General features: G+C 37.2%; 1 protein-coding gene across 9 annotated transcripts; it reads right to left on the minus strand.

Moving 5' to 3' along the window:
• Positions 1-511: 511 nt before the first annotated feature.
• DDHD1 (DDHD domain containing 1) lies at positions 512-69,443 on the minus strand. 9 transcript variants are annotated; one of them, XR_013993295.1, is made up of 16 exons: positions 68,355-69,403; positions 45,003-45,176; positions 44,347-44,367; positions 38,036-38,137; positions 36,214-36,342; positions 34,972-35,119; positions 30,384-30,490; positions 24,630-24,736; positions 20,226-20,488; positions 18,769-18,844; positions 14,125-14,274; positions 12,038-12,290; positions 10,815-11,006; positions 8,721-8,776; positions 8,153-8,236; positions 512-3,191 (listed from the first exon to the last, which is right to left on the minus strand). XR_013993295.1 is itself a non-coding variant. In XM_081047633.1 (15 exons), the coding sequence occupies exons 2-15, from the start codon at positions 45,154-45,156 to the stop codon at positions 3,010-3,012; spliced, it is 1,968 nt and encodes a 655-aa protein (XP_080903759.1). In that variant the 5' UTR covers positions 45,157-45,176; positions 68,425-69,409; the 3' UTR covers positions 512-3,009. The 9 variants fall into 9 exon arrangements, 7 of the variants coding, with proteins under 7 accessions (XP_080903759.1, XP_080903753.1, XP_080903754.1 ...); XM_081047633.1 differs by lacking the exon at positions 8,721-8,776 and having other exon boundaries at positions 68,425-69,409; XM_081047627.1 differs by lacking the exon at positions 8,721-8,776.
• Between the last annotated feature and the right edge of the window lie 74,736 nt (positions 69,444-144,179).

The raw sequence follows: 144,179 nt of genomic DNA on the forward strand, positions 1-144,179 counted from the left end.
GCTCTTTGCAGGTACAGCAAAAGCTTTTATGTAGGTAAATTATAAAATGTTAGGGAACTATATGTATTTGCCCATTCCTAACCACAAAAATATTTAATGCATGTATTTCAAATTCAAATAGTTACCATCCCATTCCTGGCCGAGGCTTAGGCCCTGGGATAAGAGCAAAATATGGGTAAGAGACAACTTGAGAATAACCACAGAAGTCAACTATCCAACATACACAGATTATAGTCAAATTTTAGTCCTTTCTCCGGTGTTTGATTGCTACATCCTCCTATTCTAAAATACAGTAACATTGGATTATAACATAAGCATAATTACTGTTGAAAATAAAGTTATGAACTAACAAAAGGCTTTTAGCAAAGGCTAATTTTAAAGTAAAACTAAAGCAAAATGTAATCCAAAACAGTTATTATTCTAAGTTTAAATTATTCTCAGGAACCTAATTGGATTAAAACTGAATGATCTGACCAGTACTCAGAAGAATCATCATAGCATGTACACAAAATAGAGAATAAAATTTTAATGGTATCAAAAACAGAACTTTTTTGCTAATTTAGTACTTGCTGGAATAAAGTTCCAAAATGTTACTCAGTAACTGACTTAGCTTCTAAATCAAACCAGAATTTCACATACTCTGTATATCACTTGAGTATATACAAGTACATTCTATGATAACATGCAGAGACATGGAAACAAGGGCTGTGAAATCAAAATCACCATCTATTGATGAAGTAATGAACTGAAAACAACACACCTGTCCAGTAATCCAGAAGATCGCATTTTGAAAAGGGGGTTCTGAGTGTTGCTCTTTTCAAGAATTCAAATAAACTCCATGTGGCTAACTTTGATTTTGTTTTCTCAGTATGGAAAAAGGGAAGCAGATATACTCCTATAGTTATGGGGATATAATTTTATTCACTATTAAAGTTTTGATAGACTTTCACTCTTCTCAGGGAAAAAGAGCTCTTCACATTCTAGTGGCGAAGAATGAATTCCCTAAAGCTCTTAGGCGTTTGAGAGTCACACCACCCACAGCAAAATAAGCTCAAGTACCTTTAATAATACAGTCATACGAGTTTAATTTTCCTGAGAACTAAATTAGACCTACGAAATAAACAGGGTATGAAAATGACCTGAGTTCACAGGAATCTCTAAATTCAAGAGATTGCTTCAGCTTTGCTAAGATGTCATCAAAAACTTTTTATAGCAAGGGTTTCTTAGTGAGTCACATACTTGGTTGTGGAACCTTGGGATCTTTTAAACACTAAAAAGAAGTACTTTATGTTGAACAAATCCAACGAAAGGCCGAAATAGACAAGAGGACTGATGGTGCTGAATAAAACCTGCAAGTAAGCCACAGATCCCCATTATCTTATAAAGAAAGGAGGAGGTGAGATATGCAACCGACCAACTTTACACCCAGTTAGATGACTATTACTGGGAAGCTAAGAAAAATCCTTGTAAGATAAGCAAAGACAGCACCTTAAGTGGAATCAAATGGAAGCCACTCAGAAGTGAGGGTGGTTATGGCAGAGATGGCTTCTGATCCCTCTAAGTAACTCCTCCTTTATGTGTGAGAACACAAGAATGTATAAGACAAATAGGGTAAAATATTGGCTTCACAGTCATTTCTGCAAATTATGAACTGCAACTTGTTATTATTGTTTGTAAACTACTAAGAGGTAACATGTGAATTATTAGTCACTGAACAGCATAGAAAAGAATATGGTCTGGCTTCAATCTGAGCTCTTGTGATTTGCTCTGTAAGCTAATTCAAGGCACTTTAAATGTTTTGGTGCCTTAGTGTATTAACATGTAACATGACAATAACACTCATTTACTTACCTCAAGGAGCTATTACATAGATTATCGAATCTTAAAGCACTTTGAGCTCCTCAGATGAAAAGCACTGTGGAAATAATTACAGCTGAGGAAAACTCTCCCAATGTGTTGGAATCCTTATCTGTTGTGTCTTATGTCTCAATTATGTTTTTGTAAACACTTGAAAAAAAAATTTTTTTTGTTAGTGGCACTCCATCCCTTTACATACAATATTTGGCACATGGATGTTTATATACTTAAAACAGTTGTCAAGCTCCCTACTCCAAAGATTTATTAAATTTTCCAATAAAGTTAATAATTATACCTATTATGGAGTACTCTGTGTTAAGTTTAGAAAACTTAAGCTGAGTGAGGTACATGAGACATAATAAAAAAGTTCATACTTTTTCAAAATAATTGAACTAGTATTATTTGTGTGAAACTACCAGTTTTTAATGAAAAAAATACTCAAAAGTATGCCACAGTGTTTACATATTCATCTGAAGAGTACAAAGATGAAGTTCTGAGAAAACAAGGTCTTAACACCATAGAAAAAAAATGTGGTTCTTAAATTGTTCAAAGGAAACATTAACAAAAAATAATGTTTCATACACTGAAATAAAGCAATTAGTCAGAGGTAATAAATTATAAATACAGTAGTTCAAATATTGTTTCTTTTTTAGCACTGGTTTTCTCAACAAATTCAAAACACTTTAAATATGTTATACTCTTCTTTCAAATGAATTGTGGAAATGGAAGCTTTCATAGAAATCTAAAACAATGATACTTCATGATCTTTACATAGAATACACTAGACTTTGACCATTTAGATTTATAACATATTTTGGTTAATACATTAGATTCAGCCTTTATATTTGGGAGAAATTAGATTGTGATTTGTAACCTTGCAGTTTACCCAAACCTTCCTTACGTTCAGGTCTTGCTTGATTCTCTGCATGGGGGTTCTTCACTCATAATTAAAATGATGAAAACTGTAAATAACTTCTTCTGGAGTGAAAAAATGCTTTGTTTTTTAAATAAAATAAAGTGCTTTTAAATGCAAATATTTTTTGCCCGAAACAAAATTGAAACATACTTAAACCTGAAATCTCCATATCTTGACACACATCGTATTTTAACAGAAAAAAAACAAGTTTTGGGCCATTAATGTCCTTCAAGAGTTCAGATTGCATCTAAGTTGGGTTTTGCATTATTTTCGTGCTCATGTTTGTACATGAAGGTTAAAAGAAAGAGGGCAACATCCAAAGACGACCAATAGGCAGTATGTGACGTGACAGCTGACCAATAGCGGCTCTCCACAAGGCCTTCTCTGAGTTCAAAATCAATTCTGTGATCCAATTCCACTAAAAAGAAAAGAAATCAGATGAATAAACATCACAGTAAGATAGGTTCTATATAGACTTACTAGAGTTGAAGATAAAAATTTAGCTAATACAAGTGATTCTACTAAATATATGTACATATGTATATATTTAAAGTGACTTTCTACTCTAATTGTATGAGAAAAAACATTCGAGGCTTAGTACCTCAGGCTTCTATTTGTTGAGTCCTTTCCTTTGTGCCCAGGTCAATATGGAATAATAACAGAAGAAAATAAAAACAACAACAAAAAAATTTACTTGGTATCCTAGAGTATATTTGGGGTGAAGAAACTAGGCTCAAATCCTGGCTTTCCCATTTAATCATTGTGCATAATCTGTAAAATAAGGGAAGCAGCCCTCTTGCAGAATTATGGGCTGTGCTTACGTGCAGTGATGCCAGTGGGAGTGCAACAGGTCACTAAAGGCTCCTTCCAATGATGAGGCCCTATGTATCAACCGGCTCTGTGGTGACTGTTAAAAGATGCCTTTTTACACCTTTCTACAGTGTTTTCTTCCCCACTTGGTTGAAACTGTCAAAGGCAGCCTAGTCTCTGTCCAGTCAGCAGAGCCTAATGTGTGCCTGGAACAGACACATGGTCCTTAAATGTTTGTTCAATAGAAGAATCCACTGTGTGGCGTGGAAAGTTAAACTGGAAGGAAGAGTGGTGCTACTTGGGAGGAAGGACTTCATTTATATCAGTGCTATCCTCAAATAATTCAGTCAATTAATCTTTTCTAAAATGCACACCTTGCAATACCTGTTAGAGAAAAATCACTTCAACAAATCAAGGCTACTAAAAAATTTCAATCGAATTCATTTAATAAATCCTTAGAGATAAAACACTTAGAAAAATGGCATTTTGATCTTCAGGAACTCCTTTAAAATTGTCAGGGAGCCACACAGTATTTTGAAGGGTCTATTTCAAAAACAAACACACCCAAATCACTACCACTCAGACACTCAAAGTCTGCTAAGTCTGTTCTATGTCCAGAATGCCAGAGAATGTGAAAAGTAAAAACTGACAATTAAGGAGGAGGTTGGAAAAAAAGTTGGGTTTTGCTTTACACTGGGAATTTGTTAAATCAAATGTGAGAAACCTTATTGGTCTAGAGAATAATTTCATATAAATATTTAGCTAATACTTATTTTAATCAGCTATTTTGTGACAGTATCATTTGGTGACTTAAAAATGCATCTACAGTTGTTATTTTTCTATTCAATTGTGCTTTTCTGACAAGAAGTGGCCGTGGATCTATCTGTACATTTTCAGATAAGGTTTATACTTTAGCAGCGTAAATTCCAATTAGGTCATTAAAACCCTTGTAAGATATATTGACATAGGCTTTTTATAAAGTTTTTTTTAAGGCTATTTTTCTTATTTGAATTACAATAAGCTAATTCATAGTAAGTCAGAAATAGCTTAAATCCATGTGTGGAACTGAGAATAGTAATGTCCTAATCTTTTATCTTTTGTATTCCATGGGACATTTCTGTTAGATTTGTAGGTACATTCTTGCACAACAAACAGGAAGATGAAAAAAAGAGGAAACCGGAATTCTCAAACATGATGAAGAAGAGGCAAGGTGAAGTTAGTTATAAAGAAAACGGGAAACAAGAAGAAATCCAGAAGAGATGGGAAACATATGCATTGCTATTGGTAAAGACCACCAAGTTAGAATTTCTAAGAACTCACTTTCAAATGGCACCATAGAATATCTTGTTAGTCCAACAGTCTTAAGTTGAACTGTTGTTTTAAAGTCAGAGTTTTCCTGTTGTAACAAGCGTCATTTGGCTCTGCTTTGATTTTATGTACCTGAAATTTATTCTTAATATGCTATTACTGTTGTGCAATATTGCCTTTCAGATACTAGACACTCAAATGCTAAATTTAATTTTTGTCCTATATTTTATGCCCTTATTTTTATTACATATAGGGACTTTAATAGTGTTAAGTAGATTGGGCCCCCCCTTATTCCTTTCTATTTATTTGTAGTTTATCCCCATCAAAATGGGAATTAGGTAGCCAGCTTGTACCTGACGAAACTCAGTCTCTCGCTTCCTTAAAAGGTTTACCCCAGTTTGTCTGCCAATGCACTTAATCTCACATTTGGGTTGATTTTGCTGGTGGAAGGACAGAACCAGATGGTCCTATGTCTCATCTTCTCTCTCCCGTTTATGTAGATCAAAGAATTCCCAAGGGAGTGAGGTTCTACATGACAGCACCATTCTAAGTATTGTGAAATGTGGTCTTGGCCAAAGTGGGCCCAAATCTACCTGGAGTTCCCATGGACCTAATTTCTTACAATTACCACATAAAGTTTTTTTTTCCAGTTTTTCTCATTGAGTTAGGTCAAAGGAAAACATAAAATCATCACTTTGTCCTTTCTCTCTCTTGCATACCTAAGTGCTATAATTCATCTGTGCACAAGGAATGAGATTGCTGAACAGCTAAAGTAAAAATGAGAAAGAAGTGTTGGCTTTTAAAAATCATCAGCAGTTTGTTTATACTGTGTTAAAACATGGATTATTTTCTTTTCTGGGAGTCGTGCAAACAGGCATATTTCCCTCCCTGTTCCTTAAAGCAAATGTCTGCAATCTACATAGTGTGAAGGTAAAGTGTCATCGGTACTGTGCTTTCATCAGAGAATTCTTTTGTATACAAGGCTTGTCAACATGGAAATGGTATTTAAAAAATAACATGAATAGAAAGGATTTTAGTATTATAATGTGTCTTAACTGGACTGGTTACTACTATTTAATGGAAGCATCTTAGCTTCTCTAGAGAGAAATTTTCAAAAACTTAATGAATCTTAAAAGTTGTCTTATTTGAAGTAATAATTATGGTCATAATCACATGATATTTGGCTCCAAGTAGACACCAAGAAAGATACTTAAAAGTACTAGCAAAGGAAACTCTGTTTGGAAACTCTGTGTTTCCAAATGACTGGTGAAAGATTCATTTATAATAATAAAGATTATGCTCAGAGTACTTGTTGGCAAATTATGATTCTTCTTTTCGTGCTGCCTCAGAGCGACTATACATTTCTTGTGGTTAGGTATTTGACTTTCAAGGAATATTTACATTTTGTGAATTATCATAGTTCCAAATATATTTAAGAATATTCCCCAACTACCCTTTATTTGAGAAAAACAAAAATTCTAAAAAGAATTTTATCATCAGTTGTCATTTCTACCAAAAAAATTTCCCAACACAAATACCTAAATTTGATAACAGATGGGCTATGTGGGTAAATATAGACTCTATGTATAAATCTTGACTACAAAGGCTCCAGGAGATGGCCAGATTTGTTGGCCCCTCTACAATCTGGTTTAAGAAACTTTTCCAGTCATATCCAAAACTATTCCCTCGCATTCATCCTTGGCACTTCTTAAGAAAACGAACTTCTGGTTCCTACACTCTATGCTTCTACCTCTGTGCTTTGCTTATACTGTTTCTTCTCCCTGCAATGTCTTTTCATCTCTGCATGTCCAAATAGAACTTCTGTGAAGCATTTTACGATTTCTCCAGGTGAAAGCATTTTTACTCCTTAGAACTGACAGTCCTTTACCTGTACCTCCATTGTGTAGCTGATCACATTCTACTACGTAATTATTTTTGTAGTTATCTACCTTCCCTACTAGAATATATGCCCTCTAGAAAATGCTTAATTTCCACACCAGCATTTAACATCTTTATGGGTAGCAATGAAGTATTTTTCATCTTGGAATCTTTCCTAGCGACTACGCCTTGGTATCTTGGCTTATGGTAAACATTTAATAACTAATTGTTGAATGAATAAAGACAGGGGGAGAGAAAATAGAAGCTATATACATATTAGCATCTGAATCAGTTTGTAGTGATGATTAGTGGTCTAACTGCTTAGGTAGTTGGAATGGCTTTAAGAAAGTGGATAATAAGCTGCTTGAATGCAGGACAGATGTGTGAGTGAATTAATTTTCCTTTCTCCAACTAAATATGCAAAAATCACAAATAAAAGTATTTCTTTTGGAAGTAAATATTACAAGAGCAGATACCAGAGTAAGCACTTTTATAAGATCATTTCTTGAGGGGAACTCACTGAGTTTGATCAATACAAACTGTTGGCAGAGAAAAAACATCAGGTTGTTATACTAAAACATGGCTTTGGAACTAGTAGCAAATAAGAGTGATTTTGAAAATAGAAAAAAAATGTGTGAAAATTGGTAATTAAATACAGAAATTGTAAAATTAATTTGAATTTAAAAATCCAAAGAAAAACCTGTAACATTTTTTGTTAAAGACACAAGTCCAATATATTTTTTAAAAAAGAAAAAAGAGAGGAGTTGTGGAAAAAAAGAATGAAAAGTTAATTGATAAAAATAATTTCAAAGTGCTAGGATTAATCCTTAGTATTTAGACTTTGCTGAAAATTAAGAGATTGAAAGTATCTCTTGCATCCAATAATACTAATATTTTTCTTTAAGTGAACCTACCCATCTAAAGAACATTAAATATTTGTATTGAAACCAGGTATCAGCTATGGCATACCTACAGCCCTAACTGTATTACTGATATCTGAAATAACTTGGAATGATTAAATTCTTTATACTATGAAACCCTTTTATATATCTAGGGTATTACATGAAAATAGTAGTGAACCTCTTTGAAGCCTTTAAGACAATAGAGAAGAAAGAAAACATCTTATGCTTTCCTCCCCTCTAAAAGGTTCCTTCTTTGTAGGAGGGTATAGAAGTATTATATATTTTAGCATATTAGGTGCTAATCAAGTCAGATTTCAGGACCACTACCATTTAAGATTAGAAAATACAGGAAGAAAATACATATAAAGTAGTCTATAAGCTGATCTCATAGAAGAATTGATCCAATTTTTCAGTGAGCAGAAGAACTCTAAGTAGATCATTTTCATAGTATTCTGAATGCTATTCCTGACATATACCATACCGAGGGCATTATCTTTATTCTGCATTACATTTTCCGGAAAAAGAAGTTGTGGGAGATTAAAGAACGATTCCTGAAGTCTGAAATCTGTGAAAAAAAAACACAAGATGCTGTAAAGTGGTGGATGATAGTTACAAATGGCCTTCAATGAAGTGGCCATAAGTTAGAGCAATGCTCCTAAATAAGCTGATTAAACTTAGCATACATAAAGAATACACATTTTGGTTTTTGTGAAGAATTCTTCATGGAAAATGTAAGCATAATTAATTTTAAAATGTCATAATCTATTAACATTCAGATATCCCCCAAATTTATAGTTCATTTAAGTTCGAACCTAGAGGCAAAACACTGCTAAAAGAAACTGGTCTTTTCATAATATGCTATAAACACGAGCACAAGAAATGAAACAGTAAAACCACTGTCAATAAATTCAGACTTTTTAAAAGAATGAACAATAGCTACATAAGATGCTTTAACTTGATGACAATAAAGTGGTTTCAACTGACAACACTTCCTCTTCAAAGAGAGAAACCCTGATTGATCATGAATTCAAAGTCTGTGTCCATCTTACTCTTAAAACGCGAGGGAATCAGTTGGTAGCTTCCAAATAAAGGTGATGGAGAAGAACTGAGGCAACCAAGGTGAGCGGAAAGAAGAAAGGAAGAAAGCCAGAATTACCTATTCGCAATGACCAAATTCTAGAAAGAAGATTTAAGGAAAAGTTTCATGATTTGCAAGAGACAGCCAAAATAGCGATTAAGACTTAAGAAATCTGTCTAAATCAGGATTACACAGAAGAGGATATTATTGAAGCTAGTCCAAGAGTTAGTAAGGCTAATCTTGATGATCCGATTTAAAAGGCAGAATTCTACGGTGGTAGTAGGCATCCAATTTTAATAGCTACATCTGTAATTAGCACTGGATATATGTAACTAAGACCCACGATTAGCTCATATTTAATCAAGTCTATAGTTGCCAAGGAACTTACCATTAGAATCAACAAAGAATTTATATGCAAGAATGACAGAAAATGTATTTTGTTCTCAAAACATAATGATGCGCTACAGCTAAGCACCTCTACTCACTGTTGACCTGAAAGAGGAAATAGGAGACTTCTCTATGATCATTTTGAAATTACTATGTTAAATAGTAAAAAAACTAAAAAATAGTTTTCCTCCCTCAGATCCTATAGGTTTTCACTATACGTTTTCATTATCCTTTCTCTGGGGCTCAAATTCTACCCTGCTCATTTTTTGAATTATCCTATTTACCAGCATCTTTGTTGTGTGTTAACATTACAAGGAATTGTGACTTTTTACCTACCATCTTACAAAATTCTCTGAAATAATTTTCCTCAGAATTTTAGTTTTCTTTCAACATCTGCATGCTACAACAGAATTTTGTATTTTCACAATCACAATTCTAAGTCGAAGTGAGAGCTTAAGTTAGCAATAGTATAGGAACTCTTATTAAAAAGCTAAATATGAAATTTGTACAAATGTCAAAGTCTAAAATGCATTTTCTAGGCAGTATTCAAAAGGCTTGCAATTATAAAATTTTCAGTACTCAGAGTCTGACACACATAAGATTAAGTTTAAAAAATGCCACTGGCCCCAACAGGAAATGTCCAACTCAGGAATGTCCAGGATAATTCATCCTGGAGTGGGGTTGACTGTGGAGAAAGATCGAGCCTCTAGGACTGTCACACCTGAATTTCCTCTTTAAATAAGTTTTATGGATGGCAATGAATACTGGTCATTTTAAAATTTAAAGTAGCAGCCATATTAAGAAAACAAGGCTGTAAGGATCTCAAATGAAATGTTTAAAAATTTTTAGAAAAAGAAAGTTTTCCTCTTCTTATGGTAACAGAAAGGAAGTAGCTAGTTTCAGAACCTATATTTCCTTATATAAGTCAATGGAAAAATAGGACTTGACTTATTATTCTTATTTTACTGGACACTTAAAAGTAAGGGTCCACTTTAGACCCTTGGAAGTAAATATATACACTGAGTAAGTGTATTAGTGTTTTACAACAATGCAAGATTTTAAAACTTATAATTCCACTGAAAAAAAATTAAATAAAGCTCCATTCTCATGCCAAGTCCAGCACAACTATCTATTCATTCACTCATTTCTTGAGTACCTACTTTATACTAGGTAGTGGGATAGACGTGGAAGCCATAGAGTAGATCCAATTCTGATTGAAGCTTTGGAAGTTTTATAATTAGGTTGCATGAAGGGAACAGTGAGATTAGCAGTAGGATGGCTTTGGCATAGCAATCTTTTAAAAGTTTAAGAATAGATACAGTATAGTTTTGGTATAATTTTTGAGGCTGAGAAGACCATATTTTAAAAATCTATTTTGTAAAAATCAGGGGGTGCTTACCACAAAGAGATTTGTTTTAGGCTTGATGTTTAAGACGCTTGTGCCACAGGCCCTGATTATTAATGTCCTTAACTATTAATTCACCAATGCACAGAGTGAAACTGCATTTACCTGCGATTAGTCTTAAAAATGTAAGCAGCGGAAAAGCACTTTTTCTTTCAAAGCTAATGTAAGCGTTAGATTTTAGAGCCGACCACTAGTGTTAATATTAATCCTCTGTGCCCTTATCAAGGTTTAAAAAGATATAGTAAACTTAAGGAAAGAACAGTATGAACTAACATGCAGAATCAAGAAAGCCAGAAGTGCTATGTGGAAAGGTCTGTGTTGCCACGGTGGTAGTAGGAGGTGAGGCAACTGGCTTCTTTTCATCTTCTATTGAGTCTTTTGATGTCTCAGATGGTTGCGATGTAGATGAACGTCCAAATCTTGAGAACAACATTCCTCCAAGTCCCTTTCCAATGCTAGCAGCTCCTGCATTTCACAAAACAGGGCAGTTATTCTGCTGAATTACACCACATACCAAGCTAAGGAGCACCACCCATAATTACAGCCAATTGGCAGAGGGATCATGCCCTAGTCATGTTTTTCCAGGGTGGGAAAGTAAAAAAATTACAATTTATACTGCAGGCTTCTAAATAAAAATGGAGTTGAACAGAATAAGAGTTGCACAAACTCTAGGAATATAGCTTACAAACAAAGGAATAAAGATTCTATTTTAGTCAAGTGATCATTGCTTATTAAAGTATTTGGTAAGATTAAAAACTTATTAATAAAAGAATCATGCCATTGACATGGACATATATTTATTATTGGCATGCTCAATACTGAAGTTAAGTGGATATGTTATAAAAAGCTATCAGTAAAGAATCTGTGAGTATGATGAAGTAACATCAGTAAGTCCAGCAGATAAAGCCTATTTATAGTGCCATCTTGTGGCATTTTATATTAAGGCACCTTGCAACCAAATGCAATGGCCAATAGTAAGTGGCACATAACAGCTTCAGTGCTACACCAAACACTGTGGCTGGTACTCAAGATCATTTCAGAGAAAAATTAAATATCCTGTTGCCCTCAGGAAGGAAACAGTATTGAGAGACTTTTAAGACATGACTCAGAGAACTGGTTGGCAGAGACGCCCTTAGAACTCAAGTACCCCCACTCATTTCACAGATGAGGCAGCAGAGCATTAAAAACTATGTGACTTGCCCAAGAGCTCATAGTAAGTGGTAGGGCCAAGATTAAAATAAGGGACTTGATTCCCAGACCCTTTTTTGTGCATCCAGCTATCTCATATTCTAAAACAACAGGACCTGATCAAATTAGAGAACTTCAGGGCTTTTTGGCCCTCAAATATGAACCGTGACAGGACAGTTGATTCTAAACATGGGGAATTTAACTACTGGAGGTTTTATAATACATAGTGTATTTAAAAGTACCCAAAATTTAATGCCAGTATAAAAAGTATTTATATTCATTAATAAGGAATACTGAAGAGAAATTACCTAATATGCTTGCTTTGCCTATGTTTGTTATAGATTCTCCATAGTGCCGGCGGGACAAGACTGGCGAGGTCACAGGACTTGGTATTGTTGAAATGCCTTCATTCTCTGAAACTGAGGTAGGTTCTTTTGCTGGGTGGAGAAAGCTTGGCTTCATATGCTCATAAGGTAGAGGATTGGAAGTATTATACCAGTGGATCTGGACAGGTGAAATGTTGCTGTAGTGTTTCAGTATTAATGGTTCTAATCTATAAGCCTTGATTTAGAAAAATTAAAAATACAACATTAAGGCACACTGCTCAGATTTTAGTAAACTCTTTTATTCTTATTCTATTGCATGCTCAGTAGACCTTAGGGAATTTTTAAAAACCTGATAATTCTAACATGTATTCCTATTTGTTCACTCTTAATACTTTAGTCTAATAGTGCCCATTAATTAGTTTTCCAGAAAAATGGATTCATTTTTATTATTTCCTGATATTGAACAGATTTATATTAGTCTCACAAAGCTGAAGCAATTGAGAGTAAACTGGAACACAGTAAATAAAGTCAATTTTTAATTTCTTAGGAGCTCTTAGTAAACTCTATTTTCAAACAGATTAATATAGTAACAAAGAAATTAGGTACTGGTATTTGTCTAATGTGAAGTGGAGATGATATAACAGAAATGGCAATGGACTTGTTGGCTCAGAATTCCAAGTTCATATTCTGGCCTCTGTCACTTATTAACTGTGTGACACTTATCAAGTCACAAGGTCTCAGAGCCTCAGTTTCCTGAGCTGTAGAAAGAAGATAACATTTCCTACCTCAAAAGGATGGTGGAAAGAACAGATAATAGATGTAAAAACTGCCTAGCATAGTTCTGACAAAAACTATTAAAAATGCATTACTTTAAAAAAAGTCACAGAAAAACTATAAAATGAATAAAAATAATTTATAATAGTAAAATGAGTTTGGAACCCTCCTTTATAATGTAACAAAGTTTAAGATTATACAAAGGACACTAAAAGCTCGAAGTTCACCTATGAACTCAAGTTCACTTTCAAGTTATAAGAAAATGAGTTCAATGTATATTAATGTGATACTTAATATCTAGCTGGATATTTTCACATACAAGTATATTTTAGTTAATTCTAATAACCCTGAGGTAAAATATTATCATCTGCAGATAAGATTATCACACAGATAAGAAACAGTCTCAGAAGTGAGTTGGCCAAGATTGTGCATCTGTATTTAAATAGAGTATTAGATTCCAGCTCAGTGAAATTTATTTATTAAATACAGTTGTTCTGATTCTTTAACATATGGGAAAATTTCTAAAATCCTAGTGTTTAGTTAATATTATATTTACTTGGTACTAGCTAACACTCTTTTAAAATATTTTACACAATTATATACAGCTGCTTTTCAGAGACTGAATGCTACTTAATTGTTTTTTTTTTTTTAAATTTAGTTATATCTAGCCTTGTCCCCAAATGGATTTAAGGGAGACTTTTTCTCATCTAAAAAATGATGCAGTAAGCTGTTTATCTGGATGCCAGATCCTTGGAGTGTTTACATTAAAAAAAACATTACAATACAAAAATAATAGAAAATGTAAAATCCAAAATTTTATAATTCTATCAGGCTAAAATAGACTCTTCTACTTTTTCATGTTTAATACATAATATTTAAATATTTTCATTTCTAAGATGATTTACTAAACACATTTCAATATTGTAGAATGTTTTAGAGACAAAAGTGGGATTTTTAAAATTTATGATTGCTAGGTTATTGGTATTAGAACTGGTTAGGGTGTGCAAGTCCAGAACACTCCTTCTTGTCCTTTGTATTAATTGTTGAGAGATAATATTTTTCACATTATGCTCTTCAACTACAAGAACAATATAAATAGGTCATCTCTAAGGTATTTTATTTCCTGAGCTCTACATCAATCAAAACACAAATGTTTTAAAAATATGAACCTATGCAAATATAATCAGATAAATGAAATCTTTCTTATTAATTCAGTTCTACCTTGCAATATTTCTTACAGACTCTTTTAGGAACAATTTAATATTGAGAGAAAAATGTCTATATTTGCAACTCACCACTGGATCTGTTGGATGAAAAATATTTAGTAACCGGTTACAAATCTCTCGGGGCAATATGTGGTCTTGACTTCCACTATTTCCTGGGCGAATGCCACGCAATGCCAAAAAAACTGCTAATGGGGATCCCATGCAGAAGAAGTTCTCAACCTAAAATAATACAGTCATCCAAAATTTTAAAAATGGCTAAGTGTCTTTCAACAGAATTTGGGTGTAATATATGATAAAATACAAATAATAAAATTATCTCCAAATATACTGTATTTTGCCATGTATATTGTGCACTTTTTTGCCCAAATTTGTGAGGGAAAAATAAGGATGTGCATTATACATAAGTAGTACTAATTCGGCATCTATATGCATGTTTTTAACTCTTTTATTTATGCTTATGAGTTAAAAGTGTAACAACAGAAATCAATAATGGTATCCGTATGCAAAATAATACTCTGGAATACGATAATTGGTTTTGTTGAACTTATGACTAACTTGCGACGACGATGAGTTCTTGGCCTTCTGTGATGCGTAAATATCATAAATTTGTTACTGGTACATAAAATTTCTTGTACCATAATATGTTAAAAAAGAAATGCTAAAATTCCTTTATAATACAAAAAACAAGTACCTAAATGTAAACAAATAAAATTTTCAATTAAAATATTAAAACAAAAGATTTTTTCCCCTGAAAGTTTGGGCCAAAAACATGGGTGTGCATTATACACGGAAGTGCATTATACGTGACAAAATATGGTATGTCTTTTTTCTATGAGCTTTGTCTAGATAGTACCTACATTATTTGTTAACTATATGCCAATCACTACTTATTCTACACAATCTACACAATCTATTATTTCAGGAGCAACTTCATTATCTTTAAATCTAATAGAAAATGAAGAATGAGAAGAGAAAAAGTATAAAGAGAAGGAAGAAAATTTAATTGTGTTTCTATACACTAATCAAGGATTTATTAAGCTACTATGTTGTGTGAAATAATATACTAGGTTCTGTGAAAGATATAAAGATGAATAAGGCAGAGCTTCTACACTTAAGAATTTCCATTTACAATCTGTGTGGGAGGCAGAATAAAATAAGTACATAAGACAGGCAAAGTGTGCTATAATGTGAGAGTAGAAAAAGGAATAATTCCAACTCTGAGGGCTTTACAAAGGAGAGAGCATTTACATGGGCCATAAAGATGAAAAGAATTTCCATAGTTGGGGCATTGGGACTGGGGAAAAAGATATTCCAGGCTGATAGAACCACATGAACTGAAGCAGAGGCAGGAAAGAACCTGGCTTAATTTAGAGAATAGAAGTAGTCTGACATGGTTGAAATATTGGGTGTTGGGAAAATGTAACTTGAAGTGAGAATGTTATAGAACCTTGACTGACTAAGAAAGTTGGACTTGATTTATTTTATAGGTAGTGAAGGATAATATGATCTGATCCATGTTTCAGGAGGTTAGTAAACCGGGTAGTAGTAGCTCGTGGATAAATTAGAAGATTGAGAGGCTGGTGACTATTGAAAAAGTTTAAGCAAAAGATAGTCTGAACCCAGGCAGGAAAAGCTATTCCATTCAGAAATGGAAATGTGAGAGGACAGGGTTGTATCAGCATGACTGAATGGAGATGGGAACATGGAATGAATCAGAGACAATTCATAAAATTTGAGTGTGGCTGAGTAGGAGGCTAGTGGTTCCATTAATTGTAACAAGGAACTCTAAGTAAATTCTTTTTCTTTTATTGTTGCTCATAATAAGTGTGAAGTATCTGTAACATATCTAACAGGTAGCTTAAAATTTAAGACAAGAAATACAGAATTGGATATGTCATCATCCAAGTCTATATATGGTAGACTTGTGTTACCACTATAGAAGTGATGTGTAAAACCAAGAGAATGGGAAAGATTGCTTAGGAAGCATACAGAATAAAATGGCTTTAGATAGAACTATGAAGAATGTCTACATTTGGTTAGCAGGTGAAGGAGGTAAAACTACAAAAGGGAGAGTGAAAGGAAAAAGAGAACCAGGATAATGGTATCATGGAAGACAAGGGAGAAGGCTTCAAGAAAAATAGGGTGGTCAACAGCACTGGATTATATACAGAATGTAATACCTTTCCCTACTAAATCCACCCTACCTTTCTCATATGGTCCGTATCTTGATGAGTGAGACATCCCAAATTCATCCTTCCCTCTCATCTCCAACATCTAAAAAGTCATCCAACAGGTTCTAACATTTCACCTCTCATTTGGACTATATTGTAACAGTATCCTTGCCTCCAATTTTATATACCTTTTCCCACAATGCCTCTAGAATGATTTTTCTTTTTATGCAAATGAAAAATATATGAATGAATATGTATTTTGAAATGGTACCTTTATGTTAAAGAAGGTTTGAGAAAGTTTTTGTTTTTAAAGGATTGGCTAACTTCAACTGAAAGTTTGAAAACTGAAGAAAATTAACTTGTGTTAAGAAAAATTAAAAATATAAGAAAAAGCATTTGAAATAATAGTGACACAGATATTATAAAAACACCAATTTCTGAAAGGATTAAGGTCATTTCTTCTATAAAGTGAGGAAAAAAGGATAGAGAAAGATACGCAAAACAGTACAGATAGAGAAAGCTAAGTAAATCCTTTCTGCGTGATATACACACATGCACACACACACACACATCCTAGCAAAATGCTTTATACATTGGTCAGGCACATCATAAATGTTTGTTAAAAACATGGAATAAGTAACTTTTCTTTGTCTATGACTGGTCTGCAGTTTGACATACAAACACACAAACGGATATTCTCAGGTAAGAGTAATGACTACTTTAGTGAGATCTACATTCATTAAATATTTTGAGAGATGAAAAAGAACTTTAGACATTTAGTCTAACCTCCTTGTCCAGGGATGAATAAACAGATGAATGCAGAGATGCTGAATGATTCCGTTAATGCTATATAACTAGTTAGTGGCAAAGCCTCATGCTCAGAACCAAAGTTTCCCAGTCTCCAAACCAAAGTTTGTCAATATCTTTTTTTTTTTTTTAAGTTCAATGGTCACCTGTAACAGATCTAACGCCTGTATTCTGAAAGTAAATCCATTTGCCAGTTAATAGGCACAGAAAGACTTCTTTTCGAACGCTGGAGTCCTAAATATTAATTTGCCAATTCATCAGATATTCCTTTTTAAACTTCAGATTTTTTTCTTCCAAGTAATTAAATAACAACTAAAATCCATATTATTAGACTAGACATGACTATATGTTAGAAGGATACACAATTATAGTGCATAATTTCTAATAATGTAATACTGAAATATGAGGTCCAAATATAGTTAGTGGATCACACTCAACTCTCCAGTAAAAAACTCAGGACATAAAATATTAATAGAAGAGTGTACTTTTTCTATTAGATCAATCCTACATATTTAACATTGATTATATATAGTAATGGTGGTAGAGATGGAACTTAAATTCCAGGTGGGAATGATTCCAAATGGCTTTTAAATGTATGTTATAACTTTACCATATGGCTTTTACATATGTTTTATTATTATTATTATTTTAAAAACCTTTGTAAGTCTGGAAATAGATTCTATAAGAAAATCCTCACTGTCTTAAAAAAAAATAATTCAGTCCATTACTTAACCTGTATGTTAGGTTCCTGTGAGAAAAAAAATAACCAGATTTTAAGAGATAATCACAGTACATTAGACATGGGCATATATTTAACAGGCAATGAGTATAAGGAAACTTATGCCATTTAACAATGCAAATTATTTTTCAGCTATAAGCTACATCCTTTCCAATAGTCAAGTCAATGTTGATATTTGCCACTTTTATTCTTCTAAACCGTCGTTTCTGACACCTCCATTCTGATGCTCACAAATCCTGAAATGTTCCCATTGCCTATATTAAATGTAAGTCCTTTTAGCTCTTCCTGGTCTTCCACAGACCCACTGCCCAGAGTCCTGCATATTTTAGCCAAACTGTTTTGCTTACCCTGCTCCAGACAAACAAGTGTACTCTGTCTTGTGCTTTTGTTACACGTTTCTCATTGATTGGAATGACAGCTTTCCATCCCTAGAGTCATCATTGATATGCTTCTACTTATTTTTTTTACTACCCACAACTAGTTGGTCACTAAGTGTTGCTAATTCTAAATACTAAATATTTCCCAGATCTGTCATATTTTTCTTCTCCCACTACTTGAGATTATTTGATGTTTCTCAGAGGTACTATAAAGTTATATCCCTCTATGCTTTATGTTCTTTCTTTTACACAGAACAGCATTTTTCCTTTCCTCCACTTGGCAATATCCAATTTACTGATAACAAGTACGAATGTCATTTCTTTATAATCCTTTACAGGCAAAATTAAAACCTCTCTCTCGAGCATACATTATGATTCTGTATACTGCTAATAACACAAGTAACACTGTATTATACATCCTGAAGGCTGGGGAACCATCTTTTCATTCTTTTCTCTGTAGTATCGGAAACTAGCAGTGTCCAACATATAGTATGTGTTCAATAAATATTAATTTTAAAAAACAATAATTAAGATTTCTTTTGAATCCTAATGTCATGCTTCAAATGATGTTTGGAAAAAAGTGAGATAAATAATGAAAATCTCATTTGTCTTTCCTTACCTTAAATTTTAAGGCAGGTGTTTGTGTCATAGATGATGCCTTCAATCCATGTAGCCGTTCTTCTATTTCTCTCAGCCTAGGAACCAGTATGAAATTACATATACGTTTGTATTTATAATTTCATAAATATTAGATGCTCACTAGTTCACTAAATTATAAAGAAGAAAATGATACCCTTTATCCAATCCCTCAAATTAATCCTTACTGACAGTATTTAATAAATGCACCTGCCATAGTATAGAAAGTCTATAAAAGTTTATAATTTGATTAGTAAAAGTATCCCTACTCTTCGTAATACCTGCTGTTAATAGCGTTTGGGGAGACCCTTCAATAAAATGTGAGGCAAATTACCTACACCTTTAAAAAAGAAATCACACCAAATGTTCATACTATATATGTTGTTCTTTCTTTTTCTAGACTTCGTGAATCTTAGAGATCTTTTCATTTTACTGCCTCCTTATCGACTCTTCACTTTATAATAGCTGTGCAATTGTATATGATACAAATGAACCAGAGTTTATTTAACTCTCCTCTGCTAATGAACATTTGGGTCATTTCATTTTTTTCCCCATTATAATGTTCCGTATCTCCTCACATTTAATAAACAATGGAACTAAGTTTTTTTTAAAAAGGGGGCAGTTCTTTTTCTAGGCATGTTTAAAATGCTGCTCTGAGGCTTGCCAACATGACATTTTCTTTCAAAACTATCAATTATTTTGCAGCCATAAAATTTATGTATCTAGCCTATAGTAGTTAATAAGATTCTAAATGAAATCCTTAGATAACTTCCATTAAGACTGAAACAAATCCAAGGCTTCCTGAATAAAAATTTGAGTCAATTGAATTGGTTGTTTTTATATAATGCTAACTATCAAAATGAGTGCCTTTCACTGTTCTATTAAAATCAATTAGGTAATCATTAACAGGACAAAGAAGACGAGAGGATGTAATTAGGGATGAAGATAAGGATGTAGCAAAGAACTAAGAGGATCGGAAGCCCACAAGTGATCAGATAATTATAAAATCTGTCAAAAATAAGATTTGCCAAGGAAAAAAGAGCTTTAAAATTATTTCCAAATTAGTAAGAAAGGTAAAGAAAGGCCCATCTCTAAGATTAGCAAAACTACAACGGATTACAGACTGATAAACATTTTCAACAGGGATTCTATTCAGTGACTCAGCATGGAATAAATCTGAGATTTCACTGCTAATAAATTGTGAAGGATACACAGAAGGAAAAGAGGAAGATGACAAAACCGTTTTTTTTTATGCTATCGGAAAATGCATGTAATTAGCAAGAGAATTAAGTCTTTGCTCAATTAGGCATGTTATCCAATCTTTGAATAATCCTGAAACAATATATATTTCTTCATCATGAAAATCAAAGTTTTCTCCTACGAAGTCCAGTAATTCCATGAAGACATTTTAAATTCTTTTAAGAGATTAGGGTATTTTACCGTCGTTTTGTTATATAGAGTTCATCAAGAAGATGTCGTTCCTCATAGGTCATCCATCGTTCATCGGGCAACTCTTCTTCCTTCTGCAGCAACTGTTCATAGAGTCGAACTGGATTCCAGCCAGTCATTATGTCGTAAGTGATTACACATCCCAAAGAATGTGACACTATTGAGACTTTACCCCCTTTTTCTTCAAAGTCTGGATTCCGAGAACAGAAAAGGGAATATAATCGATTCAGCTCTTGCTGAAGGCCTTTAACTAGCTGTTTGAAATAAGAGAATATTACCATATTAGAGTAATCACTGACTACTATAATCTTTATTTCTAAACTCAGATATATTAAGAAAGAAAAATATACATTACTGGCCAAATATACTTAGGTTATTAAAATTAACTCAGCTCCTTTAAAACCTTTCAGGAAATGAAGTAAGGTGTATATTAATATACAGTAAGGTATATAATGAGTAAGGTGTATATTAATATAATCCATACATTACTAAAGAATAAAGGCACATGTTACCCTTTCATAGACATATAGTTCCTTTCATACTCCATAAACAAACTATATGAACTACCAGTCCCATAGATTGAAAAAAAAGCTCCATGAAGATTCCAGTAAGATTTCCAAAGAGCCCCTGGAAATTTCTTCACTGCAACTTACTCATAATCAATTCTAAATTTTTGTACCTTATAGTTTTTAGGCCATAGTAACTTTCAGAAAAGGAGTATCTGAGTTTATGATAACAGGTATGCTAATATATTATATTATTACACTATGCATTTTGAAAAGAATGTAATGAAATGTTAATATTGATCTACTTGATATTCCAAAATTCCTGTTAAGTTAGCAATATAGATATGAGTAAAAGTTGTTTTACACAGCTGGAAAGCAGGGTTTTTTAAGGTTTAGAGATTAATAATGTGGGAAGTATTTTAGTCATTTTTTTTTGAAATTTAGTGTTAACAAGTATTACTGAAATATTCCATAAAGTCAGGACAGTAAGGTTCTTTTATTACTCAAACCCATACTGGGCCCTCACCTGATTTTTAAGGCACTTCTCTCCTCTTCCTAGCATTCCTTACTACTATTTGATTGTAAATTTCCTGTTTGATTTTTAATTTCTCATTTTAGTTCTCCTTAATATGCCAGCTATTACTCTGACATACAAATTTTAGTTATATATTGCTTCCATTTTCAATCCTGTTATTTTTGTCTCAAGAGACAAGTAGACTTCATCAGATTTTACTGAACATTCTCTACCTGCTGACATGAACTGAAAATCATTTGAGCATTCATGCTTTGCAAGATTAGCAGTGACGTGAATTAAGGCACGGTGTTCTGATTGTTAACATCTCAGAGCCCTACAATGCAACACTGAGGGTCTGGTTAAAGCTACTGAAACCGTGTATCGGGTCTGATGAAATATATTCAGCCAATGAAGGAAGAGAAGGACAAGATGAGCTGGTGGCATGTGGAAGGACGATAAGCTGCCTTTTCTCTAAGGAAGAATGCAAAGCTTTTACTTTAATTGGATATTTTAACTTTTTTTCCAGGAAAAGGAAAAGAATTCCATGCTTTAGTGCAACAGTTTTCCAATTTTCAATGTGCAACAGAATCATTTGGAGGGCTTATTTAATACAGATTACTAGCCTCCATCCCTGAGTTTCTGATTCAGCAGTTCTGGGGACCACACTTCTGAACTACTGCTTTAGTGGCAAATCATATAAAAGTCTCCTAATACCTGAGTTGTAGGTAATTCTACTTAACATAGTTTAAGGAATAGGCAGTCTGATATGAAATTACATGATTTTTTCAAGGTGAGCTACAATGTAATGTTTTGGACTTGGCTTGGATAAGAATATCAACTAACCTTTAAAATTTTTAAATTTTCCTGATTTACAATCTATGTAAAGTGAAGTATAAAAAAAACCAGTGTTTAGATAAAATAAATTCCTTTAAAAGCAACATTTGTTAATAGTTTTTACTTTTGAAGACTCATGCCATGTAAATCTAGAAACACTAAAATATACTTGAGTACTCTGCTCTGGCAAAAGGTACTTAATCCTTTTTTTTAAAATATCAACTCTTCTAAATTAATTTTTTTCAACTTTTTATTTTTTTATATTTTTAGTGTGTTTTTCCAGGAACCCTCAGCTCCAAGTCAAGTAGTTGTTTCAATCTAACTGTGGAGGGCGCAGCTCACAGTGGCCCCTGTGGGGATCAAACCGGCAACCTTGGTGCTACCAGCAGCATGCTCTAACCAACTGAGCTAACTGGCCACCCCCCAAAATGTAAAAATTAAAAAAACAAAAAGATCTACCAGTATCTCTACTAGTGATTAATCTATTTCATATTTCAAAAATTTAAAGCATCTCTCATTATACCCAATACTTCCTTAGTTCAGCAATCACATATAGTAGATAACAGAACAAGGGTAAATATTTAAGACAGGAAATCTATCTGACATTAAAATATTTCACCACAGAATGAAACAGAATGGGCAGTTTCTGAAGAGCTGATCTTTTCATTTGTTTTAATAATCATATACTTGAATAGAAATGGTCTTTGTGTTTTCTTTTCAGAGTCTCTAGACATGGAGGCATTATAATCTTTGCCTATAGCTTACATATACAGGAACATTTGTGGTCAGCACATTATGATTTTGAAAGCCAACTTTTAAAATGGCTTTGCACTATCTAAATGCTTTTATAAATCATCTACTCAGCAGCAAAAGGAGAAATACACGTCTATATTGTATCCAAAAAGTCCACTCTAATTAGGGTTTTTTCCTAATTAGATTTCCCCTTCTCTGATCCAATTATATTCTCCCAGCTAGGATCCCTCTGTGACCAAGTATATTCATTTGGGACATCTGAACCAAGATTAATGATATACCCTCTGATCTTAATTTTATTAGCTCTACAATATTATCTAAAAGTCAGCTAACTTCTTACACAGTAGGCATTAGATGGCTTTGTAAAAGTTTAACTTTCTGATTCTTAACCACTACTCCAAAGTTAAAATTTGTGAAGAAAATCAACCCAAAAGGAATAAAACCAGTTTTAAGAGAAAATTCATACACAAAATATGGCTGAAGAATATAATTAGTCCTTTTTCCTCCCTACTTAAGGAAAGTTTAATAAGAAGAAGTAATTTAGACAGTTTTAGTCATATTAAACAATTTTCTACTAACAATGGTAAGATATTGCCATGACAATTCCCTTTATACTTCATTTTAAAAAGCCATTAAAAATAGAGTTCAGATGTACACAAGATGTAGTTAGTTCTGTCTGGATTTTTCATGTTATTTTATTTAGGGTTGAAGTAAGGACCAAAGGCTCTCTAATGATGTCTTGAAAGTCTGAAATTAGTTCTTTTTTATCAAACTGGTCCTCAGAAAATCTGACCTGAGAAGTACTGATTTATACACAAACCTTTTCCCCTGACCATGGGTTCTTAGTGGTGACTCACACAATGACTAATTAAGATCCTCCCATGAGCACTCAGAATCTCAAGTGAGAAGGGACCTCAGAGATGACCCAATTCAAACCGCTGTGAAAGGAGGAGTCCCTTCAGTGGCATCACTGAAAAGCTGCTCAGCATCTACCCCAGTGTCCGTTCTACAGCGGTCACTTCTATTTAAAAAAACAAAATTCTTTTTCCAGTTTCATTGAGATATAATTGACACAACATTGTACAAGTTTAAGGGATAAAACATAATGATTTGACATATGTACATATTGTAAAATGATTACCAAAATAAGTTTAATTAAAATGCATCAAAATTAACAAAATTTTTCCTTGTGATACTTCTCCTTTTTTAAGGTAGCTTTACCCATAACAAAGTTCTTCATTAGTAAACAAACATGTTCCTTTTCGTATTTTCTATTAATTGATCCTTATTTTACTTCCTAGAGTTAAAAGAAAAAGTATTTTCTTTCTTTTTTTTAATGGTAGCCCTTGAAATACATACAGACAGATATATACTAAATCACAGCTTGAAAAGCTAAGGAAAAGGAATTGTACGGGGAACTTTATATATGTTTGTGTCTTTAATCCTCATGATAACCTTTATCTGGTAGGCGTTTTATGTCCATTTTATAAGTGAGGAAGCTGAGAAAGTGAGAAATTTGATCTAAGGTCACTTAGCTAGTTAAGTGGCAGGTTTTGAATCTGTATCTATTCAACTCCAAAGGCTGAGAGGACACGGAAAAAAGGCTTTCATATGCCTGTCAAGGTTCATTCACTGCCTAGACTAAATCCTAAAGATGACTAAATCCTAAAGAACCCCTCCCTGCTGGCTGTTATTTATCACAACTTCCCTAAGAAAACATATAGTGTTTTAAAAAGAATTTATTCTAGAATATTGCCTAACACCAACCTTGATAATCACGATACTTACTTCATCTCTATAAAGTGGGCTAGTATAATACATTATGTCCATTGCACTGCTGTTCAACATATCCCTTAAACCTCGTACTTTGTCAGGAGTAATGGAGTCAACAGTGTCTACAAATAAAAAACAAACAAAGCTTATAGAAGGTGTCTGTTTTAGGGAAAAAAATAAATTGTGAAAAAAATTACATGCCCTGAAATAACAGCTCTGTAAAGTTGAATTCAAGACTAGCTTTGGATCTAATAAAACTTTCCTTGCTAAATACATAATAAAAAACAGTAACAGACACAAAGGAACAGAAGAAGAAAAGGAACATTAAAGGATGAAGGCCATTATTAAATCTATAAAGCCTGACCATTTTTTGTGTGTACTGGCTGTTACATGACATTCAGGGGCACTCAGAGCAAAACCAAGCCATCTCTATTCCTGGAACAAGTGTAAAGGGACACACACAATCTCCCTCTTTCTGTACCTCCTTTCACTTCTTCTTTGACATATGCACCCTGAGCCTGGCAACACACATGTGGAATGGAATGCCTACGGCCACTGGTGGCAAACCAGCAACAAACTAACAAGGTTTTCTACACTTTATGTGTCTATCTTTAATGAACCAAAGATTATATGGGCAAAAGCCATCAAATTACAAATATGCACCAAGGTAAATTAGCAATAGGCCTTTTCAACAAATAAGAAAAAGTTGGTGTAATTTACTTTTGAAAAGAAACTGTTACATAAACTGCATTGCTGCAAACACGTTCAGCCTTCTGTGATTTACAGCTAACCTATGGAAATTTTACCACGGAAAGATTATTCTATTAAATGCCTAACAAAATGATTACAGATGAAGAAAAATTTGCATTTCTTATAGAAATACAAAGAAGTTCTATGCTTGGATGAATATCATGGTTTGAAAGCACAAGGACGGCAGGAGAAGGCTTATATTTTTAGTGTAGTGCAATTTTTTTATCTTTCAGTTTTCCACTGCATTGGCTGGAATTATTATATTTTTATTTATTCCCCACTTTTATACAATCTAGTAACGACTGGAAGGCAATGATTCAAGCAAAAACCAGAAGTCTTTTCAAAGATTTAAAAGGGAATATTGTCTCTATTCATGGGTAGCACAACATATTTATAGACTGTGTACCCCTGAATGATTACATGCCCCCCACCTGCTAGAAGTAACCACCAATATGAGGTCTGTGTTAATTGTACTCTTGCTTTTCTTTACAGATGTCCTTCATGTCCATACTAATAATTTTAGCCAATTCAATAGTATTTATTATGTGCCAGAAACTAAATATTTTATTTCATTTTCTCTGTTTCTGAACACTATGTAAATTGAGTTATTATCCAGGGTTTGTTTCACCTCCAGTATTATGCTTCTGAGATTCATCCATGTTAATGCATAGAGCTGTAATCTATTCATTTTCACCGCTATACAGTATTCCACTTTATACATATTTCAAAATTTATCCATTTTCCTTTGAAAGACATTTGCATTATTTCTGTTTTTTTGCTAATATAAATGATACTACTACTAAGAGTTGTACATGTTTCCTGGTGCACATGTGTAAGAGTTTCTTTAGGGTATACATACCTAGGAGAGAAACTGTTGTCACAAGACACATGCACATTCGACTTTATAAAACGATGTCAAGCTGTCTTCCAAAGCAAATGCACCAATTTACATTCCCACCAATAGTGTATACGAATCCTCACTGCTACACATCCTCACCAACACTTGGTATTATCACATTCTTAAATTTTTGCTTAACTGATGGTTGTGAATGATATTTTATTATGGTTTTAACTTGCCTCTCCTTGATTACTAGTGAGATGTACATTATATATTATATAAAATATATATTTTAAAGTTTATATATAATATATAAAACACACACATATATACAACACATTCGAGTATAAATATGATATACGTATGAGTGTATATATGTGTATATCTATCATCTCTCTCCATTTTGGTTTCCTATTCTTTATTCTGGATATTAAACCTTTGGTGGTTATATCTGTTGTTCTGTTGCAACATCTTTTCCCAGTTTCTGGTTTGTCTTTTACTCTTTATGATATCTATTGAGAAACAGAAGTTCTTAGTTTTAATCTAATCAAATTTATCCATGTTACTTTACAGTTGTCTTTTTGTGTCTTAAAAAGCTACTCTCGTATATTTTTTCTAACAGTTTTTAAGTCCTGGCTTTCATATATTATATCTTTGATCCACGTGGAATGTGAGGTAGGGATTATTTTTACTTATTCCCCACACAGGATAACCAGTTACCAAGCACCATTTATGGAATAGGTCATCCTTTCACCAATGATCCAAAATGCCAGCTCGTCATGTATCAGGTTTCCAAACTAAGCACAGGCCTGTTTAGGGAGGTACTAGTCCGGTACACTGGCAGTCCGGTACACTGGCCTACGCTTGTGCCAGTCCTAAACTGTCTTAGTTAGGAAAGGTAAACAACAGGTCCGGCTATCTACTAGATCATGACTCCCCTCACCTCTTGTTCTATATCTTGGTTATTTTGTGCCCTTTGCTCTTCTATAATAATTTTAGAATCAGCTCGTCAAATTTCATGAAAAACTCTATTGGGATCTTGATTGGAATTGCATGGAATCTATAAATCAATTTGAGAGAATTAATATCTCTAGGATATTGAATCATCCAATCTAAGAAAATCATCCACATTTATTTAAGTTGTATTTAATATCTTTTAACAGATTTTTTCATTGTTAACACAAATATGCATATTTTATTAATTTCTGGGAACTTTTTATTTTTTATAGTATTTCTAATTGTGCTGATGTATGGAAATGTAATTATTTTTATATACAGATCTTCAATTTCACAACCTTGATAAACTGTCTTATTAGTCCTAGTAATTTTTCTGTAGGTTCCTTTGAATATTCTGTGTAGACAATCCCATGACCTGCAAATAAAAAGATCTTTTCCATTCCTTAAAACTATTTCTTTTTCTTATTGCATTGGCTAAGACTTCAAGAAGAATATTTGTTAAGAGTGGCATCCTTAGCTTTTTCCTGATTTAAAGGAAATGTTTTTAGCCATTTAATACCAATGAACACAATGATGTTTGCTGGAGGTAAATACCTTCTATCATTATTTTTAAATTTACAAACAATAAAATAAACTCTAAGTTTTAATGCATACATGATTTTACACAACTATCTCCATGATCAGGATACAGAACTGTTCTATCACCCTAAAAATCTCCTGCATGCAGCCCTTTTGAATTCAAACCCGTCTTTCCCTAAACCTTGGCAACCACTATCTGTTCTCTGTCCCTATAGTTTTTGCCTTTTCCAATGTCACATAAATGGAAGCATAAATTATGTAGCCTTTGAGAATGGATTTCTGTGAGACTGCAATATAATAAGAAACATGTATTTGGTCTTTGTCCCTGGCTTCTGGCACAAGGTTCCTAAAACGATGTAGTTTTCTGAGTGATAGGGGTGAGAGGTATTTCTTTTATTATTCATAATAAGCCTCTTTCAATCATACCTCAGTTTTACTAATGAAATGTCTCTTGGGAGGATGAAGCTGGTTGCCAGAGGAACCAACCATGTAATTAGAGGGTTTAACTTTCTATGCCATCCCCTGACCACTGGCAAGGGGGAAGAGGGCCTGGATGTTGGGCAAACTGCCAACAGCCAATGATTTAATCAATCATGGCTATATAATGGAACCTGTATAAAAAACCCTAAACAACAAGGTTTGGAGAGCTTTCAGGTTGGTGAATATATAAATGTACTGGAAGGGTGATGTGCTGAGAGGACATGAAATCTCTACACAGCCTTCCTCATACTTTGCTCTATGCAGCTCTTCATCTGACTGTTCATCAGTATTCTTTTTTTTTTTTTTTTGGCTGGGTACAGTGAACTTTATTGATGGTGCATGACAAGGCTGGGCTCCCTTAGCCCCTACCCTTTAGGGGGTCTGGGATGGAGACGAGGTCAGGAGATTCTGTGTGTTGGGGGATCAATTTGGGAAAAGGACTCTACAGTAGTCGAGGGCCTCTCTTCCTCTTGCTGGGGCTGGTGGTCCAGGGGGCTCTTACTCCTTGGAGGCCATGTAGGCCATGAGGTCCACCTCCCTGTTGCTGTAGCCAAATTCATTGTCATACCAGGAAACGAGCTTGACAAAGTGGTCGTTGAGGGCAATGCCAGCCCCAGCATGTATTCTTTTAATACCCTTTAAACCAGTAAATGTAAGTAAATGGTTCCCTGAATTTTGTTAAGTCATTCTAGAAACTCAGGATGGGGGTTATAAGATCCCGCGGCCCCCCCCCCCAAATTTATAGTTGGTCAGTCAGAACTATAGGTGACAATTTGGGACTTGTGACTAGCATCTGAAGTGGGGGAGTCTTGTGGGACTGAGCCCTTAACCTAACAGAACTGGGTTAAATTATAGGACACCCAGCTGGTGTCCACCAAGAACTGGAGAATTGGTTGGTACGAGAAAAATCCCCCCCTCCAATTGGTGTCAGAAGTATTGAGAACAGAGAGAAACTGGTGCTTTCCTATAATTTCTTTCACTCAGCATAGTGCTTTCAAGAAGACTGTATCACAGGAGTATAAACCTAAGAGAAAATTATGAACTCGTGGGTTTTATTAAATGTTAATTCATCCATCTTGTCTACATCCCTGAGCAGCCCAAGAAATTTATCTGGGCGAATGGGGAAGATAGTGTTTTTACACTAGAACTTTACAGATGAGCTGCTGCAGAGTCTTCTTTGGTCACTAGCATTTTGTTTTGTTTTGTTTTTCAAACTGTACAACTTTTGGTTTATAAACTACAACTACCATTCCTGAGTCTGAAACAGAATCAGACTTGGAAATCATCCAAGGACACAGTTTAGCAATGTGATGAATAAGGGCTCTGGCATCATATGGGCCTAGACTCTACCTGCTATTCTTAGTAAATTCACCTTTTACTGAGTTTCAGTTTCCTTAACAGTAAAATAGAGAAAATTGAGTTTTGTGGGAAAGTTAAATGAGATAGGCCATGTAAAATGAACTGCAGAGTGCCAGGCACATAGCAAAGGCTCCACAAATGGCCACTGCTGTTATATCTACTACAACTCTCTCATTTTCCAGATTATGTAAATAACCTAAACATTCTATTTTTATGGTTTTAATATTGAAAGGATACAACTTTGTGTAAAAAAAATGCCTATTCTGGCTAACAGCTCTTTAAGGAAGGATATGAAAGTGATTTTATTTAAACACATATATTGTACAATTTCTCTATATTAGATTATAAATCACAAGCCCAGGGAATGCAGTAAGAACAACAAAAAAATAAAACTTGGTATTTTATCTTCCAAATATGGAGAGGAAAATTATTAGGAAGAAAATATAAGTTCATAAGAAATTGTGACAACAGTGCTTTAAAAGTATCGACAAGTTGCTTTTTTTGTCAAAAACTAAAAAAACCCATTTTATTCCCTCCCACATGCCCTGTATTCCCACATGCCCTGTACTCCCATCTGCTTATCCATAGAGGGCATGCGTGAAAACCGTTATCATCTGTGAAATCTATATGGTGGTTCAAAATGACATAAATTGATATAATTATTTTAAAAATCAATGGATTTTTAAAAGTAATCTAGAACAAAGAGCACATATACCTCAATACAACTAAATTAATGACACTTTGTTCCCAATGAACATCACTTTCTTGCCATTGGCTCAATCACTTAATTTTTAAACAAAATGTACCTCCATCTAGAGTAAGTTTTGACCGCCACTCAACAGGCAGAAATTCAACATGTGTTGCATGGTTAGAAAAATGCCTTTCTTCTATTTTTCTAGCAGCCTCTCTCATCCTAAAAAAAAATAATAAAAACAAAACGTTATCAGAGTAACTTCACACATGTATTTATATGGTATAACATTTCTTTAATTATAACACTTCCACTTGCTTATAACTTCATCCAATTAAGTTTCAGTTAACATTACACTATGCAATAATGTGCAATACTAGGATACCTTCATTTCAAAGCACATTTGGTCCCTGCCAAATGGTCCTTCATAATTGATCCTGTCCAAAATATCCACACTTAAGAAAATGCTGCTAGGTTTAAATAGCCATAACTTTTATTTATACTTTTGGTTTATAGGATTAACATGTAAAAGATACTATCATGTTTTATTGGTCTAGTGATTGTATTGTGGCTGTATTGCCAATAATAACCCTTCTTGCCTCAGTAGCCTAGCTGGTCATGGCACACAGGGTTAGGTAGATGGGTAGGCGTGGACCAAAAATCTCCACGGACATTTTGGACAGGACCAAATGTCTGTTAATCTCATGGATACCACCACCACAATCAAGATACAGGGTAATTCTAGCATCCCCCAAAACTCCATCATGCTGTCCCTTTATAGTAGCACTCCTCCCCAATAATACTTCAACGCAAATTACAGACCTCAAATTATTTCATCTGTACATTAGTATATATTTTAAAATGTAAGGAAAACATAACCTATTCAGTACTATTATACCAAAAAAGTTAATAATTCTTTTATTTTGTCAAATATGTAGTTCAGTGGTCCCTTTTCCCCAGTTAGACTGTAAATGTTAGTTTATAATATTAAAAATATTTTTTTACACTGGTTTGAATTGAGCTCCAAATATAGTCCACACATTGTTAATTGGTAGATGCATCTCTTAAGTGTCTTTAATCTATAGGTTCCTCTTTCCTTTTGTTTTATAATTCTTTTTTCATCCTGTAATTGTTAATGACTTCCTCCCAATGGTGGTATTTAACATGTTCTTTGTCCCCTATTTCCTGCAATCTGGTAGTGAGACATAGGGCGTTTGATCAGATTCAAGTTCTACTGTTTTGGTAAGACTACTATATCCGGTCTTCTCTTTTTGGTGATGCTAGCAGTTATGAGGATCATTGATTAGATCCATTAGCTATCATGGTTGCAAAAAGGTGCTTCTTAAATGCTATCACTCCTTTTACTTCTAGAAAGAGAAACTTTCTTATATCAGATATTTGCCTGCTTTGTGGTACAACCAAACAGTTTCTGAGAAAAGGCAAGATAAATGGTTAATTCTTCCCTTTTATTAACAATTTTCAAAATACTGAGAAGGTAGGCTTTGTATTTTTTTTGACATCATTACTAACTCATAGATTTTAAAATATATGAAGTATTTAAACCCACTGTAATTATTATCCTTACTGACGCTCAAATTGTCTTCTTTTGGAGGTCAATCAGTCTCTTTAAGTCGACTTCTGTGTCCTTTTGACACAACCTCATTAGTTGTTTCTTTTTAAACAATTCGTGGCTTTTAGCATATTCAAAGAGCTGTACAACCATCACCACTATCTAATTGCAGAACACTTTCATCAGCCCCAAAAGATACACCATACACATAGGAGTCGCTTCCCATATTTCTTTCCCCCAGGCCTTGGAAACCATGAATCGCCTTTCTGTCTCTATGGCTCTGCCTATTCTGGACATTTCATGTGAATCATACAGTATGTGTGGCCTTTTGTGTCTGGCTTCTTTCATAGCATAACGTTTCAAGGCTCATCAATGCTGTACCATTAATCAGTACTTCATTGCTTTCTATGGTTGAATAATATTCCATTCTATGAATATACCACTTTTGTTTATCCATTCATCAGCTGATGGACATGAGGAGTATTTCCATTTTGGGGGCTATTAAGAATAATGGTAATATGAATATTCTTTAATACATTTTTGTGTAGATGTATGTTTTCAATTCTCTTGGATATAGACCTAGGAGTGGAACTGCTATGCTTAATATGATTTTAATGTACATTTTATAAGCATGGTTGAGCATTTCCTTTTCTGGGAACTGGCTGTTCATATCTTTAGCCCATTTTTCTACAAGACAATCAGACATTTTTTCCTTTATTTTTAGAAGTTCTTTATATATTACGGATATTATCAGTTTACCTGTGATATAAGTTGCACACGTTTTCTTTCAATTTATCTTTAGTTTTTTCACCATATGGTTTTTTGAGATGATATAATATTTATCAATATTTTTCCTTATTGCTTCTGGATCAAGTCATACTCAGGACAGTTTTCTCTATTCTTAAGGGTGTAGAAGAATTCAAACTCCCCTCAACCCTACCTTTTAAATCCATAATACTTGTATGGTTTCACTTATGTTTAAATGTGATCCAATTGAAATTTATCTTAGCGTGAGAAATGGACCCAATTTTATTTCTATCCATATGGTTATCGAGTTATCTCAACACTATTTGTTAAAGAGCCTATTTTTCTGGGGCCGGCCCGGTGGCTCAGGCGGTTAGAGCTCCATGTTCCTAACTCCGAAGGCTGCTGGTTCGATTCCCACATGGGCCAGTGGGCTCTCAACCATAAGGTTGCCAGTTCAACTGCTCAAGTCCCACAAGGGATGGTGGGCTCCGCCCCCTGCAACTAAGACTGAACACGGCACCTTGAGCTGAGCTGCCGCTGAGCTCCCCAAAGGCTCAGTTGGTTGGAGCGCGTCCTCTCAACCACAAGATTGCCAGTTCGATTCCTCGACTCCTGCAAGAGATGGTGGGCAGCGCCCCCTTCAACTAAAATTGAACACGGCACCTTGAGCTGAGATGCCGCTGAGCTCCCGGATGGCTCAGTTGGTTGGAGTGCATCCTCTCAACCACAAGATTGCCGGTTTGACTCCCGCAAGGGATGGTGGGCTGCGCCCCCTGCAACTAGAAAAACGGCAACTGGACCTAGAACTGAGCTGCGCTCTCCACAACTAAGACTGAAAGGACAACAACTTGAAGTTGAACGGCACCCTCCACAACTAAGATTGAAAGGACAACAACTTGACTTGGAAAAAAAAAAAGGCCTGGAAGTACACACTGTTCCCCAATAAAGTCCTGTTTCCCTTCCCCAACAAAATCTTAACAATAAAAAAAAAGCCTATCTTTCTCTATTTCTAGTATATTTTAAAAGGCATTACTTACAATATAATACAGTTGTCCCTTGAATCATGTGGGTTTGAACTGCTAGGGTACTTACATGTGGACTTTTTTTCAACTGACTACAGTTCAGTTGATCTGTATAGTTCAAATGTGTTGTTCAAGGGTCAATAACTGGCAGTTGGAAATCTTTGTATGTGAAGGGCCTATAGCAGTTACCGTGTTTCCCAACCTAGCAGGACAATTAGCTCTAATGTGTCTTTTGAAGCAAAAATTAATGTAAGACCCATATGGGCTAGGTCTTATTTTCGGGGAAATAGGGTATATGTGGATTTAACTATGAGGGAGGTCAGGGTCCCTCCATGTTGCTCAAGGGTCAACTGTAATAATCTGATTGTATTAGGTTGGTGCAAAAGTAACTGCAGTTTAAAGGGTTAAAAATAATTGCAAAAACTGCAATTACTTTTGTACCAACCTAATATATCCCCAAAGTTGCCATTTAAAAAAGTCTACATACATTCTAGGTTGCCAAAAAAGTAAATCTGCTTCCCTTATCATCACTGAAAATAAAGATGATAGCTAAAACTTCAGACCCAGAGGCAGAACCTGTCTTAATATCCACAGAATCTAGAAGTTTTTTTTGTTCCAGCAGATACTCAGTAATGTTTACAGATACATTCTATAAGTGTCTGTGTCATCTTTTCAAATGTTCAGTTTTAACAAGTATGAATATATACAAGAAAAAAAGTATTTTAAGATTTCTAATATTTCATTCAGTTATTCATTTTTGATGGTTACACATTTCTTATATATTTCATTATCATGTAATAATTAGGAAACAGTATGTGTGTTGGCATCTGAATTTTGCAAAAAAAAAAAAAAAGGTTCATTTTAGACTAGTGGCTCTCAACCATAGGCAATTTTTCCCTCTAGGAGATACTTGCAGTGTTTGGAGATATTCTTTTGGTTGTCACAACTAAAGGTTCTATTTGCATCTAGTGGGTAGAGGTTCTGGATGCTGCTAAATATCTTATAATGCAGAGGCCAGCCACCCATAACAAAGAATTATCCGGTCAAAAATGTCAATAGTGATGAGGCTGAGGAACCCATTTTGAGTTACAAACTCAGAAACACTACATCTGCTTAAAATACTGTCCTTTTCTACAGTAAACTTATACAATCCTACCCCCCAAGGATCACTATCATAGTTCTCAAATGGGCACATATGTAGATACTGGTTAGGCAAGGAGGTATGTCTACTAAATCACTTGGTTGTAATTATCTGGAGTGACTCTAAAAAAAAGGAAGAAAAGAAAAGATGGAAGAAAATAGTGATGAATGGAATTTGGATTTTACACTGCATGGAGAATGTATTTATTCATGAAAACACTCACATGGCCGTATTTTTGATAATTCTTCCTTGGTCCATCTTCTGCCCAATGCCATGCACAACAAATACAATATGGGTAGTCTGTGATGGCTTGTCTTCTAACGTGGCTTCTTCTACATAACCTCTATGAAGTCTGGTCCCACTACTTGATGCTGTAGAAAAATTATGATTCTAAATTCACTATTTATTCTGGAAACAGTGTTTTCACAATATATTGAAAGAAATAAAGAAGAAAAGGAAATAGTAAAAGAAAATTTTACTGGGTTAGGAAGGGATAAATTTGTCAGATGATGTTTATTGATTGGCTCTGATATAAAGTGCTAAATTGGACATGACACCAAACCATAAAGAAAAAGAAAAGGAAGAACAAATTGAATGCATACAAATGTTAAACTTCTCTATGTACATATAAAAAAAAACAAATCAAAAAACCATGAGGCAAAAATAAAAGATGACAAACTGGGGAAAATTTTGCAAAATATGATGCATAGTAAGTTAATTACCTGAGTATACAAAGAGAGCTTACTAATCAAAAAGTGAAAAGACAATGACTCAAATAGCAAACTGGGCTAAAGATATAAGGTAATTCACAAAACAAATACAACTGACTAATGAACATATAAAAAGAAATTCAAGCATATCTGTTATCAAAGAAAATAAAGCAGTAAAAAGGGTTATATCAGAGTTGACAAAAAAATTTTTTTTAATTTAGTTTTTGGTAATGATCTTACATCTTCCCCAGGTATTATTCCTTCTTTTTTTTCTTTTAGTCAAACATGTTTAAAGAGCTGTCTATTAACCCTGCCTCCATTTCTTAACATTGTACTTAAGCTTCAATCCATGCCCATGTGGTTTCTGCCTCACCAGTCTATCTAAGTCACCAATGACTTCCATTTCACTAGGTCCAATGGAAAGTTTTCAGTTTTCCTCCTTGATACCAAGTTTCAATTGCCATGTTTTATTTTCACATGACTTCCTTGAGTTTGATGGCTTTTATGCTTTTAGAAGTATAAAAGATACTCATTAATCTTGTCAAATCATTCTAAATATATAATTATTCACTGATGAATACATGTCAACTCAATCACCTTAACAAAAGTTTCATTTAATAGGGCAGTAACTGCCATTAAATATAATACATATTTAAAATATAGTAAAAATAGAATTTCAATAGTCTATTTTGAACACGAGAGAAAAATTCAGATTCCTCAAATTTTGACAAACTATAGTAACATTTAACAATTACCTTTAGAAAATCCCAGTTTTTGGGTAACTGTTCTTGCAATTTTAGATGTCGTTGCATCACTATAAAGATATACTTCATCCACACTGTGCCAGTCCACATGGTTTCGACTCAACTTGAAACTATGGACAGCTGTTGCAGAAAGGAAAAGGTAATTTTAAGGTCTCCAAGATAAACTTCTTTGTGTGAAAAATTATAATACACAGATTTTTGAATCAATATTTGAACCCAGTTCAATAGAAAAAAAGCTATGTCATTGAAACACATTGATGTGAAGCAAGTAATGGATAGGGATTTTATTTTTATAAATGATTAACCATGATATAGGTAATGGTAATTTGTTAGAACAATATGGAATAACTGGCTTAGCTACCATAATTTTAACCTCTAATACATAGTTAATATAAGATATTTTTGAAATGAGTATTAAAGCCAATTATCACTGGATATTGCTCACAATAACAGAAATCCAAAGTTGAAAAATATTTTAATTTTTTTCTACTTTTTTTCTTTAAAGAAATTTTTTTCTACTATGATGTTCAAGTCAGCATGACTACTGCATTTCTGTAACTGAGGTATACTTGGTGAAAATGAGCTCTAAAAAAAAAAAAATCAAACCTATATATGCTCGAGGAATACATAAGCTCTGTGAGGCGGGGACTATGTCTTGGTCATTTTGAATCACTAGCGCCAGTGTCCTAGTACAGGGTGACACGCACCACAAATGTTTGTGGAAGCAATGGATCAAGAAAATTGTCATAACATGTCCACCAACTCATAATTTGATAATTCGTGTATAATGAAGAACTTAAACTTTTCCTCTATCTTTGGCATAGAGGTAAGAAAAATTCACATACCCGTCTTTAGAAAAACCCAGATACCTTGAAATCATTATGCCTGATTTAATTTCTTTAAATCCTCTTTAAGCAAAATATTATCTCCCATTATATATAAAGACACAGAGGTAGAGAGAGAGAGATTAAGTGACTTGCCACAAAGCTAGTTACTGGCGGAGTCTATCTTCTGATTTGAAGATGGTTTGAAAATAATCTCAAGCTAAACATGAAAGGATTACAGACTTGGTCAAGATCTAAGACCCTAAGACATTTTTATGAAAACCTATTTCCTCAGAAAAGTAAATCCTTTCCAGGAAAATGTACTTCTTAGTTAGGTTAAAAATGTAATTTCAAAAAGTTATGAAAAAACAATTTATATTTTACTTACCTGCCAGGATACATTACTAACACTGAACACAAGACCAAGATGCAATTAACATAACAGTATCTTCCCTTCCAAAGAAAACATATAAATTCAGTTCTTTAAACTAAAAGAATTTCTCATAAATTAAAAAAGAAAAAATCTTTTGCTTAAGCTTAACAATTATTTACTTTTCTAATTCTATGTCCAATCCCAGTCACTATTTTAAGCCTTTTATATGTAATGTTTCTAAATCACTGTTTTGTTAAAACAGTTTTAAGCAATATACAGTTAAAACACTGAAACTACAAGATCAAAATATTAAGAGAACAGTGTTAGACCAACAAAATTTCATTCCTCCTTAAAATAATCCAAGTACTGTCTTAAAGTAAAACATCTTAATACTGGCAAACATCTCATTACTGGACTATACACATCATTTACAAATATTTATATCACTTACAATTAAGGAACACTAAACAAAATAGCACAATGGATATGTTCCTATGCTTTACACACTAATACTAATAATATCTATGCTTTAAATACAACTGAATGCTCTAAATACAACTAAATACTATAAGCCAGGAATACAACTACACGGAGAAGTAAACTACGATTACTGTACCTTGGGAACGCTTTCGTTTAAGACCTGCCGCATCTGTACTCTCCTTATATCCTCTCCATTTGAACAGAGAAGGGAGGGAGAAGGGAGGGAGGTGGTAGACAACTAAGAAAGCAAAAACACTGAGCTTCAAAGTAAATTTTAAATGAGGTTTGCTACTTTGCCTTTCTGTTGTATTAACTCTAAAAAATGAGTTGTATTTGACAAAACAGTTTAATGTTTATCAAATATATGGCTCTACTTTTACTGAAAAAAGGCAAATGATATCTAAATTTATCAGTTAAAGACAACTGTGCAATCACGTTTTAAATGTCTTTGCATAGATAGAATTAAAAAATAGAACATGGTATTTTTGTATGCACATGGGATTTATAAACCCCATCTTTATAATACTAAGGTTATTTACTCTCACCAAATTTGTGACTATGACATAGCCAACAGCTGATGTACAAAGAGAATGCAATAAATAACATTTTAAGTATCCAATGCAGCTTCCATGAGAAGATACCACAGTATACATTCCACTAGATGCTTTCCATTACTGAAGTATACTGGAACCTCTCCACAGAAACAAAACAACCTTTCACAACTGGCTTCAAGTTGTTAGTAGACTTAAAAATGAAACTTTAAAATCAAATTGGAAGCTATGCTTTTAACTGATTTATTAATGATAAAATAATGATTAGTGACAGAATGAAAAAAGGGTCATTAATAAAAACATACGCTGTGATACCTCTTAAGCATGAAACAGACAACATAGAGTAAAGCTGGACATAGAGTTGATATTTGGCAAATCAGTAGATAACCTTAAGTCAACATTTCCCCTGTCAAATATTGCTAGTTATTTACCAATTAATTTCTTTATATTTTAAGTAAGCAATTATTTTAAAACCCAGTTGAACCTGAACCTTACAATCAGTTTAACAGTTCCGTTAGTGAACAACAGAACCTCCAAGATTTAATTCACATTTATGTTCTCATACATTTTTCATCCTCACTCCCTTCTACATTAATGTGACATTCAAAGGTTAAATACTGCTCAAGTATAAAAATATTTAATCCCTGTTGTATAGTACTAGACATAAAAATCTGTTGTATATACAGATGACACGTATTTAAAGATTTGTGAAATAAAGGTAACGGAGATGCTTACAAGGCACTTAATAACTACATATGCTTATATGTAATTCGATGGCTACAAAAAACTATTATAGACTAGGATTAAAAGCTGCGTTGTATCATCAGGATTATACCAACATTTCATTGTCACAAGGGGTGGAAAATGACAACTGAAACAATTTTCTTCACTGAAAATGTTTCTTCGTTCATGTGCCTTCTGGTCAGTTACTGAGGAATAAATGGACCACTTGCAGTAAACATTTTTAAACAAAATTTAATTAGGAAAAAGATAACATATCCAAGAAGCTCAAACTGGCATAAATTTGAGACTTTACTCCAAGAAACAAAACCTAGATTTTCTAAATGTACTAGTAAAACTAACATGAATTAATTCCGTATTTGCTAAAAGAGAACTAATGTAAAACACACGGACCATCTGACCAGACTTTAAAATTATGCAAATGTTTTGAGAAAGCTAGTGAAGCTACAAAAATGACTTCCCTTTTTAAAGGAATAGTATAATTTAGGGATTTTTTAAAAAAACAAACACCTCAATATACTAAAAACAGAGTATGTTTATTTGAACCATTTTCACAAAATTATAGATATAGTTCTTTACCTTCTCTTCAAATTTAATTATTGTTTTCACTTGAAAGTCATCTGCTCTATTTGTTACAACATCCTGTTAGCATACGTAAAGAATTTAAATTTTTTTCCAAACCCAAACACAGAATTAGGTGTACCACCCTAAGTGTAGTAGAGATAGAAAGGGCTTAACTGTCAGTGCAAACAGGGATCACTGTTAAAAGAAATTCAAGTCCCAGAAAGCATTCCTTTTGTTTTTCTAAGATGACATTTTAGTTAGGAGTTCTTATGTAGTGTTAGCAAAAGTATGCATAAACTCAAAATACAACTGAAAATGTTAACTTATTAGATGCTAACATTTAATACAATTTTTTATATATTAGTCTTACATAGCAATGAAAAACATGTAACGTATTAAAATATAGTATGTCCAGTAAGTTTCCTTATTATAACTCATCTCTTAAAGAAATTTTCTTCAATCTGTAATTCTGAAAGCAACAGAGTATCAAAAAAGGGGGTTGCTGATAACACACTAATCCCTAGAATGGAACAACTCAGTACTTTTTCCCTTTATAAAATATCTGGCAACTTGGATAACCTCAACTTCAGGAGAAGAAGGCTCGCACATCTCAAATCTGCCAGTCACAATGAGAAAACTGGCAATCTTCTTGGATCTCAGAGAAATTGAGATAAATTTATATAAAAATTAAATAATAACTAAAAGCTAAAAAATGGCAATCCTCTAACTTTCCTCCTCTCTCTCTCCTGTCCCAGTCTTTCTGACTTTTGAAATTCTATACTGAGTTTGGGATATCCTTATCCAGCAACAGTGACAGGAATACACACTTTATATGCCAAATTGCTAAATGCTGTAAATCATTGCAGATCTACCAACACCTGTGAGGTCATAGCACTCCAAATCAGCTAGAACAGTAAAAAGTCAAATTTTAACTTTCAACCCATCTGTGAGATTACATTGATAATGTGATCCTTGTAGGCAGCATAGAATCAGGTCCTACATTCCTAGCAAATCTGTCAATCTCTGCCTTTTAATAGGAATGTTAGTTCACTTTAATATATTTACTATAGTTATTGATATGGATGGATTTAGGTCTACCATTTCCCATTTATTTTCTCTTTGTCACATCTATTATTTTGTTTCTTGTTTCTTCTTCCCTGGTTTCTTTTGGATTAAATATTTTTTACTATTTTATTTTAATTCCTCTACTGTCCTTTTTCTAAAAAAAAAAAGAACACTTTTTATTATGAAATAAATTTAGACTTACAGAAAAGTTGCAAAAATAGTATAAAGAATTATCATATACCCTTCAATCAGCTTCCTCTAATGTTAATCAGCTTCCTGTACTATAGCATAACTATAGTACAATTGTCAAAACTAAGAAATTAACATTGGTACGATACTATCAACTAAAATAGAGACTTTTTATTCAGATTTCTCTAGTTATCTTACTAATGTCCTTTTTTTGTTCTAGGATCCAATCCAGGGTACCATGGTGCATTTTGTTGTCATGTTTCCTTACCCTCCTCTAAACTGTGAGAAAGTTCCCAGTCTTTCATGATCTTGACACTTAAAAAAAATTCAGCTTTATTAAGGTGTAACTGACAAATAAAATGATAAGTTATTTAAAGTTTATATCATAGTGATGATATACATCGTGAAAGGATTCCCCCTATTAACAATGACCTTGACACTTTGAAGAGTACTGGTCCATTATTTTGTAGAATGTCCCTCAATTTGAGTTTATCTGATGTTTTCTCACAATTGGATTGAGACTATACATTTTTTTGGCCAGAGTGAGGTGCAGGCTAACTTTTAGTTTAACTGTTTTTTAAAACTAACTCCTGCTTGGATTACTTATAAAATGAATGAAACACTAATCTAGTACTAGTGTTTACAAAATTACTTATTTGAAGGCCTGATTTTATTTGTAGGATTCATCCCCAGTGAAACTTCTTCATTTATTAGGCTATTAGATAAATGTCTCCTAGCTTAGGAGGTGGGGTAGTTAAGAGAATTAATTTTTATTTTAACTCTCAGAGAAAATGAAATTTAAAGTCCCAAATTTTATTGATTGCTAAAAAACTTATGTTAAACTTTTATCAATCTATTGCATTCAATCCTTACTTTGTATTAATAAAGGAAAGTTAATAAAGAGAAAATATATATATATATCCAATTTACTGTGGCAACAGCTACCCTAACCAAAATACAGATAATGCTAAAATTAGCATTTTATTTTAATGTCCTTCAAGGCAAGAACTCTGTTTCTCCAGAACACTTAATAAGAGTTCCTAAATATTTTTAAGTGTTTTTAATTATTAAATGGGATTTTCTAGAAAATCTCACCTGAATAACTCCACTATACTGCACTCACCAACTCTCTTTATTCCAAATCTCTCTTCAGAATGTGTAATTTTCACTGTCTGCTGTGTTATCTTGTAGTTACTCTTTGTAACAGTTCTCATCTGTAGGCTCTGTCTTCCCCAATAGGTTTAAAAATCCTTAAGGGTGGAAACCTTGTCTATTTCTTTCACAAAAGTGCCTGCAGTATAGTACTAGCTGCACATGAAAGCATTCAAAATCTCCTGACAATATGAAGAGTCAAAGTTTTATCATATATACATGAGAAAATTTAGGTGGAAAAGGTATTTTTTCCCCCTCAAATTAATGAAATATGAAATTTCAGAAGTTTGGAGGTAAGAAGCCAAATAATCAAAAGATATTTTTTATCTTTGCAGTTGTGGTAAATTTGAGTTACTTTTCCAATGATGGTAGCTTTTGGACAACATTCTTTCCTTAACACCAGTGATAATTTTCAAATGTACTATCTACCAAATTTCCCATAATCTTCAAAGTCAAATGTCATATCTTAACACATAAATGTATGTTTTATATAATACTGAATAACAAATAAAATGGTTGGAAATTTATGACAACAGTATACATACTGAATTGAACTTATAATCTTTGTTAATAATAAAACATGCTGATGCTTTACCTATATACCATAGTATATTTTTTAAAATAAATTTTTCTTCCAATGAACCTCAAAGATTCATCAGTTTGAAAGATTACAAGGCAAAAGTGTTTTAACAGTTTAACAATTTTATGTTATTACTAACTAGAATTTTACCACTCAGGGTATATCCTTAAGGCTAGCAAAAAATATTATAATATTCTAGATTGATATCCTAGAAGCGACACACACACTTAAAGACATAATAAAAATGTACTCACACAAATAAACCATGTTCTTTATCAGATTTATGTAATTTAAATGACTGGCTCATAAAATTAGGGCACTTTGAAGAAAACTCAAGTGTCCTACCACATTTAACATTTTAGTAAGGAGTAGAAGAGGGCATATGAAATTCCAGTAATAGAAACAAGATTGTAATAGAAACAAGATTCCAAATAGGTGGGATCTAGAGATGAAACAGAGCTGATGATTAACTTCCACAGGATGAATTAGCAAGTGGAAAAAATATTTTGAATAGACTATGAGAAGGAGGAACAATCTACTTATATTTTTATTATTCATACTCATCCTCTCACTCCTCCTAGGTCTTGGTTCCCCGCCCATGTATTAATAGTAAATAATTGGGTGGGTAAACTGGGTTTGTTATTTAAGGTGAAACACCATTTTTGAGGTAAGACTTAAGGAGAATTTATTGAAAGGAAAAAGCCCAGAATTCAGCCTTCTCCAATAGCAGTGAAATTATGATAAAAAGTTAAGTCCTTCGAATACTATGACGTGCAGGCACTTGTGTTCATTTTGGTAGTGGTGATGAGAGGTTACAAAATACTTCAGGCACTAATAAAAGATCACGGATATATAAAATGTACTAGTTGTGCCATAACTAAGTCTCGTCTCTATGGCAGTCTGCAGGACTGTAGATACAGCTGTGTTCTGCGGACACTGGACTGCTCTTTACATACTGATACGTAAAAACCTTGAGCTTGGATTTTACACTGAAATAAGGACATATTTGACTACACATTAGAAAAATGAGATATTTAAAATTCCTAGAGCATGGTATCTGGCACATTATAGCCAATTATTATTGTATACGTTTGTTAGCTTTAGTTGCCAATTTATTCAGAAGCCACAATGCTCCTCAGATACATAGACTTTTAACCAACTATATACAAAAGATATTTTAATTTGGTACAGGCTAAACTATACAGTTTCCTTGTGTGTGTGTGCACGCATGTGTGTTCAGAGAGAAATAAAAGAGAATAAAGAATAGGAGAAAAGACTTGGCATGTTACTAACAATAAGAAAAAAAAGACAATTTAAAGCTTATTGTTTTGCCATTATGTTATATAAACAATTACTTCCAACCAAATAACTGATTTCTTCCAAGCTGCATTCTGTGAATTACTTGATCAATATTGAGTTTTTCTGCGTTAGAAATGGAGGTGGAAGTGGGGATGTGGGGGAGGGGGAAATCAATTAATTCACTAGATTTACTAGGGCTTGTCAAGAAACCTCCCAAATAAAGGCAAGCATGGATGAAGAAACGCTTTTAGAAAAAAAATTTAGAGAAATCTACAAATTCTAATCCACCTGTACTGTTATACTCACCAGAATAGTTGATCCCACTGCCTGCAGTAAATGGAACAATAGAAGTATTTTTAACTTTACCACACATTTTAAATTTTACTCAAGATCAGACACATAACAAAACATAGTAATCTTGGCTATTACATAAATATTTTAAACTACTGCAAACATATTCAAATGCTAAATAAGAAAACATAAGTAGTGGATTGTGTAAAATTAAAAGTTGATACGGTTCTCAATATAGGACATCTAAGAGATATACTTACACAAAGTAAAATGAAGTGTTGTTTTTAAATTTCAGTAAAAGAACCAATCTTAAAATATTACAAAAGTACTCTTTTGATATAATGACAAGGGATTTTTTTGTAAGTTCAATTTTCTTTGATAACTAAAAACTACTGAAAAGGACAAATTCAGAGAGCGCATTATTTGTCATTTATAGTAAATCATGTTAGTGTCATGCCATTGAACATGCATATTAAGTAAAATGAAAACTGAGGTAATTCAGAAATTCATAGAAATTTTAAATTTTAAAATAATTATCAAATGTTTAAAATAATGAGGAATTTTATAAATTCTAACACTTAAATTACTACGTCAAACTTAGGAACCACTCTAAACTTTATCAACAACTTACTTCATTTACATAACATATTAAATGTATTAATTGAGCTTACCTTCTTTTCCATCTATGGATTTTGATACTTCAATATCAAAACTTTCCTGTATCTGCTGACCTCTAAAACACCTGAGATGTTCTTGCTCAATTAAATTACTTTCTTCTTCTTCTAGAGGCTGCCAAGTACCATCAATAAACCACTGTCCACGCATTACTGGTATTTTATCGGCCTCTAAAAAGAGAAATCATACAATTATACATTTTAGGATCCAACCTCCCAGAAAGAGACACAGTAACTTTGCTACTACTGTGGCAAAAACATACTTTCATGTCTCAATAGACTCATTTAAAGTTTTAAATTTCAGATTTAAGCCACAGGATAGAATTTTTTTCAGCATATGATTTTACTTGTATTAAATATTACACATAATTATTTTGGCATTATAAAGGTAGATGAACAGTTAGCTATATAACCGAGGCTTTGGATAACCAAAATTAGTAGGGTAAGGGGGTTAAGACAAGTTTCACGCAAGACTGTTGATAGTTCCAATGTCTTAGAAAATATTAATGTAAACACCCTGAAGTAGTTTAGTAACAGAGTGTGGTAGTAGGGTGTTGCACTTTTCAGGGATGTCTTTCAGGAATAGGCTCCTAATTAGTATACAGGAATAACTAACCATTTAATTAGAGTAAATACCTCACCCGTACTAGAAAAACAATGAGAAAAATGTTATTGAATGACTAAATATTTCTTTGATTAAACACTGTTCCTATAAGCCTAAGAATTTTAGTTGCTATCTATCTATCTAAAAAACTGTCAGCTATCTTGAATCCTTTAAAAATATTAAATAAAGCAAAAATAAAATGGAAATAACAAGTTCCTAAAAGTAAAAAGCAAAATGAAAACAAATGAACTTAATTATGTAGAGAGTTGGTTTAAACACATATAGAGATATTACTTCAAGTAGATTTAAAACACGGTAATTTGTACATACATATTAGAATATATCCTAGGGAGAAAAAAATTGCAAACATAGATTCAACCTTTTGCAGTAACTACACTGTTATAAGTGCTACTAAATGTAATAAATATTCGTAGCACAATTTTGAAACTGTAGGTTAAGGTGATTATAATCATTTTGTTAATACCATTAAGGACCTAGATATTTAGCACAAGAAAAGGAGATACAAATATAAAAATCAAAGAAATAAAAACTTTAATTTTAAATTTTAATTAGAAATGTCAGCATGAACTAATAATGATGCATTTTCTCTTTCAAAAATGTCCTAAGTTCTGTGTACTAATAAGGCATAGAAACAAAGACAAACCCAGTATAAGTTAGCACTCCAAACATAAAGATGGTGATCTCTATTATTTCCTACTAAAAGAACCAAGAGTTCTTGAAACAGGAAATTTACTAGAAGGTCCTGAAACATTTTGTTGCACCAGTCTTCTGCTGAGATGTGGTCAAAATCTATTATGTATTTCCATTACTTCTTGCATTATCCTATACTGTTGACTCTTGAACAACATGCGTTTGACTGCATGGGTCCACTTACAGGCAGATTTTTTCCAATAAATACTGCAAATGTATTTTCCTTGTGATTTTCTTAACATTTTCTTTTCTCTAGCTGACTTTATTGTAAGAATACAGTATATAATACACATGACACAAAATATGTGTTAACTGACTTTATGTTATCCATAAGGCTTCTGGTCAACAGTAGGCTCTTACTAAATTTAGGGGGAGTTAAAGTTATACACGCATTTTCGACTGTGCAGGAGGTTGACATCCCTAACCCCGAAGTGGTTCAAGGGTCAACTGCATTTTGCTATAGCAATTCTGCTATATTTAGATGTTTGGTACTGCTATATTTGGTACTTAGGTATTCAAAAATAATACAACTTCATTGTGAATTATGGCTTTTAACATTAAAAAGTATACTTTGCTGTGTTCAATGATTTTTTGCCTAGGTTCTTCTTTGTCTATTAAGATTACAACCCCTGCTTTCTTATAGTTTCCGTTTGATGTTTTTGACTATCCCTTTACTTTTAACCTTTAGAATTACTGTGTTTTATATGTGTCTATCGTATACAAGGTCTGATAATTAAGTTCATAAACTCATCCTAGAAAAAGTGCTACATACTTCATTGCTGAATATCACCACGGTCACCTTCGAAGTACTCCCCTTGGGAAGCAATGTACCGATGCCAGCGCCCAGTCTACCCTTCAAAGCAATTTCGGAACTCTTTTTCTGGAATGGCCATCAGAGCTGTCATCGTTACTACCCTTGATGTCCTGAACGTCATTAAAATGTCGTCCTTTCAATATTTCCTTTGTCTTTGGGTAAAGAAAGAAGTCATTGGGGGCCTGATCAGGTGAGTAGGGAGGGTGTTCTAATAGTTATTTGTGTACTGGCTAAAAACTCCCTCACAGACAGTGATGTGTGAGCTGGTGCATTGCCGTGATGCAAGAACCATGAATTGCTGGCGAAAAGTTCAGGTCGTCTAACATTTTCATGCAGCTCTTCAGCACTTCCAAACAGTAAACTTGGTTAACTGTCCAGTTGGTACAAATTCATAATGAATAATCCCTCTGATATCAAAAAAGGTTAGCAATATTGTTTTAACTCTTGATTTGGACTGATGGAACTTTTTCGGTAGTGGACAACTGGCAGACTTCCATTGTGCACTTTGACGCTTTGTTTCAGGGTCGTATTGGTACACCCATGTTTTATTACCAGGGATAACACAACCCAAAACATTGTTTTGCCTTTCCAAAAGGTCTTGGCAAACTTTGACTCTCCTTTGCTTTTTGGTGAGCTCCTTCAGGACCATTTTTGCACACACCTTTCTCATGTCAAGATTTCCAGTTAAGACTTTCCTGTTTCTCTATCGATGTTTACTTAGTCTGCTATGCTTCTCAGTCAGCTGACGATTTTGATGCACAATTCAACGAATTTTTGCAATGTTTTCATCAGTTCTGCTTCTTACTGGTCACCGTGATCTTTCTTCATCAGTGACGTGTTCTCTCCCCTCAGAAAAATGTTTAATCCATTTGTACACTGCCGTTTTCTTTATGGCATTATCCCCGTAAACTTGGACTAACATGTCCCTGATTTCCCTTCCACTCTTGCCAAATTTAACAAGAAATTTCATGTTTGTTTGTTGCTCTAATTCAAGATCAGACATTCTCACAACAATAATGAACGCCACTCAGCAAGACACCACCACGTGTTGACACGAATAGAGCTGTGAAATACTGATCTACCAAGGTTATGAAACCTTACTGAGCTGTTTGTACAGTGCTGCCAATGTAAGTGCAAGGTAGCAAGTTCGCGAACTTTAGTGTCAGACCTCGTATAGCATAGAATTGGGTTTTTCTTTATGAAACCATGTGAAAATCTTTTTCTTTTAATAGGTGAGATAAGCCCATTTAAGTTTATTGATATGACTGATATATTTGAACTCTGTGTTCTATAATTACCATTTTTATTATTCATATTTACCCTTTTTCTTACTCTGGTTGGTAGCTTGCCTTTTTAAAATTTTCTTTTGGTGTTCAGAAAGATTTGCACTTTTTGTTTTAGTGGTTACCTTTGCACACGTGTGTTTGTGTGTACATAAGCACGTATTTTAGAGTTTCCTAAATCTTTTTTGCTTATTTAACGTTTTGCTATTTTGTCTGTCCATTTTAAGGGGTATCCAATAACTCCCACTTATTAATTATACAATAGGGAACATTTTTTTTTAAGTTAAAGTTTATGGGGTTACAATTGTTAGTAAAGTTACATAGATTTCAGATGTACAATTCTGTAATACATCATCTGTATATCAGATTGTGTGTTCACCATCCAGAGTCAGTTCTCCTTCCATCACCATATATTGGATCCCCCTTACCCTCATCTACCACCCTCCCGACCCCCTTAACCTCTGGTAACCACTAAACTATTGTCTGTGTCTATGAGTTTTTACTTGTTTGTCTTGTTCTTTTGTTGTTTTCAGTTTTATATACCACATAGCAGTGAAATCATATGGTTCTCGACTTTCTCTGTCTGACTTATTTTGCTCAGCATAATAATCTCAAGATCTATCCATGTTGTCACAAATGGTACTATTTCATCTTTTCTTATGGCTGAATAGTATTCGATTGTGTATATATACCACATCTTCGTTATCCAACCATCTATCGAAGGACACTTTGGTTGTTTCCATTTCTTGGCAACTGTAAATAAAGCTGCAATGAACACTGGAGCACATATATATTTACGGATAAATGTTTTCAGATTTTGGGGGTAGATACACAGGAGAGGGATTGCTGGGTCATACGGTAATTCTACTGTTAATTTTTTGAGGAACCTCCACACTGCCTTCCATAGCGGCTGCACCAATCTGCATTCCCACCAACAGTGTACGAGGGTTCTTTTTTCTCCACAGCCTCTCCAACACTTGTTATTTGTCCTGCTGATGATAGCCATTCTAACTGGTATGAGGTGATATCTCATTGTAGTTTTTATTTGCATTTCTCTGATGAATAGGAAACAATCTTATTCTATTTTTCCCTTTCTTCACTCACTTATTTTTAGTTTCATCTTTTCTATTTTGTCAGAACACAAAACAATTACACCCATGTCCCCACTACTGTTTTAGTCTTGGATCTATAGTTAAAGATATTAAATGTTTCTTAAATTCTTTCATGTACAGAACTGTTTATGTATAGCCCTGATACTTGAAGGACAGGTTGGCCAGCTTGAGCTTTGTTTCCTTGTTTTGGGGAATGCTGTTGTACTGTAACCTTCCTGTGTATATTATTCTTGAGAAGTATGATGCATACCTATTTTTTTGTTAGTAATGTGATCTTTTGTTTTCCCCCTAGCAGGTCCAGAAAAAGATTTGTCTTTGAATTTAATAGTTTCACTAGTCTTTAAAATCTAACAGTTTATGAATCAGAATTCATTGTTCTGGATCAGTCTATCTACAAGGTGGGCCCTTTTAATATGTAGATTTTAGTTTTTCACTAATTTCTGAAAAGTTTCCCTTTTGGATTATGGTTTAATAAGTAGTGCTGTTCCATTGATTTCTTTTACTTCTTCAGGGACTCTATTATAAGTGTGTTGGGTCTTCCTTTGCCTGTACTGCATTTCTACCACTGTCTCTCTGAAGAGTTTTTACTTCTTTTTGCATCTCATTTTCATTCCTTTGGTTTTCCTTCCTTTCATTAGTGCCCCTTACATCAATGCTCCTATTAGTATGTCCTCAAGTTTGAGGATATTTTATTTAGTTGAAGTGTTATAATACATTTTCCTTTGTTTCATGTTTGCTTTGGGGGAAGAATTCTTATCAGTGAAAGTGCACTGATTCATATTTTCTGCATTCCTCTTAAAGTAACTTCGCATGTCATTTCACTTATTCCTATTCCTGAGCATTTCGTGGATACTGTTCTTAGTGTCTGCTCTGCAGATTAGTAAGAGCAGCTCTTTAGTGGATGACGTTGTGATAGTAGTGGTGGTGGGTGAGTAGGGACAGGATTGGGTGCCTTGTTTCTCTTTCATTTTTCTAAGGCCCGTAATTTTCTCCTTCCTTCTTTCCTCTCACTGCCATGGTTCCAGGGGGCAACAGTCTTTCTCTACCTTCTCTCCCAGGAGCAATATTTCTCTGATGCTGCTACTTCTGGTTCCTCTTACTTTCATACACTTTCCCTCCAGCTAGTGCTATGAATCACTAAGTCCCCCATGCACATATTTTGCCAACCGTGTGGGAAAAGTTTTCTTTCTAAGGGTGACTTTGTTTGTACTTCCTTTTAACCTCTGATCTCCTCTTTTCTTTTTCACTATCTCTTAAGTCTTTAGATTTGTAACGTCTCAGAGATTTGTAACAGCAACAGAGCTGTTGTAATTTGTTGTTTTTCCACATACAGGTAATTTAAAATTCATAGTACTGCATATCTTGTAGTAATTCTGAAAGTGTGAATTATGTATGGTTTGTGCGAGAGTGTGTGTGTGTGTGGTCCTTTTTGGTCTTATGGCTTTTTGGGTGAATGTATAAAGATTTAGATTTGGACAGTTGCCATTATCTTCTAGATCCAAAGGCTCATCTCATTTAATCTTAACAGTAATCTTAAAAGATAGCTATAATTATCCCAGTTTTACAAATGAGTAACCTGAGTCTTAGTGGAAATAAGCATCTTGCCCAAAAGCACCCAACTAAGTAATATAAGAACCAAGATTCCAACCAAAGTTTGACTCCAAAGTTCATTCTAGCTCTTCCTATTATACAATGCAACCTGTATTCTTAAATAGGAAAAGTCCCCTTTTAACCCTCATCCCAAGAAATACAGACTATTTAGTTGTATTGGATTTTAAAATAAATAATTTGGGAAATTTGACATTGCCAGTCTCATATGAGACTTACAAATCAGAGCCAGCGATGCCTCCCCATAAAAATCATGAAAGTAAAAAGCAGAGTTAAAAACAATAAAACACGTTTATAGCACACATCTACACTCCTAACTCTTTTCTTCTCTTGAGCCTAATCTAAATGTATTCTTTTGATAGATGTTTTGGGAGCTTTACTTAAGCTTTAAATTCTACCAGTATCCTGTCAAGTACTACATCATTCTGGTTCAGGCCTGTCTTGAACTCCCGACCCAAATATTCAACTGACAATTAAACATCTCCTAATAGATAATCAAGTTAACAGAATCACAAATAGCTATGGAACACACTAGGTTCTGGCAGAAAACAAAACAAAACAGAACACAAATCTGCTACTCTACTTGTATCCTCTATCATAGAGAAAATGGTGTGCTGACATTATTCAATCAGTCACTCAAGACAAATCTGGAAGTCAACCAAGATGCCTCCTCCTCAAATGCTTCTTACAACAATAACTAGACACTAAGTACTGTTTATTGTATCTCCTAAATCACACTCAAATTCATCTCTTACTCATCAGGCCTATGTAGAGTCAATACTTGAGTTCACTCTCTTATCATTTCTACCTGTTTTATTTCAGAAACTTCCTATCTAAACCTAGTATCCCTAATTTCAACTCTGTGACACTCTCACCACCATTACCACATGCCCACTCACAGGCATGTGTATGTATAAGTACATACACACACATACACATTCCTCTACCTTACTCTCTTTATAGACACTCAACCTATCTTTTCTAGAGTTGTCAAAGAACCTTTCTAAAATACCACGAATCATGTCATCCTAATACTTAAACGCTTTTATGACTCCTCACTGCCTTAGAGATAAACTCTGAGCTCTTTACGATCTTTCCTTGAACTGCCTCTTCACATACGTGATGCTATTTTAGGTATTTATTCACCTAATATCTGGCTGTCTACCATGAACTAAACACTACTAGACACTAGAGCAGGCTCAGGGGGTACTGACGTAAGATAACGCTGACGGTCCCGGTGCTTTTCATGTCGACAAGGACAGTTTCCTGAATGTGTGATGCTGAGTTGTACTTCTGTATCCTGCATGTGCTGGTCCTTCTATCTGGGATGCTCTTCCCCATTTTCTTCATTTGGCTAACTTTTATAGTTATCTGAATTAGGAAGTCTTTGGTCACCTTCCCTTCTCTGTAGTTCCACTGAGTTAATTCTGCACGTATGGATCAGCGTTTATCTTACTGTATTCTAACTGTTCAGGCCTCCTCACTTCTATGGATAAAGGTGCAACGTTTCTAAAAGATAAGAGAACCTATCACAAAATATGATTCCAATTAAGGGATGTTGAATGTTGCTGAACAAGGTAAATCTCATTGTGCATTATTACCCCAGCGGCTGGCAAGTTGGGTAGATGGAGCACCTTCATTAGTGCTCCAAATTGGGCGTTCCTCTGTTTGAGTGGTGCTTGCCAATCTGTTAAATTGGTTTATGCTGCAGGGTGTGTCAGCCATTAACAATCTATTTTCAGAGGAAAGAGTTTGACTAGTTTCCAAGAATAAAAAAACAGGGGCCTGGGGTGGCCGATTAGCTCAGTTGGTTAGAGCATGGTGCTAATAACACCAACGTTGCTGGTTCGATCCCTGCATGGGCCATTGTGAGCTGTGTCCTCCTTAAAAACAGCAATGAATGGGACTTTTGGGGGTGAACATTTTGTTGAAGGATGACACATACAAAAAAGAGCACAAATCACATGCATACAACTCAATGGCTTTTTACAAGTTAACTATACCCAGATCAAGACAGAGAACATTATTAACACTTCAGAAGGTCCCTTCTTGCGTGTCTCTTCCAGGTGCTACCTCTCAACCCTCACCAAGGGTAAACAAAATCCTAACAGATTAGTTTTGCTTTTTAATAATTTATATAATGAAATCATTATATAGTCTTACTCTTTTATTTGGCTTCTTTGGTTTAACATTATGTTTGTAAGAGTCAGCTCTAAAGATGGGATTATTTTTATGATTTAAGTACTTGCCAGGATTATTTTTATGGTTAAAGTGTTAGCAGGTGAGCATCAGATAGATGTGAGCTATGCTCTTGGTCTAGTTACTTCTGCCATTAAAACAATTCTAAGTAATATAGAGACATAAGCCAACAAATTCCTAATTATATGCTTTTTGAAACTCAAGGTAGTTCACTGTCTTCTTTTACCTAATAGACACTAGATGAATATTTATGGAATGAAAGCAATAAAAACATGAAAATCTTTTGTGAAAAAGAGAAACAAGGGAGAAAAAGAAGAAAAAGATTTGGGTAGTCAAATTCAGAATGCTAACAAGCATAATAAGAGCAAAAACTTGAACACACGCAAGAAGAAGCTGAAGAAAATATTTATTCCTAAGACTAAAGTCACAAGAAACTCATTTGAGGAATATAATTAGAAAATCATCAACTAGAAGGAGTAAGTAGCAGCAAAACTATTCTCATATAGGTTACAAAATTATCCAGGATATTAGGTACTGTTGGCATATAATCTTCACACCTGCTCAGATGGCTTAAACTGTGAGGTCACAGATGGTATGCAGAAAAAATGGAACTGATGAGAGGATTCAGAAGACAGAGGCTCTAATTCTAGGTCCACCCTTTCTGAGCCTGTTTATCATCTGTAACATGAGGTTCTTCTTTCTAACTGCAGGTTTATAACAGGGAATAATAAAATAATGTATGTAAAAGAATTTTGTAAACTATAAAATCCTATTCCAAATTATGGCATTATTCTAATTCACATAATATCTTTTAAAGTTCATAAAACCACATGCAGTGGTTAAATCTGGCTTTGTTAAGTCTAGCCTTCTAGAATCTTTCCCCATTTGCCGTAAGTAAACTCCCTTTACCCCTACCATCTCTTCCAAAATGAAAATCTCACACTTTGACAACAGGAGAAGCAGGCTCAGCAAAAAATCAAAAATTGGATATAAACTAAGACCTACATATGAGCTCACTACAGACACACTGTGACTGGCAAGTTAATCCAGTGCTCTGATTTACTTCCGGATGATATCAGTAAAAAGTGGGTCCTTTGATGTGGAAACAGCGCTCCTTAAGACTCTGTTTTTACACTGAGTTGTAAGAAATAAAAGAAAAAGAAAGATGGAGATTAGGAAGCATGAGAAATTAAATGCAGTAATTGGTTCAGTAGGCTGCCAGTCTTATGCCGGCAAAAAAGAGTTCTAAGGTGTAAGTCTAACAGCCACTTCTATCCTACAGCCCACAAACATAGCTGCAGAAGACATCTCACTCTTATTCCGTGTGACAGCCAGACATTTGATGCATATTAGCTCACTAAACGTATGATCATTGTCCACTCCAACATTCCTGGGCAGGAAGGTTGTAGGATACAAGAGCACTAGGTTCTGCCTAACAGAAAGAGAAATAAAGACAAGACCACCAAGAATGCACACAGTGAATCAGTTTGCTAAATTGCAAGGACAGACTTCTATTTATAGCCATGATGGAGTAACACATACTTGACTTAGTGTCTCACCTTAAACAACCAGAAAATCAGATAAGATATATGGAACAATGATTTTCAGATATTGTACTATAGGCAAAAGAGGACAGTGATTGCTGAGAGAACCCCCCAAACTGCCCAAGCTTAGTGCCTAGAGTTTCTTGGCTACAGCGTAGGAGAGGTAACCCAAACAGAGCCTAGCAGTCTTGTTAAGTTGTGAAATGGCTCAGAGTTCAGGGAGGTGAAGGCAGCTAGAATCTGTAGGGCAAAATGCTACAAAGCAAAGGACTATACAGAAAGAGAATGGCGGAGATCTCTAGAGGAGTTCCCTTGAATCTTTGGTTGAATACTTATCTATGCATGCATGGAAGAAAAGTACTTGAGGCTAGGGAAAATGACCACTGGAAAGGAGTAGATGGAGGAATCTCCAGAGCTCGTACCCTGTTTCCTTGAAAATAAGACCTAGCCAGACAATCAGCTCTAATATGTCCTTTGGAGCAAAAATTAATATAAGACTTGGTATTATATATTATATAATATTATTATATTATACTATTACATTATTATATTACCGGGTCTTATAGTAAAAGAAGACTGGGATTTATATTAATTTTTGCTCCAAAAGACGCATTAGAGCTGATTGTCCAGCTAGGTCTTATTTTCGGGGAAACACAGTATAAGGCTGGGAATAGTTCAGGTTCCAATCAGCCAGAGTAAAAAAGATTTAATCCATGGGAAACTGAGTAATGTCCTCTGAAAGGTATCACCTTAGTTGTAGGGATAAACTATCCCCAAACTAAAGGCTCCTTTGAGCACTCTAAAGAAGCTCAAAAGAAAGCCTTGATAGAGCAAACTAATTTGAAGTAACTTAAACTGTGTACCAGACCAAAGTCCAACAATATTAAAGGAATGCTACAAAATCCTGCACACAACAGGAAATTTTCAATGTCTGGCATCCAAAAAATTAACAAGTATTCAAAGCAGCATGAAAATCCAACGCATAACTAGGAGAAAAGTCAATCAATAGCAACAGATCCAGAAACAACACAGGTGGTAAAAGAAGCAAAGATGTTAAAACCATTACACTTTCTAGATTCAAGAGAGAGGAAAATGCAAACATAATGAAGAAGGAAATGGAAGATATAAAAAATACCTAAATTGAATTTCTAAAGATGAAAAATACAACATCAGAAATAAAAATATACCAAATGAGATCAATAGTAGATTAGACATCACCGAAGATCAGTGAACTTTCTGAAATTTATAACATAGCAACAGAACACATTAAAGAACAGAACAATAGAAATAAAATAGAAACCATCCAAAATAAAACATTGGAAAAAAATTAAAAGAAAATGCACAGAGCTGTGGGACAATATCAAGCAGACTAACATACATGTAGTAGGAATCCTAGAAAAGGGGTAGGGTGAACTGGAAAAAAAAATTAAGAAAAATAATAGCCGAATATTTCCCACATTTCATGAAAACTTAAACTCCATTTCTAGAATTTCAACAAATCCTATGCAGAAGAAATAGGAAGAAAACCACTCCAAAACAAGTCATAATCAAATTGCAGAAAACCATCAATAAATGGGGGTGGGGGGAGGGTTTGAAAAGCTACCAGAAAAAAAGATGACATCTAGAAGAAGAAAGAAAGTAACAGCAAACTCATCACAAACTATATAAATAAAAGACAATGGAGTGACATGTTTAAGGTTCTGAAGGAAATAAAATGACTTAGGATTCTATACCCAGCAAAAATACCTTTCAAAAATGAGAGAGAAATAAAGACATTTTTAGACAAAAGCTAAAAGAACTTATCACCGGCAGAATTGCAATATGAAAAACATTAAAGGAATTTCTTTAAGCAGAACTTGATGGAAATTCCATACTAGGTGGAAATTTGTGTCTACATACAGGAATAAAGAAAAGTATAAATAAGTATTTGGTAAATATAAGACTTCTCATTTAAAGAAATCTCTTAAAAACTGACTGTTTAAAGCAAAAATATTTTGGGGTTTATAACATGTAGATGTAAAATGTGTTACAATAGCAAAAAGGCTGAGGGGGGTAAATGGAAGTATACTAATGAAGTTCTTCTACTCTACACAAAATTACAATTTTTGAAATCAAGCTATGACAAGTTAAAGATGTACACTGAAAATCCTAGAGCAACCACTGCAAAAATAAGATAACAGAATTTCAGTTGGCTTAGGATGTAGAAAGCTAAAGGAACATTGCTCCTACCTCTAAAACATAGACAAATTCAATTTGCAAAATTATAATTTTTCATAAATCCTTCAGAGACCTGGAGGTCACAGGGTAATGAACTAATACAACAGCTAAGGAAAGACAGGGAGAAACAAGATGGAAGCACTTGCTTACTGGGAGTAAACACCAAATGTCATAAAGGAAAAAGATGTCAGGAAAAAGATTTTGGCCAAAATTTTTAACACAATGTTAAAAGTCAAGTATGGGTGACAGTGAGAATACAGAGCACCTGGGGCCTCAGACATAAAGGGTAATGCAAATCCTTGCATGTTTTTCATAAAGATTTCAGTAGGAGTTCATAAGAGAGACAAGGAGAAGGGTGAGGAATCTGAAAAAGTACCCCTTCATGGTGTAGGCCTTTGGGAGGAGAACAGCGGCAGCTGTGGGAAAAGGTGAAGCCTTAGCGAGGATCCTTCCTACTCTTACCTAATGGAAAAAAAAGCCTTAAGCTGCTGTTAGGAGGGCAGCAAACACTGTTGCTTTTCAGATGAAGATCTATAGCTGCTGGAAAAAGGCAACAGAAAAAAAAAAAAAAAGAACAACTACCCCCAGTGCAAAGGCAGGCACTGCCCTGGACCTAGACCATGATGTCTCCCCCAGCTGGGGTAGGGGCGGAATCACTAATCCTACTTCAAGACTCTGAGACACTGTGCCTAAGAATGAGGCTAAACCAGAAAACAGAGAATGTCCTTCTCCACTCCCACTCCCAACTTCATCACCAACATAGCAAGCATTTAATCTACTGCTGGGGGCAGATAAGAGCATGTACAAAAACCTCTGGCAAACCAGCCATTACTAAATAATGATTTGAAGCCTCTGGTGCATTGCTGGTTATGGTAACTACTGTAGTAACAGTTATTGTAGTAACACTATAGTAACAAAACCAAAACCCAGCTCAACTCCCAACTAGACTGATCAACCTCCCACACTAACAGCCTAACAAAAGGCCTTTATGTATTTCTAGGCATAAATGCTCTATTGTCCTACACACGCTGTGCAGCTTTCAACAACAACAACAAAAAATTGAGACATACAAAGAAGAAAAAAATACTGTCAATAGACAAAACAACAGAACCAGACTACAGATGTGCCAGATGTTGGAACTATTAGACAGAGAATTTGCTAAACAGATTAATATGCTAAAAACTCTAGTGGAAAAAGTGGGCAACATGTACAATCAGATGGATAATTTCAACACAGAGACGAAAACTACAAGAAAGAATAAAAAATGTTAGGTGGGTTCATTAAGTAGACTCAACTCTGCTGAGGAAAGAATCAGTGAACTTGAAGTCAACAGAAATTACCCAAACTGAAACACACACACACACACACACACACACACACACACACACACACACACACACGGAAAAATTAAAAAGCAGAACAGAACATCCAAGAGCTGGGAGACAATATCGAGTGATCTAATATGTGTAATTGGAATTCAAAAAATCTCACAGAACACCAATTAGGAAAAATATGAAAAAGGTGTCCCTAAAAGCTATTAATAGAGATAAAAGAAATCATAACAAATATTCAGTCCAAAAGAAGGCAGGAAAAGAGTTGAAAAAAGAAAACAGAATAAACAGGACAAATAGAAAACAATGAGCAAGATGTTCAATTTAAACTCAAACAGCATTAATCACATTAAATATAAATGCCCTAAAAAACCAAATAAGAGATTGTCAGAATGAATTTTAAAAAGCAACAACCGATAGATAGGTAAAGACATATACAGGTTTAAAAGGAACAGATATATCATGAAAATACTAATCAAAAGAAAGCTGGGAGCAGCAAAATTAGTATCAAAGTAGACTTTAATACAAGAAATAAACCAGAGATAAAGGGGGACATTTCAAAATGATAAAGGCATTGCTTCATGAAAAGGATATAACAATCTTAAGTGTATATGCACCTAATAACAGAGCTTCAAAATACATCAAATAAAACCAATAGAAATAGAAGAATAAATAAGTAAAACCACAATTAAAGTTGGGGACTTCATCCTCCTTCTCAATAATTGATAGGATGTGTTTACAGAAAATCAATTTAAGAATGTAAAATTTTTAAACTGGTCAGAGCAGAAATAGGTAGGTAAAAGAAAAACAGAGATGAAATAAAGATACCAATTTGTGGGTTGAAGGCTAGTTCCTCTAGAAGCCCTTGGAAGGGCTGAACTGGGAATTCTCTAAGTGTAAGTGCAAACAACACAGATGAGGCAGCTTGGAGCCGTGGAGACTGGAGGGACTGACGGACTGGCAGTGTTATTACTGTGAGGTCTATAACCTGCTGCAATCAGGATTCCTTCCGACACCTACTGAAGAGGAAGGTGCTCAGGCCCTCAGGCTCAGATCTCTCGAATCCAACCTTCCGAGATGAGATTTGAGAATTTACATTTTTAACAATCTTGCATTTGACTGTTAAGCTCAGTGAAATCTGCAAACTACTGGTCTAAGATACGATGCCATTCCACAGGCAAGGGAACCCAGCAGAGACAATTCAGAAGCTAAAGAGTACTCCACCATCCTCACACCGCGCCAGAAAGGTCTGCGTTTTGTTCAACTTCAGAGTCAATAAGAGGAATTAAGGTCCTTGGCCTGTGAAACTTGGTGACTCCCAGAACTTTCAGGGGGTGAGATTAAGCAGCTTTAACATGTACACACACATACACACACACACACACACACACACACACACAAAGGGAGAGGGGAAGAGAAAAAAAGGAAAAAAGGGAGAGAGAGGGTGTGGGGGAGTATGTGTATATGTATGTGCTATGTGTGTATGTCATTAAATTTAAACTAAAGTAATTCTGGTAGAGCCAGAGAATCCCACTCTTCTTTTTCACAAATAAAACAGGTCAAACACACACTTTTTAATTTCTAGAAGCTAGGCTTCCAGTTTAAAAGCAAATATACCAGCCCAGCTTAAATAAAATAGCTAACACTTATTGAACCAGGAACTGTACTAAGTGCTCTACATATGTGTATGTATTTCAATGAAATATTCATAATAACGCTGTGAAACAGGAATCAGTATCTCCATTTACAAAGGAGCAACTGGGCCGCAGAGATTACAACTACCGTGTTTCCCCGAAAATAAGACCTAGCCAGACCATCAGCTCTAATGCGTCTTTTGGAGCAAAAATTAATATAAGACCCAGTCTTATATTATATTAAAATAAGACCCAGTATTATATTATATATATATTATATTATATATATTATATTATATTATATTATATTATATTATACCAGGTCTCATATTATATAAGACCAGGTGGTCTTATTTTCGGGGAAACATGGTACAACTTACCCAAAGTCATATGGCTATGGTAAATCAAGGATTCAAACTAAGGGAATTTGACAACAAAGACCTATTCTCTAAGCCCACTTGGCTTTTATTGCCAATGCTGGATCAGGAATCACCGCTTCAAATCCCTGGACTACGGGCAGACTGATTTGAAGCTAGATCTTGCACTAGGTGCCAGAACCCAACTGTCATCCCTATCACTGTTGGTTCAACTGCAGGTCAATTAAGAGAAATCTCTCAAAGTTTTCATGCCGAGGTCTCCACTGTAAGGAGAATTATGGGCCATTTCTGTCTTGCCAACATGGCAGAAATCCAAGAACACTACTGGCTCTGCCTCAACTGAAAACTGAGTAGTCTTTTAGAAAGCTGTAAAGTTCTCTGTTGTATCAAAAGTCTGGGTAGCTGGTTAGAGATGTGCTAAATAAGCTTTTGGGATGGCGTCAGTACCTCCCCACATCTGGTGACAGGATCTGCATACCAAAAAAGCAGATGATGAAGAATTTAGAATGCTTTTATGGGATAAAATTCCTCCTTTCCCACAGGCAGTAGATTTGTAAGAGAATGATTGGTGCACTCTTCTGGGGTCCACGTTAGGAAATCTCAAGACAGTCCAGCTCTTTCTGGGGCCTGAAAGACTAGGCAAAAAAATCAGCCACAGTTTCTCACAAGAAGAGGCAACAGTTTCTCACAAGAAGAGGTACAGAGGTTCTAGGGCTCTGCCTAAATGAGAGTCAATTACCATGAGTCAAGGCCAAGAAAATTCAACGTCAGGAAAGGGACAACAAATTAAAATACGACTGTTGAAAGCCAAGAATGTAAAGTGGGTTATAAATTTGAAAGAAGAGGCAGGAAAACAGAGAATAACAGCTAACTGTTACGTAGAGTGTGCTATTTATCATGGGATATTTCAAGATCTTTAAATATTTTAACTCATTTATTACACAATCCTAAGAGGTATGTACTATTTTCCATATTTTACAGAAGAAGAGTACTGTGGCACAAAGCAATTAAGGTGCCCAAAGTTACACGACAGTATATGGCAGAGCTGGAATTTGGAACCAGTCTGCCTCCAGTGGTCATTTACACTCATAAACACTATTCAATACCTCCTCTATAGAAAAACCAGTAAAAATCAAAATGAAGGTGGCAGAAATGAAATTGATGAGCTAATATAAATGAGATCCACCCTTTTTGTGTTATCTACTATACACTTTGGTGGGTTCTACATCTGTCCATAAAAGACAGAATGCTATCAGGTAATCAGAATTCTAAACAACTTAATCCAGGAGTAGGAACATTCATTATTTATGGGGCACAGTTATACTTTTCTCCACCAAAAAAAAGTGTGATAATGTAGTTTACATAAAATAACAGGTTAAATAATAAACAGGTTAAAAACAAACTGCAACTATATCCAAAAAGATATTCTGAAATATAAGGTCCCAGTTTTTTCTAGTGAAAGGCCAAGAGCAGAAGCATGGGTGGTAGTCTTAAATCAGAAGAGTGGCTGGCATACAATGAAAACATCAAGCCAAAGCACGGATCTGTTCACAAACCTTACAGACATGTACAACTGTCTCATTTTGTGCTGGCCATACAGTAAGGGTTCATTTGAGCAGTGGAGAGCTGGCATGGAAGAGTGCCACCGGAAGTGCTTGAGCAGCCATCCTATGCTTTCCTGTGTGACTGGTCCTCAATAACCTCTTTGAAGTAGACTCGCTTTCCAGGCAATGACTATCCTTGATTCACGGCAAAGATTTTCTTTTCCGAAACATAAACAGATTTGGAGGTACTTAATGTTAAAATATATACCAGATGTAAAATGCCACTTTTACTGAGGGCTAGGTGGATGAATCAGGTGGACATGAGATATCCTGGGTCTACTTAGAGGTTAACTCTATAGAATTAGAAGAAAATGATAGATTTATCTATAAAATATTAACTGTAATACGTAGTAAATACAAGGTGGGATTGACTTTAACTATGTCTATGTCAAGGTTCAGAAGTAATTCTAACTCTGCTCCGTGTGCATCACCTAAAGTTACTGAGCCACACATTCCATGGCATGTGATTTAGAAGTCATATGTTTTAGCTTAGTTTATCCAGTTCTTTGTCCTGTATCATGTGTCTCAAGGGGTATCTTGCAGCAATGTTCAGAATGATGGTTCACTGAGAAGAGGCCCAAAGGAGAATTAGTAACATTACAGAGATTTTCATTCATGTTGTTAAAATCATTCTCTAGCAAATAAAAGTTTAACTCTTAACTATTTGGAAAAGTCATCCATTTGGGTGGAATTTATACTTCTCTAAGATTCCCAAATATCTGAGATCTTGGGGTACAGAAGTACCAATAATAATGTAATTTCCAAAGGCTGGCCTGGCCTCCAGCAGATTTTATTTGAACATACAAGTGCAATGATTATAGATATAGCTTAATGTAATAAGACATTAAAACAAATATTAGAGTATAATTTATTCTTGTGTGGCAATCTGGTAAAATTAGAAAGCAGTACATAAAACAGAATTATTTTTATTCAATCATATCAATACTTCTACCATTTTTCTTCAGCTCTCTGGTATGAACAATTCCTACTTTTCACTACTTTGAATTTCACTTGTCCCCTAATCCAAGGGTATCAAAAAGTATCTGTATTATGCTTTTCATCCCATTAATCCACTCATTTGTCAGTGATTCAACATCTTTTGTGGGCAAAATTTCCCTTTACCAAGGCAGACTTAAAAGAGTAGAAAAGTAGTTATATATAAAGGCTATAAAAAATCATGTTTTTTCTTGTTCTACTTTTTAACTACACTTTTAGGAATGTACTCGTATTGTGGCAAAAAAGCAGAGACCGTATCTATACCCTTCATCAGTGTTGAAGTTTTTCTTGATAACATGCAGTTTAAATTCCATCATACTCATGAAAAGATAAAGGTCTTAGATCAGATTCCCCCACAATCAGGGATTCTAGAACTGCCTACCTCCTCATCTCTTCTGCTATAATCTTCATCTGTAGGTTTCCTGGGAATACATCCTGCATTTCCCTCTCTCCTTTCTATTCCCCTACTCTCTCACCCAAATGTGCATAATTCTAAGGGGAATCCTGTGCTAGCACATCCAGCTTTTTCCAGCTCTCTATAGAAAAGGATCAGCCCTAGGGTTCCAGACATCAAAGATCTTAGCAAAGCAGAAATTACAGGGCATGATGTGGAGATAAAAGCCCCAGGAAATAAAATTCGAAGAGAGAAGAGTACAAAAGGTCTCTTTTATGGCAAAATAGTAAAGGAATAAAGAAAAGAAGATGGGGTAACAGATGGAGGAAAGAAAACCGTACTGAGTACTTTGAACATTTATATAAATCACTTACACAACATGCATTATTACATTTGAGCCATATACAAACAAGGTGGATCAAAACTGATATTAGATCAGTCTTTAATGGTACACTGCAAAGGGAAAGAAAAGTCCTGAATGCCTTGGTCAGGAAGTGCCAAGTCCTCTGCTCCACACATGTCACTCACTAGTCATTCACATCCTTGTGCTGTTTCAGCAGGTCACTGAAAAAAGCAGTCTAAAGCAGACTTGACCTAGACTGGGGTTCTCAGAAGATATTGCCAGGCTTCTGCAAACCTGAGCAGCCAGAATTCTAATGCCACCCAGATTTGCTATCCAGGATGGGCTAGTGGGAGATAAAGCAGTTAAAAAGAGTTAAGCAGTTAAAAAGAGTTAACTTACTCTTAACTAGACTAACACTTTTTCAGTCAGGCATGTCAATCTCTGCTCTCTCTGTTTCCTTTAGTTCTGCTTTATTGGAGGCAGAAACTGACCAAGAAAGAGTGCCTTCTACCAGCCTGGACTCCATTTCTTTCCCATGATGCTCTGTGGCTCATAAAGGATTATTATTAAGTTAATTAACCCCCAAATGAAAAAAACGTAAGACGTGGTTACAGCTATGCCAAGTTAACAAACATCATATAATTTGGGTACTTACAGAAAAAAAAAACCACCCTAATTTTTCTACCTCATTTCATCAGGAATATTATTTTCTCTTCAATATATTATGAAGGCTAGTGAATTTCTAAAGTGTCTGAAACTTAAAATGGTTTAGAATTACAATAATGCAAGGCCTTATAAGTACACTGGAAAAAAGAGGGAAAGAAAGCTGTGGCTTATAGTTAATAACTGCTTCTAGAAACTACACATTCATATACTATTTGGTCAATTAAATAACTTGATTAACTTAGTCAATGAAAGGCCATAACACATTCCCTAGTAAACAATGCACAAACCACTATCATCAGAATTGCTATGAGACTATTCTAAACTCATTAAATATTTCTATAATATACCTTCCATAGCTATTACTAAATGCTTTGGCCACTTTCGTGCTAGTAATTTTTTTACAAACATTCTTTCCTCTGTGATGAGGTACAGGCCAGTAACAACAAATCTTGGGTACTCAACAATTTTGCACTGTTCAGCATTACTAACTTTCTACATGTAAGGTATAGTTTTCTGAGATGCAAATTGATATATTTAATACCTAGTACTTTGTTCCAAACATTATTCTAAGCATGTTATATATAATTTATAATTCTCAATGCAAATCTATGAGGTAGCTACAAGCAGCTTAGGAAGAACACGGGGCACAAACGAGTTCACTCAGGCATTACTCAGCAATGATCAGTTTTTATCTAAAACGTCCACAGACAGTCAGAAAAATATCTGAACAGACAATGAAACAAAAACAAACTTCATATAATAACTTTTTCATGTGTAATAATATTGGTTTCCTATCTATAGAAGACAAATTCTGTTCCCCTTCTGATTCATGTACCCCTGAACTGGTTCAAATTTTACCTGCCAGTAAGAGTTCAAAAGGAAGAGTAAATATAAATTTAAATCAACACCTCTCTTTTAGACTAGGTGAAACTAACTGGTTGGCCTTGACACCTAGATGCGGTGGGCTCAATCAGGTCACAAAAATCTAAATGGCCACTGGAATGCTACCACCATTCTATGTAGGATCTTGTTGGACTTTAAAAAAAGAAAAACACCTTTCATTACCACTATTTAGAAAGTTTCCAGACAAGTTTTTTAAAGAAGTAAAATGGGACAAAGGTCAAAAGCTGCAAAATACCCTTCAAATGGAGTTCCTCCATTTGAAGGAAGGCTGAAGAGACCACACTGGAAAAGAACCGTCCTGAGAAGCTGTGAAAACTTAACACACAGAGACCTGAAAAACCAATTAGATCAAAGTTATATGGGATTTTGTGAGAAGTGGTAAATTATGGACAAAAAGCACTATTGTAGTGCTTCACTACAGCTCATATGAAGGCCTGGGGCACCCACGGGATTGCATCTTGCAGAAAACTATTTAGAAAATGCTAAAATGGAATCAAAATAGTGTTGCTGTTTGAGAAGACTAAGTTTCCTTTCAAGTTAATCTTTGTAGCCCCTCATTGTCTCTTGCTTGATTTATGAAACTAGTATTCTAAAGATATTCTCCAACTCTCCAATTCAACCTTTGTGTTGTCACTACACACCTAAGTAATAGAGAACCTTCAACTATTTGGGTCCCCTTTACACACAGGATAAAGTCCAAACTCCTTAGCACTGCTTATCCACCCTTGTTCGTTTTCTAGGTAGTCTCCCAAACGTGCCATTCATAGGCAGGTGGTCCCTTCACAATTTCCTCCTGTCCCTGACCAAACACCTCTGTCTCTGTGGTGGTCAAATCCCAAACTTACCTGTGTCTTAGCCCCTGTAGATGCAGCACCTTCCTTATCATACTATGCAGTTTCATGCCTCGGTGCCCTTGCATATGTGACCCCACCTGGCTAGAATGCCTTCCCCTCCATTTCCCCATTTCTTCTGCCTGATTAAATTAATCCATTAGGGCTCAGTCTTACATCACCTGGGAAGCTTTCCTGACACCCTCACCCTTGGGTGGGTCAGATGCTCTTTGGACACTGCACTGTATTTCCCCACTAGACTATGAACTGCTTTACCACTTTCTAGCTAAGTGACCTTAGACAAGTTCATTAATTTCAATGAGTTCATTTCTTCAAATACAGAACATTAGCATTAATTTGATATCACTATGAAAAGAATGTGAAAAATCACTTTGTAAACAGTAAAGCAATTTGCAAGCATTAACAATTTTATCATAAGCCAAAAGAGCACACAATATTCTAAGTGAATATAGTTCAGCTGACCTAAGATTCATGTCTTGGTTTCCAGGCCCCTCTCCAAGGATGCCTGGAATTTTATCCAACTCTCTGGCTTCAATAAGTTCTTACAATTCCATCTTCAAAGGAAAAAAAAAATCTGTAGTGATGTCTAGGTCATTTTAAGAAAAGACTAAGTGGGAGACTCTTGAAGGGTAAGGATAGTTCTTTTTTCCACCTTTCCTAACGCATTCACAAGAGTGCATAATATTGGTATTATGCACACACCAATATTCAATAAAATGAAAGAACTGAATTAATGAATTAATATAAACATACCCTGTCCTTAGTGAGCTTATAATCAAAAAGAGAGAGTGATGTGACAGATCCCGTAATGAACTTGACTTGTGAAAATGGTAACGTCTTCAATGTCATCTTAAAGTGTGGTAAGAAATTATATTTCCTTCTATGCTTATTTTATTTGGTGATTCTGAGAAAATACAGATAAATGTAATCTCTATTTTAGTGACTCATGCTTAACTTATGAATGTTTTAATATTATCAGAATCACTTATGCAATTCAATACTTACTTATTGACTATTTACTGCACTAAGCCCTAGGAAAGTACAAAGATAATGGCAATGGACTCTGCCCAGAAAATGCTAAACATATAGAAAGGAAGCTAAGTCATCAATACATACAATTAATAAAAGACAGAATGTTGTAAAATGTATGGAGGACCGAAGTCTAGTGACAATCAATGAAGACATTTGAGTGAGGGCACTGGGCTCTAAAAATTGAAACTGTACATTACAAATTATTGGTGGCCAACAGCTTCTGTTACTATAAAATATCTACTATATGTGTGTAACATTTGCTACATGCAATGGCAGATATTTCTGATAGCCTTACTTCTCAATCTAATTATATACCAAATTGTGTAGGTTAATGAATAAGGACCCATTGTTAACACTTATATCACATGTATGTGCCAAGCAGTTTCAACTCTTTTAGGTTTATTGTCTCATTTAACCTCCACAATTATTCCTATTTTACAGAAGAGGTAGATACAATTATTCCTATTTTACAGAAGAGGACACCAAGGCACAGGCCTTGTAATTTTTCAAGGTCAAAAGGCAAAAATAAAAATATGTAAACAAGCACCTAAGAGATATAAAGGAGTATTCCACTGAGTGAGCTTCACGCTATGCTCTCCACCCCTCCCTAACGCACTCGGAGGTAACAACTTATCTCCTTTCCCGCCAGGGATTAATTTTCTTTTTTCGAGTCCATAAGTGAACTGTTGATTCTCCTGCAGATTCTCTCAAACATTCCCACTCCAGAGGACACGCTGCTATTTAAATCACAGCCACTTCAGGGTAAATGAGACCGAATCAGATCTCCGAGTGGACAAAGCTCGGGGAGGGTCACGAAATTAAACCTTTCGGGCTGGGCATCCGTCCCTGGATCCTCTCCAGGGCATGGCAGCAGTACCGCTCACCCAGAAGCCACAACGCCGGCAGTATCCTCTCCTCCTGACCCTGGGCAGCTTGGGTTTTGCCATCTGCTCGTTTACCCTTCACCTGCCAGAGCTGCCCGCACAGTCTCCATCCTGCTCTGACCGAACACGCCAGGCCTCACGCGCCTCCCTCCCCATAGGGGTCAAGTCTCAAACCCACCAGGGCGCGCGCCGGCCCCTGCAGAGGCAGCCCGTCCCGCTCCCCTTCCCGGCCGGCTACTCACGGTTCCAGTACACCGGGTAGCATTCTCCTTGGGTCACATCCACCTCGTAGAGGCCGCCCCGCACACACACCCGCTCGATGTTCACCAGCTCCTCCATCTCGGGCTCGTGCCTCGCCGTGCGCGGGCAGAAGCCACAGACGCGGTCCTCCTCGTCGTCCTCCCCGGAGCTGGAGGCCCGGCCGCACACATGGTCGCTGTCGGGGTCCTCCGCCCGGGGCCGGCCGCCCGTGGCCTGCGGCAGGGTTCGGAAGGCGAGCTCGATGCGGAGTGAGTCGTAGCCGATGAAGGGCTTCCAGGTCTTCTTGTCCTCCTTGTAGAACCAGCGCACCTCCTCCGGGCCCAGCTCCGTCACTACCTCGTAGCGGTGCCGGGAGGCCACACCGCAGGGCCGGGCGCGCTTCCTCTCCCCAGGGCCTCCTCCCGCCGCCCCGCCGCCCCCCGAGTTCGACGGCACCAGCAGCGGCGGCTGCGGCGGGTGCAAGGACGAGGAGCTGCCGCCCCCGCCGCTCTCGCCCTCGCTGTAGAAGCGCAGCGAGGAGCCCGACTCGGCCGAGCTGAAGTCATAGTTCTCGTCACTGAGGCAGGGGTCCAGCGCCAGGTGGTGGGTGTGCTCCTCCGCGCCCGGCGCCAAGTGCAGCCCGGGCTCCCCGCGGAGCAAGGCCAGGGGCACCTCGCCGTCGCCCGGGTCCCCTCCGGGCAGGTGGTCGAAGCAGCAGACGCTGCCACCGAACGTCGGCTCCGCATCCGAGCCCAGCTCCCAGGCAGCGCCGTCGCTGCCCCGGCCGTTAAGCTCGGGGCTCCGCGGGGACCCGTGACCCGGGTAATTCATGGTGTGGAGGCGCTGCCGGCTACCCAACCCCGCGCCGAGCCGTGGCCCCCAGCACTTCCGCCACACATTCAACGCCGCCGCCCTCTCCACCCGGAGTTTTTAATCTTTCAAATCCCTACCGGGGCTGCGGCGGCAGCGGCGGTGGCTCCGCCCCCCGCCCCGAGGCCCGCGGAGGCCGCCGCCGCGTTCCGCCGGCCGTCCCATTGTCACGCAGCCCGACGTAGGAGGCGCTCGGTCTCCGGTCCCGCCCCGCCGGCCGCGCGCACCGCCCCGGAAGCCCCGTCTCCGTGGGCGCCGTGGGCGAGGCGCGCTTCGTGCCCCTCTGGCGGTGGGTGCGGGTCAGCTGCGGGCCGGCGGCCCCTCTGGATGCCTCCCTTCTCCTCCGCCTCCCCTCTGGTCTGCCTGCACAGCTGCCTAGGCCCCCGCCCTGCTGGGGGTCGGAGCCCAGATGAGGAGGGGCTTTGCACCAATCATCCTTGTAATCTGAGGCATCAACCCAAAGGTTTAATTAAGGTACAGAGGTCGAGAGGGCCCGAGGTAGTTGGATTCTCCTAACCTTATTTTGTGACCTTAGGCCCGCCTGCAGCCTCAGTATAACTAGTTGGCCATCAGCTGTAACCGGTGGGCCATTAGCCACGAATATAACTACACTGGCAAGAGGTTGGTTGGCAGAGAAGTGGACTGCGGATTGCTTCCTGTATCTCCAACCCAGCTGCCAGCAAGAATATAGTGATATGAACCCCCTACCCGTGGCTCCGTTGTTGTTCCCTTTTCGGCCTCACCATACGTTGTGTCCACACCCTCCTCTCTCAGAGTGGGACCACAGACCCCCGCATTACATATGATGCAGGGAGCAAGGTCTCAACCAGCATGGGGAACAGGAAACACGATCTGCCTGGGAGAGATGTGACCCCTTAGTAAATTGGTGGTTTTCTCCAGCCTCCTGATGGCATACCATCCTCATGGCCACAGCCAGCGTCGCCTGCCTTTTGGTGGTCTGCTGCTGCCGTAGGCTCCTAGAGTTGTGGACATCTTACACCGAGGCCACTACCCACTCAGACACCTGGCACCGCGAGCAGGATTCCGGACTGGTAGGAATGGTGTCTGACTCTGGGAAGGAGAACAGGTGGCCCACACATTGTGTGGTGCCTGGTGGCCACTGTTCTCAGGAGTTGGACCCCCGAGGAGGGGTAGGAGGACATGGATGGCTCTCCAGCCAGTGTGGAGAGGGCCCTGCGGGTTCTGGCTGGGCTATTGCCAGAGGGAGTGAGGGGTGCAGCTGGTCATGTGGATGGATGTTCCTCACCGTGTTGCGTCGTGGCACAGAGGACCCGCTTGGTGAGAGGAGCTGGAAGCTGGGGTCCACCAATTAAAGGAGGTGCACCACGGTGGAGACTCTGAGGCAGAGGTGGACAACGTAAGTGGAAGTGATGTAGCTCCCCATCACCATGCCCAGCCTATAATGCAGCAAAAGGTAAAGCTTGAGCAACCTTTGGGTCCCCAGGGCGTTGCTGCTGGCAACCCAGTTGTGACTGAGTTCACAACCTACACCCCCACTGAGTTGTGGGAGCTGGGGAGGCAGTGCCAACAGCGCCCTGAAGAGCCACTCCCAGCTTGGCTGCTGTGTTTATGGGATGAGGGGGCAGACAGCATTCTCTGCTCCCCCAGCGAAATGGAAAAGCTAGCCTTCGTGACAGTGCATCTGTCCCTGCGACAAAGGTTACGGAATTGCCATAGGTTGTCCCAAGACCAGGGCCACCACACTCTCATGGAGTGGCTCACCGCTGCGGTACGTACAGTATGGAGAGAGGCTGGTGAGCTGCCAGAAACTGTGGGTAAATGGCAATCATATGCTGAACTTGCTCAAATCATCCGTGAAATGGGTATGAGACGTGCTGTGTTCAACCCTAATATGCGGGGACTGGATGAGGAGCGTTTTACAACTAGCATGAGAGATCTGGTTTTGGATACTGCTCCTGTAAGTGCTTTTGGATCCTTGGTTGCCATACTAACGCCCTATGTGGGGTGGCGGATCCATGAAGTTACCACCACCGTGGCCACTCTGGCGGATGTTGAAAGCCTGCGGCGAGGGAAGTTAAGACAGGATGTCCGAGAAGTCAAGACCTGGAAGCGCAAATCAAAAGTAAAGGGGTGAGGTCGCGGGCCTCAGAGAGTAACACACACGCAGATGTGGCGTGATCTCTTGGCAGCGGGGGTTGATCAGGAAAAAATAGACCAGCAACCCAATGCACTCTTGTTGGAACTTTGGAAACAGTTGTCTGGAACAGCAATTCCAGCGAAGCCTAAAGGAGAAGTCTGGGAAAGCGCGACCCGTGTCCCTCCAGGAGTTCATGTGGCTGCTTGAGGTTGACTCCTTTTAGTTTGATTGGGGGGGAGGGGGCAAGGTACCCCGGCTGAGGGTACGAGTGGGGACCAGAGGCCTCACGTGGAACTGTCCATACATTGGTCCTCTTCTAATGTGCAGAGGGTTTTGGACCTAGTTGACACCGGCACAGACTGCAGTCTTGTTTATGGGAACCCAGAACTGTTCCCCGGACCAGCAATCTGCATTGATGGCTACGGGGGAAAGACTGTGACGGTAAAAGCTGTTTCCTTACCACGGGGTATAGGAAGGCTTCCACCACCCACCACCCACCACCCACCCTCCCCTGGACCTACACGGTGTATGTCTCCTCCATTTTGGAATATATTCTAGGGGCGGACGTGCTACATGACTTCCGTTTACAGACATCAATTGGAGAGTTCCACCTCCGATCCGGATGGTGAAAGAGGTGATAACGTGGGCATGCTCACCACCCTCCTCAAGTGTTGCCGCAGCCACCGTATGTGGTTACAGTGCAACAGTACTGCCTGCCAGGAGGGCAGGAGGAGATTGGTCGTACAATAAAGAATTGGAGAAGTCACATATTGTGAGGCCAACGCACAGTCCCTTTAACTCCCCAGTATGGCCTGTCAAGAAGCCAGATGGGACCTGGCGAATGACTGTGGACTATAGGGAGTTAAATAAGATGACACCAACTTTGCACGCTGCAGTGCCTTGAATTCACGATTTGATGGATCGTCTGACTGTCCGCCTGGAAATGTATCACTACATAGTGGACTTGGCCAATGCTTTTTTCTCCATTGACATTGTGCCCGAGTGTCAAGAGCAGTTTGCTTTTACTTGGGACGGGGAGCAGTGGACTTTTCAAGTCCTTCTGCAAGGATACTTGCACAGCCCCACTGTCTGCCATGGGCTTGTAGCCCAGGACTTGGCACAGTGGGATCACCTATCCTCTGTGGTCCTCTTTCACTATGTTGATGATGTTTTACTAACATCTGATTCTCTTTCAGATTTAGAGCAAGCAGCTCCCTCTCTTCTCTCCCACCTGAAGTCATGTGGCTGGGCGGTGAACAAGGAAAAGGTCCAAGGCCCTAGAGGGTCAAAAGCCCCCACTGTTGGTGGTTGGCCTGATAGCCCCATGGGGAACTGGTTTGACCCATGATTTGCAAGTGACGCCGTGGGTGGTGGCCTAGTGGCTGACTGTGGTATATGGAGGTTCCCATGCTGGGACAATTTTGCAGGGAACCTATGTGCTCTCGCTATGGCCTATTATTGGGTCCCGTGTTCTGCTACATGTTGAAACTATGCAAGGGACCCCAAGCACTGCCATAAAAGTCTGGTACCACAAACCAGGAAAGGTGTCAGTGGCAGCAACCCTCCTTTCCCAGGACAAAAAGCTAGCATGTATCCTCCCAGGTGGACGGGATTTGCCATTGTTGATTCCTATGACTACTATTTCTTTCTGCGCGTCGGTGCCTATGGGCTAATGGGATAGTGGATTGGGCCCACACTTTTACTTGTATGGCGTATCAGTCATCTTGTCAGATCGGCACGTTGGTACAGCCCCAGGTTGCCACAGAAGATTCGCCACTTTGGGAGACACCACTGTATAAGTAGACATTGAGGGACACCCTCTGGGACATTACTTGAACTGGACTGAAACTTTTTCTCATGGGCTGGGTGAATCAAACCTGCCCCTGTTTGAGGTACTCAGTGTGGGATGGTGGTGGTCTGCTGCGGCAACTGTTACTGTTATGATTCGTGGATGTTGTATGTACCTCCAGGGTCCTCTCACAGGGTCCCTTGTGGAAGATGCTTGTCGTGTAGATTGTGAGGCGAGACCCTGGAAGGCTGGAGTGTGGGGACAGAGCCAGGAGAGCAGTTTCCAGGCTCTGGCCTCACGTGGAAAGGTGCTGGCTCGGTGATTAGATGGCCATTATCCATAATCAGATGGCCATCCGCTGTGGCTAGTTGGCCATCAGCTGTTACCGGTTAGCCATTAGCCACTAATATAACTGCCATGGCTACACTGGCAAGGCAGTTGGCAGGGAAGCAGATGGATTGCAGCTAGCAAGTGTGGTTAGCAAGCGGATTACATTGTGGATCATGTTGATCCTACTTCCTATGTCTCGCCTGGTCGCCAGCGAGAGTGGGTTGCAGGAAGACTCCTCGTTGAGGTACTGACGGATGTTTGCTTTTGTGTCTCCACTGGCCACCAATAGTGATATGACTCCCCTATCTGTGGCTCCGTTGTTGTTCCTTTTTGGCTTCACCACATTCTGCGGGGGGTGGGAGCTGAGTCCCTGCATTACACTCAGCTAGACCTTCTCACTCACCTGGTTCTGGTCCTTTCAGAATTGCTGGCCCACGTGAGAGCACTCCACCCCATGCCTATGGATTCCTATCGGTTGGTGTCACTACTCCCACTCAGAAACCTGTCTAAACCTCCCTTCATATGCCACCTTACATTATTGCTTATCTTTCAATACTGATTTCCTGTTTTCTCAAGCTCATTTTAAGGTCCTTGGAGATCAAGTCTTTGTGTCTCAACGTCTCCTACACAGTGGGTACGCAATGTTGATGATAACGATGGCAAGTCTAGCCAGTTGTGGTACATTGTTAGATTGAAAGTCAAAAAACAAAAGTAAGTCTAGAACTCACTTTTGCTAACTAACCACAGGCAACTCACTCATCTTGATCTTTTTGGTTTCCCCATCTGTAAAATAACTATTGGATTAGATGATCTCTCAAGTCCTTCTGACCTTCAAGTTTTCTTCCTGTTCTTTCCGTATCTCTGATTCTGTAGCTCATTTTCTGGGATCAGGTTGAATCTGAGGCTCCCTTGTGTGGTTCTTTTACATTACAAAAAAATTTTGCTTTATAACCCTATCACAGCCTATGTTGAGAATCCAGGGAAAATCTCCAATCTCAGTGTTCTCATTCAAGATCAGACAATATTCAGTGTTTTTTTCTTTCTTGCTTTGTGGTGGAATCAGATTTGTAGGACAGTTTTTATTGCTTCTGGGATCTAACTTGTCAGAGATTAAGTCATTTTAAGCAGGATGGTCTCAAGCTTTTATAGTATCTGCATGAATTCGGAAAATAAAAAAGGCATTGCTTCCTGTGGGTAGACACAGAGCAGTGTTCATGGACTAGATTTCTGCGCCAATTTGTGTGTTTGGCTGGATAATCTTGTGCAACGAACAACCTGCTCAACTGGATACTACATTTCCTGACTCAGAATCTAAGATCAGAGCCCTGTTTTCCATTTATACTGCTTTATGAATATCTGCTTATCAATTTCTTCTCCAGTCTTTCTGTTGACAGTGTGCAGAATATGAAATTGGATATGAGCTTTGATGTATTTACTAGTGATGAAAGTGTTCATTCTACAGTGTTTTGATGGTCATCAATATGCCAGGCATCTCTGTGCTAGTTTCTGATAAAAGGAAAATGGGAGAGACTCAGTTCCTTCTTTATGGACTTTAGAAGCCAAGTGGGGAATACAGAAAAGTGAACAGATACGTTATAGTACAGTGTGAAGAGTACTATAGAGGGGATTTAAAATAAGGGATATCACAATCTTTAAAATATCTCTATCCCTTTAGGTTTCTTGATGGAACATAACCTATCTGTACTGCTGTCTGGTCAGATTACTTTAGTCAAATTTTAACTATTAAGTTACAGTACAATTCCCATTAATGAATGTTACTCTCTGTGAAAAAAATCTTATTCCCTGCTCTGTATTGAATGAAGTTTTCCATTGTTGAAATGTGCTGATTAGGTTCTATTGAGAAGATTATCCTCTTGTGGTCCATTGTGTAAGGCCATACTCTTTTGTGTACCATGATTATTCTTGAAGATATTGATCCTCCAAGATGATTGAAAAAAACAAAAACAAAAACACAAGCCAGTTGGCAGGATAAGAGAACCCCAAATTATCTGCTGACATCACTATTTCTGTCTAGATCTTGGTGAGGAGAGATACCAATCAATGTTTGGGGCAGTTGAGTTTGCTTCTGTCCTTTGGAAGTGAGCTGGGGCTAGAAGGACAGACCCAAGTAGCCAACTGCATGCTGACATTGAGTAAAAGATAACTGAAAGTATACTATCTAGTTTCACTTAACTGTATGTGTTTATTTACTTGTTATTTCTGAGCCATATAAAAGCAAAAGCCACAAAGCTGCTCTCCACAACTCTCTTTTCTGCTTTAAAAAGTCATCCTTTATCTGATTCTTCCTGCTACTGCTCTCCAACTTTTGCTTTCTAGAACCTCTTTCAGGTCATATAATCCTGACAAGAGGGGGAAGGGTTCTTCTCTTCCAGTCCCCACCTGTTGGAACAGGTGTCAGGTGATTCCTCACCACTCTACATCATTAGGGTTTGCAATTGACACAGCAGTGTGTGAACTTCCGTGGTTGTATGTAAAGCATTCTATTGTATTTGCTAATTACCCAAGACCATGCCTCCTTCATATGAGCCAAATAAGTATGATTGATTCAGACTTCTGGCATTTGTGGAACCATGCTGTTACAATAACCAGGTGGATGTGGAACCAAACCTGAGGGCATTCTTGTCGGTGCAGGAGAGACAAAGAGGCAAAGCCAGCTGGTTTGTACTATAAAAGACTGAAGCAGCTTATCTGCACATCCTGCCATCCACCCTTCCCCAATAGTTATATGGCAAGGGCTATCTAGCAACAATGGCCATCTTCCCGCCTGCCCCACCTCTCCAAAGTTACATGATGCAATTTTGTGCCACCTTTCCCTTTTCTTCCATAATGGTTGTTCCTGTTGTTTATTTTAACATATTTTTTACATGTATAAAAATATTAGGGATAGCCTTATGCTGTGTTAATTTATTCTGAGTCAACAAATAAACAACAAATATTTATTTCTCACAGTTCTGGAGCCTGGGAGTCCAAACTCATTGTTCCAGGAAGTCTGGTTTCTGGGGAGAACTTCCTGGTTAATGGTGGTCATCTTTTCACTGGGTCTTTACATGTCAGGTTGCACTAGGGAGCTCTGGGACGCCTCTTTGATGAGGGCCCTTCTGACCTAATCAGCTTCCAAAGGTCCAAACTCCTAACACCATCACCTTGCGGTTTGGGATTTCAACATGTGAATTTGGGGGTGGGGGACGGAAACATTCAGACCATAGGAGAGAGTGACTTCTTTGGTGCACAGACTAAATGGAATGATAGTCTAGACTGAAGCAGGGAACATTTGTTGACATGCATTAGATGTGTACTAAATTTCAGGTACTATGCTAAGCCCTACAGTGAAGCATTCACAGTCTAAAGGAGTCTATAAATACACTCCAGAATGCCAACTTTTTAGTTCTTATGAGGAATATTATTGTAATACTAGAATGACCACAGAAGTCATTCTTTCGCTAAAGACAGATCAATAGAGGAAGCCAAACTACAATCAAAAGGTAGCTAAGCAAGCAGAAATAACATAGAAATATATAGTGAATAAAGTCATTTATGCTTCTATTCATTCAGCAAATATTGTCTAGTGCTATTTTGGTGATGGTTTGTTTTTATTTTTATGTTTGACTGAAATCACACTTAAAATGTAGAATTATCAAATGCATTTACTAAGGGATTTGTGAGAGGCCTGTCCATAAACTGTACTTACCAAAACCCCATAAACTTTTTTTCATTCCTTCTAGGAATGAAGGTCAATGGTTTTGAAGATATATATTCAAATGAAATAAAATGTAAATCAGTACAATATTCATGCATACTCTATGGAGGCAGCCACAAAATCCTCATCAGCTTAGATCAGAAAGAGAAGATTTGGCTATACTCCTGCCCTCTCATTGTAAAAAAGTGAATTAGACAGTAGCATGGGCTTCTGTGAACTCCATATTATGCATCCATTATAGTTGCATTTGATGATTTTTGTGCTCTAGGATTTTTGCTGTCTTATTCCAGAAGCATCCTTATTTATTCACAAAGTATATAATATATAACTTCAACAAAAAGTAATTGATAATCATAGTTTTGTGCTGATAAAGACTTAGTATCATCTTGTATATGTGTAGTTTATTCTGATTTTCATATAATAAGGGAAAATGAAAAAGAAAAAAAGCTATGTTTCAATAGGGATTTCCACTGGTGCACCTCTGCATAATTTGCTGAGTTTTTACAGGACTAAATGGCACAATCGATTTACTGTTTTTGCAACTGCTGCTTAAGAAAGTGTATTTATCCATACATCGTAAGTCAGCATTTTGAATGTAAGTTTTCGGCCTGAACAATATATGAGTCTGGACTCAGAAGTTCACAAGCCCTTTTCACAGCTATCCCACTGACTTTTTGAACCATACTAGACAACTATTATAGTCATATCATAAATAAATTAAAATGGGATGGTAGGAAAAGTTCTTCAGAAATTTAATCTTCTTCCAGATAAACCTATACTTTAAGTATAAGACATGGGTAACAATGGCTTTACATTTATAACTTATTCTTTCTTAAGTTCAGAACTTCAGATTCAAACATTCTTAATTATTGAAGAGCTCTTACACACATCTGAGTTTTCATATAACTTCTCAAATTAGAAATTATGAACCTTGATCACTTATGGTACTGTTCTTCCAGGTTAGGAACTGTAATCCACAGATGCTCTTGAAATAATTTTAATGAAGATATAGAGCAGGGGTGTCCAAACTCTTTTCAACGTTTTTCACCAAGGGCCATATGCGGTACAATACACAAACAGCCGGGCCACTCACTGGAGGTGAAATACGTATTGCCTCACCTGGTTTATTTAAGTAAACTAAATATATTTTTGGAATTTGCTGTGGGCCAATAAAAAATGGATTGCGGGCCACAGTTTGGACACCACTGATATAAGAGGAACAGTGTATTTATTTCCTAGGGCTGCCATAACAAAGTTCCACAAGCTGTGTGGTTTAAAACAACAGAAATTTACTCTCTCACAGTTTGAATGCTGCAAGTCCAAAATCAAGGTGTCAGCACGGTTGGTTCCTTCCGCAGTCTCTGTGGGAGATACCGTCCATGCCTCCGTTAGCTTCTGGTGGTTCCTGGCAGCCCTTGGCGTTCACGCTCCTTGGCTTGTAGCTGCATCACTCCAGCCTCTGCTTCTGTCATCACGTGGCCTTCTTCCTTGTGTGTCCTCTCATCTTATAAGGGTACTAGTCTTTGGATCTAGGACCCGCTCTAATCCAGTATGACTCATATTAACTAATTACATCTGTAAATACTCTATTTCCAGAAAAGGTCACATTCTCGGGTTCCAGGTGACAAAGAATTTTGGGGGGACACTAACCCACTGTAGACAGTGATTGTGAATATGCAAACACAAGTGTTTAAACAACTTTGTTAAATATATAAACAATGACTAGGTTAATTTTTACTTGGAGAACTTTTGTATATTGAAATGAAAATGGTAAATGTAAAATCATAAATACAGATGTAGTAGTTCAACATTCCAAATACAGGTATTGCACAAAGGAGATTTTGTTACATGTTTACTACAGCAAAGTCAGTGATTCATTACAAAACAGAAATAATATTTGACAGAAGTAGCTCAGGAAAAGGTGCTTTTTGACACATTCAACCATTTCCATTCAACTATCTGTCCAGTTATCTATTCATCCTCTCAGCTATTCAAAAAAGAATTTAAGGTGATTTTGAGAAATACATGCAAAACAATGAATGTAAGCAAGAAAATTGGATAAAGTGGAAAGTTAAGTTAGAAAAATAAGTCAGGGAATAAAACACAGTGGGTAAAGTCCCATGTATTTGTGAAATAGAGATGTGCCACCATTTGGCTCTGAGCTTTCCAGTACATTAGTAATGTTATCCATAGTCTTGATAAGATGAAACAATTGGTTATTGACATTCTTTATATGTAAACAAGAAAATAAAACATTATTCAGCAAAGGGAATTATTTATTTTCATCTTTAGAATTCTAGATGATAAATATATTATTGTAATAACGCATTATGGATATTCCTTTCTCAAATTTCTCGGATAAGTCACAGATTTTCCACAAAATATTTTTTTGGGGGCAATGAGAGAGAATCTTTCTTAAACCATTACTGACAGAAACAGTACCAGAAAATGTAATTCAAAGTGTATTATCTCTGTTTTGAAAACAAAACAATAATAATAAAAAACAAAAACCAACCCATAGTAGGAAATACCTTGACACTGGAGCAAAAATAGAATGGTTAAATAACCTACTGTGCATCTATGACTATGGAACACCATGCAAAGAGCAGTTAATGCCAAACATGTAACAATTATGCTAAAAGACATCCAGCTAGCATGCCGCATACATGGAGAACGTGCTTAAGAATTCACTATGATGGGGAATATTTCATTCTTAAAAAAAAAAAATTTCTTTCTGTTATTGGTAATTCTAAGTGTCAGTTATTTTTTTCCTATGTGGTCAAAAGGTACCCAATTATGTGATTCCAAGTAGAAAAATAGGGGACAGAAATCAGGTATTGGCAGTTCTTTCATTTTCATTTGTGTGTGAATTTTTAATATAAATATGGGGATATAAAGCATTAATGCAAGTCAAAATGTTTCAGTGAATAAGTTTCAGCAGTTAAACTTTATAACAAATATAAATAAACCTGGTAAATTTTTCGGGATAATGTCAGCATTTGTAATTTTTAAAATGAGTAAATTTGTTATTGATGGCAACTAAAAAAAAAGAAGAAAAGAATGTACTGGCAGAGAGAGATCTCTAAATCATATTGTTATATTAAGTGAAAATAGCAAGATACAGAAAAAGATTTGTGGTTTGATCTTATTTTTACATTAAAAATACAAACAAACCCACAATTCACATGTGTATATATATTGTATATATTTACCTACATATATATAAATAATTGGTAAAAGGTTGAAAGGATAAGCTAAAATTTACCCACATAGTTACTTCTGGATGGTGGGAACGAAATGAGGTTGGACCTTAAATTCTATATTATTTGAACTTCATAGGATTAGGATACGTTTGTATGTTATTTGTATACTTAAAACATAACTTTTAAAACGAATAAAATGAAGAATATTGTTTAGTATTGACCACTTTCACCTCCGTTAGAGGTTCTCTTCTCCACATCAATCTAGTTGATTAGCATATTTGAATAAAATCGCTATCTACAGGTGTCATAGAAACACATAAGTTGTGGACAGACCTAGATTCAATTCTCAGTCCTGTCAAGGACTAGCTATGTGAGCTTTGAGCCTCAGATTCATCATCAGTTACGTGAGAATAATGACAACACTTGCCTCACTTTGTTGTGGTAAAGGTTATTTAAGACAAAATGAAATAATATATATGAAAGCTCTTACGGAGCCTCCCACTATTGTCACTTGTCATAGCTGCCAGCAAACACACTGTGCAACAGACCTTCCTATATTTCAAAAGGTTTGAAAGGTTTCCTTTATTTTCTTTTTGCCCTTGCTTCCTTTTTATTTACCTATAAATCTTACAAAGCAGAATTGGTGGTATTCAGCATCTAAAGAACCTTATTTACTTACCTTTCAACTAGCCATGTGATTCGTCAGTTACTTAACCTTGCTCTTTTTCAGAACAGTTGGCCAATCCACACAGAGGTCAGGGAAAGGGCCTGTAATTACTCATACCCTCTTTTTCAGAGCTCTTCTTAAACCCGTTTTGGCTCCTCTACCTTTGTGCAAGTACTTGGACAGGCCATAGGCCTGAAATTTACGTGACATAGAGTGTTTGTTGCAATTCTGCCCTCTCCCCTACTTTATACTGCTGGCTTTCTTAATACCAGTGGCACAGTCCATGGGGTTAAGAACTCAAGCAGACTCTTCAATGTGCTTTGAAATCTTCTTTTGAGGAGTCTAGGGACCCATGAGATTCTTTGGTACTTACAAACTTCTGTTCTTCCTCAAAGACCTTGAAAACTATGAGAACCCCATTAGAATTAAATGAATTTTAAGGTAAATGAAATTTTCTTGGAGTTTTCTGATTTGAAGACTTAGTAGTCTGAGTCAGAGTTGAAAACATGGAATTCATTATTGTAATTCTTAGGGAGGAAAAAGATGCAAATAGAATTTTGTTTTCCATGGCATCTTTCAGTTTAAATAATGGTCAGGCAATATTTTCCTACTTGTAAAATGAAGGACAGTTGAAATGACCTCTTTCTCAAGAGGAAACTGAGGAAAGATCAACTCAGATGAACAAATATGTATGGAATGTCTATTAGGTATGAACCTAACACTGTATTAGGGGCAGAACATATAGTCCAGTGGGAAAGATGGACAACAACTAAATGTGCAGTTGTCAGGTTGAAAGGAGCCATGAGAAGGACCTTGAAGTTTGCTGTTACAGCTCTTAGATGGATGCCCCACCCATCTGTAAGGGCAACGATGGAGATATTCAGTCCCAGAAGCCTTTCCAGAAACAGCGATGCCCAAAGCGAAACCCGAAAGATGAGTACAAGGCAGCTGAAAAGGGAAGTGAAGGGGGGAATGCAAAAGATTATTCCAAGCAGAAAGAAATCAAGAAAGGATTTTGAAGAACTAGAAAATAGAGAGTAGGGCAGGAGAGATGAGCAAATACAGATTATTAGAAAATCTAAACAATATAAAACAATCCTATAGATAATGAAGATGTCTAATGTATTTGGAAAACAATGAAAAGTTATTTTATGTGCACTTCTTGGAGAAGGTCACGTCACACTGAATTTAAATTGTGGACTTAGGTCCCTAGCAATGATCAGACATGACCTTCCTTAAATCAATCCAGCTGTAAGAACTTGGGATAGCTCCTGCGTCATCTAGCACAGAGCCTTGTACATAATTGCCTCTCTGTCTGTGTTGCTCATCCGGGGTACTTCCAGGCCCTTGTTTCATTTCATGACCTGTACTGATGTTATCATTATTCTCACGTGGTCCCACCGGGGGCTCATCCTCTGTAAGTCATTGTTACGGTTTTGATGGGAGGACATCGCAAGGTTCAACCTGCTTTAAAAGATTTCCTCAATAGGCCTGCCATGGTGGGTTCTTCCCTCTTACCTGGTCTGACACACACCCATAACGAAGCATTTTCTTGAGTTACATCATAAAGGTAGGGCATTGTCCTCATACGTGTATCCTTAAAATGTGTGCATTTGATTATGGCCAGGCTTTTCACTAAGTATAAATGAGGTCATATTAAAGTTTTACTGCTCAAATTATATCTCAAGTTTCCATTGACCAGATTGCTAATCAAATATTTCCCCAATATTTCCTGTTGTCTCTAAAAGGATGGCTTACATCAACTCACACAGCCTGTTCTGTGCACTACAATAATCATTCTCGCCCACCATGTATGTTTCTTTTCTCCTAGTCTGGCAACACTGTCTACCCACATGCACTTCCTGGCATCCAAGTAGCTTGAAAGGACCTTGCTGTTGCCTTGCTGATGGTGCTGTCCCTTCCTGATATTGGTGGTGTTCTTGCCAAGGTGCTGTCTTCTGACTCCCCCGAAGCCTCCAGCATCCAGGTGCCAGAACAGTGCCAGGCTGAGTCTGGAGGATGGGAGATCAGCTCTCTTCCCAGCTCAGAGCCCCACCTTTCACCTGTTGCTCTGCCCAGAGTCACATTTCCCCTGCAACCTCTCCTTCAATTTCCAGTCTCCAGAGTCAACTCTCAGCATCCCTTCCTCATCTATATGTCCTCTTCCCTTCCCCAAATAAAACCACAAAAAGCCTTAGAGACAAAGCTTGGGGTTAACCAGCATACAATAGTACGTGATCAGATGGGACCATTTAGCATTCGTGGTTATGTTAACACACTAGAAGGTCAAGCGTCTTAATAGTCAAACATCTTAATAGAACAAAAGAATAGTCTCCTCCAAAGGTGAAGAAAGAAGTCTCTAATTCTGGGTAGAAAAGAACCTACAACTCTTAAATGACAACTTCCTCACTCACCCAGTTTTCAAAAATCTTAAGGCCCAGACCCCCCTAGGGCACCCTCGGCTCAAAGGAAGCTCTGCCATCTAGAAGGAAAAAGATAGCACTTTTTTATTAACCCAATAGATTCCTAATAGTTTTATCAGATTGGGAAAGGCACAAAGGCATAAAACTCTTAACAGAAGTCAATGTCAATGTATGAAGTAGCTGAAACCAAACAAACTTGGTATAGTCCCATGTGAATCTGGTAGAAAACAAGAAGGGCAGAGAGTGACAGGAAAAGTTTCCAAAAAGAGATCCTAGATGTGAATTGTGTAGAAGACAAAAATCTGGCCTGATCAATTAAGCTGTAAATGTTTGACTTTCTAAACCACCCATAAGTTAATATCCTCAACAGACTAAAAAAATTGTCATAAATAATGACTGATATAAGATTACAAACCATAATAGATAAAGAATTCCTAGTCATATACTGGAAAAAATTAATAAGGCCCCATCAGAAATCTGTGCAAAAGTTCTGAACAAAAAAATTAGCTAAAGAGGAAATGAAAACTTAAAAAATGGTTAAAAGGGTAAGATAAAAAGTTCATCTGGCACGTGAACAATATGTATATCTTGTTTAATATATAAAGTAAAACAATAATTGCATGTCACTTTGTGTCAAGCAAACTTTGTGACAGGTCACAGAGGACCTGGAATACCATAGAATTTATTCTGTAGATAGTAGGAAAACATTGACTAATTTTTTAAGTAGGAGGATAACATCATCTCAGCTCCTTCTCTTGTTTAAAAGGAAACATTAATCAGTCAATGGGGTTTAGGTTGGATTAAAGATGAGATTGCTTACTATAATTTTAAAGATGAAGGAACAGTTCCAGAAATGCTCTGTGCAGACATGTTGTTGGAGACCTAGCTTTGGAAAAACCCATGAGAAAGGACTGAATTATGCACTAACTTCTTCCATCCATTATACTGTCTCTCAGTAGAACTTGCTGCCTGATAAGTGATGCTAATGTATCATGGGACTGTATAAATTGGTATCAAAAAAGAACAGCCAGGAACTCATTTTTCAAATCAAACAGAGGTGTGCTATTAAAGAAATTTTGTCTTTCCACAAAAATTAAGAGGCAGTAGCATCATCAAGAATTAGGGGATTTCCATTTCCAGAAAGTGGTTTGTTTTTTTATTGTTTTTTTGTTTTTTCTCAACGTCTGTGACCAATGAGGAACAATTTTCTCAGCCTCCTTAATATGGCTATGCCATCCATTTTTAATGGGCCTGCTTCATTGCAAAGATAGTCTCCAGTAATGACGCTTCCTTAAATGTGGCTTTACTCCAAGGACAAAGAGTTTCCTGATACATATTTTAAAGAAATATTGCAACCTTCTTAGAAGATGCCATTCCCTAAATGAACATAAATATTGTCTCCTACTTTCAAAGAAATAACTGAACAACTCTGTTTAATTGGCAACAACATTGAGCAAACTCCTATTTCTCCTGCCTAGATTTCTTCTGTTTACTTCCTGTGTTTCAACCATGTTCCCCAGAGCTCACTTGAGGACATGGTGATGCAATGATGGCTTACCCTTTCCCCAACCGAGGCCTGCTGTCGTCCAGACCATCAGCTATACTCAAGTGACAATAGAGCTAATTAATTGGTTTTTAATTATTTATTTCTATTGCATGGAAGTATTTTTCAGAACGTTTCCAGGCAGAGCTCTAGGTATGGAAAAACAGAATAGTTGGCCTATAGTAACTTTCTTTTGTGTTAGGTGAGTGCAGTAGGCCTTGCTGCTCCCCTTAACAGTATCTTTCATCGAAATGAAAGGAAAAAAATTGGTATTATTGACAGAGATCAGGGAAAGCATGTGTGTTTCAAGATGTGGAGCAAACAGCAGCACGCGAGCATGAAGGAGTGGCATAAGTACAGGACAGGAAATTAGGAAACTTGGATTCTAGACTCAGATCAGGCACTAACTAGGCATGTGACCTCTGAAAACCCTTTTACCCTCAAGGGTCTGACTTTGCTCATTGTAACGTGACAAAATTGATCCAATGTTGTTTCTACTTATGATTTCTTATGATGTTTTCATGCTCCCAAATTCTTGTCTGATATTTGATGGTCGATCAAGGGATCATTGTTGTTTCTCCCTTGTCCCATCCTCAAGCCCTTTCAGGCCTGCTAGTCCTCTTTGAGCTGCTGTGGAGCAGAGTTCAGTTTGAGTGGCATGTGCAAAACTCTGTGAAGAAGTCTCAGGCCCTCTGGGCAAGGCGAGACATGGTGCAGCCATCTCTACTCACTCACACTAGGCTGAGTTTGCAGAGACGAGGGTCCGAGCAGGCTCCTTTGGTTCCCTTCTGAGACAGTGAACGAAGAAGATCCCAGCTGTGGGGTCCAGGGAAGGGCCTAGAGGTACTAGGAATTACAGTTGACCGTTGAACAACATGGGTTTGAACTGCATGGGTCCATTTACATGTGGATTTTTTTCAATGAATATAGTTTATTTACAGTTCAATACAGTGGTTAGTTGAATCCATGGATGCGAAGGGCCGATTGTGGTTAAGTTTTTGGGGAGTCAAAAGTTATACATAGATTTTCAACTGAGCAGGGGGTATGTGTTTGCGCAAGTGCACGTGTGTCGGTGCCCCTAACCCCCACGTTGTTCAAGGGTCAACTGTACGAAGTGAGGAGTGGCGAAGAAGGGGAACAACTCTAGGTTAACATCTCAATATATTATCCCACTATACCAATATTAATCAGTTTATATTTAATCCTTGATTTTTGGTATAAGATGGCAATAATAAACCTGTAAACTCTTTTCACTTATTCATTCCAAAGATGTAGCTAAGACAGAATATTGTTTTCAAAATCCAACGCTGTCCATATTAATAGTGGAATTGAAAAGAGGTGATGTTGTCTGGTTCTTCTGTTTTTTTTCCTTCTTTTTCTTACTTTTTTCTCTTTCTCTTCCTTCCTTGTGTTGCTTCTGTTATTCTGGTTGCTTCTGTTCCAGAGGGAAAATGAGATAAATTCATTCATGCTAAAAGTCTGTGTTATCTAGGAGGTTTTAAATTTGAAAAGAGGGCCATAGGATAGCTCCAGGTTTAACACAAAGGAATGGATCACTTAAAGTGGATTTGATGGTAATTGGAGGGGACAGATTTTTACCTTTTTCTCATTATAGGAGTAAACCTCCAGGGTTCAAGGTAAATAAAGGAATAGGAAATCTCTCCCCCTTCCCTGAAAGGCTGAAACTAATCAGGTAAGGGAGGAACAACTCAAATGAGTACCCCTGAGGCAAAATAGGACGCTGTGAGAGAATGTCTGCAAGGATGTGAGGGGCAGCATTGCAGAGCTGCTGTTAGAAGGAGCCAATTAGAGGCACGCATTGAAACCCAGCTGTACACTGGAATGTTAGGACAGGTTGAGAAGTATGGAAGGAGCTGAGGGTTTCCCAGGTGTGGTCTGCAACAGGGAACAGAAAAGGAGATTCACTTTATGTGGTGCTTGGAGTGTGCTATGGGCTTAAAGAGTCTGAGCCAGACTGGTTATAACAATATGATAAGGGAAGTGGAGTCTCTTTAGTCTTCTTGGAAAGTCCCTACCATGCAAATGTGCTGTTTCTTGCTTTTTGAAATACAGTCAGAATTTATTTTCAAGAGTTACTTTTTAGCACATTCCTGAAGTACAAAGCAAAGTTCATCTTAATATAATGGCTTTCAGATGTATTTTCTCATGAATTATAGCCTCAATACAAAAGTTGTCAAGAGTCTGTCCTACACGTAGTCCATTCAGACTGCTATAACAAAAATGCCATAGACTGGGTGACTTCTAAATGACAGAAATTTATTCTCACAGTTTTGGAATCTGGGAAGTCCAAGATCAAGGTGCTGGCAGATTCAGTTTTCTGTGAAGGTCCACTTCCTGGTTCATAGATACTCATCTTCCTGCTGTGTCCTCAGATGGCTGAAGGGGTGATAAAGCTCTGTTGGGACTATTTTATAAGGACACTAATCCCATTAATGAGGGCTCCATCTTCATGACCTAATCATCTACCAAAGGCTCCATCCATCTCCTACGTACTACTGTCACGTAGGGAGTTAAGATCTCAACATATGAATTTTAGGGGTACACAAACATTCAGTCCATAACACAATCTTACCTCTTACATCTTCCAACATAGTTGGATACTTTTATTCCACCTTTGTTCCAGCAAAGTGGGGTAGGGTTAGTGCAAAAGGAATCACCTAGAATATTCTCAGGCACCCACTGTCTAGTCTGACTTGCCCCCAAATGGTTCAATGTCTCCGTAGTAGACTTAACTTATCTCATTGCATCTGTATGTGATTAGCCAATCCTCCAGATGATTGGCTGGTTGTGATTCTGGACTTTGGCCCATTCCCCTGCCTTCCTGATTGCAGGCCTTTGCTCTTGGATAGGTTCTGGATTCATGTCCCAAGCCCTAGGACCTCCCTTTGGTATATTAGTGCCCAGACATGAGGATTGTGGTTGGGGTTATTAGGGTGATGGGGGTCAAGATTGGGAGTAGAACCCAAATAAAGACATTTAAGCTATAATCTAGTTTCCTCTACTTCTCTCCCTTTTTATTGAAAAAGATACTATATTTTTAAGATACTAAATATAACTGTAAAAACTTCTTTTTAGTAGCTTGTTTGTAGTCCTACCATCACTGATGACGAGTTAATTGAAATAAAACAATTTTTTATGTTCCCATTTTTCTAGGTGACAAACCAGCAGAACACACCTTTACAATCAGATGCTTCTTAAGAATTATTAGCAAAAGGTATTATTGGCTGAAGGTTGCTTGGGAGATTCTCCTGAGGTGAAGTGAAAGTTAAGATGAGTCAACTTCATACCAAAGAGAAAATTGATGCACTGAAACACACACACACACACACACACACACACACACACACACATACACACACTATTTCTAGGTTTGGATTTTGCGAAAATGACAAAAACAAATAAGTCACCCAAACACTTAAGGATCCCTAGTGAGGTGGTCCTTGCTGAGAAATATTTCTGGACAGAAGTTAATTAGAAAGACAGTTTCACAAACATGGCCCAGTCTTGCAGAGAGCAGCCTTACCTTACCCAGTCTTGCAGAGAACAATCTTACCTTACCCAGTCTTGCAGAGAGCGAGCTTACCTTACCCAGTCTTGCAGAGAGAGGCCTTACCTTACCCAGTCTTGCAGAGAGCGGCCTTACCTTACCCAGTCTTGCAGAGAGCGAGCTTACCTTACCCAGTCTTGCAGAGAGCGGCCTTACCTTACCCAGTCTTGCAGAGAACAATCTTACCTTACCCAGTCTTGCAGAGAGCGAGCTTACCTTACCCAGTCTTGCAGAGAGAGGCCTTACCTTACCCAGTCTTACAGCAAGAGGTCGATTAGCACCATGGTCAGAGCTTGACCTTTGAAGCCAGACAGGCCCTCATTGGAATCCCGGCCCTTCCATTTACCAGCTGTGTGTTCTGGTGTGAGATGACCAAACCTTTCTTAGCTTCAATTGTCTTCAACCGTAAAACTGGGATAGTAATACTCACCTGAGAGGTGTTGTAATGATTAAGGACAATGCATATAAATCTCTTGGTCATTAAATGATTGCTCTTATTTCAGGGAAGGAAGAGCAAGTTCTAGTCACTGTCACAACTGTCAGGCCCTTTATCTGGTTATGATGGATAATATGCCTGTATTCCTGTATTCGCAGGCCTACCTCAGCATAGTCTTTGATTGCCAAAATGTTTCACAGAGGCCTATTTCTAGACTTCCCATATTTTTGCCAAGTAGGGGTAACTACTGATGGAAACTGTCACTTGTCACATTCCCAGAAGCCAGGCATCTTCCTACTCTCTCTGTTTCTCTTTGAGCAGGGCTGTTAGGGAAGGCAAATCAAGAGTTTAGATAAGGGATTGCTGCTTTGGCATCACTCCTTTGTCCAACCATAGAGATGTGCCAGACACTCAAATCTGGAGGAACACACTGGAAGAGCCCAGATATTTTAATAGTAAGAGATACTTTCACACATTAATTTGAAGCAAAGGCTTATACATTTAATCTGCAATGTTCCCATGTAAGCCAATAGGAATCCTGGGAAAATGTTCTGGCCTTTTAAAATTCATCTCAATAAAATTTAGAACTTGTGGGTGTTATTACTGACATGGACTCTTACTTCCTTACTACAGACGTTCTCGTTTCCTTATTTTAGTACTAACTTATTTCAAAATATGGGTTTACATTTCTCTGGTGACCACCAGAGTGACAGTGATTTCATAAGGTCATGGGTTCATTTTCACTGCCTTTCAGTCAATCATGTATGAATGGTTTGTTCATTCAGTGCCTCTACTACCTCAGGTAAAGCCACAGAGAATCTTAGAATCACTGTCACCACTGTCTTTCTAAACTGTCTTTCTAAATGTTATCATCAATGAGTAGTATTTATCATAAATTCACCACTACACAATGCCGAGGCAAGGCGGCAAGGCATATAAGCAGAATGATTGCCCGTGAGTAAAGACTCTTTAACACACAGATCATTTCACAAAGCCCTCTAGACCCCTGTGAAATACCTTAATGGGACCTTAGTAGGATGTTAATTTGCAATAAAAGCAAATTATATGGATAAAGGTGCAGGAGAGTTGGTAATATTCTAAAAGTCACTTAATTACAAAATGTACATTGCTATATTCTTACCTTTAAGATCTTCAAAAGTGGGAGGTAGTGAACTATAGTTCAGTGGTTTCTAGATATTTGTTTTTCATGAATGAGTTAAATTTAAAAACAGATTGGAGGGATTAATATAAGGTTGCTAACTTTTTTGCAAATTTTGTCAAGTAAGGAAATTAAAAAAGAGATTTCCTATAAACTATTGCAATAATTTCATGAAGAAAGATGTTTGAGTAGCAAAATAAAAGGGTGGATACAATTTCAGAATAACGACTGGTCTTTCAAATTGAATAATAGCAGCTAACATTTATTATGTGCTGTTATGTGTATGTGAAGTGCTGTTCTAAGTCATTTGTATGTACTATTTTGCACATACAACTTTGTAAGATGGATACTGTCGTTATTCCCATTTTACAGATGAGGACCTTGAGGTAATGTGTGTAATGTAACACAGGTCATAATGGTAGAGTTTAGATTCATTTCTCTAGATTCTATGGTTTTAAAAACTGTGTGATAAGTCTTCATAAGGCCTTACATACATGCAGCTTCACTAAAATTATTTTTCTAATTTTGACAGCAGCAGGTGAAAATGTGGTTGCAGACCTACTCTAGTCTGAGGATCAGGGTTCTGTCGAATAAGGGGTAAGAGATAGTTGGTGAGAGTGGGAGGCTGGAGTAGGCTTGGGCTTCAGCTCCCTGAGGGTTCTCAAATTTAGACTTTGAATGTTATCATTAAATAGTGTTGTATACATATAGACACTAAGAGATACCAGTTGGTTTAAAAGACAACCAAAGAAGTCATTCACCAAAACTTCATTTTACTTGCGTGCTAATATTAGACACATCACCTGTGGTGCACTATGAATTGATTTTTTAAAGTAAATTTTGTAACTATCTTGAACATAACCATTCTACTGGTATTGAAACTATATTGTGAGGGAGAGAATACTTATTTCCATTCCTAATTGTTTCCATCGAGGGGATGGACCATCCATCCATTTTCTTCCCAGAAGAGATAGGCACATCAGGACCCCTTTTACCTTCTGACCCCTCATTGTCTTCACCTCCCGGGAGATGACATAACTCACCTGATTGGTGAATGGGCTTGGGTCTGTGCCTTTTACATTTACTTTTCAGAGCCAGTCTGTCTCACGCTGCCCACATTCTCTGCTCTTCCCTGCAATTCACCTACTGAGGGAGCTCTGCCCCTAGGAATAGGCCTGCTCTTTTGGAGTTGGGGTGAATTCAGTTCTCGAGGGTGTTGTAAGCCCCTTTGGCTTCATATCTAAAATCCCATTATACCATTGGCTTTATTTGTTATAGTCAACAGATATTTATTGTCTCCTGTATTTTATTTATTTGGTTGCAGATTCTGGAAGGGTGGAAAGGAGCTGTTATTTCTGTAGTCCCTACTCCAAAACTATACGACATCATACAATTGTAAGATGGGGTTGACATGGGAGCTTAAGAGGTCATCTGGAACCACACCTAAGGCTAAAGACTTCTACAGAATAATCATCTGTAACATTTTTCTCAGCACTTACTATGTGACAGGTGCTGGAGCATAAGCTTCTGCATGAAGGATCTCATTTAATTCGTATAGCCATCCTCTGAGATGAGTACTAGTGACATCACCACTTTACTAATTAGAAACTTGAAGCTTGGAGAGGTTAAATGATATGCCCAAAGTTACAGAATGATCCAGTAGCAGAGTCCCATGGAGGGGTGAACAAGAGAGATTCCATTCCAGTCCTGTACAGAGAAGACAGACATTGAACAATTAATCAAATATATCATTGATGACAGCTGTGATGAATGCCATGACAGGTGCCAAGATCACGTAGCTTCTAGTCTGAAAGATCAAGGAAAACATTCCCTGACAGAGTGACATTCAACTGTGAACCTCCACAGTGTGTAGCAGTGAGGAAGGCAAAGGGGCGTGTGGGTGGGAGTAAGGATGAGGAGAGGGCAGGATTCCAGGAAGAAGGTACAATAACTGGGGGGGGGGGTCTGATGCGAGAAGGGGACGATGGTCTATAGAACTGAAAGAAGGCTGCTTGCTGCAAAGGTGAGGGAAGACGTAGTACTAGGTGAAGTTGGAAAGCCGGGGTTGGGTCATGGTAGAGGCTTTGCAGGCCATGCTAAGGATTTTGGATCTTATCTCAGGAGCAATGAGATGCCATTGAAAGGTAAATAAAGGGAGTGACAATTGTGCCCATTTCTCTCTATAGCATCCCCTGTTTCTAAGCTTTGAATTCTGACTACATCACAGAGAAAATTTCTACTGAGTGCTAAGCTTTCTTCAACACCTTGTAGCTTTGATGAACAAACTCATCTCCTCTTAATAAGGGGGAGTGTGTGTATGTGAAGGCTGTCAAATACTTCTCAGCCTTGGGTGCTCCTTAGGATCACCCAAAAAACTTTAAACATTCTAATGGAAGGCTGCACTTAAAACCAATTAAATCAGAATCTCTAAGCAGGAGAGCCAAGTGTCCATATTTTTTAGACACAGCAGCCTCTGAAATTCAGTTGAACAAACATTTATTGAAACCCCATTGAACCTAAATCCAAGCACTGTGTTAGATGCCCTGCATACAAAGATGAGTGAGTGTGAACAGCTGTTAGCAGCTGTGAACCGTGCAGAAGTTGTAGTTTCTGCAGCTGCTACAAAAGACAAGTGACGGTGAGGCAGCCCCAGGAGGCAATGAGAAGAATCCTTCAAACCAGAGTCAATGAAAATAATAAATCATGTGGTTGCATACCCATAGTGTCTCACCTGGTTTTTGCACCGCATCACTGCTTAGAAGGAAACCCTAGAAATCAGGAACCCCAAGCTAGGAAGGGTGGATGCATAATCTCCTGGTACCCGTATGAGGACTTAGAGCAGTCCAGGCGGCCTGTTGCTTGGCTTGCCTGGGAGAGTTGGCCAGAGGAAAGAGGCAACACATCCATTTATTCTAACATTCACTGAGCACCTACTTTGTGCCAGGAAATGTGCTGGGCATTGGGGTCACAAACATCACCCATTTCCTGAACCCAAGTTGCTCACGGAAGACAAGGGATCCAATCTGTTTTGTGGTTCATTTATGGAATGAGAATGCAAATGCCTTCTGAGTATATTTCAAAAGGCTGACCTGTAGATAAAAATAGCTAATGTATATTCACGTGCTTTGGAAAACAAAGAATCCATGATAGGTCAAGGGAAAATTCTGTACCTTGAATCATAAAACCATTAACTGTCAAGGTTTGCTGTTTAGGCTACTGATTTTGGAACGCATTTTCAGAGAGTCGCAGTGATTTCTTTTTCATATGTTTTATGTATCTTTCAGCATTTGTGTTAGGCACAAAAGAGCATTTAACAAATTCTGATTATGATTAAATGATTCTTAACAAGCCAGAAAGGATACATTTCATTTTTCCTGAACAAAGTTAAAAAAAGAGAAAAGGATATTTCAAAATGAAAACAGACGAAGAGTTGAGGACAGTAAAGTTTTGAAACTTTTTAAAGAATATAGAATCACGTCCTAGTTCTAAATCTCTGGGGGTAGCCTACATTTTTGATGACCTCTGGGAGTTTGACATTCTAAGATTCCTACCAGCATAAGATAGGAAGACATCTCTGTTTAATAAATAGTCACGTTTTCAGTGAACTGCTTTAAGTGCTTCTCTTACTTGGCTCCAGTGTGAAATAAAATGAGACAAACTAAAGATATTTCATAGCCTTAGAAAATCTTATAGATGGAGAAACTGCAGGAAGAGAGGATCCAGAAGGCTGGAGAGCTTTTGCAGAAATGTACTTGCCAGGCCTCGGATGGGGAGGTCTGGATTATAGAAGCTGGGCATGGTGTACTGGGTGTGAAAGCGTTTAAGAAGCTTTCTGATGATTCTGATACCTATTAGAATAGATCAGAGTACAATCGCTCTATTTTATAAAGAAACCAAGACCAAAAGATTTGAAGTGAGCTGTTCAAAGTCTCACAGCTAGTGACAGACCTTGTTATTGTGCTTTCTATTATATCACAAAGATTTCCATATTTCTACTAGCGTTGCCATAGCCTCAATTCCACTGACATAGCCTTTGCTCTATAAATAATTAAAACGTATGATTTTTCTTTTTCTTTTTCCTGGATGTTATGTAAGAGGGAAGCTTAGCTCTGAATGGACCGGTGGGTTTGCCCAGTCACCAGCAGCAGTTAAGTATGATCCTAAGTGCCTCAAATAATCATTTCAATAAAGGATAGGTGTACATTGGTGTGATATTCCAGGAATTGTACTTAAAAGGAACTGAAAAATTCACTTGGTTTAAAAAGCAGAAGTTTGTTTGTCATAATACAGTCTCTTTTGTTCTACTCTTGTAACGGTGACCTTATAGCTTCTATTTTTGAAATTTAAACCTCTGATGTAATTCAATTTGACGGGCTTGGGACTTTTTGAAAGATTTTTTTTGCCTTTCTTTGCTTCCTTCCCCCCACCCCCAACCTTGATGACTTTGTCTGTCTACTGTGCATTTACTATTCGTACCAGTTTCAATGGTTCTGTTTCCTTCGGACCAATGTGCACACCTGGCCAGGTAATTTGAGACGGGTTTTTTTTTGCCTCTGTAGGGGATTCACTCCTGACTCCGGCATAGAATAGCCTCCGAGAAGCCCTTTTCTTGATGTTGCCTAGCCAAGTTCTCCTTCCTTTGTTTTGCCCCTCCTTGTGTGTCTAGAAAACCTTTTGGCAATATTGAGAGAGGAAGGCAGTCTTTGTGACAGGGAGTCCACCATCTTCCCTTAATGCTGGCATTTATTTCCACCAACCTTGCCTCTTGAGTGGTTTTCACGTGGCGAGCAGCTAGACTTTTTGCACGGTAACACTCTGACTTTTGAAATGCAATATACTTAGAATAGTTAAATAAAAAAAATAAAAAAACCCATTGTATTGTGTATTGAGAAATTTCCTTTAAAATATAATAAATTTGGGTATAGGTAACTTTTTCCCCACCTACTGCTAAAATTTTAAGATACTTTTCCCTCCATCTCAATTTCAGGTATGATCAGAAATTTATGTCTAACTGAACAAAATACATACATGCTGAATAGAAAGTTATGTCACAATTCGGATTTCACACACATTCTCACTTATAACTGTTTTGAAATACTGGAAAGATTAGTATGCATAGTGCTATTTATTCTAATGCTAAATATGAATGCAAATCCCAGTGGAATTGCAAGTATAGTTGTTCCAACAGCTCCAAAGCTTCCAATTATGTGAGCAACTTCTTTTTATGCTCTTCTCTGCTGTTTCTAAAGTTGCAAATTGCCCAGCTAGCTTATCCCATGAGTAAGCTGAAAAGAGGCACTGTGGGTGGTGGTCTCTGAGTATGTGTGTGTGTGTGTGTGTGTGTGTGTGTGTGTGTGTGTGTGTGTCTGATGGAAGAAAGAGAAGAGACAAAGTTAGAGAAGGGAATTCTATTGAGCTATTGTGGGTAACCAGTTAGCTTACTATCACTTCCAGATTCCCAAAGGTAAGTAAGTAGCCTTTACCTTTTCCTGTCCTATGCTGCTAGCTCTCTTTTTATTTCTTGGAGACAGTGTTATACCACTAATGTTACATTAATCATTTCTAGTACCATAAAAAGCAGTAAACAAGTGACAAAGGGCCAAATTTCCAGAGGCTCAAAGCCTTAAAAAAACAAACAAAAAAGACTATGCTATTTTATGAAGCTATCCATGATTCCCTCCTCAAAATGTGACTCCTTCTAGACTCTGATACAATTTTGCTTGTGTCCTCCTAATGCCACATGCTATCTTTGTACTTTCTACTTTGTACCCTTAATTCTATGGTGCAGTACAAATGCATCGTGGCCACTACATTTAGAAATCTGCATCTCGCATAGCCCTTAATCTGGTACCTTGTACACAGTAGGCACTCATAAAGAAGTATCAGAAGAATGCATCTCTAAGGGGAGGGGAGTTACCACATGGTAAAGGATGTGGCATCAATCATTAATGGAAGGCTTCAAAGTACCAGTTTCATTAAAGAACTATTCTCACATTACACAGCAATTAGACAGATGCTTCAAGAGGGAACAGGTTTCTTTCAATTGGTATGTCATATCATGGGACTTTGAAAGGAGATACACCTAATGATTTGAAAGCTCTGAAGAGAAGTCCCTTACCTCTCTAGGATAGCTAAAAATAGGAAAAGTGAAGGCCACAATGAAAACCTTATGGAGGCTCTCTTACCTGCATCTCTGATACAATAACATCCCAACTTGACAACCTCTCTGACATAATATAACCTGGTCCCAAGTATCGACTACTTGAGATTTTCTACCTCTGTGGTTCTCAAAGTGTGGTTCTGAACCAAAAACTAATAATCGCTTGGGGACTGGCTAGAATTGTAAACTTTCTGACTCTCAGGGGAGCTACTGAATCTGGAACTCTGGGGTGGAGCCCAGCAGTCTGGTTTTTAACAAGCCCTCCAGGTGATTCTTCTGCAGGCTAAAGTTTGAGAACATTGCTCTACCTTGACCCTTCCGGTTGCTATGTACCAGTGGCTCAGATCACCTGGGGGAAGCTCCCTTGGGCCGCAGGCTCTTCAAGACAGTGGAGAAAATGAATGCTTTTGTGGGGAGGGGAATGAAGCTTACTCTCTTTTTTGTCTTATTAAAACCAAATACCCCACAGGTCTGTCCACTAAAATAGCACTTAAATTATTGATTCTAATCTTAGTAGGGCTTTACTAATTCAGCAGGGAGCTGAACTATTGCTCAGTCTGACACTGTGACTTGATCTAGATGCACTGGGGTGAGTTAGCCTGAGTCGACACTTACCTTTTGTGATCGTCACAAAGAAGGGGTTCGTTAAGATAATCAATAGTGTATGAACTATTTTAAGAAGCATGTTTAATTTACATAACAAAAATATCAAGAGTTGCAAAAGGCCTTGGGAACTGATTGTTTTTTCTGATCACCTTATTTTACAGAGGTCTCATAGCCAGTTAGTGATAAAGTCAGGGCCACACACCCAGCTGTTCCCATACATGAACAAGTGCTTGTTCTAGGAATTCTAATGTACTGTCTACAGTGCCATGAATACCTAACACCACTCAACACTTACATTTCAACATTTTCTTTACATGGAATAGAAAGCAGGCCTAAATTCTGGGTAGACCAAAGACCAAGATGCTATCCTGCTCTCAAGGACTTCAGTCTGATGGTTCACAGCCATCTTAATTCAAGTTCTAGTTAAAGACCTAATAATACTCATTCATTGTCTTATCAAAAAATTCCAGAAAATTTTGTAAATATCTGTTGTATTAATGAGAATGATTTTGGTTATAAGAACTAGAAACCTACTTGAGCCTGCTTTATCAAAATGGGAGCACTTCAGAGAGCTCTCTCCACAAAGCGGGTCATCACCGTAGAAATTGGTAGTGGAAGAGCAGATCCAGATAAGAAGCAGGACCTAAGGTAATACTCCCTGATGACCCCCATCCTATTCCTATATGGGATATGAAAAAAAAATCCTGTTATTATTTCCAAGTAGGGAAATGAAAGGAGCTGAAAGTGAGCCATACAGTTTCTGTTGTAACTATTCAACTCCGCCACTGTCCTGCTAAAATAGTCATAGACAATATGTAAATAAATAGATAAGGCTCTGTTCCAATAAAACTTTACTTACCATAAACAGCCAGCGAGTTGTATATGGACCAAAGGCTGTGGTTTGCGTACCTTAGTCTAAGCTTAAGTAACTTCATACCTTCTTTGAGCCAGATTCCTACATCTTATGTATGTTCATGTTATAACACAAACTTGTGTACTTATCTTTCTAAATGCATAGTTTCACCAATGCTAATTTAGAATTGCAGTGGCTATTTTGGGCAACCTTTTGATATGGATACAATTGTTCGTTTGAGAGGTACCTTAGAATAAAAAGAGGACAAAATTTAAAACACCCAATGTTCTACATTTTTTCAGTTGGTATGAAGAAGCATCAAAAGAGATTAAGATTCCAAAATTACTTCCTGAGAGATCTGCTTGGCCCAGGTATAAAACAAAACTGTGAAAAAGATAAAGAGAACTTTGCATAGAAATTTTGATTATCGTCAGGATATGTAACAGGTCCTGGATATGTTAGAGGAAACCTCCAAAGCAAAATAATTGGATGGAAAAGGTAGAACAGAAAGACACTGCAGTGACTTAAAAGATTCTGATTGAACAGGAAAGGAGAGAAATTTATAAAAGCTGTAGACATTGTACCTGTTATTTTCGAAGTTGTCCTAAAATCCTTCCTCTGAAAATAGATTGGGCTTTGTTTCCATCCAATAAGCAAAGAAAGGATGAGTCCAGTTGAAGACAGCAGGGATCAGCTGTTTAACTCTTTAGGCCACATTCTGCAATAGATTTTAAAGCAGATGTGACCTTAGTTCTCTCCTTTTTACGAACTTTTTTTCCCCCTGAGTGTTTTGTTTCTTAAAAATAGCCAGTTTAAAATAATCAGTATCCCAAAAAGCATATTTTGGGATGGCAGACTCTGCTTACCCTCAGTCCTGCCTTGGAAACTGAATAAAAAGTTGCACATTCCAGACACTTAAGTTGGTAGACTGCTCCAGATTTCATCGAACCAATTACTCAGTCCTGAGAATAGGTCAGTTCAGTAAGACCATCATATCTCACTTCAGGAGGCAGTGATGCAGGTGGGCTCCTAAAGTTAGGCCTGTTGTGAAAGCCAGCAATCAGGTAATTAATAAAAGCATTTCTATGGAAACAAAAGAAAAACAAATAAAAGGCTAATGATTGGAGCACATTATACACCAGTTTCAGAGCCTGCAGCGCAGCCAGTTAAGATTTCTGAATGTCAGGTTCAAAGCATATTTTGTAGTTTGAAATGTCTTTGATGATGTCATTGGGCGTTCAGGCAAACTTTGTAGTGGCTTACTCAGCATCAGACATGGAGATTGTCCGAGCGTGAATTATTGTGACAATTTCTCTGAAGTTTATATCAAGTTGCCTAGTTGTAGTTTGCAGGACTTCAGGAAAAAGAGCAGTATTAATTCTCAATAATTCCAAGTCAGAGGATCAGAGAAAACTAGTAAGGTTAGTTTGGAGAGGATAGCCAAATATTTGAGGAAACTGAAAGTCAGGATCCAGTCTAGTTTCTTTATTTAAGTATAAGTTAAGCTGAACATATTTTCATATCTTTCGTGACCAGTTTTACACGTGTGTGTATATATTGCCTTTTCACATCTTTGCCCATTTAAAAAATTTGTTCTTCATTTAGTGAGATTTGAACTCTTTGTCTATTGAGGAAATTACTCTTCAATCAGTTGTGTGTATTACAAAATTTTCTCACACTTTTAAAACTTGATTTGTGGTAATTTTCTATGAAAGTTTAATATTTCTAGGTAGATCAATTGTTTAATTCCTTTATTGCTTCAGATTTCTTTTTTCCTGTATTTTTCTAGATTCAATATTATACTTAATCTTTTCTACTCCATGAATATATTAGTTTTAAAAATCTCAATCATATTCTGTTACTTCCATGGTCCCTTTTTTATGTTTGAATCTTTGATATATTTGAGAGTCATTTTGATGTAATATATGAGGTAGTGATTCAGTTTTATTTTTTCACTTTCTACTTCTTCAATATTGAATATACTGGGATTGATTGCTGCTTGTTTAGAAACTTGAACATCATTTTTCCAAGTCTTTGTTAATGAGAGTGCTTAAACTTCACTTTAGGGGTAGTCTTTAGCAATTCATTGTGCATATTGTTTTCTCTCAAATACTGCCTGACCAGCCAATGAGAAAACATTTCTTTTTTTTTCCTTTTTTAAAAAAATTTATTGGGTTGACAATTGTTAGTGAAATTACATAGATTTCAGGTGTACAATTCTGTATTACATCATCTATAAATCCCGTTGTGTGTTCACCACCCAGAGTCAGTTCTCCTTCCATCACCATGTATTTGATCCCCCTTACCCTCATCTCCCACGCCCCACCCCCTTTACCCTCTTGTACCCACTAAACTATTGTCTGTGTCTATGGAAAACATTTTTATTGATACTAGAACAGACTGTAGCTGCCTTCATACAGTAGGGGCGTGGCATGATTCACAACTGAAAAGATGGGTCTTTGTTTTTAAAAATACCAGCAGACTTTTTGGATGGGAAAGGGAAAGCCCCTCTTTCTCCATCCACCTCACCTCAGGGCATAGTCCAGAAGCTGCCAGTGAGTTGCTTTGCATGAGAAAAATAAAAGGAAACTGAGGGTCAGAGGCTGGCAGCTAGGAGAATCAGGGGTTAAGAAAAGGACTGTGGGAGAAAGATGGGAGAAGATGGCAACAAGCCAGAGCTTGGGGGAGAATACCACCAGCAAGAAATTGCCCACCAGGGAGAATGAATAGTGGCTTTTTAGATCAGCAGTTTTTAATATTTCATTTTAATTGTTGCTTGCATTTCATCGTGCTATGACCTTCTGTTACCCTTTTTTCCTACAAAAGTTGGTTATATACACCTGCTAGTATTAGTGGTACATATGGGGAGTGAAGAAAGTGGAGGCAGTATTTCCCACCAGGACAGAGAGAGATGGAAGCAGCTACCAGGATACAGGGAACTACAGGGAAGTGGGCTTCAGAGTGGACCCACTAGAACAGCCACCCCCCTCCCCAACTTCCTGCTCCAAACCCACACAGAGAATGTAAGCTCCATGAGGGCAGGGCTTTCTTTAAAATCTGTGTTTTTCATGTTCTATCTTTAGTGCCTAGAATAGAGTTTAACACACAGTAGCCACTCAATAAAAAGTTGTTGGAATGAATGAATGAAAATCCCACTAGAGGTTCTGAAGTGCCCATAGTACTTAAGATGGGGGTTTGAGCCAGTGTATTTGGATACTAAAACAAAAGATGAATCTAAAAGTCTGGAGACTTGGGAATCTGGCTTTAATTTATCAGCCCAGAATCCTGGCTGCCTAGCTCTGGTTTCTCATGAGAGATGTCTGTGTATATGTTTGAATTTAGTCTCTATGGATAAACAATTCGTGACACTGCAGTGATGAAAAGGTCTTCAAAATCTTCTTTAATTACTTCCTAAATGGAATCTCAGCTGAAAATGGATCTTCCACTGCATATTATCATGACACGTTCTATGTAACTCAATTAAATCAATTCCTCAGGGTTGTTATTTCTACAATGAGGTGGGTTTGGGGTCTCAAAAACGGCCTTTTAGCCAGAAGTTGATTCTCTCACATGGGGGGCATTTAATTTTTGAAGGAGAGAAGACCCAGGTAGGGAGGGCCTTAGTTCAGGAGTCCTAGTGTGATCAAGGTGAAGAGGCATTCGTCCCAGTAAGGAATGGCCTTTGTGAGTCCAGCAAGATGAGAATTGGAGCTCCGAGAGAGAATTCTTTCAGAATCTGGATGTCCCACCATAGCAGGCGTTCAGGTGCTCCTCAGTGATCAGGTATTAATTCTGCATTGAGGTGACAAAGTGTGAAATGCATCTGTAGAAGTGTTGCACTACAGTTAGGAGCCGCTGGGGCACTTGACGGCTTGCTGCTTGGAGTAGGGGTTACCTATTCTAATATGGCTAAAATAACTGAGGACAATTATCTGGCCTCATAGAGGTGACGTAGGCACTTGACCCCTAATGCTTTGAATGTACAAATCTCTAAGAGCCTCTGAGTTTCAGTTCCCTCATGCATAAAATGGAAGTAATAATTTTACTTGGTCCATTTATTAAGCATCTGGTGGGGGCAGACATTGCTGTAAATACTGAGAAACATAAAAATATGAATAAGATTTGGGCCTTCCTTTCAAGGAGCTTGCAAAGGAGCAGGATGAAGGTGGGGTGGAGACAGACATGGTGAAGTCTGATTCTATCTGATTGTACCTAGCTGAGTACAAGGTACACAAGAATCCCTGAATAAATGGAATCTATTATCATAAATATTTTTCATATTTTCTTAGAAATAGCTATATAGCAGGAAGTTTAGGAAAGTCCAAATAAAGTGCTTGTGGGAGGCCAGATTATTAACATATTAACATAGATACAAAATACATGATTGACACCTCTGATAGAAGAAGGTAGGTAGGAGGCCCTACATTCACCAGAGCTGAAACATGGCACAGAACAAAGGCCATGGCTCTGTTTTCCAATTGCTAGAAACTTGTTTAAAAGGTAGATTTATTTTCCTGGCAGTGCCTCATGAGGTAAAGGAAATAATAATGAATAATCAAGATGATAATAATAATAATTAGCACTTTGGGGCATTTACTTTGTGCAGGCCCTGTGCTGAGCTCTCTCCTGGCATTTTCTCCAATCCAGCGTTTTCTCCCAGGTGTTGGCTGTGAGAGATCCATGCTTTCCCGTTCTGATCCAGGAGACAGTAGATGACCTGGATTATGGAACTTTATGTTTATCTTGTTAAATTCAATCTAGTTAGATTTGGCCTGTTGATGCACACAGTTTGAGAACCGCAGGTAAAAGCATTTTCCAGACAGAGAAGAGGGGAAAGAGCATTGCAAAAATAAATGCGCTCAAATCATAATAAAGCTCATTTGCAGTGTTGCGGCAAGCTCTCCATGACTTGAACATAGCGTGTTGACTAGACCAGGAATTCCCCAACAGTTTTGCTCAACATTTTGTCCTGTGGATCCTTATAGTCCCATGAAGCTAAGTCTCTCCCTTTTTAGGTTTTTTAGTCATAAATCATGCTAGTAATCACATTTAAAGAGAGAGCTTTGTGTTTGGTTGGTTGATTGTTTCTTTTCTCTCTCTCTTTTTTTTTTTTTTTTGAGAAAATGTAAGATGTGAAGTGGAATGATAGGAGTAAAAAGATGAGAAAAGTATTTGTTATTATTTTTTAAAACTTAGTGAAATAAACTCAGTTGGAGTTTACTCCAATGAGAATTTAGAAAATTATGATTATAAATGTTTAGGAAGGTTTTCTTTTTCTCCCATACTAATTTCTCATTTAAATTAAGCGAGATAAGAATGGATTTCCTTTTTTTTAAATTAAAAATTATTGGGGGTGACCATGGTTAGTAAAATTACATAGGTTTCAAGTGTACAATTTTGTAGTACATCGTTTATATATCACATTGTGTGTTTTTTGAAAATTAGACTTTGCAGTTGGGTAAAACCTGTTTGTTATAATTGGAAAACATCATGATTTCTATTGAAACATGTGGGAAGACCACAGCATAAGAACATTCTTATTTATCTTTAAATGAATCTGCTTTAAGTGGTCTTTCTTGGTGTGGACCTGGACTCACGTTGCCTATGAGCTATGGGATCGTGTGAGTCTGTATAAACCAGAACTGCTGGGTTGAATCATCAATTCTAATAACGTCAGTTTTTCCATAATATCCAGGAAAGAGTAAACACTTTTTTTTATCTTTCTTTATCTCCTTCTCAAGTTGAAGTGCTAATTAGTACCTTGGAAGCCAAGAGAAGGTCACTGAAGAGAGGGAAAGGGCCTGGATAATGAACCATGAAAATTCCCATTCAAGAGCTCGAAGAGGTCATAAAGATTTAATGGTTCAGCTTTTTCACATCATAGGCCTTTGAGAGCTTAAACCTGTGTTCAGAGTCATACCGCTAATGGGGAAGGTAGACCCAGAAACCACATTTCCAAACTCTTTGTTTGATTCTCAGTGTCTATTACACCATGGACACACAGCAAACTGTATCCCCATGAAGGAAAACAGACACTGTATGTGAGGGCCTGTAGAACATTACGATTGATTTTTCCCTTTGCAGTGTGTAAAGGGCCAGTAAATATACCAGGTTGCATTCAATTTGATGAATTTACCTATATATTGGTTGTTATCTCTAAAACTGTCTTTGGAATGAGTTAGAGTGAGCAGATGATAAAGAGTAACTAAGATCAAGCAATCCAATGCTGACTTTCTTACTGAAGCCCAGTTTTATGTTCAATAACCTCCTGAATAGGTTCACCTGAATATTCTATGTAGGCATTAGAAAATGAACATTTCCACAACTATATGAATATTCTCTCCGAAAATTTGCTCCCCAACCGACCACCTATATTTTATCATTATTCACTCAGAACCTTTAAGATAATCCTCAACCCTTTTTCTTTCTCTCATTCCACACATTTACTCTGTCAATCACCAACTCTCAATTTTATCTCCTGTCAATCTTACTTCTTATATAGTTTTCAAATCTATTGCTTACTCACTACCTGTACTTCCATTGTCTTAATTCAAGCCACTCTTATCCTTTATCTAGGCTACTGCAGCAGGCTTTGTCCTGGTTTTCCTGCCCCCAGCCTTGCTGTTGGAAATTTCTCTTTCACACTTTTTCTGGAGTGATCTTTCTAAAGTGCAAGGTGAAGCACACCACAACCTACAATAACTCCCCATCACTAACAGGAGAAGACCTTAGCAAAGTACATACCACTTTCTATGATTTGGCCTCTACTTATCACTTTATCCCCATCTCTGGTCACACTCTTCCTTATCTACCCATGCTCCAGCAAGATCAGACTACTTGCAGCCAACCAAACATACTTGTTCTCTAACTTCTTTGACTGCCTGATGAAACCCCATTTATTTAGTACAACTCATAATCAATCACCTTCCCATTGACATCGTCTCTGACATCTCTCCACTCTTCTCCATAGCTAGAGGGAAATATCTTCTCTGCATCTCTGAAGCTTACATATCTTCCATACTCTCATATAATTTGCCCCAACATTTTATTATGAAAATGTTCAAGCAGACAGAAAAGCTGAAAGAATTTTGCAATGATTTTACAATTATTATTTTGCTGTACTTCCCTTCTTAGTCCTTCCTTTTCTTCTCCCTCCCATCCTTATCCTAGTTGTATTCCTGGAATCTAGAAAGATGCCTGGTATAATCTAAGTGTTTAATAAATATTTGTTGAGTAAATGTAGGCTCTTTTCCAGGGTGTTTCAACTGCTAATAAAATAACTATTACAATTTAGGGTCAATTAATGAGCTAATAGTTGTCTTTTCCCCTCTGCAAATATTTATATATGAGGTTACAAAGAAGGCAGTAGAGTTAGTCATATCTTGTTTGAATACTGCTTCTGACTGTGTGATTTTACAAGTTACTTGAGACCTTTCAATCTGTTTTGAGAATGAGGATACTATGCTTTGCTTTGCAGGTGTTATAATTATTGGAGTAAATGTATATGTGACAAGATAGATTTTTTTTCCAGACATTAGATTTCTTTTGTTGTTTGTTTCTTCGCTTTTCTCTCAAGATTACCTCTCATTCTCCCATCCCAAATACACACACACAAAAGGTCAGTTTTGGTTCTGTTCATTGTTTTTTCATTGGTCACAGAGGTGTTTTTTTTTAATGTTTTTTTGAAGCTTGGCTAATGCTTTTTAAATTTATAAAAAATATGGTAAAATACATATACTATTACTATAAACTTTCCTATCTTAAGTATTTTTAAGTGTATAGTTCAGTGGCATGAAGTCCATTCATATTATGCAACCATTACCACCATCCACCTCCAGAACTCTTTCCATCTTGCAAAACTGAAACTCTGTACCCGTTAAAGAATGAATTCCCATTCCTCCCTCACTCAGACCCTAGGAACCACCCTTCAACTTTCTGTCTCTAGGAATTTGACACTTGCAGGTACTTCATCTAAGTGGAATCATACAGTATTTGTACCTTTCTGACTAGCTTGTTTCACTTAGCATAATGTCTTCAAGTTTCATCCATATTTTAGGATGTCAAAATTTTTTTCCTTTTTATGGCTGAACCACATTCCACTGGGCAGAAATAGCACATTTTATTTATCCACGCATCCATTGATGGACACTTAGGTTTCTTCCACTTTTTGGCTATTGTAAATAATGATGTTATGAACATAGATAGGTATGTAAATATCTGTTCAGTTCCCTGTTTTCAATTCTTTTGGTTATATACCCAGAAGTGGGATTGCTGGATTATATGGCCATTCTATTATTAATTTTTGGGGTAAACATAGGACTGTTTTCTATAACAGCTGCTTCATTTTACATTCCCACCAACAGTGCACAAGGGTTCCAATTTCTCTACATTCTCACAAACTTTTGTTATTTTCTGATTTTTTTGATAGTAGGCATCCCAATGGGTGTGAAGTGATATCTCCTTGTGTGTGCTTTTTTTTTTTTTATTAGTTTCAGGTGTACAAAACAACGTAGTGATTAGACATTTACACACCTCACCAAGTGATAACCCCAACAAGTCTACTACCCATCTGACACCGTACATAGCTATTACTATGCCATTGACTGTATTCCCTATGCTGTACTTTACATCTTTGACTATATATATATTTTAATTATAGTTGACATTCAATATTATTTTATATTAGTTTCAGGTGTACAGCATAGTGACTAGGCATTTATATAATTTATGAAGTGATACCCCCGATAAGTCTAGTACCCATCTGATACCATATATAGTTTTTACAATATTATTGACTATATTTCCCATGCTGTATATATTTCACATCACTGTGACTATTTTGTAGCTACCAATTTATGCTTCCTAATCCTTTCATCTTTCTCACCTATCTCCCCAACCCCCTTCCATCTGGCAACCATGAGTTTGTTCTCTGTACCTATGAGTCTATTTCTGTTTTGTTTGTTTGTTTATTCTGTTCTTTAGATTCCACATATAAGTGAGATCATATGGCATTTGTCTTTCTCAGTCTTACTCATTTCACTCGGTATAATACCCTTTAGATCTATCCATAGTGTTACAAATGGTAAGGTTTCATTCTTTTTTATGTCAGAGTAATACTCCATTGTATATATGTACCACAATTTTCTTATCCAATTGTCTATTGGTGGGCATTTTGGTTGTTTTCATAGCTTAGCTATTTTGAATAGCACTGCAGTAAACATAGGGGTGCATATGTGGTCTGATAATTAAGTTCACAAACTTGTTGCAACAATGTTGCTAACTTTTTTTGATATCAGAGGGATTATTCATTATGAATTTGTGCCAACTGGACAAACAGTTAACCAAGTTTACTATCTGGAAGTGCTGAAAAGCTGCATGAAAAAGTTCGACGAAAACGACCTGAAATTTTTGCCAGCAATTCATGGTTCTTGCATCACAACAATGCACCAGCTCACATGGCACTGTCTGTGAGGGAGTTTTTAGCCAGTAAACAAATAACTGTATTGGAACACCCTCCCTACTCACCTGATCTGGCCCCCAAAGACTTCTTTCTTTACCCGAAGACAACGGAAATATTGTAAGGAAGACATTTTGATGATATTCAGGATGTCAAGGGTAATAAAACAGCTCTGATGGCCATTCCAGAAAAAGAGTTCCAAAACTGCTTTGAAGGGTGGACTAGGTGCATAGCTTTCCAAGGGGAGTACTTCAAAGGTGACTGTGGTGATATTCAACAATGAGGTATGTAGCACTTTTTCTAGGATGAGTTCGCAAACTTAATTGTCCAATCCTATATCTTTTTAAATTAGTATTTTGGATTTCTTTGGATAAATACGCAGGAGTAGAATTCCTGGGTCCTTAGGTAGTTCCATTTTTATTTTTTGAGGAGACTCCCTGCTGTTTTCCATAGCAGCTGCAACAATTTGCAATCCTACCAACATTGCACAAGGGTTCCCTTTCTTCTACATCCTCGCCAACACTTGTTGTTTGTTGATTTATTGATGATGGCTATTTTGACAGATATGAGGTGGTATCTCATTATAGTTTTGATTTGTATTTCCTTAATGATTAGTGATGTTGAGCTTTTTATGTGCTTACTGACCATATCTATATCTTCTTTGGAGAAATGTCTAAAATATCTACTCAAGTCCTTTGCCCATTTATTAATCAGGATTTTTCATTTGTTTGTTAGTTGTTGTTGAGTTGTAGGAGTTCTTTATATATTCTGAATATTAATCCGTTTTTAGATATATGGTTTGCTGGCTAACCTTTTTAATTTTCTCTTTTTTTGTATTTTAGTTTTAGTGATTTCGTATTTAGAGAAGAGTATATTGAAGTGTGAATTCACTGAATTATCTTAACTGGAAGTCCTTACTACTTTTTTAATTAAAAAATTCACTATATATATATATATATATATATATATATATATATATATATATATATACATACACATATATATACCTTTATTTTATAATTACAATTACTTTTACTATAACAGCAAAAAGACTATACTTGAATGCAATAAGGTATTAACAGTACATTTAACTATGAGTGATTTTTTTCTACTTATCTGTATTCTTCATATAAAAATAATAAGAATGAATTTCTATTATGATGACATAGATAAGCATTATTTCAAAAATAAGTAGTTTTTGTATGAAGGGGAAAATGAGAGGGACAGGACAAAGGTTAAAACAGATTTCCTAGGTTGCATGAGTGTTTTATTGTAGGGTTCGTTTTTGTTTTGTATTAGGTTTATTATTTTTTGTCAGATGGGAGATCACTGAACATGTTAACAAGTAGAGGAGAAGAAATTAACAGCGAGACAGGTTGAAGAAGTGAGAGGGATAAGACAATGGCGGCCAACAGCTGGCAACCCCGTTGTTTAGGAAATAGAAGATAAGAATCCAGAACATTCACAGGGAAATTGACCTCAATCAGGAGGATCAACAGTGTTAATCGAGGAGAGTGTGTAAGTAAGTAAACATGTAGGTTGGGCGGCCTTGAGCTGAGAGATGGCCTCTGCTTTGGTAAGTGGGGGAAGTGTCCTCTGTTCAGACAGTGTGTGGGACAGTGAGCAGGAGTGGGGAGGTTATTTTGACAGCCACAGTGTGAGTGGGAGAGTGAGAAGAACAGCGGTAGGGAAAAGGTATTTCTGAGTGGCACTTACGTGGCTGCAGTAGAAGTATATTCTGGCAGCAATCCACCTGGCTGCCCCACGTAGGAGCATATACAGTAAATAATTGGTTTTATCTATGGGTGAAGAAAAGGGGGTCTGAGAATTCTGTCAAGGGCATGGCTGAACTGAAGAACCATTGGGTCTGTCTAGGCTGACATGAAAGTAGAGAGCTGATAAATTAGTTCAAAGGAGTGGGGCTGTGGGATTGGAATTCTCTGTGGGAGGGAAGATGTCATGAGGTCAGAATAAAGGAGTGTGGAACTGGAAGAATAGTGGTCAGAGAGAGGGAGATGAAGGATTTTATCAGAGTTGGATAAGAATTCTGAAATTACAAATCTTTTCAAAGTAATAATCAGAAATAGCAGTGTTAGATTATAGGAGAATTTCTATCTTCTCTCATTTCTGCTTCTGTAGAGAAACATTTTAATTCATTTCTTTCTCCTTAGGGATTTCTGTGTTTTGAATTGACAAAATTAATTATTTATTGTCTAATTCTTGTGATGAAAACTGAAAGATACTAAATTTTATATTACTGAATTGAAAATGTGAAATAGATCTTCTCGTTACATTGCTAACGCTAATTACAGCAAATGTTCTACTCGACATTTTATTATTAATACTTTATTCCTTTTATCCTTTATAGCATTCTGGTATTTAAAATGACATATCATTTTATGTCATTTATCAGCATTTTGATAATTACAATGACACACAAAGTATTTTCACAAACTAGATTAAAATTGGCTAATATACCTGTATTGTAAAGGGGAATTTTGGCAAATATTTGACTGTCATTAAATCATCTGAATTTGGTTGTTTATCTTGATCAAATAGGCATGATTGCTCTGTACTTCCTTTCACCCTGAGTTTTAAGTATGTTGGCAGAGCCACATTTCTTCAGAAAAGGACTCTGGATTAAGTCTCCTAAAGTTGTTTGGTAGGCAGACTTTCCATGTTTACTCCCCATCTTCTCTCCCTACCAACAATGAGAAAATGGTTATTCTACTGGCTGCCAACTAATGCTAGACTGACCAACCATTGAACTCGTTCTACCTCTGCCACCTTGGAATCTCTCTAAAGCAGTGCCATTTAATAAACACCTTATATTCTATAAATACTTAGCCATTCTTTCCCCCTTATTTCAAAAGCTCCTGAAAACAAAGCACATTGTCGAGGCCTTCCCTGATGACCTCATCCCATTTGACCTATCCAAAGTATCTTGCTGTCCAGATAAGGATTGACTTAATGTTCCTATTCTGCCTCTCATGTGACATTTTAAGTTCCGTGATGATAGGAACTAAGTCTATTCAACTTTTTAAGAAACTATAATCCTTAAGTATGTTGACTTTTGCAATTAGGCAGTTGCTTTTTCATAATGTTGATGACAGCAATATGGTATCAGAGAAACAAAATCCTTATTTATTTTCTATTGCTCACCTCATTCAATTACACCAGTAGACTGTTAGTAAAACTGGGGTTTTAAAATTTATATTTAGAATGCAATATATGTTCCTACTATTATTCCCTTTTGGAAGTGAGATACCATAACTCTAACTTTCCCTTGAAAATGAAGAAGATGGAGAGAAAAGTACAGGCTGTTTTTATTTCAGTTGTAGTGGCTTAATTACATGCCTTTTATTCTAAGATGCCTCAGAAATGTCCATTTATATATAAAAAGTTTAAATAAATTCATGAGGGAAATGATGTTTTTATCCTCTGTATCTCTGAGATTCTAATCCCTTATGCCTCAAGTCCTGGAAATCTTATATCCTGATTTTTTCTATTTTGCAGAATGGGAAACAGTTTAGATCAGGAGAGTGATACAACTTGCTAACTTATGTCATTTTATCATATTTGTGTTTCTTAAGAGGATGATGAGTAAAAGGAAAAAACATATTTGTAATAATAGCTGATTATACAGCACAGTTCAATTCACAGCAGGATTTTTTTTTGAGATGATAAAATGCTTGTGATGAAATAGTGGATGAAAAAAATTAAACAAAAAAATCTTTTAATCAAAGTGCTTAAGACATCTTTCACAAGGGAGAAAAAGAGTAATTACTGAAATCAAAATAATTCCTTATTTCATAAAAAAAATCTTATTTGAAGGCATTCAACAATTCCGTCTATAGTGTCCGGAACTTGTCATTTCTCTCTTCTTTCGATGTAATTACGTAGACTTTTCTTCTATTTCTGTGTGTTGGCTTATCCTTATTTCACTTCTATGGCTATTGTACTAAGAATCAAATAGATAAAAATAAGAAAGAAAAAAACACACAAAAAAGGACTTGTCTCTGTATATATGCATAAATAATTTAATTTTACTTTTCTTGGAATTTTTATTATAACATCATAGGTTTTGAATAACATTGGGGATCTTCCTGCTTAAAGGGCTTAGCAGAAAGGCCATTGATTTTAGACATAGAAAACTACATTTGAATATCACCTTATAAATTAGCAGTTGTATGAACTTTAGCTAAGTCATTTAAACTCTTAGTTCCTTATCTCTAAAATGGGCATATTTATCTAACCCACTTCCTTTTATATATAGGATTGTTATATATAAAAGAACCTTGTAACCATGAAGTGCAGTATGAATAAGTTATTATCAGCACCATCATTTTACATGTGAGAAGACCAAGACTAGTCAGACAGGCAAACTATTTTCCCTAAGGACACAAAGCTTGTTAGTAGTAGATCGGGAACTAAAAGCTGGGTGTCCAAATTCTTAGTTTGAATACTTTTCCATTGACTCTTTCACTTGTTGGAGTTGTGTTTTTCTTTCTCTCACTTGTTGGAGTTGTGTTTTTCTTTCTCATTCTGTATGATTGGGATTCTTGACCAGTAAATATGGTAAAAATTTAAATTGTGTCTTTCGACTTTACAATTCTAGAATTGGACTTGAGGTTCATATTAACTCTGAATTCAAAGGAAAGAGACAGAGAGTTCAGAGGTGCCATTTCTGTTTTGCAGACTATTTATTTGGTTGCAGGAGTTTGATCGCCCTTCTCAGTGATCTGAGGGGCATGTCTTTATATCTGGGAAATTCACTTTCACCATGACTTCTCCTCTATAATAGGTCGTGGTAGAGGATATGTAGAAGCCTGTCATGTAGTATTTGATTGCATATCTCCAAAATACCCAACACAATTCTTAATTTGAAAGATCATCACAGATGAGGCCTTCCAAAGCATCTCCTTGAGGTTAAAATATTGGATTTAAACACCAATGTGTTCGTTTTTTTTCCAGATGAGCAAGATAATTTCCTCTCTCCATGATGTTCTGGCCTCTCATGTGCTTATTAAGTGGGAGTAGAAATTAAATGGGAACAAAAGATACCTGTGTCACAGAGCCCTGTGACCTGAGGGAAAAAGTTTGTTTTATGTAGTCATAAACTGGAAAAAAAGTGAAAAATGTGTTACATGGACACAAAGTGGGTAGGAATTAGAAAGTGATTTTGGCAATACAGACAGTATTTCAACTGTACTTCTTGTTACCATTTTAGATTTATATCAGCTTGTTTCCTTTTTTAAGGAAACAGCTGGAGGATATCAAATGGGAAGTAAAGGGCTGCGTTGGAGAAAGTGTAGTTTCAAAACCAAAAGTATATAGTGATATAATATGTTGAATAAAGTGAAGGTTCAACTAGAATTTGTTGAACCTCATGAAACCAAGTGATTTTTAACTCAGTCAGAAAAACAAGCCCAGAAAAAGTTACATTTTGGGGGATACCACTCCTTTCTCAAACATCTACCTACAAGATTTCTGTCTCAAGAACAACGCCAAGAAGGAATAATATTTACAGACATTTTGGAAACTGCAGCAGAACACTTCTGTCAAATTAATAAGGGAAGTTGATAGGCATCTAAGAGTAACAAGGAGAGAAAAATGATTCTGTTGGCTATGGCTGCTGAAAGTGTGTGTGTGTGTGTGTGTGTGTGTGTGTGTGTGTAGTATGTAGGAAACAACTTGCAGGAAGAGCACAAGTTTTCTTTTTCCTTCACTACTATGTGTGTGGGGAGGGGAGATGCTTTGATTTCACGGTAGTGGTGGAGTAGAAGCCAGAGCAACCTGGGTTTCTATCTCAGTCCTGCTTCTTACTACCTGGCTGTGAGGCCTGTAAAGTAAGGACAAAGTGTCGTTTGGGCATATCTTCAGCTGAAAATACAGAATACCCAGTCAAATGCGTCTTAAATAGTAAAGACGTTAAATTATATCATTTTAAAAGAAATCTGAAGGTGAACTACTGTGGGACTGACACAGCAGCTTGATAATGTCTTTCTATTTTATGTTATTTTATTTTGCTATCCTGGGAATATTGGCTTTTCATTACCAGACTGGTTAAGTCATGGCCCCAAGATGGACACCTTAGCTCAAGAATAATGCCTCATGCAATCATATCCATAGCAGAAAGGCATGGAGTGGCAGTAGGAATCTCGCCTTACAAGGTTTTATTTTTCATGAGGGAAGACACTCTTTCTCCAAAGCTCTCTGGCTCACTTCCCCTTATGTCTCATGGGCCAGAATTGGATTGTATCTGGCCCTATCACCCATGATTTAGTGTGGAAATGGGGTTGGGGCCTGTCTTCTCTACTGAGATTTATTAGCAACGAACTCTGTCTGCTACAGGTAATACCTGCCTTACAGTGTAGTAGTAAGCGTTGGAGATAATATGTGTGAAGCTGTTAGGACTTTTGCTTAGCCCATCTCCGGCATGTGTTAAACGACCATTATTATTATAACTTTTTTAGTTATTAGGAGTTTGTAGATGATGCTACAATCTTTTATTTTCCAGTGAACATTTGAATATAGGTTATAATCAATATATAAAATTTTGGACCTTGTTTTTATTTCACTATATTTATACTATGAACATTTCCCAGTGTTTCTACATAGTTTCAATAACACCACTTTTAAAATATAACCAAAAGGTGAAGACCTATACACTGAAACGATAAAACATTGATGAAAGGAAGTAAAAAGATACATGTAAATGGAAGATAATTTGTAATCATGAATAAGAAGAATTAATGTTGTTAAAATGTCCATATTATTCAAAGCAAGCAATGCAATCTGTATTAAAATTCCAATGGCTTTTTTTCATAGAACTAGAACAAATAATTCTAAAATTTGTTTGGAACCACAAAAGCTTCTGACTAGCCAAGCAATCTTGAGAAAGAATTGCAAAGTTGGAGATATCATGCTCCCTTACTGCAAACTATACTATAAGGCTATAGTAATCAAAACAGTATAGCACTGGCATATAAAAAGACACGAAAGTCAATGCAACAGAAAGGAGATCCTGAGGTATATGGTCAATTAAGGCATATATAGTCTATTAATTTACAGTCAAGAATATACAATGGAAAAAAGACAGTCTCTTTAGTAAATTGTGTTGGAATAACTGAACAGCCACATGCAAAAGAATGAAACTGGATCACTATCGTACACCAGACACAAAATTTACTCAAATGGATTAAAGATTTGAATATAAGACCTGAAACTATAAAACTAGAAGAAAACATAGGCAGTCAGCTCCTTGACCATAGTCTTGGTGTTCAATTTTTGGATCTGACTCCAAAAGCAAAGGCCACAAAAAGAAAATAAACAAGTGGGACTATATCAGACTAAAATGTTTCTGCACAACAAAGAAAACCATCAACAAAATGAAAAGGCAACTTACTGAATGATAAAAAAATATTTGCAAATCAGGTATCAGATAAGGAGTAAAGATCTAAAATATACGAAGAACTCAACAACCTAATAGTAAAAAAAAATCTGATTAAAAAAATGGGCAGACGGCTTACACAAACACTTTTTTTCCAAAGAAGATGTATAGGTGGCCAATAGGCACATGAAAAGATGTTCAACATCAACTAATTATCAGGTAGATGTAAATCAAAACCACAATGATATCGCCTCACACCTGCTAGAAAGGCTATTATCAAAAAGACAAGAAATAGCAAGTTTTGGAGGGGATGTGGAAAAAAGGGAACCTTCATACACTATTGGTGAAAATATAAATTGGTATTGGTGTAGTCACTATGGAAAACGGTATGGAGATACCTCAAAAAATAAATATAAAACTACCAAATGTCCACTTCTGGGTAGTTGAAGAAAATGAAAACACTAATTCAAAAAGATATATGAACCCCTGTTTTCATTGCAGTATTATTTACAATAGCCAAGATATGGCAACAACCTGAGCATACATTGATGGATAAATGGATAAAGATGTGGTGTGTGTTTGTGTGTATGCATGTGCATAGTGCCAAAAAACTGTATACACACTTTAAGAAAGAAAAAGACTATATTGAAATTGTAATACTCAATATGTACTGATAACAAAAGATGAATACAAGTCATGTGTAAACATTTTTTGTCACCCCCAGTGTGTGTGTGTGTGTTTGTATGAATATTAGCCATAAAAGAAGAAAATTTTGCTATTTGTGATAACATGATGGCCTGTGAGTGTAGTATGCTAAGTAAAATAAGTCAGAGAAACAAAAACACCATGCGATTTCACTTACATGTGGAATCTAAAAAACCAAAACAAATGAACAAACAAAACAAAAGAAAACCAAACAAAACCAAACTCATAGATACAGAGAATAGACTGATATTTATCAGAAGGGAAGGGGGTTGTGGGGCGGGCGAAATGGATAAAGGGAGTCAGTTGTATGGTGACCGATGATAACTAGACTTATTGTGATGGTCACTTTGTAGTGTATATAAAGATCAAATTAATATGTTATACAATTGAAGTAATATTTTATATATCAGTTTTACCTCAATAAAAAAATATGTGTACAGGAAGAAAGTAAACTCACAAATGCAAATTGCTTGGAATGATCCATAATTAATGTTACTAAAATCAATTAATCAAAAGTACTTACCACAATAACTTCTAAGCAATGCATAGTCAATCATTTTAGTTTGAACTTATCAATTAAGTAATAAATTAATAAATTACTTTTAAATCCTGCTGAGTGCTTCTTATTTAAAACATTGTAGTGCCCGATGACTGGGGCATATTATAGTCATTTGGGCAGGTCATCCAGGATATATGAGGCTATTTAGTAACCCTGGTCTGCATCTCCGTAGGTAACACCCTGCAGCTGTAGTTTGGGCCCATTCCAGCAGAGGAGATTGCTTTAATATAGACCATTGGGCAATCTGGAGGGCCTGGGGAGACTGGTTTGATTCTGGATCCATTAGGCAGCTAGGGTAAGAAACAATGGCAGAGATTGATACATTGACTATTTTTCCTTGTGGGAGGCATAGCCTGAGAAGGATAGCCGGGGAGACTCAGGTTGTCTGGAAACTCATTTTAGAGAGTTTCATGTAGAGAGTTTGCCTGAGTCTCTTGCCATATAATTAATTAACCATGCTCAATAGCTCTGAGCCAGCCAGGTATTTCCCAATCATTCAGTGAGGAAATATACATCAAGGTATGACTCCATGCTTGGTGCACCATTGTGACATGATAATAACTAGGCCACTGGACATTTCTGGTAACTTTGACTTTCAACTGCTGGTAGCAGGGAGTCGATCCTGAGTTTAAGCTGTGTTCCTTGCTGGGGCAGGTGTGGTGGGCCCTGCCCTGGTCTCAGTGGGGAACTGAGATGATAGCTTGGGAAGCTGGGGGAAGAGAACCAGGCAATTGAGTTTGATGTAGTAACAGTGCTTTCCAAGGGTGTGAATTGCAGCTCTGTGTGTTTTGGAATACAATTTAACACTCTTTTCCTAGAGTGCTAGTTAAATAAATTGTTATATTGAATGAAATGTCATTTGGTAGGTAGAAAGAATGAGGGAGATCTATGTGTACTGACTTGGAATGTCTCAAGGATGTGGTCTCAAGTAAAATAAGCAAATTTCAGGCAATATATAAAGTAAGATAATTATGAAAAAATTGAGTACGAGAAAAAAACACAATTCAGTCAACTTAGCCCAATGTAATAACTTAAGGACTTCCTTCTTTCCTTCCTTCCTTCCTTCCTTCCTTCCTTCCTTCCTTCCTTCCTTCCTTCCTTCCTTCCTTCCTTCTTTCCTTCCTTTTCTTCTTCTCCTCCTCCTCCTCCTCCTCCTCCTCCTCTTCCTCTTCCGCCTTCCTCATAAATTGCTGGTCTTTCAGATTTCCTCTCCTTTCCCTTCTCCCTCCCCAGGTGGTGATTGTGTGTATAGAGGCACATGACAGGTTCTTGTGAGGAAGACAGACAGTGGTCCTGGAGTCCACATGGTGCCCATGGACCTCTCTTTAGTCCTTGCTGGTCTATGTAGAGATAACATCCCTTATGTTCCTGGTCACTGCTCATCCTAACTGATGAGCAGTGTGGCCAAACTCGACAGCTGGGGAACTCTGTATCTCTTCTTCTTGCTTACACAGTGCCCTGTGGTTCTCCCTAGTGTGTTGAGTGCTGAATGTCCCTTGAAGTCTGGCTGTGACTTGTAATAGGTCCCCAGTCAGGGATATCTACCCTTCTGCTCCAAGCTACCGGGTCACTAGGTCCTGTTAAGACAATTACCATAGTCCTGCCAGCTGGCACCTTTACTTTTCAAGGGCAAATGGAAACTTGTGAACTTTTGGGTAGCTTCCATATCACATGGCAGCAGAGGGAGACCCTGAACTCAGGACTTCCTTCGGTTTTAACCATACTGCACCCACTAAGGGGGTTTCCTTTCAGAGTCCTGTTTTAGAAAGTGGGGAAAAGGTCCTCATACTCTGTTCCCAGCTTCCTTCTCAAGCTAATACATCTCCCTCTTTTCTAGGATTTTTACTAGGAGTGGAATGGTCATCATACACGTTTTTATCACCTGTTCTTCCTATAGCCACACCTTTCTCCTTTTTACAATCTTTTGTCAAGAAGGGACAGGATTTCTGTTTCCTCTACATTGTGAGTTTGTTTTAGTAAAAAATGTAAAAAGCTCATGATTTAGCGCACCAAGGTTGAATTTTGAACTACTAAAGGAAGCTAAAACAGTTTAAAGTTCTTTTCTTTTGTGAATAATAAAGTCTGACTTTAAGACTACTTTATTTCATCAATTTAAAAATGCCATGATTATAAGATGTACTATTATTTTATATACCATTAAGACGGTGGCACAATGCTTTAATGAAGTTCTATGGAAGGCATGAATTGATCATACCAGCCTCTTGTTGAAGTGAAGTCTTTTATCTACACTGAGGGACTTGAATTCTCTTGCCTCACTTTAATCATAGTGTTTGGCAAGTGATGGGCAATCCTTTTGCAAGTATGTTAGTAAAATAATGTAACCTAGTTTTTGTTTTGCAACAAAATAAGGATAGCAATCATTTATACAATTAAAGTATTTGCTTTCCTTATGTCAAATTTACTTTCTGTTGCTTTTTTTTCTGTGCCTTTCTGTATATGCAATAATTTTTTAAATCCAGTGACAAATCATAGTGTAATCTTTTTGAAGAGAATTAAGTTTCAGTCAAACTCAACCTGGAATGAGATAATTAGATTTGGGAAGGAAGGAGGTCATAAGTTGAGTCTTGAGGTTCTCTTGAGGGTGGCTATTTGGGAGCAGAGACCAGACTGAGGCATCTTACCAGGCTTGTTGGACAGCAGAAACCCTGGAAGTTAATATATCTAAAAATAGACTGAAGAAGAGGAAAACCTGGCCCTGCCTGGGCCAGTCTAACTTCTGTCTTCGTTTAAGGCTTAGCCTGATTGTCCTGTCTGCCGTAAACCTTTCCCTGGTCAAATTGAGATTAGGTCAGGTCTGCTGTTACATTCTTCTATCATGCCTGTAGTATAGTTTTTGTTTTGTTTTTTTAAAGAATGACAGGTTTAACTGTATATCTTATTAATAGAAAGGAAACTCCATGAGGGTGTATCTTGTTCACCATGGGATCTCTCTGCCTAGCACAGTGCCTGGTATGTAGTAGGCATTTAGTATATATGTATTGGAAGGAAGGAAGAAAAGGAAGGAAGGAAGAAAGGAAGAAAGGAAGAAAGGAAGGAAAGAAAAAAGAAGAAAAGAAAAGAAAATGTAATTATTGAAGCTGCCAATAAATAATGGGTGGGGTTAGAGACAGAGAATGAGACTTTTCAAGTTCTGGAGTCCTGCAATAGCAGAGGAGGACTAAATTTTTTTCTTGGAGTTTTTGGATACTGACTGTGTCCAGATGAGAAATCAGAATTACTCATACTCTCTAATGATATATCTATACTGGGACAGTTAGGCTTGTCCCTATGACCCATTAGTGTGTCTAGAGGTCCTTTGGTTGGGATGGAAGAATTAGGAAGGGACAGGCGTGGCTTTGGCAGAGATATGCTTAAATAGTCGTCCTCTTGCCAGGGAGGGTAGATTGTCTTCATGCATACAGCAATTTAAACCCAAAACAAATAAACGCACAAGCAAAAGTTCATATATTCTTATACTTCTTATCAAATCAATTAATAAAAATTAATAAGGATACTGCAAACATTCTTACATAGTTGTAATAAGCAGCATCATGGCTCCCCAAAGATGTCCATGTCTAATCCCCAGAACCCGTGAATATGTTACCTTTCATGGAAAAGGGGACTTTGCAAATGTGATTAAAGTGAAGGACCTTGAGATGGGAGATTATCCTGGATTATCCAGGTGGGGCCAATCTAATCACAGGGGTCCTTAAAAGAGGAGAAATTTTCCGGACTGTGGCAGGAGACAGGACTATAGAAGAAGGGTCAGAGACATGCAATATTGTTGGCTTTACAGATAGAGAAAGAGGCCCATGAGACAAGGATTGTGGACAGCTTCTAGAAGCTGAAAAAGATAAAGAAAGAATGATGCCCTAGAGCCTCCAGGAAGGAATGCATTGTCGACACATTGATTTTAGCCCAGTGAGACCTGTGTAGGAGTTCTACACTATAGACCCATAAGATAATAAATTTGTGTTATTTAACCACTAAATGTGCAGTAATTTATTATAGCAGCAGTAGAATACAAATACGATAATGATCTATTTATAATTTTATTCTAAGATACTCTATATAAAAACAGATGCTTCAACAGTCTTGTACCTGCCAAGTCTTTCTTGTTAAAGACCAAAGGTTCTATCAGGGTCACTCAAGAGCTAACTCTTAGACCTGGTGTGAACTAGCTGCTCAGGGAAGTTAATACCCCGAATGCTCACCCTTCACCAAAGGGGAATATGAATAGGTAGATTAAAGCCTCACCTTTCCTGTCTTCTGCTGGGATATTCTGAGGCACGTTTCACATGGTTTCTCAGAGGGTACCTGCTGGGGTTGAGCCTCAGTTGCCCACGGCAGTAAGTCTTTCCTGTTTTTCCCTATTTCCTCCTTTGAGTATAAAGTGGAATTAGGCAGAACTGAGCTGAGATTGGGAAGCCATGACAGAAGGAAGGAGAACCACAGACTAGAATGCTGTGTTCTGAAAGGCCAGGTATCCCCTGGTCTGGGGAGAATCATTGGTAATCCCGGGGGAGAGGCTTTTGTGAGTAATCCTGAGGATGGTGATGCATTTGGTTGCCAGGCAGTGGCTATCGACCAAGGTCCTCAACCGTAGTCAGCATGAACACTGGCAGCAGGCCTCGGCTGTGACCTCTGCCTATGAGAGGCTGGGGTTCCCTGGGAGCTCCAACTCTCACTCACATACTCTGGGAGTCAGCTGGGCGAGAAAAGGAGGAAGGGAGAGTGAACAGTATACGCAAAGGCATGGAGGCCTGCAGTGACTGGGGAAAGACTTCTCATTCTACTTGACTGGAGAAGGGTGTTTAGGATGAGGCGTGGGAAATGAAGCTGGGAAATCCACACTACACATAGTCATAACTACAGTTTACTGAGTATTTATACAGGCCCTGGGCCAAAGGTTTTAAGGGTGATTCCATGTTATTCTCTGACCACATTGTTGGCTATTTGCTTTTTTGCTCTTAAACCCATTCCTCTCCTCTCCCCACCTCTGCTCAGTATCACAGGAAATTACAGTTCCCAGGTTTCATTGCCAACTCATTGCCAGTGCGATTGGTCGTAAGGAAACATTGGGAATTAAAAGGAGGGAAAGAAGAGAGGTCAGGATATTTCTCCTTCTCTCCCTTTGTCTCTCATTGTGGACAGCAGCTCATCTCCTCTCTGGCCCCAGCTTCGGCTCACAGCCTACTCCTCTCTTCTGCTTCCTGGTTCAGCTCCTGCCAAGGACACTTAGCGGGATCTGACCAGGTGGATCCTATACTCCGGAACTATGTTTCTCCAGTCCTAGGTGTGGTAGTGGCTTTCAATTGTTACAAACCTCTGGGTTACCTTACTGTCCCCTGTTTGACTTCTTGGCCTTTCCCTCACCTGTTTACCCCATGTGCTGAATTAAATTTTCCGTTTGAAATGCTAGAGTGGTGTTTGTCTTCCTGACTGGACCCTGACTGACACCCCCTCCAAAGGAGGCTGGCACGATGCTGTTTCCATGCGCCCCTAGTGGCCTCTACCTTGCTAAATCCAATGGGTGGTTGTCAGTCCTCATTTTACAGTTGATTATTCTCTCCTCATTGATAAACTTTCTTTATTCGGCTACCAGAACACTGAACACTCACTAATTGCTCCCTCTCTTTCTTCTTTATTGCTTTTCTTCTCCCCCCCCCCTTTTTTCCTCCCTCCTTCCTTCCTTTCTACCTTGAATTGACCCCGTGCTAAATTGTTGATCTTCTCTTTTTTAGCTGCACTTACTACCTTGGTGATCTCCATCATAGTTTTAAATTCCGTCTATATATTATAACTGCAAAATTTATATCTGCAGCCCAGGTCTTTCTTCTAAACACAGGCTTAAAGCTACGCACCTCCTTTTCTTCACCCTGACTTGTATCCCCCTACAGATTTCTCCATCTGAGTTTAAGATCTTCACTATTCCTGTGTCTTGGGCCATCATGTTCAGTCATTCCCATCATTCCCTTTAGTTAATTAATTATTTTTTAAAAAGAACTTTATTAAGGTATAATTTGTAACTATGAAGTTCACCGGTTTAAAGTGAACAATTGAATGATTTTCAGTGTATTTACAGTGTTGTATAGCCATCGGGGCAATCTAATTTTAGGGCGTTTTCATCCTCCCCTCCAAAATCTTGTATTCATTAGCAGTCTCTCCCCATTCTCTGCAACTCCTCCACCCGTCTGTTTCTTTTACCTGTTTTTTTTTTTCCCTTCTTGAGTTTCAGTTATGTTGTATTTTTGTATGCTTATAAGAACATGAATGTCAAAAGTTGTATATGAAAACTCACTAAAGATAATTTCAGATTCTATGTAATGATATCTTACTCTAGAGAGAATTTACTTTTCTTTTTGGCATTCAGCTAGCTATAGCACTAGTAATCAGTCCCAGTTCACCACACTCTAATCAGCACCGAATGATTCAAATCTGGTTTACAGTGCCTGTGAGGATTGGTCTATTTATGGTTTATTCTTACCCTAGAGTATAGTTCTTTGGTGTCACTCGTGATAATCCATTGCTCTTTTCAGGATCTCTCTTCTTTGTGCCCTCTGACCCCCTCTTTTGTCTTCTTGCTCCTATTAATTTATTTAGGTTGTGGGGGAGAGAAAAAAACAAAACTTTTCCTCTACCCTGTAAGGTTAAGTTCCTGGGGGCCTGTGAATTAACTGACAAAAGACAGATTAGCAGGATAAAAAGTATATTTACAGTGTGCAGCGTGCATATATGCAGGAGTGCTCAGTGATAAGTAACTCAAAGGGGTAGTTAGAATTTGTGGCTTATACACTTAGCATAGTAGAAGAAAGGGAGTGGGGGAGAAAAGGTTCCTATAGAAAGAACAAATAGGTGTTTAGAAGATAAAAGTTTGTGGTGTTTGTTTATGCAGGTGCAAGTGGTCCTTCTGTCTCCTTCATAGCCATTAATCTCTCCTGGAGAGGAGATTTATGATAGGTTTACTCTTGGTCTTTCTCCTGGGACTAGACCCATCCTGAAGAGGGAATTTATAGCAGCCTCATTTCTCAGAAGTTTCTGTTTTCAGTCAGATAAATGAACCTCCAAGAAAGCTTTTTTCTGCATCTGTTGAATCTCAAATGTATTCATCTTAGAATAATCTGTATATCAATTCTGGGGTTCTGAGTCAGTCCCCACAGAGTTTTTATTCAGCTACTCAGACTCTCAGATGCTGCTTTTAGAATCAGAAAATTTGGAGAAGCACCCCCAATTCTATACTACTCTCCCTTGGCTTTCCTCCCCTCTTGGATTTTCGTTTTACAGTTCTCACTGTCTAGAGAGGTCTCCAATGCCTTTCAGCAAGTTAAAAAAAAATCGTTTAGCTTTTCAAGTTGCTCTTTGCAGGAGGGTTAGTTTAAAAATGGCCTATGCTGCCATTGCAAAAAGTGAAAATTTTAGGTATCGTTCCAAAGACTTAAAAAAAACACCACAACCCAATAAATATACAACAGTATTCAGTCCTGCTATGCCGCTTTATATGTCCAGGTGTTAGCAATCCCTTAAAGTCTACAACCTCTAATGGTTAAATAGGTTGTTTGAGTTCTGACAAGCTTTGTCAACTGGAGGTAGCATAAATATATCCTCGGTTTCTTATAGGAGCTAATCAATATCTCCTCCTCTGGTTAACCTCCCAGTGTAGGGTTACAAGACAGGGGATGGGACTTGTGAAACTTCTTTGTCATACTTATCGCAGATGAACAAGACAGTCAGACAATAGAAAGAAGGTTAGAATGTGGGAGGTTATCTCTCCATCCTCTTATAAGACAAACTTTACTTATGTCTCTGCTTTCCTCTTATTCTTCTTGATCTCTGGTGTCTACGAGGCTTTGGATGCTTAATATATTTGAGTTCTATAATACATACCCCTTTAATTTAACCATTTTCTTAAAATCTTCTTTCCTCTTAAATATGGGCCACTTATCATGGACCTATTTTGTGTATTATTAATAAGTCATTTTGGAAGTTATCATTTTTATAATATTATCAGAAGATCTATTTTATCCCTTAACCCCATTTATTACTTTTTCATTCCTATTGGAAGCTGATTGCTTTGAAAAATCTACCTTTTTTCCTGCTATTTTACTATTTTTAAATGACATTTGTCCAGGCAATCTAATTCCATTTTAATTGCTCGGAATAACTTATCTTTTGATATTGCTAGATACATTGTTTAAAATTAAGTAGGCTAATACAAGTATCTAAGTAAGTATGACCTTTTCAGTATCTTTTCCATCAGACTTTTTTTACACATCACACAAACAATTTTAGATTTCAAAGTTATAGATCTAACAATTGCTAAACGTTAAACAATTCATGTTATAACATATTCCCTTGAAGAAAAATGTGACGTCTTCTGTTATATTGCAGAAAACTTTATTTCAAGAAACAATAACAACTACCATTTATTGCTGGCCATGTTTCATGTTTTACCCTTGATTATGCCTCTGGTTTCAACTCATTCCTTGTGGGTTGAGGGTGTCCTTTAGGACCTAAAATGATCCTGTGCATGTGTGTCCATAAGTTTAATGATGCTTCAAATAAGGTATGTCTTAAATGTGTTCTGCTTATTACTGACCTTTCATTTTCTTAAGTTTATGATGAATTCTTTTAAATTTATCACTGCGTTAAATGTTTTACCTACATCATCCTGTTTCATTCTAACCATTATTTCCTTCATTTTACAGATGAAGAAACTGATAAAAGGTCATATTGTTTCAACAAAATAAAAGGTCATAATTGGAAAATAGTGGAAGAGGGATTTAAAGTCCAGGTCTTTCCGTCTCTATAGCCTTAGTATCTCTCCTATATTGCAAATTTTTAAAAATAGAACTTCACCTTTGTGTTTTGCTACCACCAGTTTCATCACACACCCCTCTCCCCATAGTAAGTTGCAAAAACAGTGAAGGAATCTTAAATAAAACACAGATCCAAACCAGTAGTGTTACACTATCCAACGGAAAGAGAAGTGTCAGAAAGATTGAGGATACACCTATAATTTCAGAAAGTCCAAAAGAATCTGAAGATTTCAACAAGATTAGTGTTAACCTCAAAAGAGAAAAGGTAAGTAGTTACTATCTATACCACAATAAAGTTGGACAATAAAAGAAGTAGTTCCTATGAGAAATGTATATTCGATAAGGCTCAAATACTATTCAAAGCTTGAAAGCACAATAGAGGAATAAAAAAGTGATTGAATGCTATAAAGAACATACTTTATTCAGAACAAAGATGAAGTTATAATAAAAATATATCTATAAAGAAATATTAAATCATAACTAAGGAATCCAAAGATCATGCAAAGAAATTGATTTATTCATATAAATGAATACTTTTTAAATGAATATTCTTTATTGAGTGCTTACTATCCTAAGTTCTGGGTGCTGAGGATATCACAGTAATCAAAACAGCTAAAGCTGTTTCCCTTATGGATCTTATATCTTAAAGAGGGAAGATAGATGTTAAATAATTTAAATATACATACAAGTATATCAAATGTTAGGTGATAATGAGTGATTTGTGAACAAAGATCATGAAAAGGAAAACTTCTTCTTTGGGGTGGAGATGAGGTCATATTTTATACAGGGTGGTCACAAAAGGCCTTATTGATACCCCCTTTGAACAAAGAGCTGAAGGAAGTGAGAGAGGAACCCTGGGGGATAATGAGGGAAGAATATTTTAGCTGAAGAGATCAGTATGTGCAAAGCATGTGATCTGGGGTCATGTGGCCTTTTTCTGGAACTACAAGGGGAACTAACTCCTATAAATTACAAGAAGTGAGATCAGATACCAGCAACACCTTGTGTAGGACCTTGAGGTCACTGTAAGGCCTTTACTATGAGGAAGATGGGAAGCTTTGAAAGGTTTTTAAGCAGAGGAATGGCACACTCTGATTTATACTTTTATAGCATTATTCTGGCTGCTATATGAAGATTGAAAATAGAGGGCAAGGGAGGAAGTAGGAATATCATCTAAAAGGGTATTGTAAAACTTTGGGGAGATTGTGGTTTGTGACTGATGGAAATAGGGAAAACTGATCAGTGATTGAATTTTAGAAATATTTGAGACTAGAATTGGAAGATTGCATGTAGGTTGTGAGAGCAAGAGATGGGCATAGGAATATTCCAAGTTTTTAAACAAGATCCTACTAAAAGAACAGATTTTCCGTTTACCAAGATTGGGAAAACAATGGGAAGAGCAGTTTTGGGTGTTGGACACCCAAAGACAAGATGGCTCTGCAAGCTGGGAACCCAAAGTAAAAGCCTGGGATTGAGGGAAAATGGGAGAATTGTCAACATGCACAAACTATAAGATTATGGAACTATATGAGATCATTAAGTGATAAGTGTAGAGAAGGAAGGAAGTCCACAGGATGAGTCTGGGAATTCTAACATCTAGAGGTCAAAGAGAAGAAGTTTCCAGCAAAGGAAACTGATACATAGCCACCAGTGAGGTAGGAAGAGAACTGAAAGAGTGGTGTCCTAGAAACCAAGAGAAGAAAGCAGCTATAGGCATGACCAACAGGTCAAATGTTATTGTGAGGTTGAATAAAATGAGATCTGAGAATTGACCATTTGATTTTGCAATCACTGTTTACCTTGACAAAAGCAGTTGCAGAGGTGGGGAAAGAAATCCTGACTGGAATAGTTTCAAGAGAGAATAAGAGAGGAGGTGGAGAGAATGAGTGCAGATAACTTCTTTAAGAAGTTTTTATGTAAAGGAGAACCTAGAAATGGGGTGGCAACTAGAGGGGAAAGTGGGGTTAATTTTTTTTCTTTTTACGATACTAGATATTATAGTATATTTATGGGAGTAATCCAGGAATGAGGAAACCTTGATGATTTAGGAGTGAGAGGGGACGTTTCCTAGTGTGATATTCTTGAATAGGTGAAAGGGGATTTGACGTGGTGCACAAGTTAAGTTTAGCTAGGAGCTAAGGTGGACTAGGAGCATGTATAATCCATCCACAGTAACAAGAGGACAGAGTACAACGATGGGGGGATGGGGTCGTGAAATTGTATGGAAATTCTCACAGTGAAGTTTTTCACTGAAATAGGTATCAAGGTCATGAACAGATTATGTAGAGAGGGAAATAAGTTTAAAGTAATAGGATTAAGGTGTGACCGTTAGTAGGGAAATGAAGTATGGTTGCCCAGAGGCACTAATTATCTACTTGAGGTTTAAGTATGAAGAACTTAAATTGAGACTAGTGGACATATTTATGTGCTCTTCTCCACCCTCATTCAGCTGCAGGTGCATAGTGGGTAGAGAGTTAGATACACTCATAGTTGGAGTTTACTAGGTGTGATGGTTAATTTTATGTGTTATTTATCCCTTGACTGGGCTAAGGGATAAAGAGATAGCTGGTGAAACATTTTTGGGTGTGTCTGTGAGGGTGTTTCCAGAAGAGACTAGCATATGAATTGGTGAACCCCAACATGGGTAGGGGTCATCTAATCTGTTGAGGGTCTGAACAGAACAAAAAGGCAGAGAAAGGGTGAATTCACACTTTCTCTGCTTGAGCTGAGAGATCCACCTTCTTCTGATCTTAGACATCAATGCTCCTGGTACTTGGGCTTTTGGACTCAGATGTGGACTTACACTGTCAGTGCCCCAATTCCCAGGTCTTTGGACTTGGACTGAATTACATCACCAGCTTTCAGGGTTCTCCAGTTTGCTGATGGCAAAGCATGGGATTTGTTGGCTTCCAGAACCACATGAGACAATACCTTGAATAAATCTCCTTCTATATCTATCTATATATAACCTATTGGTTCTGCTTCTCTGGAGAACCCTGACTAATACACTAGGGGAGTCTAATGGGGGCAGAGAGAGCCAAGGAGGTTGAGATTGTATGATAGGGAGTGATTATAATAATGATGGTCCATGACAGCTAAGCTAAGCAAGGGCAAAAGAAGCAATGCAATTATGGATAAAAACATGGTTTAAGGTATGTCTGCAGGAGTGTGTGACTGAGGTAGAGTGGAGAATAAGATTGGAAAGTGGAATCTAAGGACTTGAAAAGCTGGAGATTGGACAAATTATCAACATGGATATTGAAATTGCCAAGTAATATGTCAGGAGTAGTACAGAAGAAAGTGGTAGTGACCAGGTACTTATATTCTTCAAAGCATGCGAGGAATGGTCTAGGTCTGTAGATGCCTAGAACAAGGAGGAATAGGAAGTAATGGAGTCTGAGGATAAACTTTCAAGAGGAGATTTTTTTGTTGTTGAGGAAAGTAAGGACAATATTATAGAAGTGGCACTGAGGAGCAAGCAGTGCTCCTCTATCTGTACTCCAGTACAGACCCAGACACTCTAGGCTTCAATATAGTTTGTGCCCTACCTGTACTCCAGACTTTGGAACAAGGACTGTGGGAAAGAAAACAGCCACCGCATGAGAGGGCTGAAGGGTAAAAGGTGTCCTCAGGAAAGAGGGAGTTTTAACTAGAGCAACAAGATGAAAGGATTATTCAAAGAGGTTGTGTTCATGGTGGTTCAGTTGATGGTGAACTGAGTTCCACAGGGCACAGGTGAAGGTTTTTGAAAGTTGGAAAAAGGTAGGAAATGGAATTCTAGTAAGGAATGTACAGAGCTATGTGTAGATGAGGGTGGTGGGAGATGATCTTGGGCCTTAGGCCAGAGATATTGGGAATGACGGCATTTGTCCTCGTGGTCTCACAGCAGAGCATGATGGCGAGGATCTGAGCGCTGAGGTGAAAGGAGGATAGAGAATGTGGCTGGCTTGTGTGGAGCTCTGGGCCTATTTGGAAAATTCACAAGCAAATCTATTGCACCTTGGAGTTTCTTTGTTACAAGAGCTTAATTATGGATTTAACGTCTACAAGATTTAATAGATACAGGACTATTCAAATTTTTAAAAAATTTCTTCTTGTGTCAATTTAGGTAAGTTGTATTTTTCAGGGGATTTGTCTATGCCATCTGATTTTTCAGATGAAATTATTGAATATTATTTGATATTGACATAAATTATTCATAATAGTCTTTTTTCAGTGCCTGTAGATTTAATAGTAATGTTTTCTTTTTCATTTATGTTCTTGGTAATCTGTGCTCTTTCTTTACTTGATCAATCTTGTTGGCAGTTTATCAATTTGATTATTTTTTTCAAAGAACCAACATTTGTCTTTGTCGATTGTCTCAACAAAGTATATCACATGTACTTATCTCTTTCATTGAGTTTTTCTCTTATTATTTCCTTTTTATCTACTTTGGGTTTAATTTGCCATTCTTGTTTTGATTTGGGAGCTATTATACAGATTTTCAACTTTCCTTCTTTTTTCATTAATGTATTTAGAGTTATACATTTTCTGCTAGGCACTGAGTTAGCTGCGTTCTACAAGTGTGGATATATATTATGTTTCCATTGTTTTTCTGGTCAAAATATTTTCTAATTTCACTCATGATTTCTTGTTTAACTCATTGGCTATTTAGAAATATGTCACTTAATTTCTGAACATGGGATATTTTCTAGGTATCTTTCTGTTACTGAGTTCTAATTTAATTTAATGAAATCAAAGAACACATACTATATAATACAAATCCTTTGGTTATTTTGCCTGGCTTGGTTGGTGGAGAGTGAGGCACATGAAGAAGTCAACTTCATAAAAGTCATGGTTTGGGGTTTTTATGGTCCTTGGAACTTTTTATCATTTATGAGAATTACTTATGATACTCTGGGTCAAAAGTTATTTGGCTGTGAAATTTTCAGAATACTTTGGAAAACTATGCTAGACCTTCTCTTATACATATAGGAATAGTATCCTGTATTTAGAGTACTTCATATATTAAATTCCATAGTTATGAAAGCCTCCCTTTAAAACAATTTGCTTTTTCCTTTAGGGGAGAGTGTGTATTTTTAAAATAATTCTTCACTTATACATAGCACTTACATAAAATCAGAAAAATATTTCAATTGCCATTCAGTAGAGTTTAATGTTTAGAATTTAGGGATATCTTGTAAAGTTGCTTAGATCCATACAAAAGCAAATAAGAAACACAAAATATGGATTGTAATTTCTATTTAATGTAACAGAACTTATATATCTTAATACCTACTAATTTGTTTACATATTTCAGTTATATGAAACAAATACAGAAAACCCTTAATACTTAAAGATCCAAGATTTTTTTTCTATAAGCTTTTTTTAAAAAAGATTTTATTGGGGAAGGGGAACAGGACTTTGTGGGGGAACAGTGTGTACTTCCAGGACTTTTTTCCAAGTCAAGTTGTTGCCCTTTCAATCTTAGTTGTGGAGGGTGTCGTTCAGCTTCAAGTTGTTAACCTTTCAGACTTAGTTGTGGAGGACGCAGCTCAGCTCCAGGTCCAGTTGCCATTGCTAGTTGCAGGGGCACAGCCCACCATCCATTGCCAGAGTCAAACCGGCAACCTTGTGGTTGAGAGGACACGCTCCAACCAACTGAGCCATCCGGCAGCTCAGCGGCAGCTCAGCTCAAGGTGCTGTGTTCAATCTTAGTTGCAGGGGGCGCAGCCCACCATCCCTTGCGGGACTCGAGGAGCTGAACCAGCAACCTTGTGGTTGAGAGCCCACTGGCCCATGTGGGAATCGAACCGGCAGCCCTCAGAGTTAGGAGCATGGAGCTCAAACTGCCTGAGCCACCGGGCCGACCCAAAGATTCAAGGTATTTAAGTGGAATTTTCAGAAAACATTTTGGGAAGTGCTGTCCTCACATTTGGGGAGGGTATCATACCTTCAGAATAGGTCAAAAGTTAAAGACCACAGTATGGAAACATCCTTTTAAGGCAATTTGTTGTTTCCTTCAGCTGTTCTCTTTACATTTTATCTAAATTACTTTCTTGAGTCTTATATTTTATTTTATTTTTTAAGATTTTTATTACAAATATAGCTAACATACAATATTATGTTAGTTTCAGGGGGCACACCATAGTTATTCAACATTTATATACCTAAAGAAGTGATCACCATGATAAGTCCAGCAATCATCTAACACTGTATTATGCTACCAAGTATATTGGTTCTGGGGACCCTTGGGACGGGCTCTGGTGCAGGCCCAGGTCAGCCACTGCCTGTGACTGGCTGGGAGCTACCCAGTAGGAGCAACAAAGTGATCCAAGGTTGTTTGCTGCCTGTGTTAAACCTGGAGGCACATGAGAGAGGCCATGCTGTGATCTGAGGACAGCTGCCACCAGTACCACACTTGGGGTAACTCCACATAAAAACAGGACACCCAGGGGCCTGCTGCCACCTGCCGGCTTCCTTAAGGTTCATTCAGCCATTGATAAAGCCTCTGAGTTCGGTGAGGTGGGGTTTCAGGGTGTCACTAGAGTGGGAAAAGTTGTGGTCACCAGGTTAATGTAGACTCTGGTTTGATAATAGTATTGAGCCTGAAGTGACTAGCAAAAGTCTCAGAGCACAGCAAGGCCAGCCACCACCTGCCTAGGGCCCAAGGACTCAGATAGTTTTCTAAGTAAGACTGCAATGTGGGAGGGGCTGGCTACTCATCGTGAAAGTACCTTCGGCTGTGTGTGAGTTGGGTGGGGCGGAGTCCCAGCTGAATCAGCAGGGAGGAGCAGCAGAGACCAGGCCAATAGGATTCAGAATTGGCCTGTGGGGGCGGGATCAACATAGGAAAGATGGCGACTGCCTGCCGGCTGCTCAGGTCAGGATCCTTCATGAGGAAAATGTGGACTGTCCTCCAGTCTTCCCCCTGAAGCCACACACCTCAGTCTACCCTCCATATGTCTCCAAGACGCCCGGAGCCACCGTCTATCTGCTAGAGCCCAACAGGTATGCCTGGAAATAAGTGAGTCTGTGCACAGGCAGTTTAAGAGGTGGTCTGGGTTTCCCTCAGCCTCTCATCCCACCTGAATGGTTGGAATCCCCACTGGTTTTCACAGTCAAATGTTGTGGGGGTTCCTCTTCCTGGCACCAGTGGTCGTGGCTGGGGAGCTTGGTGTGGGTGGCTGGGGTCCCTGGCTCCTGGTGGAGGGGGTGGAAACATCCACGGCCAAAAGATCTCTCCTGATTCTCAACTGCCACAGGGAGGTTTGGGGCCCATTCCGCGTCTCCAGCCGTCCTACCTGTCTCGACATGGTTTCTTCTTTATGTTTTTAGATATGGGACTTCTGTTTGGCTAGACTTCAGCTGGTTCTTCAGGTTGACTATTCTATAATTTAGTTGTAATTTTAATGTGTTCATAGAAAGACGCAGGCACAGTGTTTATCTGCTCTGCCATCTTGGATCTCCTAAACTCTTATATTTTAAATAAAATTTTAGAAAGTAGGCTCCTGTTGCAAAATAACATTTTTTTTCTCACCCACAAGCATCATCATTAATGGAATATACATGTGTATTTCTAATGCTGTACTTATGGTGCTTGTTTTTGGAGAAAAGCCACTTATTTGGCAATAGAATTCTACAGCAGTAGCTATCTTTCAGTACATAATGGACAAACAGCGCTTTTGTGTTTCAAGATTAAAATGTCTCTGTTTCTCTGAAGTAAGTTTCCTTTTTCATTTTAATGACATGATCCAATTGTTTTAATAATAAAGGTAAAAAAATAAGCTTTTTTGTGTATATCCTATCAAATGTAAACCTTCATTGTCTGCATTTTAAAATGTAATGCCACCATTAAATTTTTCTCTTAAGCCACTCAAGTACGCTAGCTAATAAAAAGTATGATGGTTAGGCTCATGGTAGTGCAGTCACAGGCAGTTGAATTGGAAATCAATAGGTTTTGTAAATTCCTTCTTTATCAAATAAATTTTTATAGTTTTCATATATCTAGTAGTGAGAAGACCCAGGAAGCATCCTGAGGTCTCTGAAAGACAGGAAGTTCTATACAAATATTTGGGATATATAATATATGGTTCTATGTTTTTATATATTGCATGATTTAATTTTATTACCCAATATATGATAATGGTCCTGTTGTGCCTTGGCTTCTTCTGGGCACTTACTTTACACTTCAGCTTTAGAACCTAATATGCCAGGATTAGATTCTAAAGGCAACATGTAGGGCAAAAGTAAAAGGGGTAGAAAGAAATCCCTTAAAACAGTTCTCAAAATGTGATCCACAGACAGGCAACATCAGCATCACCTGAGAGCTGCAAACTCTCAAGCCTACTGAGTCAGAATTGTGGTAGGGCCTAAAAGATCTGGTTTTAATAAGCTTTCTGGGTGATTCTGATGTATGCTCAAGTTTGAGACTCTGAGGCACTCTCCATCCACCTCTTCCCACCTTGATTAGGGTTTGATGGTTATCTTTATGAAAAATTGGTTTGCAGGCCCAGAAATCCAGACATTTCATAGTATTCCAGAACCTCAAGCTTGAGTGAGCATAAGAATATATGTGAAAACAAGATCATATTCATGCATTTTATGGACAATTTAAGGGATTTTCTCCAATGGTTCATTTCTTTTGCCATCTATGTTGCCTTTGCAGTCTAATCCTAATTTAATCTATAATCTCTCTCCATCTATATCATTCTTACAGCAACATCATGATTTACTAAATGATTAGAGCTTTCTGGTACATTGAAATATTTCTAGTTAAACTGAGGAGTGAACTGAAGATGCTTTTAACGTCAACCATAATTGTTGAAAATTTTCCTAAAATGTTTTCTCCTGATTTATTCAGTAGATTGTAGCAAAAATGACTATTTTAGATCTTTGACAATTTGAGATCTTAAAATGTTTTAGGATGATTATTACGGATTTCATTGTGCACAATTGATAAAAAATATTTACATTAACAAACTGAATCTGTACAGATTAGGAAATATGTCAAGGATACAGCAAGTGCTTTCCCAGGGCAGAGACTGGGAGCGGTGAGAGCTGTTTGCTTAGCTGGGAAGAGACTTTTATTCCTGATATTGTTAAAATTGCTAGCTGAAGGGGATATTAAAAACCAGAAGAATTTCTGGTTTGTTTTATTATTGTTTTTAAATTCTCTACAGAAAATATCCCCTCTTTTTTTGCCTGTACCCATAACAAACCACTCCTACTGGCTCACTCTTTATACAGCACTGGGATACAGAAAAGCAGACAAAACAATATAACAAATAGCTATCTACTGTCCAGCTTTGTCACATCTTAATATTTTATGATATTCACTTCAGATTGCTTTTATTATGTGAAAAAGAACATTACAGATATAACTGAAGCCACTTGCATAATCCTCTTTCCTCTGTTCTTTTCACACAGGCAGTCCCTATATTAAACTTAGTTTTCTTTATTCCAATGCATATTTTTAATCTTGTACTACATATATGTGTTCCCCAAAACAATGTGGTTTGTACATATTCATAAACAATATATTATTTTTACATGTTTGAAAACTTAATATAAATGGTATTATATGTTCATATCTTGTTTTTCTCCTACTCAGATTTACACTTGTGATATTTGTTCATCTGGAGAGAAGTAGCTCTATTTCACTAATATTCACCTCTATGTAATATTCTATTGTTTAAATACACCACAAATTCTCCTCTTGAGATATGTAGGCTGCTTTTCATTTTTTTATCACAAACAATGCTGCTATGAATACTTTTGTTCATGTGTTTTTGATACAATGGCAAAAGTTTTGCTCTTGAATGTATACTAGGAAGGGAGCTGCTGCGTCAAAGATATGAATATAGGTATTTAATTTGAAAGACATTACCAAAATCCGAAAGACGCTCCATGGTGGTGGGACAACCATCACGGCATGATGACTATGACTTGCTCTACCGGGTGACGAACACAATAGTGTATACAGATGTCATATTATGAAGTCGTATACTTGAAATTTATATAATGTTATTAATCAATGTTATCCCAATAAGTTCAATAAAAATTTAAAAAAGGATTTACATATCATCTGGGACAAGACTCATTTATAGACTTGAAAACATGTTTCCTCCTGTGGTTCTTAGAGTGTTCCTGCATCTTGTAGGAACAACTTCTTTCCTTCTACCTTGGCCCACCTCCTACACATTTTGATCTCTTTGTAATTATCCATCATCACCATCATAGCAGCTAATATTTACTAACCCTTACTATTTTCCAGGCATTGTGTGGAGTACTTTAAATGCATTATTTGACTTATTCCTCATAACAATCTCATAGGGTGCTAGAAATTATTTTCATTTTTACACTTAAGGAAATGAAAGCCTAAAACTAATTAAACATTTGTCGAGAGTGACTAGCCAGGTTTCAAACTCAGGCTATTACTTAGCTTCCAAGTTCTTAACCACTGTGTGATATTGCATTTCTCTATCACTTCATGAATAATACTACATCCTTATTACTTCATTTCCTAATTTACTAAAGGAAGAGATAGAAGTCTATTAGGAGAAAATTACTTATATAGCATCACAGAAAAATCAGGAAAGTTTTCAATAAAAATCACTATATTGTGATTTGAAATGCTTACTCATTGATTTGGGCTCAGGACAGTGTACACATCCATTTATCTTTCTTCTTATCTTTAAAAAATTATTAATATGGAAACATTCTTAAAAGGGTGGAAACACGCCGAATATGCCTCACATTATTTTTGCATATTCCCATCTTTGTTCTTATGAATGTCTTTTACATTTTACATGTTACAGTTTTAGTGTATATGTAATTAATCTTTCTTTTCAAAGATTAGCATTATATCATAAGAATTTTTCCATACTATAAAATCTTCATAATGACTATTTGAATAGTGTTATAATTTATTTATCTATTCTCTTATTATTTTCAAAGAACATTTTCATATATACTACTTTTTCCTTTATCTGGATTATTTTCTCAAGATAAGTTCCTTGGGGGGAAATTACTAGGCCAATGGGCCGGTCATTGCCGTGCTTTCTGAGACTGTTGAATGTTAGGTGCATGCTTACAAATGGGAGAGCTGACTAAATTGGAACCAGATGAGGTATCGCAGCATGATCTCTGTGGAGATACCTTCCTGACATTATCAATTTATTGCTTACAATTGATGTTAATTAGAGGTTTATTTGCCTAATGTCTTAACTACTTGACATTTTCTCTGGTTGTTCTTTTGGTCATTGTGGTTAGGTCTGGTGCATGAACCTGAATTCATCTGAAATTTATGGTCCTTGAGTTGTTATTATATACTGTTCAGTGTGCATTTTAACCATTGAAATAATCATAGGTTTGTTTATTCCTCTGGAAAACAATCATTTGTTAGGATTCAAAAAACTTGAGAGGACAAAATCCTATTAAATGGCAGAAAAATCTAATACAGAGGCATGGACAAAGGGAAGTGGCATAGCCTGCTTGGGATTTTTGTCTCATTGTGCCCACCCTACTATGCTGCTGACCTAATCCATGAGCTCTGCACAGTTAAGCTCTGAGTGAGGTATTCATGATTTACCAAAATGATTTCCAGGAGAGTTTGGATAACTTACAACTCCATCAATAGTATATGCATGTGTCAAGTTATTCAAACCTTCTCTGGTTTTAATTGGAAAGTCCAACCTACCTATGTCATTTTTTTTCTTCTGCCCTTCTTCAGCTTAACCAGCAGGCCTTGAACCCAGATGCAGCACCCTAAAATGAGCTGCCCTCTGGGTGCTGCAGTGGTGGCCTGTGCTGAGGCCCTCCCCCTTCTCATCACTTATCCCCTTGCCCGGGAACTTTGATAGGCACTCCTGGTTCATTGGGGGAAAGGATGCATCACTGAGCTCTTGGTGGGGACTGAAGCCAATATCCCATTACATATTTATACAGTTAACCCCTGAACGAGATGAATTTGAACTGTGCAGTTCCACCAAAGGGCCTTTTGACCCTTTGTATTTGCAGGTTTGCATGGGGGGATTCAACCAACCATTGCCGAAAAAAGTATTTTTGCATTCACAAACGTGGATTTCTAACCGGGCATCCAAAGTACTGTTTTCCATCTGTGGTTGGTGGAATCTGCTGATGGTAAAGGGCTGATTGTAGTTAGGTTTTTGGAGAGTCAAAAGTTTTATGTGGGTTTTTGCTAGAGTAGAGCTTGGAACTTCTAACCCAACCCCCACCATTGGAGTTGTTTAAGTGTCAACTACAGTTTTAGAAATACCAAACTTAAGATGTTAATCAGTGATTTGAAGATTTGGAATTTCTGGCCCAATATCAGATTTCTCCGGGAGACATTTTGAGTGTGGGTGTTTGGCTATTCCCTCATATTATACAATGTGAAGGTAAGTGTCACATGTTGCCCATGCTTTACCTTAAGCCCAGTGCCCCTTTCCACTGCTGGTTTGTGGCTTCACCCAGCCTCCATCAGCTGGGGCTGAAAAGCAGTGGCCCTTGCTGGGCAGGACATGGACTTCCCAGTTGACCTCAGGTACCCTTCAGCCCACATTGCTCATTTATGATACTAGTTTGGCCACAGGTATTTAAAATTGCAATGCTTGGACAAGCTCCTTAGCCTCCACCTGCATGCCTGCAGGCTCTCTGTCTACTTGTATTTTCCAGAGTCCCCAGGACTGTGTGTCTCACATGTGCTAAACTGTGGCTGTTCTTGTTTTGCCACTCTGAGCTAGGTGTTGCCTACTGTGTGATCCAGAGCCAATCATTTAACTTCCTTATTGTTAGCTTACTAATTTTTAAACTGATATATAATAATGCCAACTTGATATGGTTCTTGTGAGGATTAACTGAGGTAATATAGGTAAAAAAAATATGTGCTTTTGGCCTATAATAAGTATTGAATACATACAAGCATCTTTGCTGATAAATTGATGATAGCAGTTGTTGATACCACAACTACTATCTTAGGCAGTATTTTATTCCCTTTATGTCTTTCTTTCACTTATTCCTTTCATAAACTTTATGACATGGATGAGAAAACAGCCCCAGAGAGTTTAAGTTACTGGCCCATGATAAAAAAAAACTAGTAACAAAAAAAAGCTAGAGCTGAGATTTGAACCAATATCAATCTGATCTGAATATTTCCTCCAGTACCTCAATCTTTCACAGGAGTAAGGTTTAATAAAGTATTGATTATAATTATTTATTTTTGGTAATTACCGATGATGTAGTTTGACTAGGTTCTCAGTAAAACTGATTCAACTATGATAGGAAATATATTTATATGACCACCAGGTGGCGCTTGACCAAGGTTTTCTAATTCTATTCACCACTCAGAAACCCTCACATAGCTACATTCTAAAGTGAAATAATTTGCCAGGTTCCATATAGGTGAAATAGCAAAAAGGCTGCAGTCCACAAAATGATGTAAACACGTTTATTTTTGAAATGAGCTTATTTTATGTAGTCTGTGTGGAAAAATATGGGAATAACCCTTTGTACTATTTTGGGACTTCTGTCGTTAGGCACACAATTTATTCAATGAATGTAATCCACAGTGATATGTATTAAAATAGCATCTGGTTAATAATTTTCATGGTAACTTTCAGTTTAATATGATTTTCATGTACTTAGTTACAACACTTGAAACTTGAGATTTATAGTAGGAATGGAAAGTAGCCATTAATTCTGGTTACAAAGTGGAGCAAGGGCATCTATTTTATTGTCCCTGAAGGAATTGAACAGGCACGCACCTATGTTCCATAAAGACAAAGTGTGATTAAATAAAAGCAAGTATGTTGTCATTTAACATGCAGTTTACAACTGAGCACTTGTAGGGAGTATTTTCACTGTCAGTCTTGATAATTTCTGCAGTTTATAAGTCTACAAAATCTGTTCTATGCACTTAATTAACCCGGAACACTTTGTGTCAATTGTAATTACAAGAACATGCAGGGTCATCCCATTTTTGAAACTGTTTAGAATATTTGAGGTTTAAATTTGGCCCTGGGGAAATTATAACAAAGAGTAAATCTGAAATGAAAAGGATAAATTCTGAGTTATTAAGAATTGAATTATTCAGTTTTTAGATTATGTGAGTTATTTTGCTTCTTATTCTCACATCAATTATGAATTGGCACATACATAGTTTAATAGCTAAATGCTATATATTTAATAAATAAATGCTGAATGGATAAGTAGTAAATGAATGAGTGTGTCTCACGTGCAAGGCACAGATCTAGGTGCTGTGGGGGAATACAAAATAATCGCTTCCATGGCCTTTGAGCTCTAGGAAGTTTATGATATGGTTGGAAGACCAGAGGTATATAACAAACGAACAAACAAACAAATGAGAAATACCATAAGAATTAAGTAACAGAGAAAGGTATCACATGGTAGCTATAATTATATTCCAACTGAATGTGATATAGGATGAGTGCCATGAATTTGAAAGAAGGATTTCTTTGGACCGCTGTGGTCAGGGAAGGCTTTATGGAGGAGGAGGGACGTAGTTGTCCTTCAAAGGTGGGAAAATTGGAGGAAGAAGAAGGCACTTCCAAATGGTGAAGGAAATAGAAGATGAAAAAATGAAGTGAACCAAAGCAGTGAAGATGGGACTGTACAGCACATGGGTTCCTGTGGTGTTTGAGATAGCAGGGATGCTAGCAAATTTATGTGGGTCTGTGCTTTGCACACTAGGGCACTAACCTCCCTGATGGAATACTTGACCCCAGAGTACAAATGAGGAGTGTTTCCTCCAGTGCCAATTTCAACTTGAAAATGTGAAGAAGAAATATTAAACAATTTAACAGGCAGGTAAATTAAGTGTTTAATGTTAGAAAAAATGTGGAAGTATTATAGAGGAGAATTGAAGAGACAGAAGCTTGTCCAAGCTTGTCTAACTTGTTCAGAGGACAAGTCCAGCTGGAATGGACCATTGAGGAGGTTGTATTTAGCCGTTGAATATCATGGTTAAGTGTTTATTTTTCTTTTCCCCACCATTATTTCTTTTTACATTATATGACTGCTCTGCCAAAAGGTGGTCAGGGAAAACAATAAAAGTAATTTGAATAAACTTACCATTTTTTTCCCTTGTTGATAGCTCTCGTATAAGAATTAAGAGAAATTATATAAAAGCCAAAATGAAGTTTGGAAATCATTTATTAGTTGTGGTCTTTTGTGTGTTCCCTGATCTCTATTCTTATCAGAGATAATAGAGTTGGATATAAGTAAAATGTATAATAATGGCTACTAATAAATAGGAAGACTATGTGTTCTTTGGATCTAGGGCCATATTTGATTTTTGAGAAGTGATAACTGATCCATTTGGCAGAAAGTATTGGATGAGCACAGCCAATTCAAACACTTTTCTGAAAAGCAGCCCTCAACCTTTAATGATGATCTGGCTGAAAAGAGAGTCTTCAATCTCGTCGGTAGGCTGGATTTCTTTTGTAGTCATAGGGCAAACTTCTGAAGACATTTCTAGAATGTCTCATTAGCAGAATGCTTTTAATGGTTGTACTGAAATCTAGAGCGAGTGACTGAGAAATGTTATGTTAATAGTATCCAAAAGATAAGTATGGGCTTTGCTCTCTGGATTTCAAATGACTTGTGAATTCATTTATGGACATCTGTGGTATTCTTGAGGTACTTATGGCATAACTTGCCTCTCAGTTCTTGAAGGGAAAGGAGGAGAGCAAAGTAATGCATGCTTTGGTTTGGGATCTTAGAATGTTGCAGAAAACAGATGTTGATGGTTTGAATGAAGGTTCAAGGTGAGATCTGAGATAAAGTGTTCTGCTAAGGAAACTTGGAATGTAAAGCAGACCTGTGGATCTAGTCTACCCTACTCTAACCTGTATCCCTCTATTCACACAAACTGAATGAGGATGACTCCCAAACCTTTTGGCTCTGCTTTCCCTTGTTCTGTGGGAATTTGAGCCTCCTTATCCTCACAAACGACTGTGAAAGCTTTTGAAGGAGAGTATATTATCAGTGTATTATTTTTCCTGTTGCTGCTTTAACATATTACCACACACTTAATGGCTTAAAACCACATACATTTATTATCTTATAGTTCTGGAGGTCAGAAGTCTAGAATAGGATGGCAGTGCTCTAGAGGAGAACCCATTTCCTAGAGTGTAAAAGCCACCTGCATTCCTTGGCTTGGGGGCCCTGTTCTCTATCTTCAAAACCAGAAGAGCAGCACCTTCAGGTCTCTCTTTATGACCTCTGCTTCTGTTGTCACATCTCCTTCTTTGATTATGACTCTTATGTCCTCCCCTTGTAAGTACGCTTGTGGTTACATGGACCCACCCAAACAATCCAGGATAATCTTCCCATCTCAAGATCCTTTACTTAATCACATCTGCAAGGTCCCTTCTGCCATGTAAGGTAATGTATTCACAGGTTCTGGGGATTAGGACATGGGCATCTTTAGTGGGTCACTATTCAGCGTACCACAACCAGTTCTCTGAGAACTAGTCTTTTGGTTACAACATGAGGTTTGTTATTTTCATCTTCCTACACTGGGCCACTGGAATGTGGCTTCACTTGCTGCTGATGCCTCTTCCCCACCTATGACAAAAGCAGCTGTGGTACCACAGATGTCTTCCTACCCCCTAAGGTACTGTGTCTCTGTGGGTACTGCCAATCCTCAAGACTAAGGTGATGGTGCCAGCCCTGACATTGCCTAAGGCCACTGCTGCCCTTATTATTGCCACCACCATCCATGTAGCCCTACTGCAAAGGGGACCAATAATGTCAATGTGTTTCAGGGTCTTCTCCATCCCCTGGGGAGGGGGCTACAAAGTAAGCTGAGTGACAGGCACTGTGCTCTGTCAACGATCACACTCCCCATTTGTCTTGAACCAGCTTCTTTCTTTCCCCTTGGGGTCAGTCTGTCCCAGCACGCTTCTCTGTCCCTCCTGCCAGTTCTCCTTCCAGGCCCAGATATTTTGGAATCCTAGTATAAACACAGCTGGGACTCAGGCTGCTACATAACACATGCTTCTCTTAGGCTACCTTCCCTAGTGTTTACATTCCATGTTTGAAGAACTCTCACTCCTTCAAGAAACTCAAGGAAAAAATCAGTACAGTTCTTAATTTTACACCCTTTCTACCTAGTCTAGGGTTAACCATCTGGATCCCATTGGAAGCCATTTGTCCTAATTTAGCACTTCCTATTAATTGTGTAAGGGATTACTATTGCAATACATAATTTAGTAACTTCAGATTTTACAAGCCATGTCAAGTGCCATACCAAATAGGGTTTGACTGGATTTATTACTGTTGAAAAGGAAATCTTTGATTTCGCTCCTCCTAGCTACTATTGATTCATTTCATACTAGAGTGTGTGAAATTGGAGCTATAGAAAACATTTTTTTTATCCCTTGATCTGGTTGGAATAAATGTTTTCACTTCATGAAATAAACAGTGACTTTTTCTGAATGTCTGTGTATTTTAACGAGTTTTGTTTCTCACGATAGACTGAATTAATATTTCACATGTCCTCCCAGGAAATTGAGGAATCTGAGATCCTACACCAGGTTCAATTTGTCCAACAGGAATCAATATTCATAACGTTCAGGGTGGTGGATAGACCTCAGGTCATGGAGGTTGACCTGACAGAAGAGGCTGAGGAGAGGTTAGGAGTCCTTAAGCAGAGTATGTCCCTGTACATCTTCCAGCTCCTTCAGCATAGTGGGGAGGCCGCAGGTTACTGATGACTCAGGAATGAATGAGTGTGAAATCTTTCAGGAGTAATGAAGGTAAGGAAAGGAAGGGTAGGCGTGCTGCAAGAGTGGAGGGTCATGGAAGCTTTGCGAGTACGTGAACAGGGTACAACTCCCTGAGCTGTAGTTCTATCAGCCTTTTCATTGATGGCCAAGATTCGTTTTTTAATTCTTATTTCTTCCCTCAAAAAGTGATTGCCAAGTGAGGTTTGGCTTATCCATATTTGAATATAATTTCTGATCTCCTGAAAGTGTATATTTACATTCATATATATGGTTCTACCCCGATATACTTACATTAATTTTGGGGGTGGAGCTGTAGCTGTGTCCCATAAACTGAAATAAAGAACGCTTCTGCCACCTCCTGGACACTCCGAGGAACTCAAAGGATTTTTCCACAGGAAGGGGGGAATTTGATGAATTTCGTTTTAAATTTACTTCAACAGCTGAGAATTTAGCCAAGTATTAAACAGATTAATTTTTGCCTTTGTGAAGGCTTGCACGCCTTTGATCATTCAGTCGTTTTAATGAGCTCAATGTGGTTGTTTCCGATTTGGCCTTGCGACTTGGCACATCGCCGTGCTCTGAGTGGTGGAGCCTCGCTGCCTCCAGCTTGGGTTCTCATTTTTGGCAGGGTTTGCCTTCCCACTGATGGAAAGTTTACAAAGAAAAAAAAAATCATTATATCTGAAATTCTGCCAGGACACATCAGTATATTTCCAGGCTGCCATCTATCGTGTAACTCTCTGAAGACTACATATTAAAAAAAAAAAATTAAAAAAAATTGCAATGCACCTGCTCCTAAGGAAGCTACCTTATCATGTGACAGCATGCTTTTATTAAGTGACAAAATTAAAATTTTATGTATTAGGTTTACAATGTGGGTTTCTTCCCTTAGGTTTCCTGATCTCTGTGTTAAGTACAACTTGCTTGCACAGTCCCCCTCTCACCCTCCATGATGAGCACAGAGATTTACCAGGGGCTTCTGATACCAGCTTTACCCGGCACAGAGTGCAGCACTATTTGTGGTCATACTCTAAGTGAGTCAGCAGCTCTGCTATCTTTAGAGTCTTGTCTCATCCCACACAAAGCTCTTTTGAGACCCGGTTTGACATTATGATGTTGTACCGTGGCCCCGCAGGGTCAGAGAGTATAATGTGGCGATTCATTGTCTGTCTCATAGCAGAAAAAGGGCGTTCAATGGTCGGCTAAAGGATAGTCTGATGACAAGCAGCGTGCAAAAGCAACATTCAGTGGATTATGTCACTTTGTTTGAATAGGAGTAAAACACCTCACCCTGAAAAAAAGTGGCTCCAGAAGCACATGAATTCTTTTCTGTTGTTTTTTAGCTTTTTGGTTTCAGAACTTCGGACCTAAGCTGGTTTTGTATGGCTGTAGAAGAGGCTTTCTCTGTGGCAAGTCAGATGAAGCAGGATTTGTTTAAGTCAACTTAAGACGTTGAGAAGTCTGCTTAAGTTGTTGAATATTAAAGTCTTGGTGTGCTTGGAAGCTTAAATCTATGACAGGCTTTTCCAAATTTTATCCTCTACTCTTGTTTTCTTTGATTAATTTCTGTACCTGATCCAGTTTCAAAAAGCTATGTGTGGCCATCCTGGAAGTGAGAATAATAGAACACCCAAGAAAAGTGGGATACTGAATTTGCTCCATGGAACATTTCATACCTAGAGTAGCCATTCATTTCAGAGCTGTTTTAAAGCTGAATCCTC

This window comes from Rhinolophus hipposideros (assembly GCF_964194185.1).
Source record: "Rhinolophus hipposideros genome assembly, chromosome: 5".
Classification (NCBI taxonomy): domain Eukaryota; kingdom Metazoa; phylum Chordata; class Mammalia; order Chiroptera; family Rhinolophidae; genus Rhinolophus; species Rhinolophus hipposideros.

What these genes read in the sequence shown, in the direction of transcription:
- DDHD1 (XM_081047627.1), bottom strand. Translation starts at nt 69,183, where the DNA reads ATGAATTACCCGGGTCACGGGTCCCCGCGGAGCCCCGAGCTTAACGGC. An exon ending in TTCATCCAACAGATCCAGTG is followed by an intron (nt 12,291 to 14,124) that starts GTGAGTTGCAAA and finishes TTCTAAATCAAG; the next exon opens with GCTTATAGATTAGAACCATT. An exon ending in TGGCTTTCTTGATTCTGCAT is followed by an intron (nt 8,237 to 10,814) that starts GTTAGTTCATAC and finishes TTTTTTTCACAG; the next exon opens with ATTTCAGACTTCAGGAATCG.